Source organism: Festucalex cinctus, chromosome 1 (assembly GCF_051991245.1).
Source record: "Festucalex cinctus isolate MCC-2025b chromosome 1, RoL_Fcin_1.0, whole genome shotgun sequence".
Lineage (NCBI taxonomy): Eukaryota > Metazoa > Chordata > Actinopteri > Syngnathiformes > Syngnathidae > Festucalex > Festucalex cinctus.
The window spans coordinates 51,752,817-51,896,995 of NC_135411.1; the positions used below are offsets into that span (position 1 = coordinate 51,752,817).

Genomic DNA, 144,179 nt, shown 5'->3' on the forward strand with positions numbered 1-144,179 from the left:
GTTTCAGTACCGCATCAGTCTCTGGAGCAAATGGTCTTCCTGCCGAAGAGAAAAAAAGACAGATATGGAGCAAGGGCGAGTTAATGAGTTGTGCACACGTGCCTTTGCGTGTGCGCGCCTGCCGCTGTGAGCGAGAATGAGGAGTGTTAATTGAGTAGGATCACACCTTCCGTTTATTGGTTTCTTTCAGTATGGTTAAACAGGGAGATTGAGACATCCTTACTGTAGATAATTCAAAATTACATAATAAATATAATCTGTTAAAAAAAAAAATCTGTTTCTGACCCCGTCTTGTGCATCTAATTTGTTATCCCCCACAGCCTCATGCTGACCTGTTACCTTGTTTTCCCAGAAAACCCTATCATCATGGAGTGTTAGTTTAACACAAACTATTTTGAAGTTTGAGTGAAATGCAAGAGCATGACAAATTATTTCCATCTCATAATCTGTTTCCCCCTTTGTAGGCTATTTCAAATTGGTGTGCAGACTACGTTCGGGGGGCCAATTTCAGTCAAACGTATACTTTCTAGCGGCCCCCGGCATATTACAAAAAACAACTTTTGATACGACCTGGCTGTAGCCCTGATAAAATGTGGAGTTGGGGGCTTATGACACACACGTTCCCCATCTGATAACTACTACAACTTATACTACTAAAAAATTTGCTTTACAGTGTTTTTTTTCCCCCTAGAAATGCAAATAAAAAAATTACAGCTAGAAACAACATTTCTATAAAGCCTCGTTAATAAAGATAATTCATCCCTCGGAGGAAAAAGTTTGGACACCTCTGAAATAGATGCACAAGATGAGTTCTGGAACAGCTGACTTTTTTTTTTTAAATTGATGTTGTCACGCCGCCACCGGCGTGACGGCCCATGCTTTTGTTTTTGTTATCCATGTTTCCTGTTTTACTTTGAAAACCCTAACTCTCCTCTCACCCCAGGTCACTTACCCTTCCTGCAGCTCACTGATTACCGGTCCACGCCCATGATCACCACCACCTGTTCCCAATCAACCCGGACATAAAAGCCACCTGATTCCTCCCCTCTGGGCCGAAGTGTCACACACAGTTAGTGCATGGAAGCGTCCCACAGTCCTCGAGTCCTCGAGTCCTCGAGTCCTCGAGTCCTCGAGTCCTCGAGTCCTCGAGTCCTCGAGTCCTCGAGTCCTCGAGTCCTCGAGTCCTCGAGTCCTCGAGTCCTCGAGTCCTCGAGTCCTCGAGTCCTCGAGTCCTTGTTCCTGTTGCCTTGTTGTTTTGCCTTGCTTTTGTGCCTTGTCTTGTTTTTGTGCCTTTTCCTCCAGTGGAGCGCCTTTTGTTACCCCTTTTGCCTTGTGCCTGTTTTTTCCTCCCTAGTGGAGCGCTTTTTGTTCTCCACCTTTTTGATTCCCCCTTTCTCCTCTCAGTGTGAGAGGAGACTGCTGCTGCCCGGCAATAAAACCTGTTGCCTCTGTGGCCTACCTTATCCTGCATCTGGGTCCTACCTCCTCTCGTCGTGACAGATGTCAATTCATATTGACCGTTTTAACAGATGTAACGATGTAAGATGTAACACGATTTTGACTTAAAAAAAAAATCATTCTTTTAAAGGGGCTGTCTGCCGGTTTCACTCAGGAAAATGCACTTTTTAAATACAGGATTTAAATAAACTAACTACTTTTCAAGTTATAGATATGAGTTTTTCATAACGTGTGGGGGTGGTTTTGTCCTAAACCCCCACACCCCCAGCCTGTATTTTGCCATTTTGTGTTTGTTTTGTAAATAGCGGGACATTTCTGTGGAAAGACAGTGTTTACACCCCTCCAGCCAATCGCAGAGCGGGGGGTGGCGCAAACGGGCCGGGTGAACGTGTCGGCTACGTGACGTCACTCCCGCGGCAATTTGAAAGCACGCACAGATTTTATTTTTCTTTCACTCACTCATTCACACATGCAAGCTTCTGTGAGTGAGTGAGTGAGTGAGTGAGTGAGTGAAAAAAAAATAAAAAATCCGTGCGTGCTTTCAAATTGCCGCGGGAGTGACGTCACGCAGCTGACACGTTCGCCCGGCCCCGTTTGCGACACGCCACCCCCCGCTCTGCGATTGGCTGGAGGGGTGTAAACACTGTCTTTCCACAGAAACGTCCCGCTGTTTACAAAACAAACACAAAATGGCAAAATACAGGCTGGGGAGGTGGGGGTTGAGGATGAAATTACCACAAAAGATTAACAAAAACACAATTGTGTAGACTGAAAGAAAGTTAAAGTGTGTACATCCTGTATTTAAAAAGTGCATTTTCCTTTGTGAATCCGGCAGACAGCCCCTTTAAAATCCATACTAGTCGTCAGATGAACGGGCAATGCAATTTGCTTGTGAATTGAGTCAATATGTGGAGGAACTCAATGTGTGCGTACATTAGCAAGTAAGTGCCTCAACATTAAGTGTTATTAGAGATTGGATGTTGTTTATGTGCATTGCTGTTATGTACAAAGTACAATATTGTGCTTTTTGTTTTTTTTAGTAGGAGCATTTTTTTTTACAATATCATGACCTTTTTTTTAATATCGCCATCCTCCCCGCAATATCGTGATAATTATCGTATCGTGAGGTTCATATCGTGATATCGTATTGCGATGTTTGGATGTTGTTACATCCCTAATAAGCAATATAATAACATTTTCTTTGGCGAGATGGCAGAGGTTGCAATTAACTTTTGTAACCGCTTCTTGCCATTCACAAAAACTCACAGTCATTACAAGACCATTGTTCCAGAAGCATTCTCTCTTGTTAATATGCATTTCAGCAAATTCCAATCTCATCAGTTTTTAGTTATTTCAGTTTATTTTCAGTTTATTTGCCTGTGTCGTGTGTACAAAAAAAACAAACAAAAAAAGCAACACTGTACCTACTTGAAATAAACAGAAGGCTCAGAAATTCTCTGGGGATGCTTTGCTAAATCCGGCATGTGGTGAGTTGAATCTGTGTTGGGTGCAAACAAATCTTCAGGCATTCTGGAGCAAAGTGTGTCTGAAAACTTGGTCCGACAGGAGAAAGGCATACAGCTAACAAAAAAAGACAAACATGTCAAGTCATGTTTATTTGTATAGCCCTGAATAAAAAAATAAAAAAAAAAAAATAAAAAGTAATCTCCAAGTGCTCCACAGGACCTCAGTTCACAAAGATAAGAGACATTCTATTGCAGGATGACCAGGCTGCAATTGTCATATATCACATAGTATGATGCTGTACAAGCTTAGTTAAAACAGCATGAGAGTCCATTGAGGGGATATTCCTCAAATCGTGTCCTGGTTGGTCAATGCAAAAGCCTTACAGCAACAGCCTCAATTTAATCGTCACCACCTAACAGCAGAGGAGAGGGGACGAGAGAGGAGAAGTGGCAGTAAAACAGGCCAAAATGTAGATATCAAGGGTTTGGAAGGGCAAGAGTTAATTTGCAGACTAGTTGTGGTTTAACTAAATGTGAGAGGGGAAAATGAGTTTTAGGATTAGCTTTCAACATTTCTGCGGAGGTGGCTGCTCTAATTTCATCAGGTAGGGCAAATCGAGAATGGCTGAGGGAAAAAAAATCAGACTATTCTCAAGAGTCCTGATATAAATAGTATTGGACATATGTGAAAAATTGTGAAACATAGAGACTTTAATATTGATGACAAGGTGGCCTATAATTTCTCTGGTGACCCCACATTACGTTTACTGTAGTGGGCTTTCGTGTTGGTTGAACTGCATGCAGTAGCTGGCATACAGCTATTTGAATGCTAATACTCTTTAAACTTTTGTCTTCAGACACGGTGTGATAAAGTTGATCCGTCTAGTGTTTGGCTTGGCTATTTAGCTTTTAGATCTCTCTTGGCTGATTTAAACACACATTTATCACTCTCCATTTGTACTACGATTAAGACTACATGACACTTTACAACTGTGGGGGAGCTTTAGCACAAAAACAACCAAAGATATACTATATATTAGAGCTGTCAAATGATTAAATTTTTTAATCAGATTAATCGCATCTTAGAATTTTGATTAATCATGATTAATCACTGACTTAAAAAGGCTTTTTTTCCCCAACATATTTTGCCAGCTAAATTTGAAGCGCACCTTGTTATGTGTTAATTTTTTAGACATTTAATGTTATGAGGACGTCTTCAAAAATGTATATTCACTGCACACGCTCATCTTGCTTTTTCTAATCAATTAATTATTTGCATAATTTAAAATGGGAAAAAAATGACCTACGGCATATGTAAACATTTATTAAATACTTTACGTTAATGCATGTAGTTATGTTTATTGCTCAAACTCCAACAGCTACCTTTAATGTAACCATCTGCTGTCGGCTAAAAAGGATCATCTGCGGTCAAAATTCATAGTGTGATTAATCTGTGGTAACACAATGATTAATGCACTAATTTTTTGTGAGTAATTAATTAGTTAACGCTTTAACTTTGACAGCACTAATATATATTCATGTATGGAAGTTTTCTAAATTCTTCAAAAGCATGCAAGTTATGTTCATTGAATTCTCTAAACTGTCCTCAGGTGTGAATGTGAATGGTTGCGTGCCCTGTAATTGACGGAGGTAAGCTCCAACTCATGCCTGGCCCTGAACTCAAAAATCTTATCAATGTATCGTCAGCATAATTATATTGCTGTGGCTGTTATAGTTTACAGTAGAATAAGGCTCTCAAATGTTATCGTTGGCCACAGTGTAGTTATGATTTCTGTCAGAGGGCTGTTATGACGGAATACATAGAGATGTACAACTGATTCATCGTATTCCTACATAGACACAACAGATTGATGGGAAACTAGTTTTGAAATTCTAAATAATTGAAAATAGTCAACCATTGTTAAAGGTGTATTGTGCCGTTTCAAAAGGTTATATTAAAGCGTTTTCTACATCATGCATGCTCCACCAATGCCCAGATGAGTACGAAGAGCACTGTTTTACTCTGACTCAGCTTTTATCTTCCCTTTGTAGTAGAGTGTGCGGACCCCGCACACTCCACAGTTTCTTTGTGGAGGGGAGTGGTAGAGTGGTGGAGGGTGATGTCATGCACGTCCCAGTGGAGTAACGGACATTAAGCTCGTGCACGTACTCGCACGCGCACCATGAACACAGATGCTGCAGTCACAAGTAAAAAAGTGACAAACTTTTCATCATTTATTGTCTTTATCTTTGTCCATTTATTGTTTTTATCTTATTTCATAAGCATTTCATACAATTAAGTAGTTCACCATATCATTTCATGCAGGGAGATAGTGGCATAGTGTCATATACGTTGTGCTACGTGAAGTTATGTTGAATATTTATGAATGAAGAAAGCTATCTAGTTTTATACTCGAGTAAATTGTGTTTTACCATTCATGGTCTGTGTTTCCAATGGGGTCACCATTGTAGAGTGACCTCACATTGTAGACCATTGGTGAAGTTGGGGTACTTTTTTTTTTCCGAGTTCAAGTTCGAGTTCCCGTCCAAACTTCCTGGTTTGAAGTTGGAAAAGTTTGACTTCCGACTATCCTTGAATGTAACATACGTCCCATGTTTCCCCTCTGTCTGTGTCGATCCATTGTTGTTTCCTCCCGTCATGCTGCCGCTGTTTTGTTGTCGTTTCCCATTGAGCTGCAGTAACCTCGTCGCGTCTCTTGCTTCGTTTTTTGTTTGGATTATGGACTTTGTTGTCTTCATGTTTACCTACCAGTGTTTTTGTTCACCTCCCTGCTTTATTTAATTAAAACATTCCTGGACTTCATTCCTCTGCCTCCTCTCTCCGCTTCCCTGCACTTGGGTCCTAACCACACTGCAACCCGGACGCAACGCGTGGTGTGCCGGGGTCTGTAGTTTAATACCTGGAGTGTTGAACAGCTCTGCATCATCCTAATATATGTATTTTAATTAGTGTATTTAGTGACACAGCTCTCTGTAATGCATTAACCCACTGTAAACAACAGCCAAGATTATTTAATACCTTTTCAACTGTAACTAAGCATTATTATCTGCTTAAAGGAAGATTGGCACATGCGGTATCTTGTAATGGTGCTGATTAGATTAAGCAAAACTACTACTGGTAATAACTACATATGTTCTTCTTATCTACAGTATAGGGCATTTAGCTGTTGGTATGATATAAGGGAGACATACATCCAGTGACATTCAAATATTTTCTCTCTGTGTCTGTCTCTCTCTCTCTCTCTCTCCCTCTCTCTCTCCCTCTCAGTCATCCTCTATACCACCGCGCTGCTGCTAGTGCAGCTGAGCCTGCGACGTTACGGTGGTGGATGAGAAAAAGAGAATAATCTCCCCTCTTTTTTCAGCTGCAGCCAAATGGACGCACTGTTTGGAGAGGAAACAAGTCAAGGTACAGTACTCAAATCTATCCCATCTTTAACACCCCTTGCCTTTAGAAATGACATAAAGCCTTGCAATGATGAATATTGTGAGAGAGATCATGCACCTGCACTTGAGACTTCTCTCTCTGCTGGCTTGAGATGTCTTCCCGCAGTATTTGGTTGTTGTTTTTTTTTAACCCTGATTTACAGCAGCGTGGGTTCAGCGTTAAGCATGGGAACAGTTTTGGCGACTGACCCATGTGAGAATGTTCCTTCTTTGCTAGTTGTTTCTGTGCACCACAAGATGATTTTAGGATGGTTAAAACGGGCATTGATTTAAAGTAAGGAAAGGAATGAGTCTGGCAGGGGGTGTGGTGGGATGATGGGTTGGGGGGGTCTTATAAAGGGGGGTGGGAGGAGGTGCAGCAAAAGAAAGATTGGAAGGGCTGCGCCATGGACAGATGTGCGAGAGGGATTTAGAGTCGTGGGAGGAATCACGCAGGGGATAAAACTGGCAGTGAGTGAGTGCATGTGTGTGTGTGTGTGTGTGTGTGTGTGAGGGTGAATGGCCCTGCTCAACAGCGCTGTTGACTTGCACACACACGTACATGCAGACTTCACCTGCAATGAGGGCTTGGGTGTCAGCTGCTTTGAGCACTCCTGCGTCTGCTCGAGATCGTGTGTATGACAGCGAGTGAGTGAGAGTGAGAGTGAGAGAGAAGAACAGAAATTCCCGCCACTGGCAGCAACAGTGTCCGGAGCACACAATTACCGCCCACACCTTTTGGACGGGCAGGCTCGGAAGACGATCTCAGGTTCAACAATAACTTGATAAATCAGTCTCTCCGTTCATTGTTTTAATTGTAACATATATGTTGTTGGCGTGAAGCGCAGTGGGTAACTTCAGCACCATGGATAGCGCACAGTGCTGAGCCAGCACGTTGGCGGGCTGTGAATCCCCTCCCTTCATGTTGGGGAGATTGCACGCTTGATTATGCACATGCATGCTTGATCAGATTAGAGCAAGCACGTTCTGATCACATTAGTCATTTGGGTGTTGGGGAGGGACACAATCGCATGTTATTTATAGTTCAACATGCTGCTATATGGACCTTCCATTACTGGCACAGTCTGTTGAGATTCAATTCAAGCATTGTAGCAAAAATTTGGCCTTAATGCTTGTTTTGATGTTAATAGGCAATCACCTGTGGTACCCTTTATTTGGTGCAGCCAGTGTATTATGATAATAATAATAATAATAATAATAATAATAATAATAATAATAATAATAATAATAATAATAATAATAAATATTAGGGATAGACCAATAATCGGCCGGGGCCGATTATCGGCGCCGATATTTGGCATTTTGACAAATATCGGCATCGGCCATGTTTTGAATCTGAAGGCCGATAAAGCTCACTGAGCAGGGGATACTTGCGAACGTAGCGAATTTGGGGTTTTCATCAGGATTTGTAAGATGTTCGCAGTCAGTTTTTATTTGTCGTAAACACATTTGGAACATATTCACACAATTTTTCACCGCAAAAATCTTTTTGAAACGTTTTTACGAACCCTAACAAAAACCCCAAATGAGCTACATTCACATGAATTTGTTACTCAGTGAGAAATTATATATAGTTTGAAAGAATTCCCCCCCCTCCCCATTTTACTGCAAATGAATATCGGCTTGAAATATCGGTTATCGGCTAACTTGACTACAAATAATCTGTATCGGTATCGGCCTTGAAAAAACCATATCGGTCTATCACTATAAATATAAATAAATATAATGTAACCAATGAAATTCAGACATGGATTTTGGATTGTGATTCAACACAATTATAGTTTTAAAAAAAATCATGAAAGGACAAGATTGAAAATAATTTGACCATATTCACAACCAAAGACTGTGCTTTAATAACCATCACGTGCCTTCAAACTCGTAAGAAGTTATTTAAAGAATGACAAGTAGTAACTGGTGTTTGGGGACATGGTGTGTACTGCTCTGAGCATGGATCAGAGGATGTGAAGGAAAAATTAGGATAAATTAAGGTTAATGAGGACTATAGGAAATAGATGAATGCATATGGAACTGTCGCAACAGGTAGACCCAAATGCAGGGAAGCAGGGTGAAGTGTCAAAGAATGCAGTCAAACAATGTTTAATAAACAAAAAAGAGGAGGCAAAAATGATCTATAACCTAAGAAACCAAAACAACAAAGTCCAAAAAAGGGTAAAACGAGACAAGGAGTGGAACATAACCGGCAACATGATAGGAGGAAAATGACAATGAATCGACACAGCCAGAAGGGAGACAAGAGACTAAATATACACACACCAATTGACACAACGAGATACAGCTGGGCAAGACACAAGTGGCGTGTAAGTCAGGCAAACACAGGTGGACAGGACAATGCTTGACGAGACAATGTGAGACACACAAGCCGAACATAACAGATCACAACTGAAACTTAAAGGAACATGATGACAAACTCAAACAAAACCCACTCAAAACTAGAACCCTGACAAAAGCAAAAAATAAAAAATAAACCAAAACCCAACCCAAACCATGACAGGAACAACAGAAACTAAAACTAGAATACTGTGGTGATTCTAATGTTTTCCTCTAATATTCTCAAAAAATGGTTCAAACAGCTGAGTAGAAAACAATATAAACTTGAGCATTATCTTCGTAAAGGAGTTTTTCTTGATGCATGTAGCTCACAAATGTGATCTCAAAAAAGTGTGTGTCTGGTGAGTGTGTATTTTAACGTGTATATGCAGCGTTTCAGTCGAATAGAATGAAATGGAAACAATATAACAACAAAGCTGCAATGAATAGCTCTGGGGAGTTGTCAATTGCTCCTTGAGTAAACATAAAACCTTATTATTATTGATAGTTTGCAATGCAAATATGAATAATTAAAATGTTACCTCCTGGGTTTCAAAATTTACATAAAGGTAGGTGGTGATTTTTTTTTTAAAGCTATTAAAGGAAAGGAGGATTCAGTGCTGCGTCAAACAAAAGACACATTTGTCAATAGGACATTTGCCCTGACCAATAATCAATAATTTGTACATGCGCCTTAAAGTACAATATGACTCTCCCCTACCAGTAGTCTTATAGTGAGTTGTAAATTTGCTGTCACTGCAGTCAATAGTGAAATCCCCTCCTAAGACCTTTGCGATCAATCACTAGCCACGCCCACATGCGCTACGTCAGGAATATAAGTGAAGCTGCCCTGGCCCCACATCATTTTCTCCGAGTTACTTCATTCCTGCATTGCTCTGTTCTCCCTCCAAAACCCTGCATTTATTTGTCACATTGTTTTTATCTACGGCTACAATCTTCCTTCCCGATATCGATGCTTTCCGATGTTGCTCGTGGAGGAATGATGAGCAGTCTCCGATCAATTGCAATCACAGATCAGTGGTGGAGAAGATGGGGAGAGGAAATCAGTAAAAGAGGCAGGCCCGGGAGACCTGAATAATGACCACCTACCTTGCAAACCCACTGCCTTGTTTCTCTGTAATCTGGAGTTCATCAGAACCGTATTGAACTATGTTAGTCATAATTCAGGAAATCCATCGTGCTGTCTGTCGGGGGTGCTCCTGAGAGCTGATGGGTATTGTTAGCAAAAAGGAAAAAAAAAAAAAAGACAAGGTGAGGGCGGAATCAAAGACAAAGTGAGGCTGGTGTTTGCTGAGCCACATAAAAATAAGAAAAACAAGTATCTCTTTTTACGTAGGCTGAAATCAGATGGGTAGAAGGCTGAGCAGCAGTTATTACCACCATGCAAAGCACAAGGACATAATGGATCGTTTGGATCGTCATTTGCTTGTCTCGTTAGCAAAATTGTGCAAAAAACTACACTACTATGCTGATGACTGACACGAAGCGAGGAGGTAGGACTCAGACGCAGAGTGACAGTTGGCCAACAAGGCTGCAGCTTTAATCAATTCGAACCAAAAACACCTCTCAAGGAGGGAAAAAAGGCAGAACAAAAAGAGCTCCAAACTGGAGAATAAACAAGGGCACTCAAAAACAGGGACAACTAAAGGCGCTCCGCTAGGGAGGAAAACAAGGGGCAAACTAAGGGCGCAAGACAAGGCAAGGCAAGACATCGAACAAGGACTGTGAAACAAGGACTGTGAGGACGCTTCCATGCACTGAGATGTGACACTTCGGCAACGGAGGGGAGAATGCAGGTGGCTTTTATGTCCGGGTTGATTGGGAACAGGTGGTGGTGATCATGGGCGTGGACCGGTAATCAGTGAGCTGCAGGAAGGGTAAGTGACCTGGGATGAGATGAGAGTTAGTAATTTCAAAATAAAACAGGAACCTGACTGTGACAAATAAAAGCTTGACCCGCCACTCTGGTGGCGGCGTGACAGTACCCCCCCCTCAACGGCCGGCTCTCGACGGCCCAGGAATCTCGGGGTGTTCATCATAGAATTCATCGATGAGGGAGGGGTCCACGATGAACCGGGCGGGCACCCACTGCCTCTCTTCTGGCCCGTAACCCTCCCAATCCACCAGGTATTGGTGTCCCCGGCCCCGCTTTCTGACGTCCAACAACTTTCTCACTTTATACACCGGGCCCCCCTCCACCATCTCCGGAGGGGGCGGCGCAGGCTCGGGCGGGACCAGGGAACTGTCCTGGACTGGCTTGACCTGACTCACGTGGAAGGTGGGGTGGGCGCGGAGGGATCGAGGCAGGCGAAGGCGCACGGCGGCAGGACCTATGGTCTTGGCAATCGGGAAAGGCCCCACGAATCTAGGGGCCAACTTTGGACATGGTACCTTGAGGTGTAGGTTCTTTGTGGACAGCCAGACTCTTTGACCTGGCTGGTACTGTGGCGCGGGCCTCCTCTTCCGGTCAGCAGCTCTTTTCATTCTGTCCCCTTGACGCTGTAGTGCCAGTCGAGCTGCTGACCAGATTCGGCGACACCTGCGGACCATTGCGTGGACCGAGGGCACTGAAGCTTCCTCTTCCAGGTCCGCGAAGTAGGGAGGATCGTAGCCGTGAACACACTTGAAGGGCGTGATACCTGTAGCAGATGTGGGGAGAGAATTGTGCGCGAGTTCGACCCATACCAGATTTTCGCTCCATGATGATGGGTTTTGGGAAACCAGGCACCGGAGTCCTGTCTCTAGCTGCTGGTTGAGGCGTTCCGCTTGTCCGTTGGCCTCCGGGTGGTACCCGGAGGTCAGGTTTGCCTTGGCCCCTAGAGCTTTGCAAAACTCTCTCCAGAATCTTGACACGAATTGAGGTCCGCGGTCTGACACAATGTGTCGAGGGAATCCATGGACCCGGAACACCTGGTCAATCATGACTTCTGCAGTACGTTTGGCTGAGGGTAGTTTGGAGAGTGGGATGAAACGGACCATTTTTGAAAAGCGGTCGACAACAGTGAGAATGGTGGTTTTACCGTGTGAAACGGGAAGTCCAGTGACAAAGTCTAATGATATTTCGGCCCAGGGTCTTGAAGGTACAGGGAGCGGTTGAAGAAGGCCCATCCGTGGTTGTGTCGATGTTTTGTTTCTGGCACATACTGGGCAGGCTTTGACGTACTCCTGCACCGAGGCCTCCATGGAAGGCCACCAGAACCTCCGGGCGACGGCAAACAGAGTCCTGCGGGTTCCTGGGTGGCAAGACAAACGAGCGGTGTGTGCCCAATGGATCACCTGAGCTCGCAGGGTTTCTGGTACATAGAGCCGTCGTGGTGGACACTCCTTGGGAGGGCTCGTGTCTTTGAGGGCCTCCTTGACCTCCTCCTCGATTTGCCAGGACATCGTGCCTATTACGCAGTCTTTGGGAAGGATGGGTTCAGGTTCGGTCACAGTGGTATCAGGATCATGAATTCGTGATAGTGCGTCGGCTTTGATATTCTTGCTTCCGGGTCTGTAGGTCAGAGAAAAAGAAAATCTGTTAAAAAACAAGGACCACCTGGCCTGTCGGGGGTTTAGTCTTTTTGCTTGGCGCAGGTACTCCAGGTTGCGGTGATCTGTCCATATAATGAAAGGGTGTTCCGCGCCCTCCAGCCAGTGCCTCCACTCTTCTAGGGCGACCTTTACAGCCAGCAATTCTCGGTCTCCAACGCTGTAGTTGCGCTCGGCCTTTGAGAGTTTCCGAGACAAGAAGGCGCAGGGGTGCACTTTTCCATCCTCCTGGTTCCTTTGGGATAGGACGGCTCCGACGCCCAGATTTGAGGCATCTACCTCGACAATGAACTGGCGGGTAGGATCGGGCACTCTGAGTATTGGAGTCTCTGTGAAACGTTTCTTGAGTTGGTTGAATGCGGTATTGGCTTCCGGGGTCCAGGCAAAGCGTTGCTGTGGAGAGGTCAAGGCATGGAGTGGAGCTGCGATGGAGCTGAAGTTGCGGATAAAGCGTCTGTAAAAGTTGGCGAATCCCAGGAATTGTTGCACCTTCTTCCTGGATTCAGGTGTGGGCCAGTCCCTGACAGCGCTGACCTTCTCCGACTCCATCTCGACCTTGCCCGGGGATACCACGAATCCCAGAAATGAGATGGTGTCGGTGTGAAAAAGGCTCTTCTCAGCCTTTACATAGAGTTGATGGTCAAGCAGGCGTTTCAGGACTTGGGTAACGTGGTGCTGGTGGGTCTTCAAGTCCGGTGAGTAGATCAAAATGTCGTCCAAATAAACATATACGAACTGGTCGATGAAGTCCTTGAGCACGTCATTAATCATGGCCTGGAAAACTGCTGGCGCATTCGTGAGTCCAAAGGGCATGACTAAGTATTCATAGTGGCCTCTGGGAGTATTAAAGCCGGTCTTCCATTCATCCCCTGCACGAATACGGACGAGATGATAGGCGTTTCGAAGATCTAATTTGGTGAACACCTTGGCTTGCTGGAGCTGGTCAAATACTGAGGACATCAGAGGCAGAGGATAACGGTTCTTGACTGTGATTTCATTCAAAGGGCTGTAGTCAATACAAGGACGTAACGAACCATCCTTCTTGCCCACGAAGAAAAAACCAGCTCCAGCTGGCGATGACGATGGCCGTATAAGTCCTGCTTTCAAAGACGTGTCGATGTACTCATTCAAGGCTTTGCGTTCGGGGCCCGAAACCGAGTACAATCTCCCCTTCGGAATGGAAGACCCAGGAATCAGCTCAATTGCACAGTCATAGGATCGATGTGGGGGAAGTGACATGGCCTTGGTTTTGCTGAACACCTCCCTGAGAGGATGATAGCAGGTGGGAACGGTGTTCAGGTCCGGGTATTCCTGGTCATTCACCAGAGTCACCTGTCGGACGGCAGCGGGAGGTGCCTCTGCCGCTGGCCGCTCCAACCCATGGTGTTCACAGTCCTTTCCCCAGTCCAGGACTTGCCCCGATCGCCAGTCGATGCGGGGGTTGTGCAACTGCAACCAGGGGTGTCCCAGGACCAGTGTGTGTGATGGGGAGCGGAAGACATGAAAACGAAGGAGTTCTCTGTGCTGCCCAATGTGAATCTCGAGTGGCTCTGTGACATGCGTGATGAGAAATAAGTCTTTCCCATTGAGCGCCCTGGCCCTCATATGGGTGGAAAGTGGCTCCGTGCCTGCCTGCAATCTTTCCACCAGACCCCAATCCATGAGGCTCTCGTCCGCTCCAGAGTCGATGAGAGCTAGTAGGTCTGTGGAAATGGCATTGCCGGAAATCGTGACTTGCGTGAGTTTTCGGTTCTTGACCTGTTTGGGAGTCTCGGAAGTCACCGGAGGGCCTCGCTTGGTAGGACAAGCTACCACCAAATGTCCTCTTTCTCCACAATAGTAGCACCGCCCCTCTTGACGACGTCGCTGGCGTTCATGGTGAGTCAGTCGGGCGCGGTCCAGCTGCATCGGCTCCTCGCCAATCTCGCTGGACCTCCCCATGGTGGACGACTGGAGAGGCGCCCCTTGTGGTGACTCCATTGCTGCGGGGTGCCGAAAGAATTCGGAGCCGGTCCTTCGATGGTGACCGCTGGTGTGCATGAGATCTCGCCGTCGGTGATCGATGCGGATGGCCAGCGAGATCAACGAGTCCAAGTCGCTAGGTAAGTCCACGGGTAGTAGGAGTTCTTGCATAGCGGCGGAGAGCCCCTTCAAAAAATGATCAAAGAGGGCTGTCTCATTCCAGCCACTCTTGGCCGCTAGAGTTCGGAATCGGATCGCATAGTCATTAACCGATTCTCGGCCTTGTCTGAGATTACTTAGCTCTCGAGTCTTTTCCCGATCCATGTTGGTGGAATCGAAAACAAGACGAAGTGCCCTGCTAAACCCGGCTGCATTTGAGCAAGTCGGGGAGTGCCGTGCCCATTCCGTGGTGGCCCAGTCTCTGGCTCGTCCAGTCAGATGTGAAATCATGAAGGCCACACGGGAACGGTCGGTGGGGAAAGCCTGTGGCGAAAGTTCAAAATGTAAGTCGCATTCGGTCAGGAATGCCTGACATTGTCCTTGGTCTCCCGAGTATCGCTCCGGGGAAGCCAGTCTCAACCCCGCCCCGGTCAAGGCTGGAGTTGGGTTCGGTGGTTCTGCGGTCTCTGGTTTCGTGATGGCCGGCGTGGAGTGTCGCAGGTGGCTCATTAGCTCCTGCACCTGTCCAGCGAGCTCTCCCATCCGGGTGACCATCGCCTGCTGGAGCTCCTCTGTCTGCGACAGGCGGGCGGCCTGTCGTCGAAGTGCAGCCTCCAACTTCTCCGCTGGGTCCATGCTGGCCGAAGTGTACTGACACGAAGCGAGGAGGTAGGACTCAGACGCAGAGTGACAGTTGGCCAACAAGGCTGCAGCTTTAATCAATTCGAACCAAAAACACCTCTCAAGGAGGGAAAAAAGGCAGAACAAAAAGAGCTCCAAACTGGAGAATAAACAAGGGCACTCAAAAACAGGGACAACTAAAGGCGCTCCGCTAGGGAGGAAAACAAGGGGCAAACTAAGGGCGCAAGACAAGGCAAGGCAAGACATCGAACAAGGACTGTGAAACAAGGACTGTGAGGACGCTTCCATGCACTGAGATGTGACACTTCGGCAACGGAGGGGAGAATGCAGGTGGCTTTTATGTCCGGGTTGATTGGGAACAGGTGGTGGTGATCATGGGCGTGGACCGGTAATCAGTGAGCTGCAGGAAGGGTAAGTGACCTGGGATGAGATGAGAGTTAGTAATTTCAAAATAAAACAGGAACCTGACTGTGACAAATAAAAGCTTGACCCGCCACTCTGGTGGCGGCGTGACAATGACAGTGTAAACTAGATAATATGAATAGAGGACAACCAATTTGAGTCCAATCCAATCGGCCTATGCCATCCAATATTGTTTGTATGTGTGTAGAGTTTCCCGTTTATGTTGACTAGGTATGGGCAAATGGTTCACCTCAGAGTAGCCCTCAAGTAATATTTGGAGAAGCTTTAAGTTGTAATAAATGTGTCTGCCACTAGATGGCAGACATTGCTTAAGAGTGCTTCCAACCCCAAGACTCTATTTCACCAGAGAAGAAGAGAGCAAGTCTGGCAAAAATCCAGGACCAAATTAGGTCAAGAAAATGGTGGCTTTTAAGTATATTAGTGAGCTGATTATGTTCACTGGATATAAACACAAACCTATCGACCTAGTTTGTTCAGAGACGCTATCAGACAGATTTAAAACGAAGTCGCTGCTACAAAACCAATCCCAAAAGTACACAAACTGCCTCTTTTAATCACGAGAACCAAAGGCAGTTCATTTGAAGTGCATGAGGCGTTACTAAATATGTATGTGGCCTCCAAAAAACATGGATATATTCAACATTTAATACAAATAAGCAGAGTGGCTTAATTGGACAAGCAGCTGGAGCACCCACGAAGTAGAGGGTAAAAAACTTTACCACCCTATACTATACGTACTGAAGTCTTATACAGGTGAATGAGTCAGCCTATTATATTGGAGGATTTTGAATGACATGCAGGACAAACATATGGTACCGGTTTTATAATATTAATATCTTTACTGTCTTTTGAACTGCATCATTCTTGTCCTTAGCACATGCTGCTAATTTCAGAAACAGCTTGCAAAAATGTGCTTGGGCAAACAAACTAATACAACCCTCTACCATTTGGTAAACGGTGGAGGTGTTGGCTTGACTGAGTTCCTTTTCAGTTAAGAAGGGTTAACAGCCAAAGCCATTTGTGCTATTAAAGCATCCTGACCTCAACACTCAGAGAGGCCAACACACTTTGGGCTTTGGTGACTGAATTAATTCACGTGGATGCCTCAGGTCAATTGAATTATGGAGCAAATTTGGCGGGTCATTAGTTCTACTTCAGCATATGTGATTAGTCAGGTAAAGAAGCCACACACACAATAACCTGCTGGAACAGATTCATTCTTTTTTCCTACTTCTTACTGGATTTTTAACTTTTATTTATTATTATTATTATTATTATTATTATTATTTATGTTTTTTTTTTTTTTATTTTTTACAAAAAGTGTACAGAGGCTAAAAAAAAATCTAAATTTTTTTCGAGAGGGGATATAAAAATAGACAACTGAAATAAAGTGTTGCATAAGTATGCACCCCCTTTTACAATCAACCTTATTCAAACTCATTTTCAGTGGAAGTCAGCACACACTAGGGATGTACCGATACCGGCAATATCGTGATATTAAAACTGCCACAATATCGTCATCGTCATGTTCACGATATTTAAAAGCTACACATCTGTTCAAAAAGTCAAGTTGATTTCCATTTGTGCAGTTATAGCACCATCTGGTGGCTAGATTTTTAGTCCAGTTTAATTTTCATGAGGTATGTTTTGGCCCTTCTATGTTTAAAATACACTAATTGTCAGATGAAGAGGATTGTAATACATGGAGGAACTCAATGTTTGCTTGCGTTAGCGAGTAAGCGCCTCAATATTAGACTTAGACTTGACTTTATTGATCCCTTTGGGATGGCTCCCTCTGGGAAATTATTCTTATTAGAGAGTGGAGGTAGTTTATATGTATTGCTGTTATGTACAAAAGCACAAAATTGTGCTTTTTTAGTATGAGCTCTTTTTTTTTTTTTTTTTTACAATATTGTGACTTCTTTTAAATATCGCCAACCTCCCCACAATATCGTGATAATTATCGTATCGTGAGCTTCATATTGTGGTAATATCGTATTGTGATATTTGGATATCACTACATCCCTAGCAGACACCTTCCACCATTTAAAGTACCCCAAATCAATTTCAGATGTTAAAGTAGGCTTTTCCTGGCATTTTTTTAATGGAATCATGGCCAAAAAGTTCAGCATTAGTTTTATCAGTCCATATCATTTTTTGAGATTATGTTCTGGTCCAATGAAAGCATGATTTACCTTGTTAGCCATAATTCCAAAAGGTACGTTTGTGAAGTGATTATTGGACAAAGCTTTGAATTTATTTATCATGGTCTCATTTTTATTTTATATCACAAAAACCTTGCATTTGAAGATAGGTGTGTACACTTGTTTTCATCCACTCACACAATGGGTTGTGTTTAAATAAATAAAACCCCATCCGGGTCTTTAATGTAAAATAACCTCAAACGATTGGCGAGCAGCCAGACGAGGGTGTACCCCGCCTTTCTCCCAAAGTCAGCTGGAAATTGGCCCCAGCCTACTCACGTCCTAATGAGGACAAGCGGTACAGAACATGGACGGATGACATTCCTCGGTGCTGTTCTCGATGAGCATTATGTAATCATATGTTACACGGTGTTTTCAGTTCTTTCTGATTCCGTATTCAACAGAGTCGCTTGGCCCACCTCCGCTAACTCCACATTCCAAGGCACAACCTCCGTATTGATTTCTGTATCCAACAGGAGGGATTATGCAAAGATCCTAAGAGGGATAACCCTTGGGATGAATTCACACTAACTCACTCCTCCACATGTCATACTCAACCGTAGCACACGGTGTTCACTTTCAGCCTACCAGCTGTTGCAATGCAATCAATACCACGGTCATGTTTCACAAGTCGAGTCACTCCCTCGATGCCAGGAGCTTGTGGGAGATCCCTCTCAGGCCAGAGACGGAGAGTCGTGGCTGACAATGATTCGCTGATGAGGTTTTGGAAAAGAAGACAGCAACAACTTGTCATGGGGAGGATGGCGTGCCGCTTTATTTGCTTTGCTGCAGGCTTTAAACACAGGGACGAGAGAAAACCCATCATCAACCCTTGCAAACTCTCTTTATCAATGTGCCTATTTGCTGTGATCGCCGCAGTCTTTGTGTGAGAGCAGTGCAGGGATGCTGGCCAACAGCAGTAATGAAACAAAGATGTTGAGAAACACAAAAGGTTTGGCTCAGTTGAGCAGCTGTCTCAGATTTGAAAGATTGCAAGTTAAATTCTCGGTTCCCCTGTGGTTCTGTTGAAATATCATCGAGCAAGAGGTAAATGTCGTTAACATTTCTCCCATATGGCATCATTATGTGAATGGTTGAATTAAGCGGCACTGTAAAGGCTATTTGAGGTGCTATATAAATGCAACCCGTTTACCACGACCTTACTGGAGCCGCTTTGAATGCCAGCTGCTGGGATGCCTTGTTTCAGATTTACCTCCTTATCTATCATTGCAACTACCATAAAGGGCAATTATTTGTAATTTCTCAGGCATGTTTTCATGGAAAACATTAAATTGACCCCAAACGTTTGAAGGATAGTGTGCAGTACATACAGTATAGTGTAGAAATGTATGCCGAGTGTAGGCTAATTCAGTGCTGTGATTTGTATCTGTCCACATTGGGACACACGTACCCACCATTTTACCCTAGGTTTACTAGGATATTAGGCTCAAACTGTTTGGGAAAAGAGGCATGGGAAATGGATAAACAGACAAAACAAACAAACATGTACCGTGTATGTCGAAAACTGCTCTCGGGTGACAGTAATCTGTCCAAACCAGTATGCTTAGGTTGAGATCCTGAGGCTCAACAGATGCTTTGTAAATCCGGTCTGAGAGCTCTGACTTAATGAGTGGTCAATTTGCTTCATTTACACCAGCTGCTGGCATAGACATTCACTTATTAAAGAGCCTTATACTGTCACATGTGGTAAAACCCTCTCAGCAATATTTAACGGAATGACATTATTCATCATTTCAGTTCAAAATGAACACCTGATGATGCATGTTAATAGTAGCAGTGCAGCAGTGCTACATGCTAGCATAGTGTTAAAGTGCTGAGTCACGACCCGATGTTGAAGAAACGTGTTGGATGGCGACAAGCTGTTATCAGAGAATTGCTTATCTGTGTCTTCTTGATGGAAGGTGTTGGCTCTCCGTTGGCGACTCAAAGAAACAGTGTGGATGCAGGTGATATAGTGTGTGAAAAAGTGCGCGTTGGTGCATGGACACTCACACTATCTTTTGTGCTATTTCTTCTAACTTGACAGTCAGCGTGAACCGTATTTTGAGCTTGCATGGTCAGTTTAGAGCACCTCATTGTCATGGTGTGGAAAAGCTCCGCTGTGACTCATTGAAATATATATTTTCGCCATCATAAGGTTGAAGCAGGGTGGTTTTTTTTTGTGCCAGACATGTTTGTGTTGACACACATATGAAATTGATATGAGATGAATTAACAACCATTTTTCTAGACTGCAGTAGAGGAATTTAAATGACAGTTGAGCAGGGGGGGGCTTTAATGCATTCCTCTGACATGTCCACAACAGCTTCATCGGTCACAATTTTGAAGCCTCATTTTACATACTTGGCAATGTTTTTGATCATTAAAATTTGGCAGGACTGTTAACACTCTTTGCTGTGGTGTTAAATCTTTGCACTTAGTAATTCAGGCCTGTTCTTTGTTTTCATTATATATGTGTATATATATATATATATATATATATATTGTATGGAAATGAATAATGTTCAAATGTTACTTTAAATTTTCTTGTGTAATGCAAGTATTTATGGCTGTAACAGTTAAATCATGGCTAGAACTCATTACCTAGCCCCTCTGACGGTTTCGGGAACCTGCAACCTGCATGTTTTTTTTTTTTGTTTTTTTTTAAAAGATCAATACAAATTTCATTTCTTTTCCCAGTATAGTAATGACAGCCTTTAAAGACATACAGTATAATGAACATTTTGTACTGAAGTTTAACAAAAACACAACCCAAACATTAAGTTTCAATTTTAAAGAATGAATTCATATTCTTGTTTTCACGTCATAGTTTTGTTGTGTTATGGTAAAATTGTTCTGTTGTCCACTTAGGTGGACAATCATGCTGTAAATTATATTTTTTACATGAAATTCCAAATTGTGAGGCAGGAAATAATTGAAAGATACAGTTTGTCCTTTGTTTTCAGGAGTCTATCAAAACGTATTGGAGGTCCAGCAGCATTATGGAATTTAACTTTAGACATTTCACTCCATGTGCCCTTACCACTTTGAAATTATGGCACTTTCCAGCTATTTCATAGATATCTTTAACCCCCCTTTTTGCAAGTGCTTTTGTGAGATTCACTATAAATTTTTTGTGAAATTAATAAAACTTAATTTATGATAGCACCATTATACCTTCACTACCGCTCGTGTGTCAATTACATTATGGTCCTGAGCTACAATAAATATTTTTCTATATCAGTATTATTTCACAGTGTAATTGGTGCTTTCTGAGATGCTGCAGAGTACACTTTAAAAACTGATCTTTTTGCCCTTGTAGATATTACCTTGGTTTCATAAATTATATTAACTTTTTTTTTTTTCAAGTATTCACAGTTAAAACATTAGGTATACTTCAATGTGGTACTTGATTTCTTATGTGTAATGTGTTTACAGAAAATTTTGAAATACATTTTAAATTAAATTAATAATTAAGATTTACTCAGTTAATGTGTTTAATTTTAGAAGTGCTAAAAATGAGTAAATTGTACTCGACAGAGAGTGAGAGAGAAGTTTCTATAATTTGATGTTTAAATACTTAATACATTATAATGCACGTTGTATATAATGGCATTATTTATGTACACTAACCACTAATATATTAGTGTGCTTTTATTAATTTAATCATTATTGAATTATTTTTCCTGCTTATTGCTATCCAGGAAACATAGAACTTCGACTTGTGTATTATTCAGTTCCCAACTTATAGTGTCTTTGTCATTTCAATTTATTTTCAACAAAGACTGAAACTTCAAGGTTTCATTTTTTCCCCTGCAATTTGGGTAATTTATTATAAATGAATCCTAAATTTGGGGTAAGTTGTTTGTATTTTATGTTGTAATTTGAATCCCTATTGCAGTGACTGTTTTGGGCTTTTGGAAGAAAACTAAAAGGCTTTCTTTAACATTATCTCTGATTGGTTATGTGTGGCGTGGTGCTTGATTGGTTATCACGTCTGCTTCCCATTGCAGAGGATGCCGGTTCAAGACCAGGTTTCACCCTTCCCCAGTGGAATTTGCATGTTCTCCCCGTGCTTCGTCGGTTTCCTCCCACATTCCAAAAAACATGCATTGTAGGTTAATTGGAGTGACTAAATTGTCCCGAGGTGTGATTGTGACTGTCTAATTGTGTTTGTTTTTATTTCAAGAGATTTAGTACTAAAATGTATTGGGTTAAGAGTTCAGTATAATTAAGTGAAGACAAATACAATTACTTATTTATTTCATATTGGTAACCAATTCACGTTTTTAACATTTACTTAATAAGCAATGGCTATGACCTAATTTCAATAACTACACATTACTACATTACAGTAAGGAACTTTATAATTACGTTTAGTAAGAGTTACCTAATATTTCCCACATGTAATCATTCTTTAGTTGCATGTAAATGTTACTTAATCCTGTTGCGTGTGATATGATTGATATTGAGTAGTAGAATTGACGTAATTGGAGTGAGTGCAAATACTTGCGAGATTTTTTTTTAAGTAAATCTTGTGAGTTTGTTTTTTTTCAGTGTAGAAGCCATGCATTTAAATATTTTCACCTGCAAAGGCAAGCATTTGGAGACCCTTTTAGATTTGATGATTTCTTGAGGAAGAAGCACATGACTCATACAAGATGCAGCTTTTTTTCCCCCCAGCAAGGAACAACATTTTCAGCACGTGTGAATTAATGTAGTATTCTTTGTTTAAATTCCCTTTTTTTTTTTTTTTAGATTTAATTGAAAAAACAAAAACATATAGAGACTGTTAGTCTTAACATAATGACATCATGACTATATAATTACAAATCGGAAGGAATCACACGGTTGCTCTGATTCGTCACTGTTTACAGTAAATGCGTGCGAACTGTACACGTGTTCAGTCAGGACCATCTGCCACCATCTATCCTTCGTGCCAACAACCCCAAAAAGCTAACCCAACTACCCACCACCAACCCCAATTACACAATAAATGTTTCAACGTGTGGAAAAAACAAAAAACGTGAGTATGAATAAGTGAGAAGCAGTGAACATCCGAACATGCAGCAAGGCGAGTGGATGTTCATTCAGCACTATAATTGTAAAAGCTTGATGAGGATGATAGGGCAAAGACAAAATATATGGTGAGACTTCAACCTCTGCAGTGCTACACTGATGAAAACGTCTGTATCTCTGCACACACACGCACCCACACACGCTTGCGTACAAAGTGGATTTTGGAATAATGCCTTGTTTTTTGTCTACTGGCCTAGATTCATATGGCATCTGTGCTGCACAATCATTTCTCACTCTCGCCCGATCCGTTGTTATCACTCTCCTCTTTCACTCATTCGTGAATCCTCACTCACGCTCTCAAACACAGACACACACTTGTCATGTCCAGTCATTCTCCCTTTCCCCTTCGCTAGCCATCCTGCACTCTTCAGATCAGCGTGCTAAGATCAGATTATAAATATTTTAGCTACGCATCTGCACTTTCATAAACAGATAGTGTGTCGATTCTGTATGTGTGTGTGCGTCTTGGCACAGTTTAGTGAGGATGTGTCGGGGTGTCCTACTGAAGCATCTGTTTGCATTTTAATGTGTGACACAGCCTTCAGAAATGGAATGTCTGCCTTAAAAAAATGAGCAGAACCATCTAAATCTTATGGATATTGTTAATAACTAATCAAGGCCTTACATGTTAGCTTTTACATGGCATAAATAGTAACTTCAAATTGAAATAAATGTGTTTAGTATTGTTTATTATTAGTCTGAATTGATTTTTGTTCAGGCAGTACAATAAATTGGCCCCCGGTCTGTCAGGAGATCTGGGTGTGAATCTGGTGCTGTTTGCATCCTATACTGAAAAAGATGCGGTGTGAATGTGAATATGAAAAAGTATAGTAAGTAAATTCTAGAGCTGTCAAACGAGTACATTTTTTTATCAGGTTAATCACATCTTACTATTTTTGATTAATCACAATAAATCGCTTAATTAAAAAGGCTTTTTTATCAACATTTTTTGCTTGCCAAATTTAAAGGGCACCTGTTATATGTTAATGTTTGATATTTAATGTTATAAGGACATCTTCAAAAAATGTATCCACTTCACACGCCCATCCTCCTTTTTAATTCTCGCCTAATCAGTTAATTACTTGCATAATTTAAAATGGGGGTGGGGGGGTTGGAAATGACCCCAGTATTTGACATAAACAAATATTCTGAATGTCATACTTGTACACAAACATTTATTAAATTCTTTACTTAATGCATGTACTGTATATTCATTATCATGAACTTTCAACGCGTTAAGTCATCTTTATTTATATAGCGCTTTCAAACAGCCTTAGTGTTTTATTGTTTTTACGTGGGGTGTTAAAAAAAAATCGATTTGGCAATATATTGCGATATTACAGTGCCCAATTCTCATATCGATTCAATATACGGCTGATCGATATTTAAACATAAATTTTTAATGGAAATATCCAACACAACATCTTACTTAGGGCACTTTAAGCATGGAAGAATTTTAATCCTTAAGATTTTATTTCAATGCTGTTCAAATATGAAACAGATTGCAACCTTAAATACAGTGGCTCACAGTTATACTGTAAGCCTAAAGTGTCAGATTAATAAATACATTTTTGTACAAATCTTACAGTGTACATGTTTACTGATGAGATTTTCTAAATTTGCGTTAAAAAAATCGCAATAATCAACATTGTGGCACAGTATCGGGATTAATCGGTATTGAGTCGAATTGTGATCTATAAATCATGACAGAGATCAAATTGCCAGGTACTAGGCAATTCAAACCCCTAGTTTTTACCGTATACATGTTAATTTTAACCGATTTAACCAGGTGGGCATTGGTGGTAGTGCTCTTGAGTGGTTTCGATCCTATTTGTGTTCGCCTTGGGTGCTCCAAGTCCTGCACTGCCCCACTCTCATATGGTGTTCCACAAGGTTCTGTGTTGGGGCCAGTGTTGCCACAGTTACCTTGAAAAAGTAACTTAGTTACTTTACTGATTACTTGGTTTTAAAAGTAACTAAATTGCGTTACTGATTACTTGATTTTAAAAGTAACTAAGTTAGATTAAAAGTTACTTTTTTAGTTACTTTCAGCAGCTGCCGATAACACCATCTCAACATAAAAATAATGCAGTAGAAACGGAGTTCCAAATACTTTATTGAAAGTGCATTTTTAACATGAAAATAAAGTTTTTTTTTTAATGAAAAACAAAATAGGCAGTCTCTCTTGACTTCTTGTAACGTAAATACTTTTTATAAAATAAAAATCTATCCAGGTTGAAAATGAAAATCCCCTAAATTCCTCTATTGTTTGTTTGTTCCGCTATTCCAGTGTGTACACATGTATCAGTTTAAATATTTATTAGTAGTTATTGACAGTTATAATTGTTTTTTGGTTTGTTTGTTTTTTCTCTTCAAAATAAGGATCAGGAAAACAAAAGGTTGATAATTTAATGTTAAATATAAATATTTAACCTTTAGACAGACACCAACACAATTAAACAGAATATTTGCACATTGTGAAGTATTTCAGAAACATAAATTTAAGACATGAAATAAACCTACCGTCCAGCCAAAAGAAATATGAAGCCACCTTATGGAACAATAAATCTATCAAACACATTTTAACCACTTAATATATGCAAAAATACTTCCAAAAGTTCATTTCCCTTTTTAATCAACAATTTTTGTATTTAACAATTGTTTTTTCTTTTGTCATCACTTTCATTTTTGGTTAATGTATGACATCTTTTTTTGTTTTTTTAATCTGAGACACGATGATGACCACAGAATCACTACTGTTTATATTTTGGTTTTTGGGCTGTCGTAATCGCGGGCACGTCTCAGTTCTCCTATCTGCTGCTCATGCTAGTTGTAGACATTGACAGGGAGCCACAAACTGAGAAATGAGATACTTGCAGTGTGCTTTTAGCTTAGCTGGTGTGTTGGCTGTGGGACATACCTGTGTCGTTTGAATCCATGCATTGGATCGTCACGGGAGTTATTCTTTTTGGCTCGCGCGCAGTACCAACGCCGAGTGCACCGAGAGGACTCGATAGCCATGGGAAATACCGAGATGTACGGCACCGGCTTCTGCTAACTGTCTCCATTTGTATGTTGTCACTCGTTGCGCGCGCGCGCGCCGTGTCGCGAGCACGGAAACACGGAAGTAGCTTGAATGGTGATGCTACTGAAATGTAAACAAAACAAGTAGAGCACGGCGCAGAACTCTTGCTATTGTTATGAAAACCATAAAGCCTCACTCGCAACCGATACGGTCGTTTAGCTCCCCTTGACGAACGATGGTTCGGTCGAATCGTTTTTTTGTTCCACCCCTACTGAAAACGTAACTTGTCTGACGTCACTCCCCCTGGCGAGAGGGCGGAGACGACCTCATCCCATCATGCTTCACGGACCAGTTGAGATTGGAAATAAATTATTTTTTTTACCACTTTTATGGTCCATAATGCACACTTTTTTTGTTGTGTTGTGTGCCTGTTGGTTAATAAAACTAGTAGTAAAAGTATCATCACTTTTGTTTTGAATGTGCAAACCATTCATGACCAGACCATGGCTGAATTCAGTGTGGTGATCAATGACTTCTGCCTCATCTTCGTAGTTAGCAGTAGTTGTTTGTGACTGTTACAACAGTGAGATAGTTTGCATTCTTCATGAAAAATGTGGAGTAACGCATTGATTCTCTGGACAGTAACTTTAATCAGACTACTTTGTAGAATAAAGTAACGCGTTAGACTATTAGTTACTTTAGAAAGCAACTTTTTTGAGTAACGCGTTACCGGCAACACTGGTTGGGGCCCCCACTGTTTTCACTATATTTACTGCAGTTGGGCTCCATCCTAAGAAATCATGGGATCTCTTTTCACTGCTATGCGGATGACAGTCAGAGCTATGTCCCTCTTAGTAAAAAAGGACATTTTCTCATTGAGGGCTCTTTTGTCCTGTCTGGAAGAAATCAAAGCCTGGATGGCTTTAAATTTCTTGAACTTCAATGAGAAGAAAACAGAAGTGATGGTCTTTGGTCCCAGCGGCTCTTCTCATCCTGCCGACTTGGGTCCTCTGGCACAATATCTGAAGCCAACATCCTCAAACCTCGGTGTCAAGATGGAGAGTGACTTTAAACTGGACCGGCAAATTGCCGCTGTTGTCAAATCCAGCTTTTTTCTTCTTCGACAGCTGGCTAAGGTAAAAAATCTCCTATCTCAGCAACACTTAGAAATGGTAATCCATGGCTTTGTTACATCTCGGCTGAATAACTGTAATGCACTTTACTTTGGAATCAACCAGTCTCTCAAGCGTCTCCAGCTTGTCCAAAATTCTGCTGCTCGTCTCCTTACTGGTGCCCGGAAGAGGGAACACATAACCCCTATCCTGGCCTCTCTTCACTGGCTGCCCGTGAAATTTAGAGTCCACTTTAAGATTCTTTTATTTGTTTTCAAATCTCTAAATGGTCTTGCCGCACCTTATTTCGCTGAGCTCTTGCACCCCTACGAACGCATGCCTCAGGTCAGCAGACCAGACTCAATTGGAGGTACCGAGGGCAAAGCGGAGGCTTAAAGGAAATCGAGCCTTTGCTGTTGCCGGTCCCTCCCTTTGGAACGACTTTCCGCTAAATATTAGGCAATCCCCCTCTTTATCCTCTTTTAAAACACGTCTGCCAGTGTCGCGGAACCGATTGTGGTCATACTACAATGTATCACATTTGTACATATATGCAAGTGCATGCTGAAACCCTTTAGAGTTGCCCCCGCGAAAGCTTTTAGCAAGTGGCTAGAATTCTAAATTCTTGGAAACCCTTGTGAGTTCTGAGGAACGCTATCCTGGGCAGTCTGATATTTTCCACTCGCTCGGCCTCATTCAGTTGGCATTATCCTTTCTGTCTGTCTGTCTGTCTGTCTGTCTGTCCTTGTGAGTGCATATCTGCTTTTCTGTAGATCCAAGCCATCGTCTGTCACTTGAAACTAACCAACCAGAGGGGACAGTTTAGAGCATTATGGAAGGGTCGACTGTGATTGAAATGCATTGTGGGGCACATGCCTGAACACATCATATGATTGCAGAGTGAATTGCTACACTAGTGGACAGACGGACCCTTGGAGGGAATCATAGAGTGGATTACAGATTACAAAGATCCAGTGACATTTTATTTACTTACGTCACCTTTAATGTACTGCATATGTACCGCCGTGCATCTCAAAGATTATTAAATTGATCTTATTTAACATTTATCGCAGTTTAGATTGTTTTTTTCCCTCAATGTCATGAGTCAAGCCTGCAGGCAAAAAGTCACAATGACTTTTATGTAGAAAGCCCCAACAAATTGATAGAAAAAAAGGCCACAAACATCTACCGCTCGTCTAGATCGATAAACATTATTGATTGCCTTCTGTCCAAGGATGGTACTGAATTTTCTTCCATTTCTTTAAAAGAACATATTTATTTGTATTGCTAATTTTGTCTTGTTTTCATGAGTTCACAGATGATTCACTCAGTCCATCGTGGACAAACCAGCCAACACGTGCCAAACACACAGCGTGCCCACTCCTGGGGGTTTAAATTCCGCAAGAGCTCAAACACTTAATCCACAAGCCAAATGACAAAAGCTTACAGTTGGGTTGGGTGTTACTTTAAAGTGAATGTATCATTAAAATATCTTGTGAACATAAATAATGCAACCAACCAACCAACCAACTTAAAATTTAACATTATCACCCAAGCCCAAGAGCAATATTTTCGGTATTCACAAGTATTATACTTGAGTTATGTTAGAGTTGAAAACATTTTAATAACAACTTAATAATCAGTCGTTCCATTTAAGCCTATGGGAGCAGAAAGGAATTACACACCTTCATCATCTTTTCTCAGATAATAAGTTTATATCATATACAAACTTGGTCCAGAAATATGAAATAAAAAAGGGAAATTTCTTACATTATCTGCAAGTTAAAAATATGGTTAAGAAACAAATCCCAACACTTCAGGATACGCTCCAACTGCCTGTCTTAGCTAAAGATATTATAAAGCTTTCTCCAACAACAATAAAGAAAATATCAAAAATATATAAGTTATTTTTATACACAAATAAAACGTATTTACCGACTTTAAAATGGGAAAAAGACTTGTCTATAGTTCCGGAACCAGACTTTTGGACCCAAATCTGTGAAAATGTATTTAAAATGACCAAACAGACAAATTTGCAACTTATCCAATATAAGATACTTCATAGAACATATATTACACAATATATGATGAAAAAAATGGGACTCTCTGACTCCGACATTTGTCTCCAGTGCTCACAAAACACTGCCGATACTTATCTTCATGCTTTATGGTCATGTACTCCAGTGCTGCATTTCGGGTGGGGGTGGGGGTGCTGGGGGGCGGGCGTGCCACCTACACCCGCCGGGTTGGGTGAGGCCCCGCTGGTCGCTCCTCTTACTCACTTCACTAGCTTGCACTATACACTTTGTAAATATACACATAGGGCACACAACACATTTGGGGGGTTCTCGCGGGGGGCCGGGTTCGCGGGGGGGGGGCGGCCGTCGGGGGGGGGGCGGCTTGTTTGGGGGGGGGTGGAGGTATGGGTGGGTGGGGGGTTGGGTGCTGGGGGTCGGGGTGTGTTCGGGGGTTTGGGGGTCGGGGGTGGTGGGGCCTGGGTCGTGGTGGATGGCGGGTTTGGGTGGGGTGCGGGGGGGTCGTGGGGGGATGGGGGCTGGGGACCGGTGGGGCGCTGTGGGGGCCCGCTGGGCCTCGTTCTGCGGCCTTGGGCTCGGGGGTGTGGGCCGGGGCTGGGGCGGGGGTGTTCCGGGTGTCTGGGTCGGCTCGCCGACCGGTGTCCGCTCGGGTGGCTTGGGGGTGGCCTTGGTGCTGCCGCGGCCTGGGGATTCCGGGGGGGGGGGGGGTGCTCGCTTTGCTGGACCGCGGTTGACGGCTTCTTTCTTTGGTGGTGGTCCTTATGCATGCCAGATCCGTCGCACCAGCATCTACTGAAACTCAACAGAAGTACCCTCTCCCTCCCACAGCCCCTTGAATCAGTTGGTGCTGGTGTCTGTGGTTCTCACTTTGCTTTATCTATCCTTCCCTCCTTCCTCTCTTTAGTTTTTCCTCTGGTCACTTGAGATCTTAATTTATTAGAAGTATGAGGTTTCTGGGGTTGGCATAAGACTCTGGTTTTGTAACCACGCAGGAGGGGTCTTGTTGGTGCTGGACTTCACTTTGATGGATTGGATGTACTGGCTTCTATGGATCTCACTCTGCCTTATCGATCCTTCCCTCCTTCCTCTCTTTAGTTTTTCCTCTGGGCTCTTGAGATCTCGCTAAATTTGCTGGAATTTAGAGGCTTCCGGGGTTGGCGTAAGACTTTGATTTTGTAATCATGGGGAAGGCAGGAAGTGTTTGGTCGGTGCTGGATTTCACTTTGATTTACCTTTCTTTTCTCTTTATTTCTTTTTTTTTCTGACCTTTTCTCTGGTCTCCTGACCATTTAAATCTCACGACTCTGGCAAGATTCTGAAGTACCTGGTTAAGGCGAAGGGTAATGGGATATTTATAAGGTTTTAGGTGAATGAATGAGTATAAATGTAAACGTAAAAACGTATAAACGTATTTGCACGCACGCACACGCACTCACGCGCACGCACGCAAACGCACGCAAACGCACACACGCAAACGCACGCACGCACGCACGCAAACGCACGCACGCAAACGCACGCACACGTACACACACAAAAAAAAAAAAAAAAAAAAAAAAGAGCAATGATGACAAGACGTTGAATCGGTAAGACTACCGAATGAACAATTCTGAGCTCTTTAAAAAAAAAAAAAAAAAAAAAAAAAAAAAAAAAAAAAGAAAAAAAAAAAAAAGATTTGAAAACATTTATTAGCTTGCATGATGGAAGATAATTATAAAATTCACTGTATGTTATGTGTTCCTCCAATGGACTCCCATTAATGTAGATAAAACAGCAGTAGTACTATGACAAGATTCATTGTTTGCTGAAGTTTCATTTAGTGAGTTGGCATGTTAGCTAAAGTTCAAGTTTGAATGTATTTTGAGTTTCTAATTGGGGCATTCGATTTGCTATTAAGTACTGGTGTCACGATACCAAACTTAACTTCGATTCAATATGAATAATAAATAAATAAATAAATAAAAAATACTTGATGCCAATTTCGATACTACGGTGGAAAAAAAAAATCACCTTGTTTCATTAAAAATATTGCGTAAAAACTGTAACATTTATGTGGGAATGTACTGCTTTTCAGACCATATATGATCAACTTTAAACTTTTCTGAGCTGGCTTTTCGTCTCTTTCTGGTAATAACACTACAACAATTTCATATTATGTATAAAATGGAGCTTTGCGAAAAGTGCCTCGATGGACCTAAAAATAGACGGAGCTAACAGTTAATGTTAGTGTTGCAGATGTTTTCTGAAGTAGCATTTGCAGGGCAGAATTGAACAGAACTGACAAATGTTTTCTGATGAACTTGAATCCAGATTTCCCATTTGTTGACCCAGCTGAAATAAACTCTTGGACATAGATTACAGTGATAGTAACTACCTAAAATAACATATTTATTCATTTGTTTTACTCTGGAGAAACTTTATTTGACGTTTTGGTATCATTTTTATGACGTTTTCAAGACTTATGAACTGCAGCCACTGCAGTGAGCCACGAGGGCCAGCGTGTTTGTTAGTTTTGATTAGTTATTGTTACTAGTAGTAGTAGTGGTAGTGACTCACAACTATCATTTATGTTCAAGTGTTATTTTATCGGGTGCTTTTTTTTTTTTTTTTGTTCCATTATTTGACACGATAAATAGCCTACATGCATCCTCAAACCTTTATTCTGATAGAGTACTTCCAGTTACTCGCAGTTTAAATTTTAGTTTCACCCCAAACATTTGGATTCAACATTTAGCGCTAGATTTATAGTTAGCATTTAGGTATAGATTCATCATTTAGATTTGACATTTGTACTTATCATTAAAATTTGCATTTGTCATTTAGATTTAGCTTTAACATTTACATTTTAGACTTGGAACTATTATCGTATACTGTATCTGTAAATTGACAAACATGTGCAGAAGAGTGACTCAAAAATTTACACCAGCTTTCTAAAGATTGTTTGAAGCTAAATGTGACGAAATATTACATTGCACTAATCTATACAATTTGACATTTTTTAATGCTAGAAGGTTTTATTGATGTTAAGGTGAATGTTACACATTTGTTGCGGTCTGTTTTAGCATGGGATTTTTTATTTTATTTTTTTGCTTTTGTTTGTCAGTCGGCTGGGCCTCCTCTGTGGGACAGATGCAGGAGGCAACTTATGACTTATGAGAAGCAGGAAATGACGTCTGGAGCAGCAGGACGTGTTGTTTTCTTGTATGTCATTGATTGTAGCTCATGTTGGACAATAACAATAACCAATTTGGGTTGTTTTCCCTTGTAAACAAAAAAATGGACCACAACTGAAAAAAAAACACAAAGTCAAAGTAGTTCCAGTAGTGGACACTTGGCTCTTACAGCTAAATAATTGACTTTAACAATAATTGTTGTATCCCTGCACATATGTTGAACATGTTGTGGCCACATTTTCTCAACTGTTTTTGTGATGCAAGCCCAAAAAACCTGCATAAGTGATGATGAGAGGCAAGCTTACAATGACCTCTCTGGAGGTAAAATGGCTCATTCAGACCCGAAGGGATTATTGTGGCAATGGACTGGTTTATGACTGTGTGTTTGCAAATGTTGATGAGAAATCCTGCTGGCCACTGCTTGTGTCCTCATTATGTACCAGGTATTTCCCTGCATGCATTGCACTGCTGTGGCCCAAGCTACCAAACGCACACGGCTGTGCGTGTTTGCTGTTTATCTGATGCTCGCTGTGAGGTTCCCTTGTAGGTCAAACTCGTGATTCAGCAGACTAATTTGAGAAGAAACTCACACATGAATGCACAAAGCAACCACACGTTCAGGTGAATTTGCTTTCCGTAGCAGTTCCTGATGTCGGGGTCAGTCATCTTTTCACAACATTTTCTCTCCCTCGGCCTGATTCACCTGCCCGTAGGTGGCCGTTAAAGTGGATATAGTAAGTGAACCCGTTAAATTGCTCGGCTTTTGTGGTGTAAAAAGAAATAAAAGCTGATACACAAGACATTTAAAATAAATATACAACAAGCCGTGCAGACTAAATAAAAACTTTGGTGATGCACGTTTGACACGAATGACCACATTCAGTCTTTTTTGTCGGAGTCCATCAGTTTTGCACGTCTTGATTTCGCAATATGTGCCCACTCGTCATTGCAAGTGCGCTACAAATCCTTTGGGTTGTGAGGTCATCTCTTGTGCACAGCCCCCCTCAGGTCTCCCTATTATTTGGAAGTGTTCAGAAGTGCCTTCACTTTAACAAAAGCCGCAATTCAAGAAACAACCCCCAAAGCCTGGTAGAGGCCACAATCGTGCATCACTGTAGGTATGTTCTTCCCTTTGATGCAATGTGCTTTGGTGTCCGCTGTTCTTATATTCTCAAAATATCATTTATTGTAATTGAACTGAGGGAAACACCTAGTAAAACAACAACTTCATGTTACCTCTCTATTATGGTATCTGTCAAAAGGTAGTGATAGTTTGATTTCATTTCATTTTATTTCACTGTATGGCAGTTAAGAATTACAAAGTACTACTTAAAGGCAAGGTAAGTTTATTTGTATAGCACATTTCATACACAAGGCAACTCAATGTGCTTTACACAAGGAAAGCACATTGGAAAGCATGTAAAGCATTCCCCATATAGCTATGAAAGGTTTATGACCTAAATTAGAGCAGTTTGGAAGTCAACCAATGTCACACCAGACCAGTAATGTGTCGACTTTGGATGTTGTACTGTTCGTTTATCTACTCTTATGTGCCTTGCTAGCTGGCATGCTTTGCCCAGTGGTACTAAGCACACACGCGTCTGGTGCACGGAGCGAGAAAGACAGATGGGAAGGTGATTGAGATGGATGCCATTCATTAGAAGCTCATTTCAGTCTCCTGTGCTTCCCAATCCGTCCTCTCTGACAGCGCCCGAACAGGAAGTTGAACAATTCCGCCGCCTTTGAGGCCTAACTGGCAGTAAAATTCTCACTAGGCGCAATAATGAGTCAGTGTCTTATTCAGACTTGATTCAGCCTTAAGCACTGTTATCTAACCAACAGTTTGCCAGATGTGGGCTCCCTCTCAGCTCAGTGAGAACACCTGCCAAGATATCACCTGCTTTCTTCACACACTTTAAGTTGTGCCTTCTTTGTCACTCTATGTTTTACCCTACGGGGTATTTTTAAATTATTTAAGCATGTTTGGTGGTTTTGCTTCCCTGAGCTTTCCACAAGTGACTTGTTGAGCAGGTGAAATAGACTTTTGTGTAGGTATTGGGTACCAACACAGAAACATTTTCCATTCACTTGTAAGAACACCTGCAAGACGTTAAACTTGACTTTATACAAATCCCATTTTCATTCAACTTGGATGTTGTGTAAAATGTAAATAAAAACAGATACATACAATACAATCATTTACAAATTCTTTTCAACCTATATTCAATTGCTCACACCACAAAGACATGATATGTTACGTGATGTGATATGATGCAAAATGTGGCTTGGCATTGTCTTGTTGAAATAAGGTTACCACACAATGGTGCCGAGGGATACGTAATTTACGTTTTTTTCCAAGTTACAAGCCATCATTTGGATTATATATTGTTTTGTGGGGGGAGAAAAAACCAAAATGCGCATTCACAGTCAATATCATTCTGACATGTCAAGGAAGCTGAGACATACTCAACGTAACATGATAAGCCTAACTTCAGAATAAAGTTGACTAAATACAGTTATACATTGACGGCAATGCAAATAGCCTGAGTACCCTTTTACTTTGAAGTTGGCCCAAGTCGTGGTGTGATGGCTAGCTTGACTTTCCTTGTAGAGGTTTCTTTATCATAGTTGACTGACATTGTAGTTCCGAACAACATCAATACAATGCTATCATCCAAACTCATGTTCAATCACTAATTTAGGATGTTAAGAAACCGCTAATTAATTAGGTCGTCATTGTATGATTTGCAGAATTCTCCAACATAAGTAGCTGTTAGCATTACCGACGAGTGTCTGGCTGGCTGGTAGCTGTAAATGAGTTTAGCAGCTGGTACCTGGCTTACTTTAATTCTTTTTCAATATTCGGGACCTGTAATTGGCTGGCAACCAGTTCAGGGTGTACCCTGCCTCCTGCCTGAAGCCGGCTGGGATAGGCTCCAGCATCCCCACCACCTTTATTGTAAGCGGTTGAGAAAATGGATGGATATTCTTGACCAAGGCTACTTTCACTTTGTAATTCGCTCTCCATGTTTAAAGGAAGGGGATGTGCTTTAAATTGCACGTTGAGGTCGTTTTATGAAAGAAAAAGAAAAAAAGAAAGAAAGAAAAAAAAAGATAGATAGAACTTTATCTTCGTTTATTTTATAGAACACTTTTTCCCATTAAAAAAGAAAAACATTCAACTCAAAATGTCAAACACAACTTTAAGCCATTAATACCTTATTTTACACATGGACCATGTATAAAACTTGAAAGTTTTTGCCTCATATAACACTTAAAGTTGTGTTACGAAATCCTAAAAGGCTATATTAGAAATTTGTAATTTATTTTTTATTTAATTTAATGGGAAAAAGCATTTTACAAAATAAATGAAAACACCGAATCCTAAACAGCTGTTTAACATTTTGAATAGTTTTTTTTTTTTGTTTTTTTTTTATGGAAAAAGCGTTTTACAAAATAAATGAAGACAGATTACTATTATATATGCCGTAATTTCTGGACTATAAGCCTCGATTTTTTTCACACGCTTTCAACCCTGCGGCTTATACAATGATGCGGCTAATATATGTATTTTTTCTGACGGCCGCCAGGGGCGCTCGAGCAGAAAAGGTAAGAGTGAGACAGGTGGAATATATGTGTCGACGAAGACGCAAGTTTAATGTAACTTGGCGCTTTGTGCATGAATAGAATGAGCATGAACAGACCCTCATCATGGAAAATAAAACAAGTCTCAGTCTCAGCGACTTTTAGCGGTATGTTATTTTTAACTAGCCCTGTTAGTTACTACCAGACCTCTGCTGTGTTACTGCCGCGTCACAGGCACTGTTCGGAAAGAAAAGCTAAGTTATATTATTCAACCTTTGAAAACTATATATATATATATTTGCTATGACTTCCCAGCAAAAAATTGAGATATAAGCACTGTATAGTAGCAGTGAATTCAACTCAGATGACTTCACAACAAGCAGCAGTTTGGCATAGAAAACAAATCTTCTAATAGGAGGATTCAAGCTGTTTAATGTCGCTCCCAGTTAAAGTTTAGTGACAAACTAAACATTAAACTAAGAGAATTGCAAATTGTTTATTTAACACAACCACGTAACACTGCTTTAGAATCAGCTGACTTAATGATAACACATAATGGGAAGCAACATAGATACATTTATATATATATTACTGGGCTCTAAATTACCTTTTTTGATGACCAGCCAACATGGCTGGTGACTCCCTAAAGTTACTAGCCAAACACAATTTCCACCAGCTATTTCTTTTTTCACAGTGAAAATTTTCCCAGATCTTTTTTCTTTCTGAAAAAAATGCACAGACTGAGCACCGAGTGAAGCAGGAATACTTGTTCTCTCGATCGTGGTGAGTATACACGGTCCTTCCTGAGGACTCGGGTTCGAGTCCAGGCTTCGGCCTTCCTGGGTGGAGTTTGCATGTTCTCCCCGTACCCACGTGGGTCTTCCCCGGGTACTCCGGTCTCCTCCCACATTCCAAAGACATGCATGGCAGGTTAATTGGGCGCTCTGAATTGTCCCTAGGTGTGCTTGTGAGTGTGGATGGTTGTTCGTCTCCATGTTCCTTGCGATTGGCTGGCGACCAGTTCAGGCTGTACCCCGCCTATTGCCCGAAACAAGCTGGGATAGGCTCCAGCCACCACCGCAACCCTAGTGAGGTGTAAGAGGTCAAGAAAATGGATGTGTGTGTGTGTGTGGGGGGGGGGGTGTATATATGTATATATATATATATATATATTAGGGGTGTGAATTGCCTTGTACCTGACGATTCGATCCGTATCACGATTCATAGGTCACGATTCGATTCAATACCGATTAATCCCAATATCAATTTACAAGTCGATTGTTACGATTTTTTTTTACTCAATTTAGAAAATAGCATTCAGTAAACTTGTACATGTACACTGTAAGATTTGTATGAAAAATTATTATTTATTGATCTCAAACTTCAGTCATAACTGTGAGCCACTGTATTGAACAAACAGGTTGTAACCTTTTTCATGTTAGAACAGCATTGAAATAAAATATTAAGGCTTAATGTTCCATTAATATAACATTCTTCCATGCTTAAGGTGTGAAAGTTAGACGTTTTGTTGAATATTTTTTCATCAAAAATGGATGTTAAAAAATTGATTCAGCTGCCTATTGAATTGATTCAAGTAGTATTGCGATATATTGCCGAATCGATTTTTTAACACCCCTATTATATATATATATATATATATATATATATATATATATATATATATATATATATATATATATATATATATATACAAAACCTTCATTCATAAGCAATTGTATTTCAGATCATTCTTTCACCATATGATGCAATCACATTCGACTTCCATATCTCGAGCATGCTGCTATTGTGTTGGAGTAATTACAGACTAGAGACACTCTCATGCTAATATATAGCTGGAGGGGTCAAGACTTTCTCACGCTCAAGTTCTATTCATTTTTTTTCCTGTCTGAAATTAAAAACTTGGATACGGCAAATCATAATGGTGATGAAGTATACAACACTATACGCACACACAGTTGAAAGTCAACAGTCATCTTTGTGAAAGCAGAATGTCTTAGCAGTTATTTTTCTGAAATTGTAGTAAGTTGTGAACGTATACCTAAAATTGCAACTACACGGACTCTTGCGAGATCTTGATTTGCAACAAAAAAAAGGGGTGAGAAATTCTATGAATCTAAGTGTTAAACAAATCTCCGCAAATAGTGATGGGAAGAGCATACACAAGATAATGCGACTATCAGTTAAACATAAGTGCTTTCTTGTATTATTTTAAATGTGCAATGTGATATTGCTTTATTTTCTAATCAAGGAAGTTACCAATTGTTTATATTCAGAAGAACTATAACTGTCACTTATTGTGAAGTACGGTATTATTGTGATTTGATGATAAAAGCCCTGTCTCAGCACAGCTATTTAGTCGAGCTGAATGATCACAGACCATCAAAAAGCAGGGGGGCGGGGAGGGAAGCCAACCATTGCAATTTTATTGAAACATAAATGATACTTGTGCAGTAAGGACTGTCATCTATGAGTAAATTATGAAACCCTTGTTTAGCATATGAAGAAGCTTTTGCATATTTCCATTTGGTTGCCATTTTTGGACTGCATGTCATGCTTGTTTTAGCATGCTAAATATTTAATCAGTCACTCTCTGGCCTGTTTGAGAGTTATTTGTCTTTTTTTTTTCTTGACTGAGGGCCAATCGTAGAGTAGTTTAACTGCTACTTTTAAGGGTGGCAACTAAGCAGAATGCAAGGCAGGCACATCTACCTCACGGTCATCAGTGTTGCCACAGTTACCTTGAAAAAGTAACTTAGTTACTTTACTGATTACTTGGTTTTAAAAGTAACTAAATTGCGTTACTGATTACTTGATTTTAAAAGTAACTAAGTTAGATTAAAAGTTACTTTTTTAGTTACTTTCAGCAGCTGCCGATAACACCATCTCAACATAAAAATAATGCAGTAGAAACGGAGTTCCAAATACTTTATTGAAAGTGCATTTTTAACATGAAAATAAAGGGTTTTTTTTAATGAAAAACAAAATAGGCAGTCTCTCTTGACTTCTTGTAACGTAAATACTTTTTATAAAACAAAAAATAAAAATCTATCCAGGTTGAAAATGAAAATCCCCTAAATTCCTCTATTGTTTGTTTGTTCCGCTATTCCAGTGTGTACACATGTATCAGTTTAAATATTTATTAGTAGTTATTGACAGTTATAATTGTTTTTTGGTTTGTTTGTTTTTTCTCTTCAAAATAAGGATCAGGAAAACAAAGGGTTGGTAATTTAATGTTAAATATAAATATTTAACCTTTAGACAGACACCAACACAATTAAACAGAATATTTGCACATTGTGAAGTATTTCAGAAACATAAATTTAAGACATGAAATAAACCTACCGTCCAGCCAAAAGAAATATGAAGCCACCTTATGGAACAATAAATCTATCAAAAACATTTTAACCACTTAATATATGCAAAAATATTTCCAAAAGTTCATTTCCCTTTTTAATCAACAATTTTTGTATTTAACAATTGTTTTTTCTTTTGTCATCACTTTCATTTTTGGTTAATGTATGACATCTTTTTTTGTTTTTTTAATCTGAGACACGATGATGACCAAAGAATCACTACTGTTTATATTTAGTTTTTTGGGCTGTCGTAATTGCGGGCACGTCTCAGTTCTCCTATCTGCTGCTCATGCTAGTTGTAGACATTGACAGGGAGCCACAAACTGAGAAATGAGATACTTGCAGTGTGCTTTTAGCTTAGCTGGTGTGTTGGCTGTGGGACATACCTGTGTCGTTTGAATCCGTGCATTGGATCGTCACGGGAGTTCTTCTTTTTGGCTCGCGCGCAGTACCAACGCCGGCCCGGGACATACAAGTGCACCGAGAGGACTCGATAGCAATGGGGAAATACCGAGATGTACGGCACCGGCTTCTGCTAACTGTCTCCATTTGTATGTTGTCACTCGTTGCGCGTGCGCGCGCCGTGTCGCGAGCACGGAAACACGGAAGTAGCTTGAATGGTGATGCTACTGAAATGTAAACAAAACAAGTAGAGCACGGCGCAGAACTCTTGCTATTGTTATGAAAACCATAAAGCCTCACTCGCAACCGATACGGTCGTTTAGCTCCCCTTGACGAACGATGGTTCGGTCGAATCGTTTTTTTGTTCCACCCCTACTGAAAACGTAACTTGTCTGACGTCACTCCCCCTGGCGAGAGGGCGGAGACGACCTCATCCCATAATGCTTCACGGACCAATTGAGGATGGAAATAAATTATTTTTTTTACCACTTTTATGGTCCATAATGCACACTTTTTTTGTTGTGTTGTGTGCCTGTTGGTTAATAAAACTAGTAGTAAAAGTATCATCACTTTTGTTTTGAATGTGCAAACCATTCATGACCAGACCATGGCTGAATTCAGTGTGGTGATCAATGACTTCTGCCTCATCTTCGTAGTTAGCAGTAGTTGTTTGTGACTGTTACAACAGTGAGATAGTTTGCCTTCTTCATGAAAATGTGGAGTAACGCATTGATTCTCTGGACAGTAACTTTAATCAGACTACTTTGTAGAATAAAGTAACGCGTTAGACTATTAGTTACTTTAGAAAGCAACTTTCTTGGGTAACGCGTTACTAAGTAACGCGTTACCCAAGAAAGTTGCCGGTAACGCGTTACTAAGTAACGCGTTACCGGCAACACTGACGGTCATACTCTAGTCGGGTCTTAGTCCGAATCTCAATTCTATCAGTGTGGAATAATAACTAGTGTTCCGATACCGTTTTTTGGCTCCCGATACCGATACCCAGCTTTGCAGTATCGGCCGATACCGATACCATACCGATAGTTAATTTTTTTTTTTCCTCAACATGAAAAAGCTGTCCTGCCATTGATTCAGAGCATTCAAGGGCCAATAGGATATCTTAGATCAGGGGTGTCAAACTCATGCTAGCTCAGGGGCCGCATGGAGGAAAATATATTATCAAGTGGGCCGAATCGGGAAAATAACGGTATATAACTTAAAAACAATTGCCATAATTGATACGCATATTTTCGTGGACCAGCCCTAAATTACGGAGCTCATCTGTAATCATATTGTTCCGAAAAAAAATAAGACGGATGCAAATGGAATGCGGCAACACTTTGCCGGTATACATTCCGGACGTGTTAAATTGACCTGTTTTCAATATATATTGTTCCCAGAATGCATTGCATGGGTGTTAATAATGTTATAAGTACGTTAATCCTTGTCATATCTATTTGTGTTACCAGTAATTTAACACATTTATGTCTGTGAATGATTTAAAAAAAAAAAAAAAAAAAAAGTTTAAGTTGAGTGCAAAATAAAGACATCCAGGATGACGATTCCCCGTTCAAGTTGCATTACTCATCTGAGGACTGCTTGTGAAATTACAAATTTGTATGTTTTGATTGTGGCTGGCTGATTAATTAGACATTACATTCTTTTTATTTATTTTTTTTAACTTTACAAAATCAACTCGCGGGCCGGATTAAACCCACATGCGGGCCTGATCCGGCCCGCGGGCCGTAAGTTTGACACCCCTGTCTTAGATCGAATGCCCCACTCCGGTAGAACTCCTGGCGCCCCGGGCGGGCTCCGGTGGCCGGTGGGCTGTCCAGTAGCCCTGCTGCGCTGGCGGTCCGCCTATTGTGGTGCCAGATGGGTGGGGGTGGGGGGTGCTGGGGGACGGGCGTGCCACCTACACCCGCCGGGTTGGGTGACGCCCAGCTGGTCGCTCCTCTTACTCACTTCACTAGTTTTGCACTATACACTTTGTAAATATACACATAGGGCACACAACACATTTCTTGGTGGGGTGGGGAAGGGTGGAAACACCGTCTTCACCCTTCAACTCCCCTCCAATTTTAATGCACCTCACGTCCAAGGGGAGGGGTGAGTTGGGGCGGGGAGCCATCAGAGGGGATGGACTGCAGTGCCTGGCAGCGCTGTGGTCCCCCCCATTTGTGTCCCTGCCCCACCACTTTGTCCCTCCATTCCCTTTTTTAATGCACCACACATATACATATTCATTTTTTTGGGGGGGATGCGGGTGTGTCGGAGTAGGGGAAATTTTTTTCCCTCTGCTCCGACTCACCTGCTCCCAATTTTAATGCACCACACGCACACACTTGTATATACACTGGGTGGGGCCACATTCACGGTGTAAGGGTAGAGCTCGCCAGTCGGCGAGCTGGCGGATTCAGTAACAGGGTTAGGTGTCACTAGTACGCTGGCGTGACGACCGGGGCCTCTTCCCACCGGGCTCGGTGTTCTGGTGTTCCGCCTCTCCCCCGGTGCTTCCTCCTCTGCTTCCCCCCTCCCACCGCTGTGCTCCTTTCGCACGGCTGGAGGTGGGGTGGGCACGTCTTCCCTCTCTGCGCTGCTGCCCGGTGCCGGGTGGGGGGGGTTGGCGGTCGTTGGGGGGCCGGGGGGGGGGGGGGGGGGGCGGTGCTCGCTTTGCTGGACCGCGGTTGACGGCTTCTTTCTTTGGTGGTGGTCCTTATGCATGCCAGATCCGTCGCACCAGCATCTACTGAAACTCAACAGAAGTAGCCTCTCCCTCCCACAGCCCCTTGAATCAGTGGGTGCTGGTGTCTGTGGATCTCACTTTGCTTTATCTATCCTTCCCTCCTTCCTCTCTTTAGTTTTTCCTCTGGTCACTTGAGATCTCAATTTATTGGAAGTTTGAGGTTTCTGGGGTTGGCATAAGACTCTGGTTTTGTAACCACGCAGGAGGGGTTTTGTTGGTGCTGGATTTCACTTTGATGGATTGGATGTACTGGCTTCTATGGATCTCACTCTGCCTTATCGATCCTTCCCTCCTTCCTCTCTTTAGTTTTTCCTCTGGTCTCTTGAGATCTCGCTAAATTTGCTGGAATTTAGAGGCTTCCGGGGTTGGCGTAAGACTTTGATTTTGTAATCATGGGAAAGGCAGGAAGTGTTTGGTCGGTGCTGGATTTCACTTTGATTTATCTTTCTTTTCTCTTTATTTTTTTCTGACCTTTTCTCTGGTCTCCTGACCATTTAAACCTCACGACTCTGGCAAGATTCTGAAGTACCTGGTTAAGGCGAAGGGTAATGGGATATTTATAAGGTTTTAGGTGAATTAATGAGTATAAATTTATACGTATTTGCACGCACACGCACGCACGCGCACGCACGCACACAAACGCACGCACGCAAACGCACACACGCAAACGCACACACGCAAACGCACGCACACACACACACACACACAAAAAAAAAAAGAGTAATGATGATAAGACGTTGAATCGGTAAGACTACTGAATGAACAATTCTGAGCTCTTTTAGAAAAAAAAAAAAAATGGATATCTTAGATCGGCATGCAGTGAACATGTCACACACCAGTGAATGTCGTGCATGAGCAAGACACAAGATGCTGCATCCAAAATCCTATATTAGCGTTTGAATTAATGGTATCGGCATGTTACTTGTGAGTACTCACCGATACCGATACCACTGTTTTAATGCAGTATCGGCACCTCTGCCGATACCAGTATCGGTATCGGCACAACACTAATAATAACACATTCTTACATGGGGTATCTTTGTGTGAATGTGAATATGAATACCAGAGGTGGGAGCAAGTCACATGTGGAAGAACAAAACAAACTAAATATACATGATTTATTTATTTATTTATGTATTTTAAATTTACACTAATTGCATAAATCACAACAAAAAAAGGCTGTCCTTTTAAGTGTACTGCCTGCGCCAATGTGGAAATCATAATTTAACCATTTTTGTTTATTCATTTGCTGGTTTATAAAAAAAAAATACAAAAAGTGTAAAAGTGCAATTGTTTGCAAAACACAGTGAAACCATTACCTTGTAGATGAAATACTGCAGGACATCAGCAACCGATTGATGGATGAGCAAATGCATCCCAAGGGAGAAGTGTGAAATACGATGTGATGAAGTCATGCCGGCAGAGTATCGCAGTTTATTTAATATTTAATTTAGTGCGCAGTCTTGTAGTGTAGTGCTTGCTTTACATTCCAGTTAAGACTCCTAAATACACCTCGCTGACAAATACTTTGACTGATCTGCTTCCAATCCATCTCATTGTTTCGACAGCTGCTCATTTTAATGCAGCAATGGGTCGATGAGCAATGGGTCGATGAGAGAGAGAGAGAGAGAGAGAGAGAGAGAGAGAGAGAGAGAGAGAGAGAGAGAGAGAGAGAGAGAGAGAGAGAGAGAGAGAGAGAGAGAGAGAGAAACGTGCATGAGGCAGCGGGATATCGGAGCACTCGTGAATAGCAACACAGGTGTCACCTCGTAAAACCTGACAATAATAACAAACAGGCTCAGCCTCTTGGAATGTTCCTTGAAGCAGTGACAGTGACGAGTCAGAGAAGGTTTCAGATTTGATGTGCTCTGTAAAGAGAAGTCTAGCTTAGGCCCATCTTTTATGGTTACCATGACCAGTTAAAACACACATGGATACAGCATGAGATGCAAACATGCAATAACAAATTAACAAATATATATATATCATTCACATTAGCTTTGCTTCAATGAGCCGTGACATGTATTGCAACAGTAAAGATAAAGCTGTAAAGCGTCATGGCATTTCTATTTTTTTTTTTTTTTTTTTAAATGAAGTTGTTGTTAGTGTACTTCACTGCCCTTGTTCCTTGCTGCCATGATATGCTCCGATATGTACCTCTCCACAGTAATTTGGTCGGGAAAAGGCGGAACATTCTGTACAATAATTTGAGCTGATTGGACGATGCGTCATTCTACACATTTTTTTTTTAACCAACCACGGCCATAGGTGAAAATTTCGTCTTCATTCTTGCCAAAGGGGGGCACACGAACATCTTACCAGCTAGAAATGCACGAAGTGCCCCTCGCTGTTCAACATTCAACAAGGAAACGGTGAGTATTTCTATGAGAACAGAATTAACTGCAGCGTCGATTCGTCCATGTTAGGTTTGTTTGTTAGCTCCGGCGTTGGCGCTGGCTTCCTGGTTTCGTCACAGTTTCATATCCCGCCCCCAAACACAATGTCTGTGATTGGTCGAAGGACAGATATCAGCGGGAGCGGTACAAGATGTATTCTCTGGGGTTTGTAAACTCACAAATACCGCGAGAATTCATCTTGCCAGAGCAAGGTTACATGGCTTCACCTTTGCTAGCAACAATCAGGGTTAGCATCAAGTTGTTAGCTTTCTGCTAAGGTCCACAGTATGCTAGCTGCCACTGCACCACTGATCTGAATATATGACTGGATAGCCAATAACCCATACACAACCGGGGAAGCCATTGAAGTCACAGGGCGGCCATCTTGCTCCTCCCGTCTCACGAGCTATTTTTAACAGGTAAAAAAAAAAGAAGAAGAAGAAGAAGTGGACGGTATGTGTTGCTTTGAAGACCCCCTTTTTCTTTTATCGCTTTATTCTTTAATAAAAAAGTTTCCTCCTGTAAACATCATTAAGCATATAATTTATACATGTATAAATAGTAGTTGTAAAATGTCTTGACGTCTTCTTGTTTAACAAAATGAAAACATCAAAAATCATGCTGTTTCTATTAAGTACAGGTCTCAAATGTCCAATTTCTATACTGTAAATATACAGGTTCGTATGTCGAGAAACGTTTCTTGGGAGGAGTAATATGGCGGCCTCGCGATTTCAAAAGTCTTAGCCTATAAGCTATCCAGCCATACATTCAGATTAGTGCACTGTACATACATTACTCGAGCCTAACCAAAAAATGTGCATCTGGAATTGGCATGTTGGCAAAAATGCGTCGCAATTATTTACTAGGTATTTTTACTTGTTTTTAACCTCTATGAGTAATGTATGTAACCCATGATTGTATTTTTTAATCAGCTATCTGGTGTGATCAGTTAGCGCTCAGTGATTTATGTATTAAAATGGCGATGATCTGTGACAGTTGCCAGTTCTGGGAAATTCAGCTTGTCACGCCGCCACCGGTGTGATGGCCCATGCTTTTATTTTGGTATCCATGTTTCCTGTCTTATCCTGAAAATCTAACTCTCCTCTCACCCCAGGTCACTTGCCCTTCCTGCCGCTCCCTAATTACCGGTCCCCGCCCATGATTATCACCACCTGCCGCCAAACAATAAAAGCCACCTGCATTCTCCCCTCCGTTGCCGAAGTGTCACCGTCAGTGCATGGAAGCGTCCCACAGTCCTTATGTCCTCGTTCATGTTGCCTAGCGTTGTTGCCTTGTTTTTGTGCCTTTTCCTCCCTTTTGGAGCGCCTTTAGTTACCCCTTTTGCCTTGTGCCCTTTTTCCTCCCTAGCGGAGCGCTTTCTGTTGTCCCCAGTACCTTTTGCCTGTTTTTTCCTCCCTAGTGGAGCGCTTTTTGTTCTCCATTTTTTCCCCTCCCTGTTCTCCTCTCAGTTTGAGAGGAGAGCTCTGTTGGCCGGAAATAAACCTGCTGCCTTGGTGGCCTACCTTACGCCTGCGTCTGAGTCCTACTTGACCCCGCCTTGTCAGTACACTTCGGCCAGCATGGACCCAGCAGGCATGGTCGAGGCCGCACTGCAGAGCCAGGAGGCCCGGCTCAACAACCAGGACCGGATCCAACAGACCATGCTGTCCCGGATGGAGGAATTGACCAGCCAGGTCCACGAGCTGGTAGGCCTTTCACGGCGTCGAGCGCCAGCTCCCACTGGACAGATTCCTCACCCTGAGTTCTCTGTACCGACCACGCCATTCACCGGGGTAGGATTGAGACTGGCCTCCCCAGAACGATACTCCGGTGAACCCGGACGCTGTCAGACTTTCCTCACAGAATGTGACATTCATTTTGAACAGTTACCACAGGCATTTCCCACAGCCCGATCCCGAGTGGCCTTCATGTTGTCTCACCTGACGGGACGGGCCAAAACCTGGGCGACCGCGGAATGGGCCAGGGGTTCCTCGGTCTGCCAAAGCGTACAGGACTTTCGAATCGCTTTGCGCCAAGTCTTTGATCCAGAAAACAATGACCGAGAGAAGGCACGAGCACTGAGCCGACTTCAGCAAGGCAACGAATCTGTCAGCGACTATGCAGTTCGCTTTCGAACGTTGGCAACGAGCAGTGGCTGGAACGCCATCGCACTTCACGACCATTTTCTGAAAGGACTCTCACCCGCCATTCAAGAGCTTCTGGTTCCCGTAGATCTCCCCGCGGACTTGGACGCCTTGATTTCCCTCGCCATCCGCACCGATCATCGTCGCCGGGAACTGGCTAAGATCGGCGGACTCCGAAGGAGGGAGGAACCCACCCCCTGGTCACGACCACCGGGGCCCGGAAGGCCGCAACCCATCCTTCCTTCCCGATCTGAACCAGGAGAGGTGGACTTCGCCAGAGAGGAACCCATGCAACTGGGAAGGGCCCGGCTAACGCCCGAGGAGCGACAGCGCCGCCGCCGAGAGGGCCGATGCTTCTATTGTGGTGGTCTTGGCCACCTAGTGGGATCCTGCACCACGAAGAGCGGGTCACCGGTGAGTCCTCCGTCACCCCGACCCGCCAAGAACCACAGGCTCACGCAAATGCAGATAAACCACCACAATGTCACCACAAATCTGTCAGCCCTCATCGATTCCGGTTCCGACGAGAGCCTCATGGACTGGGAGCTCGTGAGGCAACTACGAGTCTCCACCGAGCCACTTCTGTCAACCATCCAGGCTCGAGCGCTGAACGGCAAGGAACTTTTCAGAATCACCCACATCACTGAACCTCTGGAAGTGCACATCGGACAGCACCTCGAGACCCTTCGCTTCCATGTGTTCCATTCTGCTTCCCCCACTTTGGTTCTGGGTCACCCTTGGCTGCGTCTACATAATCCCAGAATCGACTGGAACTCTGGAGTCATTCTGGAGTGGGGAAAGGACTGCATGACTCACAGATTGGAACAACCCGCACCCCGGAACACCACAGCCCAGGTTCACCAGGTGTCCCTCGCCTCGTCCGCTCAAGAGGAATACCCGAACCTGCACACCGTTCCCTCCTGCTACCACCACCTGCGGGAGGTTTTCAGCAAAACCAAGGCCATGACTCTTCCTCCCCATCGACCGTATGACTGCCCGATTGACCTGATCCCCGGATCAACCATCCCCAAGGGGAGACTGTACTCGGTCTCAGGACCCGAACGCCAAGCCATGAACAATTATATTGACGACTCCTTGAAGGCCGGCCTCATCCGACCGTCTTCCTCACCTGCAGGCGCAGGGTTTTTCTTCGTGAGTAAAAAGGATGGATCCCTACGCCCATGCATTGATTACAGTCCCCTGAATGACATCACTGTTAAGAACCGGTACCCCTTGCCATTGATGTCCTCTGTGTTTGACCAGCTGCAACAAGCTAGAATCTTCACGAAGCTCGATCTCCGCAACGCCTATCACCTCATCCGGATCCGCGAGGGAGATGAATGGAAGACTGGTTTTAACACTCCCCGGGGACATTACGAGTACCTGGTCATGCCTTTCGGCCTCACGAACGCTCCCGCAGTCTTCCAGGCCATGATTAACGAAGTACTCAAAGATTTCATCGACCACTTTGTGTATGTCTACCTGGATGATATCCTAATCTACTCTCCTGACCAAGCAAGCCATCGAAGCCACGTGGACCGAGTCTTGCAACGCCTGCTGGATCACCAGCTTTACGTGAAGGCAGAAAAGAGCCTGTTCCACGTCAACTCCATCTCCTTCTTGGGATTCGTCGTGTCACCCGGAAAAGTGGAGATGGAAGCGGACAAGGTCAGCGCCGTGCGGGATTGGCCCACGCCGGACTCACGAAAGAAGGTACAACAATTCCTCGGATTCGCCAACTTCTACCGGCGATTTATCAGAAACTTCAGCACCATTGCTGCCCCCCTGCACGCCTTGACCTCCCCGCAAGTTCGATTTAGGTGGAACACGGAAGCTGAAGGGGCATTCAAGGACTTGAAAGCTCGCTTCACTAATGCCCCTATCCTCAGAGTCCCTGACCCCAAGCGCCAGTTCGTGGTGGAGGTGGACGCCTCGAGTATTGGTATTGGGGCAGTCCTGTCCCAGCGTTGTCAAGAGGACGGCAAGACACATCCCTGCGCTTTCCTCTCACGAAAATTATCAAAAGCGGAACGCAACTACTCGGTCGGTGATCGGGAGCTCCTAGCTGTGAAGGTGGCTCTCGAAGAATGGAGACACTGGCTGGAAGGCGCCGAACTCCCCTTCGTGATTTGGACCGACCACCGAAATCTGGAATACTTACGCCAGGCCAAAAGACTCAACCCTCGACAGGCCAGATGGTCTTTGTTTTTTAACCGCTTCGTTTTCTCTCTGACCTACAGACCCGGAAGTAAGAACGTCAAGGCTGACGCTTTATCAAGAATTCACGAGTCCGAACCACTGGAAGCCGAGCCTGAGACCATTCTGCCCCGGGACTGCATAGTCGGGGCCATGAGGTGGCAAATTGAGGACGACGTCAAAGAGGCACTACGGAACGTCACTCCCCCCACGTCATGCCCACCACGCCGACTCTTTGTGCCTGAGCAACTGAGGGCTCAGGTAATACACTGGGCCCATACTTCACGATTATTTTGCCACCCTGGAGTTCGCAGGACCGTGTATGCTGTCGCCCGGAGATTCTGGTGGCCGGCAATGGAGACCACAATCAAGGACTACGTAGCTGCTTGTCCTACCTGTGCCCGCAACAAGACGTCAAACCAGTCCCGGATGGGTCTACTCCAGCCACTACCAATTCCATCCAGACCATGGGCGGAAATTTCAGTGGATTTTGTGACCGGACTACCACCATCCCATGGTAAAACCACAATCCTCACAGTCGTCGACAGATTCTCTAAGATGGTTCGTTTCATCCCATTAACCAAGCTCCCATCCGCCAAGACCACAGCCGACATCATGATCCACCACATATTCAGGTTTTATGGTTTCCCCTTACACATCGTTTCCGACCGTGGACCACAGTTCGTCTCCCGATTTTGGACTCAATTTTGCAAAGCCCTAGGTGCCAAAGCCAACCTGACTTCTGGGTACCATCCTGAGGCCAATGGGCAGGCAGAACGGCTGAACCAGCAGCTCGAAACCGGTCTCCGATGCCTCGTCTCCCAGAACCCGACAACCTGGAGCAAGTATCTAGTATGGGTCGAGCTCGCGCACAACTCTTTGCCCACATCTGCTACAGGTCTCACCCCGTTTAAATGCGTCCACGGCTACGATCCGCCTTTCTTCGCCGAACTGGAAGAGGAGGCAACGGTCCCCTCGGTCAAGGCCATGATCCGTCGGTGCCACAAGGTCTGGTCGGCGGCCCGGACGGCGCTTCAACGCCAGGGAGACCGGGTAAAGAGGGCCGCCGACCGGAAGAGGAGACCGGCTCCAGAATACCGTCCAGGCCAGCGAGTTTGGCTATCAGCCAAACACCTCAGGCTCAAGGTACCATGTCCAAAGTTGGCCCCGCGATTTGTGGGGCCTTTTCCCGTAACCAAGTCCATAGGACCTGCCGCCGTTCGACTCCGTCTGCCACGATCCCTCAGAGTTCATCCTACATTCCACGTCAGCCAAGTCAAGCCTGTTCATGAAAGCACACTGGTGCCCTCCGAACCCGACCCACCCCCCCCGGAGATGATTGAAGGCGGCCCCGTTTACAAGGTTAGAAAACTTTTGGAGGTTCGTAATCGGGGCCGCGGAAGACAATACCTGGTGGACTGGGAGGGATACGGCCCGGAGGAAAGGCAATGGGTCCCCTCCCGGTTCATCGTAGATCCCTCCCTCATTGACGACTTTTACGCAGAGCACCCTGACATTCCTGGGCCGTCGAGAGACGGCCGTTGAGGGGGGGGTACTGTCACGCCGCCACCGGTGTGATGGCCCATGCTTTTATTTTGGTATCCATGTTTCCTGTCTTATCCTGAAAATCTAACTCTCCTCTCACCCCAGGTCACTTGCCCTTCCTGCCGCTCCCTAATTACCGGTCCCCGCCCATGATTATCACCACCTGCCGCCAAACAATAAAAGCCACCTGCATTCTCCCCTCCGTTGCCGAAGTGTCACCGTCAGTGCATGGAAGCGTCCCACAGTCCTTATGTCCTCGTTCATGTTGCCTAGCGTTGTTGCCTTGTTTTTGTGCCTTTTCCTCCCTTTTGGAGCGCCTTTAGTTACCCCTTTTGCCTTGTGCCCTTTTTCCTCCCTAGCGGAGCGCTTTCTGTTGTCCCCAGTACCTTTTGCCTGTTTTTTCCTCCCTAGTGGAGCGCTTTTTGTTCTCCATTTTTTCCCCTCCCTGTTCTCCTCTCAGTTTGAGAGGAGAGCTCTGTTGGCCGGAAATAAACCTGCTGCCTTGGTGGCCTACCTTACGCCTGCGTCTGAGTCCTACTTGACCCCGCCTTGTCACAGCTTGAGCTAACTTCCTACTTTAACACCATAAACACCTTCTATGTGGAAAATAGAAGAAAAAATTACATTGTTTGTAGGACCGATGTAAATAAATAGTGTAATTTAAGAGGATAAAGAAATGCATTAAGCATGCAGATACACGTTACACGTTTGTGAAAGTCAACCCATCAATCAACCACTCTGCAATGACGATTAGCGCTTGAAGTCAATTAATAATCAATTACGTGTTTTGGCATTAATAACACAGACGCCTCACTGAAATCAAGTGGTCGGTCAGCACAGCAACTTGGCAGTGGTGCCTTGAGTGTTTGGAAATATTTTAAGAAAAAATTAGACTGATAACACGGTCGCTTGAAGAATATGCAAATGTATCCTCAAATATAATCAAACATACCCACGATCTCTGGCTGGCGAACACCCTTAATGAAATTCACCAAACCTCCTCCTGTAACAGAGAAGACGGATAATACGTATAATCTGTTTAGAAGCTGAAACGAGGACGAGCAGTAGTCAATTAACAACCTCTTTATTGTGAAACTGAACTGTTAATAGCTGTAATTATGCCCGCCACAAAAAACATCAAGCTAGTTTATCACTCAAGCCTTCATTTAGTAGACATTAGGCTCTTCCTCTTCTTCCAGTTGCCCTCAACTCACTCATCCAATCACAAATCATTCTTGGACATCTTCACTGCCTGACGGACAGTCGGAATTTGTAGAACTCTGGCAAGAATCCACACGACATGGTCGGTTCCTCACCACAATACATTATTGCAAACCATTGCCTCCTTGAAGTGCACCACGTTGCTTCTAATTTCATGGTTTGTCCAACACACGTGAAAGGCAGAAAATGAATAAATATGAATATATGCATGTGTACTTAAATAATTTGCTGAGAGTCCCTGCATTTTGTCCTGAAAGCAGCCATTTATGTCTTTTCAAAACACTCACGTCATTGTACCGCTTCATGCCAGCCAATGTGTGATGCATTATTTCGATTCATTCAATTGCGCAATTGTCATATTTACTGTGAAAACCTGACTTGAATGTGTCACTTTAAACAGCATATTACCTCAGAAGGAAAGCACAACAGTCGGTTTGTGTAAGCATCCGTGTCAACCATATTGCACTTAATCCTCCTTTCCGTTAAACAAAATGAGGTGATGTTGACGTCAGTCCCACCGGAGCCCATTACACTTTGCTAGTCAACTGATGCAAATCGCATGCTCAATTTAAGAGTAATTGTTAAGTCACAATTCACCAGGGGAAGCCCAAGTCGTATTATAAAGTGAATGCAATGAGCGAACCATCTTACTATCAAATTCCGAACATAAATTCTTCTGCATAGTTGAGCCCAAAAAGTGAATCGAGGAATGAAAAATAGAAGGGGGGGACCGTATTTTTGAACTCGACATCTCTCAGGCAGCGAGTGCACACTGGGGAGACACTTTTAGTGTGTCTCAATAGTCAGCTTTAAAGCTTGTGTGTTTTAGTGCTTGAGTGTGATGGCAGCTTACTGTACGTATGTATGAGAGGCCGTTAGAGACAATAAAGGATTACTCACATTCACTACTGAAATTCTCTCATACACACAACTGAAACACTTTCATACTTTCTCTTGAAATGCTCACATATACACTTCTTAAACACTCTCATTCAAAATACTGAATTGCTCTCATACACACAACTGAAACACTCATCCTCACTAGTGAAATGCTCTCATATACACCCCTGGCATTTTTTTTTGCTCATATATAGGCTACTCTTCACACTACTGAAACATATATTTCAGTAAATTACAAGAATGGATTTCAGTTTGATTGTTTTTTTAATGTATTTCTGTTGTGTGAGAGTTTTTCAGTTATGACCGTGAGGGTGTTTCAGTATTATGTGAGAAGTAATTCTGTAATATCTGTCATTAACAGTGCCTCACAGCAGCTTGTCTAATATCTACAGTACCTCATACTGTACTGTATATGCTTGCACATCCACACTTACTGTCATGCACAACGCAGCTCTCCACACATTCAACTTGCAAAAGGAGAAGAAGGATCAGTCCAGTATTATTGCTGGTAATAGGATGTCACAGTCTGCTCTCGTTGGGTTTCTCTAACTGATTTTTGTGTGTGTGCGAGTGAGTTTGTGTGCAAGCTGGGTGAGGGGGGTAAATATGCTGGAGGGTGGGAGAGGAAGGCGACATATGAGGAGAGGCAGAGGGGAATGCGGCTGTATGTCAGCTTTTCTGACAGCAATTTGCACAAATTATTCATAGATGGGCCGCATGCTTGAGGTATGTGGTGACAGGTGTCCTCTGGAATATCCGGTATGTAGTATCCCATCATACAGTGTATATAACACCACTTAAGTGAGGGCGTCACATACCTCTTAGCCTTATGATGTGCCCCTAGTCAGTAATTATTGCCCCCATGTTCTTTTTTTTTTCCCTCTGTGATTTAAGTGGAGCACAACAGCTAAATGCTAACAAATTGACAAATTCAGCTTTCGCTTCTGACTCTTAAAAAAATAATAATAATAATAATAGTGCTTTAAGTCATTTATTGGATGGGAATGCTATTTTGTGCTGTTCAAATATGGGGGGGAATTATAACAGGAAAAAAAATGTTTGCTTTGGCTCACAGCAGCATTTGCATTGCAGGATTATCACCCAGTCTTTTATCAATATCATGTGACCCTAAAAATGACAAAAGCATGGATTACTTATTTATTTATTTATTTATTTTACTTTTCATGTTCGCTAAAAACAAATATAACCATTACTGTTGATTTCTTTGGAAAAGTAGCCATTTTCCCTTCCAAAATACAGTAGATATTTTATTTGATTTTTTAACATGTAAACCCCTATTTTGTTTTTCTTTTTTAGTTCCAACATGTTGTAGAACCAGCATTCATCGGAAGTGAGTCTTTGACAAGGAAGCAAACTCTCTCGACTTCTGACCAACCTTTTGGAAAATCCCGTTCTTGCTCCTTCATGACGGATACGCAGAACTGCAGCTAAGTGAGAGGGCGGACCCCAATTGTGTCTTCACAACGGCCGCTGCAACAGTGGGGAAGCAGGTAGGAAATGTCCATATTGTTTTCTGATTGTGTAGTTTGTAATCAGTTTATATTCAACACATTCTAACAAGAAGTTATGCATTTAACATATGCCTTCTTTCCTCAACATAGAACATGCACATGACAAACACCACCACTACTACTACTTCTACTGGTATTATTATTATTATTATTATTATTAGTATTATTATTAGTATTAATAATAATAATAATTATAATAATACTAATAATAATAATAATAATAATAATAAAATTAGTCAGTTTTGAGTTAATTTAAAGTTCCTTTAATGCCAATATTTTTCTTAAAAGCCTGGGGGAATTCCAGTCACAACACAGATGACATGTCCACGTGAAAATTTAGCAGTAATAAATTTAATAATGCATATATTTGTGGAGACTGAGGTCAAGTTGTATTTTACAATTTTAAAAATGAGCAGAGTTTCATTATTTCATCTTAACGATTAGATTGCTCTTAATATGAAAAGAAAAATGCACTGATACACTGACGCACTGTCACCAACGTCTTACAAATGCAATTATGCCATCTAGTGGCAGAATTTTTTTTTACCTCAACACAAATCAATATCACTCGTTTTTACAATAAGTACATATTTTTAATTTTAACTCAATGTTATCAATCATTATGAAATGACTGTACCAACAATAACTAATATATTGTTTATATTAGTTTAACTTTTTTTCAATTTTACATTAACAAGAGTATGAAAGCTTGGAAAACATATTTTAGTGTATATTTTATTGTACATTTATAACAGATATAAAATTTGCGATTAATCGTGAGTTAAATATTATATAAATATAAGTTAAATATAAGTCATAATTACGATTAAACATTTTAATTGCCTAACACTCCTCAGTAATAACAATAATAATAATAATATTAATAATATTAATAATGATAATGATGATAATAATTTAAACTGAAGTCATGTTGATGTTAAGAGCTAATCTAATTTATGCAATCACTTTAATGGAAATATGTTCTTATGTACATCAAACTCAATAGTTTCCACATACTGTCCAATGTATAAATTACAGGGTCCGCATGTTTGAGCAGGTTTCTTAGCCAAGTGTTGATTTCATGTTAACCGACTGTAAACATTGTTTTAGGGCAGGGAGCTGATTTTTATAAAGCGGACATTGTCAGGTTCTTTCAGCAGACAGAGATTGGCACCGGCAGGGATGAAAACATGAGTTAGTGTCTTCGCTCACAGGCATACATTATAACTTCTTCACTGCTTCATTGCGCTTATTACACAAGCACAGCTATCATTTGTGCTGACAGCATCACACTTACCACTGCTATTAGATCTCGTCGTGATGCAGTGTGTGAGTGTGCTATATGTGTCAGGCCGTGATAAAGTAAAAGGAATAATTGTTGTAATTACTTTGTCTCTGTTTTTATTCCACCCACTTGTGTTGAGAAGAATGTAATGCAGAACCAACTCCCCCTCATTTGCCTTCTGTATTCCGGAGATAAAGTTTCTGAACATTGTTATGGCGATCATGGGGTGGTGGGTTTATTGCTACTGCTGGGAACAATATTTATCTCAGGGCTCCTATATTATTTGCTAGCTGACAATTTTGTCTAGTGGCACATTTTCAAGTTTCGTTCGGAGATATCTCTGTATGTGATTTGTTTGGTCTTATTTCCTGTCCTCTGCTTACTGTTGAGTGGAGAGGGACCAAAAAAGGTAACTCGACATGACATGTGGCTTGCAGCTCGGGGCTGGCTTGGCCGCTTCAGAGTGCCACATTGTCTGACGTGAGTGTGTGCCCACCACAGAGAGGAGAGAGACAAAGTCAGGCAGGAGGAGACAATGTGCTGTTTTAAATATTAGAGGTCATGTTTCTTTTCACTTTACAGAGAGTTTCAAGACCTCTTTGTTGACAATATAGAAAAGAGTGTGTTTCATATGAAGACAGTGGGTCATTCCACCTGTTTATTATTCTTTGTTGAGCATAGAACTGTTCCAAAGTGAAATCATGCACGCACATGATGATCCTCGTTCTCCAATGTCAGATATGGTTTCAAGCCAAAAGCCCGTGTGATGCGCATCCATCGCAGCATATTCTCACGGCCTTCGCTGGCATGCCTCGCGTGTCCTCGCATGCACCACCAGTCACTGTGAGATGCAGCCTCACAGGATCACAGAAACGTATTGAAGCTAGGCAAGAACCTTTTAAACATTTTTCAGCACTAAATGGAGGACTGGCTTAAGTGTGGACATCAGTCAAGCGAGAGGGAAAATGTCTCCTGCTGCATTTAAGGGTAGTCATCCTTCTGAATGCAGTTTATCAGCCTAGGTGCTAATTGCCTCTGCATAACAGCACAAAAAATGTTAAAACCACACCATTTTAGCACTGCTTTCCCTCCTGGAAGCTACCTCTAAATTTCAATTTTGGCCATGGGTTTTGCTTCTCCTTCGGACCTTTTTAACTCATTAGCTCCCAAAAACGTATAAATACGTCAGATTTTAAATGTTTCAAGTGTCCCAAAGATGTATTTATACGTTTTTTGTTTTTGTTGTTTTTTTTATGCCAGAGCATAGAGAAGGCTTTGATGCAGTCTCTCTACTGCAGAAAATGGTTGAGTGGCAGCAGAGTATAAGAGATCAACCAGGCAAAAACAAGCTGATTTCCCCACATTTCCTAGCAGATTTGTGAATAATGATGAAACTTAGCTATGTTCTATTGCTAATTGCTGCACAGCGGAAACAGATAGGAATATACTTTTTATTCCTGATAAAATAAGAGACTCTAATCTCTCTTTTGGTAGGTTCCATATTTTTATAGCAATAGAACATAATATTCTACAGGCCTTGCAAAATCAGTCAAAAACCAGGAAAATACGACAGTGAAAATGGCTGGGAGTGAATGAGTTAATGATGATTTTCTTTAGGTGATTTGCCACAATTGTCAGAAAAGAGGCGGCAACCTCCACTAGACAAGAAAAAATTTATAAGAGTAGCAACGTTAAGTACGCTGAGGTACATACAAAGGTGTAAGACTCCATCATCACCATTTACTCTATCTCATCACATGGTAACAAAGTTAGCATTGTTTCATTGTGTTTATTTATTTTTTTCATTTGCAGTGTTTAATTTTTACACTTACAGAAGCATATGTGTGACTTTTTATTTTGATGTCTTACTAACAGTAGTTATTTATTTATTTTTACCTGCATGATTGCGTTGACGATTGCGTTGAAGAGATTATTTCCATCATTTTCTATCGGAACAATTATTTGAATTTTCTTTTATTAAAATACGGTAGAACCTCATCCCTAAAGTGAATTGTTTTTACGGCAATCTCTTAACAATAAATAAATAAATAAATACATAAATAAATGAATAAATATAAGGCAAAGGTGTCGATCAAAATAACTGTGTCATGTGTTGCTAGGCAGAATTCATGTGCCCCTTAACCTCACACATCCCACTCATCATGCTCTCCACGAGGAAAACAGCTACTGGGATTTGATACTGGACATTTGAACGTTGCAAGTGCCAAAACTTTAAAGCCCTTTTTCCTCAAAACTAGGAATTTCAACCTTCCAACATTAAAACTGCTGTAACTTTGTCAAATTTTCAGCTACATCCATGTATTATATATCATTTTAAAAGGAATTAAGTGCAGAATTTGAATATATCAATATCACAATTTTAATTTTTTTTGGCACATGAGGACCCTTTTGCCAGATATTCATTCATTCATTCATTCATTCATTCATTCATTCATTCATTCATTCAGTTCATTTCATTTGTTCATATATTTCAGGCAATAATCAACATTAACAATATATACATTTTTCTAGACAAAGTTTTCTAAACCTAGCCTGAAAAGGAGTGGGAAGAAGAAAAACTTATTAAGTCCCACCCCCAATGTCTTTAAAGCAGCTATATGTAAGATTTAAAATTTCAAATCTCTACTGCCACCTGTGGCCGAAAACAAACTGCACGCTCGTACACGCTGCGCGCACTCATACGTGCACAACCTCAATACTGAATACTGGGCTCTTCATATCCAATTAAACTATGTTTTCAGAGGTAAGAAGTTTTATAATGTTATACAAAGCTGGCCACTTCACGGAATGAGACTCTCGATCCTCACTAAACAATTGATGTCCACGGGACGTGCAGATCATATTGCTTTAGTCGGTCGAAGTCCAGTCCTGTGCTGTGCTCCAAAACGATGTGCAAATTACGTCAATTAATTGGACCTCATTCCGATGTTAATATGCAGTTACATATTGTAGTCACCCCGCTCGACGGACGTCAACCTGATTCTAGTCATTATTAGTGTATGTCGCCCCCAGGCTAGCGTCATTGTGCATGAGCCGAAAGGTGGGCTGTCAGTTATGGAAATTGACGATTGTGAAAAACATATAGACCCATTCACTACTTAGTGTGATATGGCCGTGAATGTTATCGTCATTCAGTAGTAGCGTTCAGATTCCGTTAGCATAATGTAGCTACAATAGGCTGTTTTCACGGAGGAAAATAAGGCAACATTTAGCCTGATTGAAACGCCGCGGAATGGAACGTCTGTTCTTCATAAAGTCATTCTGTTCTATTACATTCAACTTTGCCGCCCCTTTCACGCTAAATGTTGCCCTCCACCTCACTTTCACCACAATAGTTACGACCGAGAAGTGATCGATCTTGAGGTTACTGCTATTTGAAAACAACACATTTTCTTCTAAATGTCAAGATACTCGCTTCTTACCTTTTCGAGTAGAAGGAAAGCCAGCTGTGAATCACTTTTCTAATCCAAGTCCGATCTCAACTCTCCACCGCTGAAATGTCAAACCAAATGTTCACTCTCGGTCTTGCCCGGATTCGGTCACTATCAAGTTTAGATTTTTTTTTTTTTTCGTGGCACTTGACATTGTTTTCTTTTTCTTTTCTTTTTTTGAGCAGCCTTCCGCGGAGTAACAGCGGGTGTCTGGGGCAGCGAAAATCTGTACTAGTTCCGTCTTCGTGCGACAGGAAACAACTGACGAGGACGCGTATATTGGTATGAGCTGTTTTTTGTTTTGTTTTTTATATAGTTGTGCTCAGTGAAAAATACAACATTTCAAAGATAAAACGATTGTAAAGAACGAGGTGACCCGCAAGGGAGAGACAGTCACCAGGGACCGGTACCTTTAAGGGAGGGGCGAGAGTTAGACATGTTTCTGTGTTCAAAGGGAGTGACTGGCTGCTGTTTTGTTGTGCAGCCTAAAGAGACACTTTCAGCTACTCGTCTTGTTATTCACTGCATCTCCACAACTAACTCCAAAATACTGTTAAATTCCGTCTACTGAGCAACCCCTCTGGTGTCACGCCGAAGCCTGAAAGTGGCAGCAGTATGACACAGGCAGAGTTAATACATAAAAGTAGAAGACAAAAGATTCGAGAGACTACAGAACTAAACTAAAGCTAAAGCGCAACTCCAGCAGTTCTAATCGTTTACACAGAACAGTCTGGAAGGGATTTGTAGTAGCGAATCCAATGTTTTTGTTGGGAACTTTCCCAAATCTAACTTGAATCCAACTACCCTATGACAACTCCAAGATCTGCATTTACAGTATCTGTTATCAAAGTACTAAAACAGCCAATCACTGCTTATGGACTTACAACTGTATGTTACTAAAAGATGTTCAAGTGAGGGGCTCGCTACACTGAGGTGCCTTGCTTAAAGCCATCTTGGCAGGGCACAGAAAAACAAATTAAGCTCTTAGTCAGCAAATGACAGACTTAGTCATTCCATAAAAAAGGGACAAATTGCTTCAAATCAGAGGCTCACACACGCGTGTACTTTTGATAATTAGGGAACGCTGAGTAGAACATCATGAAGCCCTGTTCTTTTAGTTGGTTCAAAGTAATGCCATTTTGTAATTCTTATTCTCACACAACCTTTAAGCCATCAATTTCTTGATGTGCAGTGTGCGCTCGACCTCTTCACATGCAAGAAGAGTAAGAGGGCTTTTTAATGCTAATGACAGATTGTAAATACCCACTTTCTGCAAGGGGCTGAGAAAGAGTGAAAAGGCAAAAAGCTTTGGATAGTGCAACTGCATGATCACTCCCATTAAGCCATCCATCTTTTAAATCCCCCTTTAATTATGAGCCACGCCTTTTAAACCTAATCACAACCAATACTGTACAAATGTTTCTTCACCTATTTTGGGATAATCTATTCATCTCTTTGGAAGATTATGGTTCTGTTGCTCTTTGCCAATAACTACTAAGTCACTTCATGTTCATATTTGTATTTATGGGCAATGATGGAAGAAATAATGACGTTGAATGTATTATGCGATCTGGAGACCTTTTAAATGACTGTGAATTGTAATTTTTTGCTCTCAAAGAAAGTGTTATACAAATGGACAAAAAAAAAATCATAAAGCCATGCTTTATTTTGGTGTTGCAGGCGCCTGAGCCAGACAAGGCTGTGAAGAACGAAAATTCTTGTAAACTGCTTTTCCCAAAAGAAAAAGAAAAAAACTCAAAAGCAAGGCTTACATGGTTGAAAAAGCAGGCCTGCAACAACAAAAGCATAACGAGTGACACTACAGTCAAAAAGACATGAAGGAAACAGACGAGGCAAGAATGAACAACTGGAAAGGGAAAAACACCAGCTGGGTAGATCCAAGGCAAAGACGCAATCGGATTGGATAAAAGAAATTGGCCCTGATGACAATTAAAGTTACAGGGCAGCTATATCTAATGGTGATACAAGAAGGGACCAGACACTAAAAGTAACATACATATATTTCAGAGACAATTATCCAAACAGGCTAGGTTTTGGTTGTCCCACTATTTTCATACTCAAATGGTAGACAGCTCTCCATCTGTTATTTTTGAGCCTCTGCACTAAGCAGAAAATTAACTATAAATCCACCAAAGGTTAATGTCATATTTGTAATTACAACTGAAAATGACATCTGATGCACAAATACAAAGTGATGAAAATCGTGAGACGGTCCAAGTAGTTATGTTGCTAACAGTGAGGGAATTAAAACTCCATTCGGTGACAGTTTTTTTTTTCCGCGTGACCTGCAAACCAAGAGAGAGAGAGTGAGAAAACGAGACAGACATGCCCCATAAGCAGCCAATCCTACATGTTACGTAAGCTGCCCCAGTGTTGTAATCAGATCAGTATGCTTCAAAAACCCAATCCACAAGCCAGTGCAACAGCAGCACTTCAGAAAGAATAAGAAACGACATTCAGACGTTCTTCCTGTGGGAATTTTGCAGATCCTCGGCAGTCTTTGGAGGCTTCTATGACTGGCTTCGTTTTGGCTTGAATATTGGATACTGAGAGTGTATGTTGGGTATCTGTGATGTATATTTCATGCACACTATGATCCTTCACTATTCAGTAAGAACGGAGGTGGGGGGGCGGTGCTTGGAAATCACAGTATCACAGACCTCCTGTGCATGCGCGTGTGTCTGTGTGTGTGACTGCTTGTGTGTGCATGTGCCCACTGCTTGTCACATCCCGTATATACCGTTCACAAGACTTTTCCGTTATTCATGATAACTAAAACTACCACTGGGATCTCCTGTATAAACAGACTGTACTTCCAGCTTCTGTTTGACGCAGAGCTTCTGTTGCTCAGCACATATTCTCACACAAGCACACAGCTACTTGCGCGCACCCGAAAGGGATTCGACTAGTCGACGGCCTGACTAATCGTTCGGTCGGCTGCTAAACACATTTTTGGCATCTCGCCTTACAATTGGCCAATTTACAGAAGACTTTCCACTCGCCTGTCTGCTGCCGACATAGGACTATAACCAGAGGCGTCACGACTGGCAGACTGTCCGTCAGTCCGTCACTGATGGGCAGTGGGTTTTTGACCAACTAACAGACAGCACTGATGGAATACCCATGCATGTCTATAATAAAGTGACAGACGGTTTGGCTTATAAAAAAGGACAGACCGACGATGATGGAAGGATGGCCATTTGTGAGTGCACGAATGACGAACCAGCAAAATTTTGTAAATTACACCTGTGAATATAACGACGAAGGGAGCAGCAAAATGTCTGGCCAACAAAAAGGCAAGTCTTCATACGTCCGCACCACTGGTTGTTGAATACAATTGCTAGCCTTGCTAGCTTCAGCTATTCCGATCACTACTAGTCTTAAAGTGTTCATGCCAGCAGGACCACAAGACTGTCGTGACTCGTGAAGAACAAGGTGAAGCTAAATCTTCTTCGCCAAAATGTTTTGTCTGTAAATGTGTGGGCAACAAGTGTGTGACTGATCATGACAAGTTTATTCATCTCACAAGTTAACACACATCAGCATAAACGACACTGTGGTTGTAACACATCACAGTGTCGTGTTTTGGTTCCGTGTAGTTGGGTTTTGTTTAGTTTTAGGTGTTATTGTAGTGTTTTGTCCTGAGTTCTGCCCTTGTCTTGTTATGGTTAACCTCATCCACCTGCGTGTCTTCCCTTCACAGTATGTGTAACCAATCAGTGCCCTCAGCCTATTGTGTTTCCCAGGTGTGTCTCGTTAGTGTTGGTGTATTTAGTCAGTGTTGTTCGTTCACTCCATGTTGGACCATTGTCGCTGTCATTGAAGTCAAGTCAAGTCAAGTCTAGTCTAGTCTAGTCTTGGAAGATCTGCGTTTTTGATCTTTGGTCAAGTCATCTGTGTCTCTCTCAGTCAAGTTCCCTCTTCGTCTTCGACACGTCTAGTTGTCCACGTCACCATCAAGTCTTCCTCGTCTTCGTCACGTTCGGTCACCCATCACCAAGGCTTCCTCATCTTAGTCCATTTCCCCCTTGTCACCGTCCAGTCACCCACGTCACCTTCAAGTCACTGTAAGTTGCCCACGTTCTGCCACATTACCCATGTTCGCCTAGTCGCCCTCCAGTCAAGGCGACCTACCCTCTCTCATTCCGTCCAGCCATGGCAACCAATCCTCTCTCGTTCAGTCAGTTCTTGGCAACCAGTCCGCTCCCGTCCCGTCCTTTACTTTTTTTATGTAAATAAAGTTCCCCACATTGCCCTTCCTGTCTGTCTCCCTGTAATGTGTCCCCACATTTGGGTCCATCCACCACATCCACACACCACCAACCGTGACAACCAGTATGGAATATGAAAGTATTATTCTAAAAGTGTGGAAATATTTTACCAAAAAATGAGACTGGTCCCACGGTCACGCGCAATATAGGCAAGTCCATCATATGAAATTAAAGTAAAATGGGAACAATTGAACTAATATATGCAATGCTAAAAGGAACACAAGATGATATCGGCCACCTGAGTCTGCAGGACTATTTGTAAAAGCTATATTTAGTGTAGGCTAATGGTGGTCTTTTAATTATTTTGTTTTCAGTCCATCAAAATCTAGGTGAATTTGTAAAACTGGTCTGCAACGCAAAAAGATTGAGGACTGCTGTAGTGTAGTGTACTTTGACTCAACTTACATCCATGATAGTCAACAACAAATCTCACACACACTCATAGTAACTATACAGTCAAGTAAACAATTCTACTGTATCCATAGAAATCTTTTATATTCTTCTTCATTGATTCCCCATTCTGTTATTTCAGATGCCTCGTCATTTGTTTTGTCTCAGGAAAAGGAAACCAAATATTTGCACGGAATCTTCACAGTGAGCTCCGAGTCTTAACTATATAAGCTGTGTGAACTGGAGCACGTCAGCCTTACAATGGCTACAGTTGTGTAATTCATGAGGTGTCTTTGTGTTCCAAAGACATCATCACTTTTTACCTGACTCACTCCTGGTGATTTACACAATCAGTTAGTCAATTTAGACTACTGGAGAGCAGATCTACTGTGTCGTTTATCATCACAGCACGTTTCTCTTGTGTGATTTCCATGAGCTCACATGCTGTGCAAAGTACAGTCTTTCACAAGCTGTGCTTTCATTTATTCAGTGATTATTTGGAATGCAAACTGGAAATGAAGTCTGTTTGAGCACGAATGCTTGCCCACAGGTTTGTTATAGTCAACGCTGGATGTGCGCCTTAGTAGCTCTGTTTATTTTTACACACACACTTCGTAAGTAACAAGATGGTTCACGACGTGAAAGCGGGACTTGTGAAATAGGATTCAAGAATTCAAATGTGAGTTTAAATAGAGTTCTCTTTTTTTTTTCTCGTCAGTGGACATCACATGTTTTTGTTTTTTCCAATCTCTCATTCTTTTCCAGTCATGTTATGTCATGTTTAGCACCTATTCTTTGGAGTGTTGTTCAATACAGCAAAATTTACTTCAGACTACTCTTGACTAATTGTGACAACAGGCCACTACTATTAGAGCAACGTTAGGTTAGGGTTTCAAAAGAATCTTTTTTTTTTTTTTTTAAATGGCTCGTTCCTTGCTTGATGCACTTTGTGTCTCAATTGTGAAATTAATGGGGCTATATAATAGAGCTGTCAAAGATTTTGTGTTTTTTAACTCTTTGACTGCCAGCCATTTTCGGAAAAGGTAACCCCATACTGCCAGCTGATTTACAGAATTTTACCGATCTTTCAAACTCCACAGAAAATGTTGTGTTAGGACTATGGAAACGCGGATACTACCAAATGAAAGATTGAAGTCTCATCTTTCATCTAAAAAAAGAAAAGTTTGTTTCTACCTTATTCGGATCTTCAGTAATCAACAATAGAAAACAGCTTCGTTTCACCCAAATCCTCTATTTTCTTCCAAAATACGGAGAAATCAAGGTTTTTGTGAAATGATGTTATTTCGTGCACTCTAGTGAATTTGGCACTTTTTTTTGCATGAGTGATTCTACAAACACCTAAACTTCTATAAAACACTACCCCAACAATAAAAAATGTTTTTTGATTGCAAAATAACAGTTTATTTACATGCAACAGTAGCAATCCGAACAAACAATTTGGAAAACTCTTTGCAAACTATTTACACGTGCGCAACAGTTTTTGTCAGTCTGCTTCTGCATGGACTGATTTGCGTAGAGGTTGGTATGATGAACGATGTGCTGGAGAAGTTCATCCGTGATGAAGAGCTCCAGGATGTCAGCTGGCAGGTGGGAATTCAGCTCTGCTGCAGCATCCCTTGGTCCTGGTTTTGCAGCAAAGGGGAAGATGGTTGGCTGCCAGCCGAATTCATCAACTTCAAGCCAGCCAGAATCTTTGGGATCTGAAAATATACATTTCAATATCATATATTATTTTAGAGCACTGTGATGCAATGTGTGTGTGCATGTTTACCCTTTTTTCTTGGATGTATTGGTTGATGCACATTCTGTAAATTATAGAAGACGTTTACCATCAAATATTTTATTAGTGCTGTGGAGAATCTTTTTTTTTTTTCTTTTTACCTTTGTTCTGCTCACTGTGAGAAGGGTCACTTTGGGCCCTATGAGGAGGAGCTGAAAGAAACATATACAATTACAATACTATCGAAAGACTTTCCTTTTATTGTTGCGGTGTATTGAAAACCTTTTTTTTTTTTTTACCTTTCTTTGTCGTAGAACAAGCGGTCGGACGTTGCTGTGAGCACGATCTATAAAATATACGTTCACGTTTGTATAGGTAATAGATGTTTTAGTGTATATCAGCACATTTACACACGCTGCTAGCAGATCGCCCGAGAAAGTTAGGAAAGTAATCTTACGAGCAATCTCTTAGCATGTTAGCGCTTACCTTCACGTTCTTTGGAAGACTGTCCAAGACTGTCTTGCATCGGACCCATAGTAGTCGTCATCGTCCGATGAAACGTCATCTGTGCAGACGTGCTCGGTTGTGCACCACTTTTCTCCGGTGTTAGCATCGCTAGCCGGTGGGGCCTTAGGACGTTATTAGCATCGCTAGCCGGTGGGGCCTTAGGACGTTATTAGCATCGCTAGCCGGTGGGGCCTTAGGACGTGGTCGAAACGGCCGCGTCACCGCTTCAACTATGACTTAACTCCGTCATCACTGTGCTCTTGAGCACTGGTCGATGCTTTTGAGCTTTGAAAATAAGGATCAAGCGTGAGCTGCTTGCCATCTGTAGCCTTTTTGACTCCCTTAGCCAAGTTAGCCATTCTCTCCCCCTCAACACTCTAGCTCCGCCTCTCTTCTTCTACTGTTGTCTCCTACCCGATCTTGTCCAAAAGACTCATCACAGCCATCTAGTGGCCAGGAATACTCATATAGTAACCCGATCGGCTTGATACTTGGAGCACAGCTGCCCAAGGCTTTCCTCCACCCGTTTCCATAAAAAAACATAGTAGACGTCAATTAACGTTTATGGCGGCCAATCCTAGGATTATACTGAACGTTTTTAAACGTTTATGGCGGTCAAAGAGTTAATTACATTAATCACATCTTGGAATTTTGATTAATCACGATTAATCGCTTAATTAGAAAGGCTTTTTTAGCAACATTTTTTGCATGTCAAATTTGAAGAGCACCTGTTGTGTTAATTCTTTCAAGATTTTATCTTATCAGGATATCTTCAACATTTTTTGATCCGCTGCACACTCTCATTCTTCTCTTTTTCTAATCAGAATTATTTGCATTATTTAAAATGGAAACAAAATGACTCCAATATTTTTGACATGAACAAATATTCTGAATGCCATACACAAACATTTATTAAATGTTTTATTTTAATGCCTGTAGTTATGTTTATTGCTCAAACACAACCTGTGCTTCCTTTAACGTAATCATTCGCTGTCAAGATAAAGGATAATCTGTGGTCAAAAGTAATAGTGTGATTAGTCTGCGTTAATACATGATTAATGTGATATTTTATTTTGTGATTAATTACTTAGTTAACATTTTAACTTTGACAGTACTAATATATAAACACCACACAATCAATGTAGTGCTGTTTTGGAGTCTGACTGACTTGGTTCCTGTCAATTCTCTGTTTGTTTTTCTCTGCTTTGTCGAGCATCTCTGAATTCCACTTCAAGTGGAAGAGGAAAGATATAAAGAATATTAAAGTATGCTTTGTTCCCCTAAATTTTGCTTTATAGCGTGACATGACCAAGAGAAATGCACTTTTGTTGTTACTCACTTAGTCTCTTGCATTCAAGGTTTACTATTTTTTTGAGTTGTAAAATTTTATAAATCATGTCTGTGTTTTTGTGCTTGGAGGGAAAAAATGAAAAAGTGTCAGAAAGTGAGACTGAGTTCAGTAGTACTTTCCATTTCTGCTTCATATGAAATGTCACTTTTGATTAATTATATTTCAAAACATAATAACACTTAATAGAATTGCTTTGAATAATGAGATGTGGATACAATTTTGTACTTTAATGAAATAGTCAATCAGACTTAACTTGCATTTTACATTCCCTTGTCAATGTAGGACTGTACAGATAAACAATTAATTGACAGACGCCAGGAACACATCCATAAGGTAAACTGTGGCTCGTTTAATCTTAAAATAACTTCCGAGGACTATTGAATATCTGCTCCAGATAAAGGATTACAGCTCTTCAGTAGACAAACAAGCGACTCGCTTTGCACATTTCACTGACAAGAACATGATGAGCTTTCATTGCGTTTCCTCTCACCTTTTTGCCTCTGTGAAATTCTTTGCCACCCTTCTAAGCGTCGGCGTTATTAAAAGTTGGGCTTTGCAGTATTTTTGTAGGTACAAGACACACACATATAGTAAGTGGAGCACTAAATGAGGACTTGTTCGTCGTCTGAGACCTAGCCCTGTGCTATTTTAAACCGAAAGAATCATGTCAGGGTTAAATTATCGAGGTAGCCTAGAATGTGAGCGCACACTTGGTCAGTGGTTAGATAGTAAATAGTAAATCGGTTGCGTCAAAGCTATCACAGTGGTGCCCTGAGATACGAGATTCATTCATGACACACCACCAACACATAACTCAAACCATCTTTCCCTATTGAAATGAATGGAAATGCAATTGATCCGTTCCAGCACACAGTACATTTTGCAGCACAAATCACTTTTCATTCTTCTGTGGGGGTCCAGTAGAGGCTGGAAAAACAGCCTAATGTTACATTCCCGCCAACAACTGATATTGTCCTTCCACTGCAAGTACACCAACGTGAATCAGCTGTACTTTCTAACGCTTTGTACTAAATCACTCCAGGTAGCTGCATCTCGTTGTGTACAACAGTGGAATGGCCCAATTTGTGCTAATGTATTGTTTTGTATTATGTTGTTGTTCAGTGTTAGTGGTGAGTGCACACCATTGACTGATGGCGGCATCGCTACTCTGCATGCTGCACAGGTCAGGAAGCAGAGTGGTCGTAATTGTTCCTGATGAGCTGCCTGCCACCTTGTTTGGAAGCTTCCATCATCGCTGTGTGACTAAATGTATGTGTGAATGGGTAAATGGTAGCGCTGGTTACAATACCTATAGGGGCTATACACTGTAAATGAAGGTTATTTGCAGACCTGAAAAATTCTCATTATTCACTAATGCTCAGGCACTAGTGTTTATTAGTGTTGCCCTAATTGTGATATTTAGAGAAAACATGAAAGACAAAGCAGGTGGGATTCTAGGATCTAAACTGTGGAATACTCAACCGCTAATCAAAATGTAGATGTCTTGCATTTTGTACATTATATTAACTCTTTTACTGCCACACGTTAAGAGAAAAAAACAAAAAACAAACAAAAAAAACACAGTGCCATTTCGCTGATTACGAGCATTCATCAGATTCCGTCACATTTCAGTGTAATTCCATACACCAACAGCCCATTGAAAAGAGACACAATGCTGCCATCTACTGGCCATAGTTAGGTGGTGTTTTTGATTCCACAACCCATTGACCATGCAGCGCTGCACTTCGACGTTGCGCCGTCCATTTAAGAAAAAAACAAAACGTAGATGACGTCATTTCACGTTTATGGCAGCATACATCGTGATTTTACTCATGGATAATAAGCGTTTTTGGCAGTCAAAGAGTTAAAGTAATTGTAATCAAACAAATTACTGTTGAAACATACTGTAGCCTATGTCATACCACAAAACAATATCGAAGAAAGTGAATATCAGAATATTCCACTTATTAGTCAACCTTTTTCGTATCTACAAACCTTCACTTCAACCAGCGACTGCATTCCAATGTCACTTTAAAAATCCCAGTAATTAGTCAGAGAGTCTATTAAAGCATCAAAAAATAATGCTAATAGATAGTTTATGAAAAGAAAAGAGTCATATGGTAGTCAACGAGTCATAATTAGCCATTACTAGAACTTCTTTGTTGACTATGTTATTGTTACACTTAAAATGCAAATTCTATTACACGTTCAAGGCAACCAAAGTACCCAGCTGCAGCACATAAAGAGGAATAATTGTCCATGCAACCAAATAACCGTTAACAGACTAGCCTGGCTTTTTCAACTTAAACCTAATTCTAACAAACTCCATCAGCGCTAACAGTGACAATGACAGCAAATCGGTGGACACAAAGCACCAGCTGTTGGATTGCATCCTTCCACTTAAAGTATTAGTGGTGTGTGCATTATAGGCTACAGTATATTGACTGGGCAGTATAATAATATAGCATAATTTAAATTAAAAAAAAACATGCTCCGAATAAAAGTAGATAACAATTGTAAGCTTCTTAGAGAAGACAATGTTAGAAAACAACAACATTATACTGCAATTACCACTATAATTTTTAGCAAGTCTGAAATAGAAGTTGGTGGTACTTGAAAACCCAGAAAAAGGGTCTAAATATGCCCATATTTTTAAGTTAAATGTACTTTGCATTGTTTATGATTGGTTGCTTGTGACTCTGCTGGACATAGCTTGTTGTTGCTCATGGCAGATGTTACCACAAGGTGGAAATTGTGCAGTCTGACGTGACGTGAAGAATTTATGAGTATGAATATGTAAATTGTATATGCTGCATACATGTCCCTCATGCATATTTTATGGTACAAGTTTGTATTCCAACTTGCGCTGTGGACCTGTGCACATTAGACGGACCACTGACAAGCATCTTCCATTATAATAACATGGTTTATGACTTCATCTACGTCTGTGGCTTGGTTTTCATCAGCTCTTTGCTTTCTACAACACTGCCGTGAAGGCCCACTATCGTGCATGTTCTTTCTCTTTAACTCTGAGTTTAGTTGTGGTCATAATATGACTGTGCCCTATTTTTTAAGATGTCCAAATGTGACTGCTTGTTTGTTACATTAGTGTCTTCTCAGTTAATTGAGCAGACCTCACTAACTTTGGGCTAATTTGGTTGAGGCTGGTCAAGTAGATACATGTTAATGATATTACACTTATCATGTTTGTGTTGTTAATGCTATGTTTCTATTGCAATAAAACACAAAAGCAAGAGGTACCTACACATTTGTAAAGAATGTTGACATCTAAAAGAGGTAATTAAGAAATGTTTGTCTGTTCTTTTCAACAGTTTCAATGCTTTACTAATTCTCCCACTGTTTTGTGTGCACTTAACACTTTTCAATGCCAGGTTATGTCATAGTGCATTCATTTAATATTGGTGTCTGACAAAATTTGATAAGTCAATGAACAGCTGCTCTTGCTCACATATACAAATACATTGTTTTTGGTTTTTTTTTGCCTTTTCACAATGCTGTGACGATCAAACCCTGCACAAGGTGTGTTGTTTATGTGCAACAGATTGCAACTCAATGCTTATTTTATTTATTTATTTATTTTACAAAAGGAACAAAGGCATATGCGCACATTATATATGAAATAATAAACACTTCTTATCAAACGTCTGCATAAGCCTTGGGTGATATCATATCTGTTTCCATGCAAGGTGCACTTGGCTTTTAAAAGCGACAAAACGGCAGCCAAGATTTGGCAATATGTTACTATTGTTATCCTTTAAGGCATTGTTTAACCAAGCATCCTTGCAATCACAGTCCATATGCTCATGAGCCTTCATGCATGTATTATGGACAAAATGAAGAAACTTCACCTGCCCACGCAAAAACATCAAGCTTTAAGATTGTTTCATGAGATTACAATGTTCTCTTTCTATTATTATTGTGGGGTTTTAGAGTTTAGTTTGAATTGGGTTAGTAAAGTAAGAAAATAATGCAGAAAATGATCTCTGATTTTTTATTTTTATTTTTTTAATCTGTCTTGCCAATTAGGAGCAAATATTTTCACTTGAGTTGTTGCCAAGTTGTTACATAATCAACCGAGCAATATGTGTATGCTTTTTGGTTTGTAACAAGACCTTTAATTCCCTAATGACATGTTGTTAGGCTTCTTACATCAGCCTGTGAGGGCTTGTGAGTGGGAGATAAATGGGTGCTGGATTAGAGGGGAGCACCCGCAATGAAGAGAAGGAGATAAAGTGGCTAAAAGACGGGTAGGTGAGCCCATCAATTAGGGGTGATTTAGGAATGGAAGTCGCAGAAGGGCATTGGCGAGACGGAGAGGGAAGCATGTGTGAGTAGAAAAAAAAAAAAGTGGAGAGAAATCTGGAGAGCAGCGAGTAAGATTGAGAGCTGTGTGTGCGTGCGTGTGATGCTGGAGGTTGTGAGTGATGGGGTTGTGGAGTGATGATAATTCTTGTGAAGAAGCTCAAGTGTTGGCAAGTCTCTCTCTTCTCAACACTGGTGCTGTAGGGCAGCTGGCACACACAACTACACATTACTCAACATTCCACTGGAGGAAATCTCATTGAAATCAAGCATCGTTGCATCTCTGGAATACAGTTACAATATGCATACAAAAAGTTTGACTGAGGCATATCAAGGTCAAGGTTAAACTTGTATCTGCATGTGTGATTTGCACTGCAAGTCTTAATGCTCAATTTCAATGTGGTGTTATAGGATTTTTTTCATTTCTCAATGTGATTGTAATGTACAGTGACAACTCCTTTACCACAGGGAATACATTATGAGAAAAGCATAAAATGTATCAAAAATACTGCTGTGGCTAACAATAGCTTCTGTGTTTATGTGCTTGTTGTGCCTACATAGTTTGCTGCCGTTTAATAAGCAGGTGATTAAGACATTGACAAATTACACATAAAAATGATTGATTACAAATCCGTGATCCGTGAACAGTGGACCTCGATATAGCAGAGTAAAACTTTATATACATTTACCTAATCAAGCAGAATCCAAATGAACGTCACAGTATCTTGTGTGTTTGTGTGCCTAAATTCTGTTTAAAACAAACTGTTAATGAAAAACGAACCAACTATTCTGTGAAATGGTTAATTTCAACTCTTCCCTGAAAAAAACTCGTCAATTTGTGTTGAGCGATTATGATATTATAGTACAATATTTTTGCATGAAGTATAGCAGCGGCCATTTTTGGACAGACACGTGATCATCGTGCCGTATTGTGCGTTAAACATGGAAGACCAAAAATGCCAAAATTCAAAATAAATAAATAACTAAATAAAATAAATAAATGACTAAAAGATATAAGAATATAATTTTTTATTTAAATGTAATAATTTTAATAATTAGGGCGGCACAGTGGTTGAATGGTTAGCACGTCCGCCTCCCAGTTCTGAGGACTCGGGTTTGAGTCCAGCCTCCGGCCTTCCTGGGTGGAGTTTGCATGTTCTCCCCGTGCCCGCGTGGGTCTTCTCCGGGTACTCCGGTCTCCTCCCACATTCCAAAGACATGCATGGCAGGTTAATTGGGCGCTCTGAATTGTCCCTAGGTGTGCTTGTGAGTGTGGATGGTTGTTCGTCTCTGTGTGCCCTGCGATTGGCTGGCACTGAGATAGGCTCCACCCTCGCGACCCTTGTGAGGAATAAGCGGTCAATCATTTATGTATTTTTTTAAATAATTTATTTATTTAATTTTATTTTTTATTTTGAATTTTGGCATGTTTGGTCCTCCATAAAGAATGACATAGCTGCCAATGACTACAAAGAGACTCACGATGAATTATTGCGTCCTGTGGCAGACATCAAAGGTGGAATTATACCCTATAGCAAAGAAGCAATTCTTCAAAAGCAGTACAGCCACGGGGGACACGCCAAATATTTGTGTCCAGCCAAAAACGAAGATGAAAGTGTAGCCGATAAAGAGGATGCATTAAGCCGGCCCAGAGCAAATAGAAGTTAGGGACCATCTGCAAGTAACGTATTACAGGGGCTCAAGTTACCAGTCAAGTCATCATTTACATTAGTCATCTTTGGAAATGTAATTTGTGGACGGTACCTAACCTGGACAGTAAACATCCGGCTGGCTTTTACTCGCTAGGCCAGCTTGCTCAGCCCACATGAGGAGGAGGCTAAGATAAATCTTCTGAAAGACTCATATTTGATTCTAGTCGCATATAGGATACTCAATTCATGCATTCTTTTGCCGCTTTCACTGCTTTCAAATTTGGTCACTTGAACGAATGGAGGCACATGTTGTCTTCTTCTGTCACATCAGCTCTGACCTGAAAAATAAATCATAAACTTCCCTAAACTACAAACAGAATGAAATATTATGCGGTTCAAACTGGGAGGAAGAAACAACTTTAATGAGCCACTTGGGGAAACGTTGGCTGTCAACAATACAATACGAGGAGAAAAGTAATTATACCTCCTGGACATTTTAAGTGAAGATAATCATCACAAGAGTATGAGACTTGAGTGTAAATGTGTTTCAGTAAGAGAATGGGTCAGATATTAGTAGTGTAGGTTCCTAATCTATAAATAGAGTGTGAATTGTCAGCAAGCTAGCAGGCTTACAAGCAACCCACATAAAACAAACAGTAATAATATATTCACAGACAATGATAGGAGGGAACAGTTTGGACTGGAGTAAAGAGAAGATGGATGGATGGATTTAGCCAGCGGAAACGGATAGATACTATAGATAGATATAATAGAACCCATATATAGATATTATACTGATAGATACTATAGTATATACTGTAGATACTATAGGTAGATACTGTAGGTAGTAGGGTTGTCGACTAGGACTCGAATTAAGTAGTGGATTGGCCGCTGAACAAATGCAGATTTATAATTTTTCCATTTGAGCCATAATGCGTCAATGCATATTGTAAAGTGTGGACCAAACCAACCCGTTCTGTAAGAGTATGGTATCCTACGTATATGACCAGTTTTATTATAGGCTTTGGCAACTCAATATGTGTGAATGAGATAAGTCAATATGGCTTAGTAAATGTATGAAAGTGCTATCAACGTGCACTCCATTTACCATCGATTATGACTTTTTAATTTATTATATAATTTATATAATAATAATTTAATGACTATAATTATAAGCGTTTTTCGGAAAAGTATGAGGATAAAGCGGTTCGGAAAATGGATGATGGATGGAGTTTATTCGGTACTTGGTCATAGATAGATAGATAGATAGATAGACCTCCATTTTCTCCTGTTTCATTTCATCACTTTTTCTCTTTAATGCTTTTTCCCTCTCCTCAACCGACAGCACTTTTCATCCTCCTCTCATCTTTTTCATCCTCCTTTAGCTCTTAACTTACTTTAACTCCTTTACCTTTTCAGAGTTATTTTTTTCCCACCTGCTTTGGTGTTGCAGCCTTTGAGCTGATGAGGGAGAACGTTCTTGACCTGTGACCAACATATTCTCTTCTCTTCTCATGGTCTGGCTCTTTAGCTAGTATTTTTTGTATTCTTGCAAGCACTCCTGTTGCTGAGATTTAATAAGCATTTGACAGTTTCATAACACAAACTACTACAGCTTGTTAAAACTGTTAGATTAGGACTCTTAATAATTAGATAGATGACTTGAGCTAGGTCATTATGTCCTTGCTTGGCGCCTTTCTATCAGTCTGCATTCTGACATACGTATCCATTACAAACCAGTTAAGGCCATCAGGCCACACATTCTCACATGGGGAGGCCGTTCGCCCATGTGGGCAGACGGCCTAGACAGTATAAGTGCAGGGACGATTTTGAATAGATCATTTTGTCTTCCGCATACTAATAGAAGAGGGCTCCGCAGCTGTGTACTCGATCTTTCTGGCATCCAGTAAATATTTCAACTGAGAACATGAGGTCTTCTGGTTAATACTTTTAGTATAACATCGTGAGCATTAAGATACAAGAACCAGTGGAAGTTCCCACCCAGAATTTTACAGCTCTTAAATTTGCTGCATGAATCAATATATATTTTGGTAAATACTCAGCAGCAGATGGGAATAGACATGTATTGGGGTAAACCTTTTATTCGTACAAACAAATTTTTGAAACACTATGGCAAAAATAGGTAGTTTAATAATTTTCTTTTAGATGCTTTCTCCATGTAACGTAAAATCATGTTGGACTCTTTTATAACATATGTCAAGACTGCACTGTAATTCATCTCAAATATTGTCATCTATCCATCTAAGCTGGGAAGCTAGCCAATTACCCAGTTATCTATCTATTGTATATTACATAATTTCTTCAATATCGCTTCCTCTTCTCCTGCAGCTCTCCTCATTTCTTTCAATCTATTTATGCCTTAAGCCAGGCGGTGACCTACTTCAACAGTGGAAAAGATTTTTTTGATAGCACCCTCCCATCCACCCCGACAAATGTCAAAAACCACAGATAAGGGATTCACATATTCAATTTCAAGTCCATATGTCACCACGCATGTGTATTTAAGCTCAAAATTTGCATGGCGCATGGAAGCTTTATTTCGTATTATGTCTGAAAGTTTTTAAGCAAAAACGAATGTGGCAAGAGTTTCAAAGCAGAAGGTTATTTCAAATGCAGGCCATCATCCGTAAATCTTCGTGTCGCAAGGAAAATAAGCCGGGATGGGTCTACAAGATGTCAGCAACTCACACACACGCACTCACGTTATGTGTCAGCATGTGTCACTGAGTTGTCTGAACCAGTGTCGAGCTTCACTTGACCAATGTTGTGATGTGCTGCTGTTTGGAGCCGCGGGCTACCCAGTGAGGAGCATCTGGGGCCCCACTTCATTATTATTATTATACATGATTTAGCGCCTGGATCCACTCTTGACCCATTTTTTTTTTAAATAAAGCCGATCAATATAAACTGGGTGTAATGATCTTGGGCGTGTTTCTTACCAAACATGTAGATTATTGATTGTGATGTCCAAACAGTATTATTAAGTGTAAATTCGTTTAGTTTTCTTTATACACTAAAATTGTGTCACTTTATTTAGGGGTCAGTTGTGGCACCCTCCCACATTCCTTAAAAACGAGAGGTTGACTGAAAACTGCATTTCTCATAGGTGTGTGAATAATTAAGAGTGTGTCATTGTCTTTCTTGAATATGATTTGAATGATTGAGCTTGTCAATCAGCAGTAGGCAAAATCACGTCAGCTGTCGGTGACAATTGATCACTGATTGGCTGTTAGTTTTCACTTAATCAGGGCCTCAAAAACCAGAACATGGTTGCATTTTTCACCAAAAATTTGACAACATGCAAGTAAAGTGCTCATCTGCTTGTGCATGTGTGGCCAGTAAATTTGGCAATTAATCATTTTTTGTTAATTAAAAAAAATAAATAAATAAAAAACTCTGTACTTGAGACCAGTTGTTGGCGATAATATGCAAGTAAGATGGTTTAACTCCAAAAGAAGAATAAGGGAAACAAACACCAAATAAGAAGACCACTGTGATTGGCTAATGTGTGAAGTCTTGGGGTTATCTGGCCAATCGACAGGTTACCTCTGTAAACAAACAATAGCCAACAGGAATATAAGTCGATTAATTTCTCCGCCCAAAAAAACGTTTGCCATAGAAAACAAATCCTGGTAATGAGGTAGTGTTGTGTCGGTCACGACCGATTCTTTTCAGGGAACGTGAGTGAACGGGTCACTTCTTGAAGTGATTCGTTCTCTTCTCATTTCATTTGAGGGGGGGTTGAACGATTCGGTGAACGAATCTTTTGAACGGTTCTTTTAATTGAACTAATTCTAGTGATTCAGTTCACCTAAAAGAACTGTAATGCCCATCACTATAATGAGGTAGCCTTGAAGCAAGAAAGTCCTCTGTCTTCCAACCCGGTTGTTTGTTAATAATCCAATCAGTTGGGGAGAAAAAATAAAAATCCAAAAGTGGCTATATTTCACCTTTCTTACCATTCTGTTCTATTTCAAACTATCCAGAATGTGTTCAGAATGTGTTTTACCTTAAAAAAAAAAAAAAAAAAAAAAAAAAAAAAAAAAAAAAAAAAAAAATGCTGTTTCTCTTTGACTTGCAAAAAGATAATTGAGTCTTGACCAGAAGCAAGAATATGCGGCCCGTCTGTTGTGACATGCTCAGTGGTTGTTTGATTTCCCTAATATACATACACATCGGCAAACAGCATACACCAGGTTGTTTTGCCTCAGGATGTTACCAGGTTTGAAATGTACCAGAATGTTGTGTTGGTAGACGTCGCGTGATACATGTCCAGGGTTGTAACCATGTTTTCAATGACTTACTTCGATCAAACTCTCAATTGTGCAACCTTGAAGGCATGCAATTCGACGTTCCACTGTGTGCATTTGAGGTAATACTGCAGCACTATCCTATCCACTCTATGAACAAGATATTAAAAGAATACATCAGCTTTTTTTGACTAACGTATTGGCAATTCAATACCCTTGTCAGTCGTAATCTTTTGATTTCAAACCATTGCTGACCATCTCCTACTCTCTGTTAGAGAGCGAGAAAAAAAAAAAAACGTGCAGTGGTGTAAAGGAAATGAGAAGACTAAACGTGAAGCCTAAACATTTTTCTTCTTTACATTCCAATAGCACTTTTCTAATGGTCATATGATGATTCTGCTGAGCAGACAGGAGTTTTCTCTTAGCAAATCTTGGTAATGTTTAAAAAGACGTTGAATTATATGCAAGGACGACATTATACATTCAGTATAATGAGGTGAAGTTTCTATTAACTAGCTAAGCCTTTAAGGCTGGATTTAAATAAGCCATCAGAACAAACTGATTTCATTATTTTGAATCAAAGTCTTCCTCGTTCTAATCCCATAAATCCCACATGGGACGCGTACCTTAACCTGACTGTAAACCTTGTTATGATTGAACACCTTCACACTCAATCTGCACACATTGCCTTTAACATGCATGAGCTGTCATACAAACTGCACTTATATCTATATGTGGCTTGGATGCTTCAATTTAAACCGTATAGTGCATAGCTGGAGAGGCTCTTCTGCAAGGAAAAAGGTGATTTTTGTTCTTCATCAAGAGTCCATCCGCCATGTCATTATGTGTCTCATCTGCATGTCTTCTGGTCTTGCATCACATCAAGCTCCACCCCCTTTGGAGTTTTTTGACATTTAGGGGTGCACGCTTTGATTGTTTGTTCCTCTTGATTTAATTATGTTACATCAACCGATGACACTGTCCTAATGGCAGTCGCAATCAGTTAAGTGTTGTTTTGTGTAATTCTGTAAAGTTTAGTAACAAAACAATCAAGCAAACAAACAAAACATTCTTGGCAGAAATAATTATCTGCTTTTGATCAGTCAGTGAATACATTATTGATTTTAAAGGCAGCTAGGAAAAAACATAGCTTCAACGCTAGATGCCACAACACAATGAACCACAAACAATGCTTGTTCGTTCATTTTCTCAATAGTGTTTCTCTCAAAGAATTCCTCTCTTTGATTGGTAGAGGCGGAAGAGATCGTGGCCCAGCTCCTCTTCTTTGCTGCCAGGAGCTTGATTCGGTTCACTGGTCTGTAACAAAAAGGGCAAAAATAAAAATCAATGTGTAATTGATGAACTCATTTTGGCAACACTGTTTGGCAGTAGCCACATTGTTTCATTGCACTGGGTGCTGCACCATTTCACCTAAATTGACCTTTCCCATGAGTCGTTCCTCTAGGGTTATAATAGTTTTGGATATTTGGATATTTCATTAGTTTTTTTTTTCTTTTCTTTTCTTTTCGGTTTGACTTTTGTTCTATTTTGTCATTCATTCAGTTTGCAGTACCTTTTAGTTCAACTTTTGATTAAATTGAAAATTCTTCATTTTTAGTTTTCATTAGTTTTAGTGCCTGCGATTGGCTGGCAAAACAGTTCAGGGTGTCCCCCGCCTACTGCCCATAGCCAGCTGAGATAGGCTCCAGCACCCCCCGCGACCCTTGTGAGGAGCAAGCAGTTCAGAGAATGGATGGATGGATAGTTTTAGTGTTTTTTTTCTTCTAAGAGAGATCTCAGAATTGTTCATTCAGCAGTCTTACCGATTCAACATCTTATCATCATTGCTCTCTCTTTTTTTTCGTTTGTGCGTATGTGTGCATTTGTGTGTGTGCATGTGCATGTGTGTGCGCATACGTGTGTGAATTTGTCTAAATTTGCATTCATTAGTTCACCTAAAACCTAATAAAAATCCCAATACCCTTCAGCTTACCCGGATACTTCAGTCTCGCCAGAGTCGTGAAGTTCAGAAGGTCAGGAGACCAGAGGAAAGGTTAAAGAAACGAAAGATAAATCAAAGTGAAATCCAGCACCAACTAATCACCACCTGCCACCCCAGTCTTACGCCAACCCCAGAAACCTCTAAATTCCAACAAATTAAGGAGATCTCAAGAGACCAGAGGAAAAACTAAAGAGAGGAAGGGGGGAAGGATAGATGAATACATACATATACATAATAAAGTAAACTACAATTCTCAAATAACTGACCGTTCTTCTGCAGCAATATCAAAATAAATACATTTAGATCTAACCTACAAAGCTCACGATAATGATGTCGTTTCAGTTGGTTTTCATTTTGGTAATGAAACTGTGTTTTCAATTTTAATGTTATTTGTTAGTTACCTTAACTATAATAAACTTGCTTCCCACACACCGCGCTTTCTATTAAGATAGCATGTTGTATACCTTTAAATAACTTTCAGGATAAAAAACATACTTCTGATAACTCTGTTCATTATGTGCCCCATACACATTTGTCACCCTATGCCACAATCATGTTTTATGCTTTGTTGGAGTTCCATGCGTCTGTGATCAAGAAAAAAAAAAGTGCTTTCAGGGCCTTCAGCCTTGTTGCTTTGGCAGAACTGGTGAAAACGGGTAGGCCGCATATACAGTAATGATGGAGACAAATGTATAGTGCTTTGATGCAGAGCACAGCTTCACCCACGGGATCATTTGGGCAGGACTTTTAAATGTCAAACAATGTGTGTGCGCACAATATGCATCAGGCATGTGTGCATGTGTCCATCACATAACAGCACAAAAGTCTATGCGGAATAGGCATAAAAAAAAAAAAATCACATACTTCTTAGGGAACTGCATAATACATACAAGGTTATGTTATATGGACCATTTTCTATCAGTGGGTGAGTGTGTGTCAACCTTTTAAAACAAAAATTGAAAACCTAATCAATAAAAGTTCTATCCAATATAGGCCAAGGAACATTGCAAGAAACTAATATTCAAACTCAAATGCACATTTCCGATTAGCTTATTAGCTTCATGGATGTGAAGACTGTAAATTAATTGTATTTAATTAGTACCACAATAAACAGACCTCATAGTTTTACAGATTATGTCATTTTAGTTTAACCATCTCCAATCAACTACAATTAAAAAAAATGACAAAAAGGTGCTATAAGGAGTTCGTGCATATATTTATAATGTATTCTGATTTAAACATAAACTTGCATGTTTATTAATATTTTATTACTGGTATTCTTTTAAATTGCTCGGCTAATGTGGCTGCTCTTAACATCTGACTTCGATAATGTCAATTAAATGAAAACAAACTACGAAGCCTAGTAGCAATTTCACACCATCAGAAAGCTTTGATTTACAATTATATACATCCAAAAAAACAGGGGACCTTACAAAGAAAAAGCATTGTAATCATACTTTTATATACTATAATTTAAGAGAAAGCTGATAAATCCCTTTGTCAGCATTGTCCAACAACAAACACTAATTGTTTGTTAGCTCTTGTAAGTCTTTCTGTATTTGATGTTTGATTTGTAATGCATGTAAACATAAAATTAAAACTACAGTAGGCCTATAACACACAGTGGTTTCCTTATACTTTTGACAGGATAATTGATAGTGCATTACAGAAGGAGAAAATGATGCACAATATTCACTTCTATTGGATTAAAACCAGATCAGCGAACGCAATTTTCAAAGCATCCCCTTGGAGAAGTAAATCCCGTCTGATTGGAGCTTTGCTTTATCCAACGCAAAATCACTGCAAAAGAAATTCCATTAGCTGCAACCAGGTCTGTGATGTAAGCGCAACCCCCAAGCCACTTGGCTGCTTTTGAATTGACTGATCTGGGAATTGTATCTTTTCCTTTTGAGCAATTCATCCTAAAATCCTAAAAATACAAGAAACCTGAACAAAAGTTGAGGTTTGAATATGCATTGACTTGTCATGTTGAAGCACCTTGAATTGAATACACAATGAGCTACCCTAGTATCCTGAACCCCCAGTTGATCCTGATGCCGCGCCATCAGTAGGTGAAGGAGTAGCCATAATGTGAAGCGCTTTGAGGGCCTTGTAAGTTGGACAAGCGCTATATCAATGAGGTACCATTTACTAGTGTAACACCCGTCTCATGTATCTATGGAATTAACACTGGTTAATGGGGTTGTAGTACTATGAGCGGGGTCCTGGGTACTTTAACAACTAATTCAATTTACTTAGTAAACAGGAGATGCAAGAATAGAAATATCTTAAGTTTAGCGTAAATTAGAATTTGGCGGTGCCTCCACTTAGCAGGAAAAATATTATTAATTTACCTCTTTTACCCACTAAGAATAATAATTAAAGTACTGGGGAATATTGTGTAGATCAATATACCATTTAAAAGAAATACACAAACACAGTAAATTCAATTACAAACAGTATGAACCATTTTAGTAAACACAAATAATAAAAAGACAATTAAATGGGGGGAAAGAAAAAAAAGGGTTGTGTGTGTCAAATGTTAAATGCGAATGTGTCCCAGCAAAAAATATATAGTCCAGTTATAGTTGCAGGCCTGATGTTGCTCGGGTGCGGTGTGACCTTACAAACATAAAAACTGGTCCCTTCACTTGCAAAGCAAGCAAAAACAAATTGGCACGTGCACGGTTTTGATAGTACTCACGAATCCACAGGTTTAGGGTAGCGAATGACACGTGATGGGTGATGAGCGATGGAAACCCGTCACTCGGTAACGACCGACATCCGACTCCAGCTTAAGCACAATCCACAAGGCACGAGACGACTTCCAATCCACAGCAGAAGGGTCCAAAAAGAGTTTCCTTGGTCCACTGTGCATCAAAAAGTGTCTCTTTAATTTTAAATATAGTTCAAACCTTCATACTCGATATAAAAAGGCACAGAACTCCGCTAGCCTTAGCGTTAGCATGCTACGTCGCTAGCCGCGATTAGCATTTAAATCGTCTGCACAAACATTTCGTCTGAGCACAATAGAAACATAACATGAGGTACTCACATTACATCGGGTTAAAAACAGTCCAAAACGTGACAGCAGACTCTGCATCCACTGGTTTAAAAGACTATTTTCACCAGATGGCTCCTCGAGTGTCTGCTCACTTGACAGCTTAGCTTACACTAGTGAAAGGCTTACAGACTCTCGAACATTCCACGTATGACTACACCCATCGCTTCTGGATTGGACATGGCCAGTACATCAACCAAGGACAGTACAGAAATGTAAGATTGACAGGTACAAGTTAGGTTGTAGAAAGAAAAGAAAAAGAAACTACGCAATTTCGTATGCAATTAAAACAAACTTGAACTTGCACAAAATAACTTTTTATAATGTAAATGACAAAAAAAGTATTTATAGTTTAACACTAGAAAACAACTTCTATTTCAATTACTATATATTGGTTTAATCAGTATAGACTATATTTATTTTAGTCTGGGTTACACTAGTGTGCTCCAAATGAAGTATCCAAAAGAGATAAAGCAAGGCATTCTGGGAAAGGAAGTGCTTGGTTGATGTTTGCTTGGATGCATTGCATGTGGAAGAATTTGAGCATTCTTACCTCAGCCGCTTCAACAGCTCAATTTAGGAATTTGAATGACATTTGGGCTTTTTTTTTTTTTCTAAAACCCTTGGTCCACCTCACACCGCTTTGCCCAACGTCCGTTCTCATTCCTGTACGGTCATGGAGGTGTACTGTAGGTGATAGCTTGTTTGAGAGGGGAGGTTAAGGCCTCTGGGCCATTTAGTCGTAGACATCCAGGCCATTTTTCTTTCAGACTTCAATGCATTCTTTTGTCTTCATGATGCATCCAGGAATTGGATGTGATGCCATGCCTGAGCGGCTACAGACATTGGTATTGAACAAAAAAAAAACAAAAAAACAAAAACAGATGCAGATCCAAGTAGACAGTGGGTGAAAAAGGGCCATACGTGTGTGTGTGGAGTGGGGGAATCACATCATGGGGACCATTTTCCGGGTTTTTACTAGTGTTCTTCCGATACCGATACTGGTATCGGCAGAGGTGCCGATACTGCATTAAAACAGTGGTATCGGTATCGGTGACTACTCACAAGTAACATGCCGATACCATTAATTCCAACTCTAATATGGGATTTTGGATGCAGCATCTTGTGTCTTGCTTGTGCACGACATTCACTGGTATGTGACATGTTCACTGCATGCCGATATAAGATATCCTATTGGCCTTTGAATGCTCTGAACTAATGGCAGGACAGCTTTTTCATGTTGAGGAAAAAAAAACCTCAAGTATCGGTATGGTATCGGTATCGGCCGATACTGCAAAGCTGAGTATCGGTATCGGGAGCCAAAAAACGGTATTGGAACAACACTAGTTTTTACTATTATTGTGGGGAGACCACGTGTCCACAATGTGTCCTTGCAAGGACATTTTGGTGTTTCCTCATCACTCCAGACCTCTTTTTGAGGGTCAAGACTTGGTTTTAGAATTTAGGTTTGAATTGGGTTTTGGTTGGGTTTAGTAACATTTTTATGAAGGTTACGTTTGTCTGCGATTTGGGTGCTCCATGGCTGCAATAGAAATACAACTGGACGTTATGTGTTGGTTACATATTGGTTTACACTAACATTCATTTTAACCGTTCTCCATATGTCTTTTTATTTACTCCACAAACTTTGAAACACCTCTTAGTTTTACAAATTAAGCCTACTTATTGTACAAAAAAATTACATTTTTTTTTTTTTTTAATAAATCACCTTAAAGTGATAAAAATAATTTCGTCAAAAGTAAGAGTTGAACCCACTCATGAACTGCACACCAGTATTAAAGCTGTGTGCTTTACCATTACACTGAACATCAGCTGTCAGTGACTATTTTGAAGAAATTAGAATGTTTTTTTTTTGTTTGTTTTTTTTAAATGAGTTCATATGTCCACGTGTTCATTCATAATTTTGATGCCTTCAGTGAGAATCTAAAATGTAAATAGTCATGAAAATAAAGAAAAATACATTGCATGAGATGTGTGTATAGTGTAAGAAAATTAACTGTGCTGAAAATGACAACATGATGAAAGTTCAAAAGACCTTCAAGGTTTATATGACAACGAAATATGAATTATAGATCAAACTGGTGAGAGTTAGCTGTGACACTCTTTACACCTCATCTTATTCCTTAATTTAACATCCCTCATGTATCACCTCAATCACACATTTCTTCACATTTTGCAACTGTAGCAGTCAGTATGGCAGACTGAACTGTTAACAAAAGTAGGGAAAAAACAGAAGCAAAAATTAGTGTTTGTAAGACCGCGTTTTGGCGAGCAGCAGCTCTAACAAGAACAATGCAGGAGATGACAAAATAATGAATACAATTCAATGGGTTATTTTCTGGTTTGTGGAGTAATGCTACTAATTAACAGCGTTGAAAACAAAACCTCCCGCCCACTTGCTTTCCATCCTCTTCATGAGAATGTGATGCTTTCAAGCTGATTTGTCATGCAGCGACTGGACGTGTCCTGCGAAAAGGGGAAGACAAACCAACACCTCGCCAGCTCTACCACTTTTACTGCCCTGTCATTTACTTTTGCTTTTCTGTTCTCATCTTCCTCATTTATTCATGTATACGTCTTATTTATTTATATCTTTCTGCCTGCTTGAGAGATGTGAATCAAGGTGGGCCTGTCAAAATGCTAATTTACGGACACGCTGATGTTTTGAAAGCATCCAGTGGTACATAGGTCAACTGCAAGAGTGAGATTTAAGAGCATCGGATAGGTATATTTAAGCTTGGCCGAGCTGAAAGAAGGCAACGATTTGTCCAGCAGTGCCTACTTACTGATGTGTAGTGCAGCTGCTTTTAGCACACTTCTTCCTGTGGTGAGACTCTCAGAGGAGCCTCATCTGTCTGCAGCCGTGTTGGTTTCATCTGGAAGCGCCGGGTGAAGTGAAGAGGAAAGAGGGCTTTGCTCACAACCTCAACCTGTCTACACGACACTCCATGCTCTCAGGGGAGCTGGCACGGACCACAGCAGAGAAGAGGGGAACAATAATACAGCGGACAGATGGACGCAGGGAAGCTCAGGGAGGGAGAGGAGGGCTGCAGACAAACTGGAGGAAATTGAGGGGCAGGAAGATCAAGACTTGCCGGGAGGGGCAAGAGGAAAAGTGTAGAAGGGAGCATCAAGTTGGCTCGAGGAGAAGATTTTGAACACATTTAGTGGGATTTTTAACTACAGAATGACATTAACGTGATGATGTACAGTAAACTAAGTCCAGATGTGATTAGCGAAAATCTGCAAGTCATTGACCCCACCCTAAAAATAGTTTGTCTATTAGTACGGATATTTGAAGACAAACTGTGGAGCAAAAAATATAAGCAGACAATATTGCCATACGCACAAGCACAGTGTTTATCCTCTGCCAAATAAAGACTAATATCATTGCAGCTTATTGTGTCACTGATAATTGTGACAATGTGAATACAGACAAATGAAGAAGCGCCACTCTATTCTAATTTGGACATTTCAATACGTCAAAGAATGGGAGTCTTGGAAATTCTGTTTTTACTTTCAATAACAGGGATCTAAAAAGCCATATGAAACCACCAGGATTGTACCTTTTGGTGTGAATACAACACGGAATTGTTGTTCAGGTAAACCGTTTTAAGATACAACTGTAAAAAAATAAAAAAATAAAAAAATACCGTAGTTAATAGCCACCAGATTGTCGTCCACGTCCACTGCCGTGGTGAAGAGCAAACATGGTCCTGAACTCAGCTGTTTAATTTTCTTTAACTGCACAAATTGAATCCCGATTTTGTGGCACTGTGAATAACCAAACGGCACATTTGAAAAACGTTCTCAAATTCCAAAAGGTCTGAGTGAACACACCCATGCTGAGGCTGAGGGAATGGGGGATTTTGGGAGCAACGAGCTCACATGTCCATGGTCTCTGTTTTTGATTTATCTGATTTTAATGTATGATGGTCTAGCAATTATTTTCACAGAGGCATACTGCACTGATAAAAGTTGTATTTTCGTCTCAACACAAGGTCTTTCGAAGTCCGTTACAATTATATGAAAGGTTAACTGACAAGTTGCATAAGGGTTATATATTGTTACAGTGTGGATTGTTGAGGACCCAGGTGCAGAAAAGTAGGGTGTGGAGGCAGAGGTGTAGTTAATAAAGGGATTTAATTAAAAACTAAAATAAGGAGGTAAACAATGATCGGGCTAACAAACAAAACATCCAAAATCAGGCAGCATGACAGGAATCAACATAGACACAGTTCGCTCTGTCTGTGTTGACGAGAGACTATATACACACACACACACACACACACACACACACACACCCACACACACACACACACACACACACACACACACACTATAGTGACATAACGAGACACACCTGGGCAAGACACAAGTGGCTGAAGGCACTGATTGGTCGACACATGAGGAAGGGCAGACAAACACAGGTGGACATAATCAGGCTTGATGAGACTGGGGAAGCCCACAAGGACAATGACAAATCAGATCATGACAAGAACTTAAAGAAACATGAGGACAAAATCAAACTAAACCAAAATTAAACGCGAGTCATGACAAAAGTAACAAAATCAACCCCAACCATGACATATATGTTGTCCTTGACCCCGTCCAAGTGAATATTTCTTGTCAAAGATGTTGAATATGAATATCATCAAATAAAAAAAGACCTTCAACCCCTTCTTGAGAAAAACGATATACAAGTGAATCATCTGACTTGTGTCACTTTCTTCTTCTCCACTGATTCTCCTCAACTGACACTGACAAGACAGCAGTGCTATATATAATCGCACTTACCGTTGCTGTGGATTTTCATTGTGAAAAAGATTGAAACCTTTTGTAGGCTTGATAAAAAACTGTTTGCTTTCCTGTGTTCCCCTCTATTGTAGCTCGGCATCATACTCATCACTGCACAAACAGGTTTATTTTGCTGCCATATTCGTGAAGCAAGTCTGCACATGCGTAGTAAGATGGAGTGGTAAATTGCAAAAACTACATGGAAATATGGTAGCTAAAACACATCATATGGCTAATGTATTAAGGGATGATCAATCAGTGTCTCAGTACATTTGACAAAAAACGTGTAAATTACATTTTGGAGCTGTAATCATAATAGAAGATTAGATTAAGACCCTTCAATCACTGCCTCAACATTCTGACATCCAAGTGCTCGGGTAACGGAACATAATTATTCGAGATATCATAAATATTAAAGTTGAGTATTACCAATCAGTGGACATTACTAAACTGGTGGAACTCTAAATGGCACTTACTGAAGAGCGATTTGAGAGGTAAAAAGAAGCGACGCTTTCTGATGAGCTGAGCCAAATGAGCTGGCTCACTACAATAAGAGCTGGAATCCTCTTCACAAAGCCCATTTTTCTGTAATAGCAGTGGGATTATTCGATCCTATTTTATCACTATCCAAATTACAATGCCACTTTGGTCAAAACATGATGCTGCTTCGGGGTGTGAATTGCCTAGTACCTGACAATTCGATCCGTATCACGATTCATAGGTCACGATTCGATTCGATACCGATTAATCCCGATGTGAATTTACAAGTCGATTGTTGTGATTTTTTTTTTTACTCAAATTTAGAAAATACCATTCAGTAAACTTGTACATGTACACTGTAAGATTTGTATGAAAATGTATTATTTATTGATCTGAAACTTCAGTCTTATAACTGTGAGCCACTGTATTGAACAAACAGGTTGTAACCTTTTTCATGTTTGAACAGCATTGAAATAAAATATAAAGGCTTAATGTTCTATTTATATAATATTCTTCCATGCTTAAGGTGTGAAAGTTAGATGTTTTGTTGAATATTTTTCCATCAAAAATGGATGTTAAAAAATCGATTCGGCTGCCTATTGAATCGATTCGAGAATTGCGTGCTGTAGTATCCCGATATATTGCCGAATCGATTTTTTTTAACACCCCTAATGCTGCTTATCATAAAAGCTTTTTGCGACTGCTGCTGCTGATTTTGTTGTTCGCAAAGCCCTCCGTCAGGCAGTTTTTGTAGATGAAGGAAATGAAAGTCAATTGCTGCGGTGTGAAACCAGATGGATGAGGGTAAAATTAATAGCTGACGCCCAGAGCTGTCCTGCCCAAACAAAGCATCACTGAGCGCTGACACCAATCGTAAATACCATATCAAGTTTAGTCCATCAAGCTCGATTTGTTAGTCTTTAAAGGAGCCATCAGGAAATACCTGTGGTAGATGCTAAGAGGCTATTATTAAATGTCTTTACTTTGCCAGGTATTTGGCTTTGGTTTTCTTTTATTCCCTCAACATCATGAATCCTGTTTTTAAATTTGTGTTTTGTTCCTTTTCAAATGAATGCACCGGGATGCTGGCACTGTTGACGCCTGAGGGAACGTTACTGTGCCGTAAGCCGTATTTAAACACCCACAAAGATAATCTGAATCAACTCTAAAGAACCTATAGGAATCATCCATCCATCCATCCATCCATTTTCTTGACCGCTTATTCCTCACAAGGGTCGCGGGGGCTGCTGGCGCCTATCTCAGCTGGCTCTGGGCAGTAGGCGGGGGACACCCTGGACTGGTTGCCAACCAATCGCAGGGCACACAGAGACGAACAACCATCCACACTCACACGCACACCTAGGGACAATTCGGAGCGCCCAATTAACCTGCCATGCATGTCTTTGGAATGTGGGAGGAGACCGGAGTACCCGGAGAAGACCCACGCGGGCACGGGGAGAACATGCAAACTCCACCCAGGAAGGTCCGAGCCTGGACTCGAACCGGAGACCTCAGAACTGGGAAGCGGACGTGCTAACCACTCGACTACCGTGCCGCCCCTATAGGAATCAATTTAATCTAAAAAAAAAAAAAGAAAAAAAAAAGGCATTTATTAAATAAAGTGTTACGCAAAACAAGCATAAAGAATTCAATTACATTTTGAATTGTTTTTTCTTAACTACAGTACACAAACCTGCCATGTTCAACCTAATTTACATTTCTTGTGAATATATTACACAATTTATGTAGTAATACATGCCAGAATAACATATTCAGTTTGTTTACAGTGACGTTGGTTCTTAATGAGTATTAATGTTCCTCTTTCCTGAGTTTCTTATAACGTGAAACACTCCTGCTCTTGGGGGACAATATTGTGACTGTGATTTAAATGGAAATATGCAAATCTGCTGTTTAAGCCACACAAATCTCCCTTTGTTTTGATGTGGCATTTTGACAAGCACATCCAATTTGATTCTCACTTGACACGACTCAAGGCGACGGCATCATATATGCAGCGAACGACAAGATGCTTGCTATAAATACATTTTACATTTGGGCTGATGGCGGCCCTGCTCTAGCAGTCATGGTGATAGAAATTACAGTATATGGACACATTCCAATTTCAACACCTGTCACAGTCAATTTCCAAGGGACCTTATTATTATGCAGGAAGGAGAATGTCATCATTGAGGCTAATGAAGCGGAAGGCAAGCGCTGATTTGAAGTGAATGCCAGCAACATTCGATACCAATGGAAGTACTCTTAATTGGCAATGCTAATTATACAGTATGCGTGACGATCAATAAAAGGGACGACTGAGGTGTGAGGGGATTTGACAATGAAATGGCCAAACTACTAAATACACGTGCACAATCCAATGAGATTCAGTAAGTAGGAACACTTGAAAAAAAAAAAAAAAAAAAAAAAACTAATTATTGTTGTATCAAAATATTTGTCCACACTAGATTGAAAATATTGCAGTGTTATTTTGTTTTTCTGGACTACTTTATGTTCTTCTGTAACCTTTAAATAATTAACCTCAAATGACACTTTGTTTAAATAACAAGCGAATGGCATTTGTTTAACAAGAATTAATTAAGAGCACCACTTTAATGACTACATAACACTTTTATTTTCTTCTTTGGGCAACCTTCGTCGCCCTAATGTTTACACTTAAGTGCATTACATCACCCGAATGCTCTCTATTGCAAGAGAATGCTTAAATATCCACTAAATAAATAACCTACAAAATACTTTCCCTCCTTGCTATGTATTGTGCAAATAGCTTTATTACTTGAAGCTCACAAATTTGGAAAACCAGTGAGTATGCTGTTAAGTGGAATATGTGAGAAGAAAGTTTTTGACCACAGCTAATTATGACGGCAAATGACATTGCTGTTCAATTGTTTGTGTGATAGAAGAATTATGCAACAACTATTGAACTGATTTGTGCCAAGAATGAACGCATTTCATTTTAGTGTAAATCTGTTGTTGTATGTTGTTTGTGTGTACAGTCAAAGATGTAATGGATATCACAAAATGGCAAAAAAATAAATAAATAAAAAATCTTAGTATCTTGTGGTACAAGGAACATGAGATTAGAGGTGACTGTGACTGAAGAGTGATGGACGATTTGGGCTGATGACCAATTATGTTGCCAAGTGCAACAGTGTGACAGCTACAAGTGCAAGTCGTCGTTAGCACTAAGCACTGACTGTTGTCACTGGGCCTGTAAAGGCTTTTACAAAAAAAAAAAAAAGGTTGTTGAAAAGAGGATGGAATTGTGCCAGTGAGCTACCCTTCTGTACCATCTGTTCATCCCATCCAAGATTTTAACCACTTTGGCTGCAGTGACCTGCTTAGATTAGACTGCAGCTCGCTAAGTAAGTAAAGAAACAAAATCCACTTGTGCACGATGTCTATATCTAAAAAAAATATTAAAAAAAAGACCACTTTTACAGCTTCTACAGCTGTGAACGAAAACATGAATTTGTGTCCCACATTTTGATACTTGTTAGAAATGGATCAATGATGTGAGTGTTATTTCCCAGGTGTCGCCAATGCCCCATATTCCTAATTATGCAATCATGTCCCCAAAGCATGCTCGCATGTGGTATTTCCTGCCTCCCCAATGTGAACCTTCTGACTTTATGTGGGGCAGCAAATTAGATCATGCCTCATGTTAACCTCATACAATTAAATTGGTGTGCTGTGTCCAAATATACACGTGCACGTCATGGAGAATGGTGCTGAAGCAAGGAATAGCAATTTAACAGAATTTGCCGAAAGGGGAAATCAGCCCAAAATGTTCTTTGCAATATGCTGTGAACGCTCCCAGTAGTCTTATTTTGCGTTTGGAATCTGACTAGCAGCAAAATCCATCCATTTTTATTAATCTCAGGGGGCGGCCATTTTGCAACTTGCAGTCAACTGAACTTGACATCATCGTTACTTAGGGCTCAGGTAACGACCAATCAGGACTCAGTTTGTGAACATCACATGACCAAATTCAGAAAACAGCCATGGTTAGTTGAGCCCTGGGGTCCATTTCACAAAGTAGGTTCAACAAACTATGAGACTAACCCTGAACAATAAGTAAACAGTAACTCTGCGTTTTCAATTCCAGGACAGCTGATTTGAGTTAATTTGATTACCGCAGAGAAGTTTCACCTGGAGTTACCACCAAAAAAGACCCTATCAATGGAGCCCCGATTCAACAAGTCACCATGGCAACGGGGAAGCGGATGGTGGCGCTGCCCTCTGCTTCAGCATTTTTTTTTATGCATTTATTTTTTTTTTTTATCTCTCTGGAACTGGAGATCTTAATGCCATTACATGGCGAATTTGAACATGTCTTTAGAAAAAAGTGCATTCATTTTTGATTACCGTATTTTCCGCACTATAAGGCGCACCTAAAAGCCTTCAATTTTTTCAAAAGCTGACCATGCGCCTTATAATCCAGTGCGCCTTATATATGGATCAGTATTGAGCCGCAACAGGTCTCGCTGTCAAGACGCTATTGGTGACCCTGCACGATTGGCAGAAGATCCCGCCATCTTGGATCGCTAGCTAATACGAATACTTTACCTCAGAGAAAATAAAAAAACAGCTGTTTATTCATTTTGGGAGTGAATGGAGTTGTCAGAAAGCTGGTTTGTAATCTATTAATAAAGTTTGACTAACCTATCTGACTGTTTTGTTGACATCCCCTTTAGCGCAGCACCATCTAATGGATGCATAACGTAACCCCAGCCTCTACTGTAGCGCCTTATATATGGAAAAAGTTTGAAAATATGTTATACATTGAAGTTGCGCCTTATAATGAGGTGCGCCTTATAGAGTGGAAAATACGGTAACTTAATTCAAGTTAATCTATTAAGTTTAATGAATTAATCCATCCATCCATCACTTTTTTTTTTTACCACTTTTTCCTCACAACGGTTGCGGGGGCGCTGGTGCCTATCCCAGCCAGCTTCAGGCAGTAGGCAGGGGACACCCTGGACTGGTTGCCAGCCAATCGCAGTTAATGAATTCAAAATTAATTCAACTTATTAGTATATTCACTTTGGATTAATTTAATTCAGTCGTGTTTTGCCAATTGAAGCAATTTTATTAAGTTGGTCGACAATTCAATTTGTCATCTTAATTTGGTACAATTCTCTCTGAGAGTGCACCTTCATCAACGGGATCACTGTCGAAAGGACATACCATGTTCGTTAAAAAAAAAAAAGAAAAAAAAGTGGACTTTTAATATAGGTCTATTGACTGTTTTTGTTTTGTTTTGTTTTAATTAGCAGAAGGCAGAACTATGTGCCTCCAAAACTTGCCATCTGACTTAAAGAATGAGGAAATCAAATGTCAGAGAAAACCTCAAGATTTATTGTGAAAAACCTGCTACCGACCTGGTTAGGCTCATAGACTCTGTTACTACGGTAACGGACCGAGAGCTTAAGTTGCCTCTTTTTATGAAACAGGCTAGATTTACCTCTTTTTTTTTTCGATTACCTCCCTTTCTTAAACAGAAAACGCAGAGTTTCCCACGTTTCAGGGATAACAGACTCAGGGTTCTCACTAAAACCGCTTTGTAAAATGGACCCCTGAGCAACTCTGATGTCATTTACAGTCAACAGTAAGTGGAAAAATGGCTGCCCTTGCGTTGGATAAAAACAGGTGTCTCTTGCTGCTTAATTCATATTTCACAAATAATCAGAATGCCATGTTTAGACTAGTGGGGCTCATGTATACATATTGTATTAAAAAAATAAAAGGAAAAAAAGTGTGTGTGTGGGGGGGGGGGGGTGATGTTTTGAATTTCTGTCTCTAATAGAGCTGTAGCTATTGAGCAGAGTAATGCTACACAGGGACATTTTGCCATAGAGCCTGTAAATTACTTTTCCAGTGCCTCTGCTAGTTTCAGCCAAACATTAATACACAAGAAATTCCACACAATATGCAGAATTGTCAACAATCAAACAACATATTGTAGACTAATACTCATACTCTAGATTGAACAAAAAGGGAATCGGGAAATTTAAATAGACGGTCATATTTTTTTGTCATCACTACAATGCATCAAGTGGATTAACATTTTAACGGAATAATGGACCGTCTCACATTATTTGTTACTACAATTTCCTGCAGCAGCTAGTGATTACAAAGGAAGAAGGCCACCTCAAGGGAGTGTGGACTGGAATAGACATGAAGGAGTTCAAATCTCTGTTGCATCAGAATTTGGAGCAGAAAAGAAAAAAAAAAAAAAGTGGCCTGTTCTACAGATTGAAAGACAGACGGGTATTTGATGTGATGATAAAGGAAATTAACAGGCCACTAAAAGAAGAATGTGAGATGAAAGTGATGGAACATGAAAGTATGTTTGATGAAACATTCTACATATAGTAGCTTTATTTGAGGCAATATATGAGAGGGAGTTATATGTCATATCATGGTATGCTTCTGCAGCCATTCAACCAGCAAGTGGGCAATTTATATCATGATGCAACAGGCTGCTAATCCTCTACTTATGTAAACACTTGACTGCTATTCAAATGAAATGCAGATGGGATAGAGCTCGCCTTTAGCCAGGAAAAAAAGAATGTCTGAGGGGAGACGATGCGCTCTCATTTTTGGAATGATTATTGCCACCGAGTCCTTTGCTCTGTGGCCCGAGGTGCAATTGGCAGGAGAACACGGAGATGCCAAACAAAGCTGAAATGACCTCATTCCATTAGATGTAAGCAGGGAGGGGAGGGGGTGAGTGAATATGGATGCAGTAAAAGGTTGTCATAAACAACCATAGTGCTCAAAACACCCTGTACCAATTGATAACAGACAGATCTATACATTCTGTATTTGCCGTAATTAGATGATAGCAGGATTAATGCATTCTTCTGTATAAATGTGTTTACTCCAATACACAGTGCAGGAAATCCTGAAAAACAACTTCACAGATTAAGCATTTGTCGCCTTCAAAATCAATGATTGAATTTCTACTGTCTTGGATCTTATTAATAACTAAAAGGGTGTGTCAAATCAGTTAGAATCCCATTTGTCTTCTCCATCAAAGACAAATATTTAAGAAGGCTGTAATGAGAAATGGCAAGTCTTCCTCACAGCCAAAATAAAATGGTTTAAATCCTATCTGGGGCTGTTTTGTGAGTTTTCTCTAAGTACTCAGGCTATATCCAAAAACATGCAAGTTAGGTTAATTGAAGAAATGACCGAATAGGTATATTTATTTGTCTCCATGCGCCCTGCAATTCGCTGGCAAACAGTGCAGGTGTGCCCCACGTCTCTAAAATTATCTGTGATGCACTCCAGATCACTTGTGACCTTGAGCAGGAGAAGCAGTAGAATATGGATGCATGGAAGACTGTGATAGAGCCTTCGTAAAAACAACAAATTACAACCTGATTTGATGTCATTTCAAATTGGTATAAGCATTTCAACATGTTAAGCAGGTTGCCAAATCTGCATTACATCCAGATCAAATGTGGCTTGAGATAGTTCCTCCTTGTATACTTACATCCATTTATCCATTCTTTTTATTTCAATACCAGAATAAAAGAGTGATAGTTTGTGCAAATTTGAATCAAAATGTTAGTTGCTCTCAAATGTACGATCTAGATCATATTCAAAACTGGACAGCGTATATAGCATACTTTGACTGTAACAGACGATATCAATAATAGTTTGTCTGTTTTTTAAACACCCATTATCCAAAATCCAAATATTTGATATTTAGTGGCTAATAACAAGGAGTCAGCGGCACAAGCAGAAACATATCAATGTGCTGAATGAAATTTGTCATCTTAATTGATTTAAATTGTCTTCCATGTCTGAGTGTAGATCTTAGGTAACCCCGGGTTTTCACCGGATGCGGTTGCGGTGCGGTTGCGGTGCGGTGCGTCTTGACTGCGTGCTCCGGACGGGTCATTTTTTTTGTCAATCCACACCGGCTCCGCACAGCTGCGGTCCGGCAGCTCCGTCGCCGCCCACTTCCCAACGTGTCTCGCGGGACCGCGCGCGCGCGATCATGTGGCATTTCACAACGAGAGGTGGACTTCTTTTGATTTAACCTTTTCTTCTTCTTCTGCTATGAGATTCCATGCTGCATCCTTTTTTTGGTTGTCCTTGTAAAGTATATTAATAACGAGAGTCGGGTCAGTGCGGGTCCACTCTTTATTTCTGTCTTCCGCGTCCGGCTGCCGCTCAGTACGGCAAGCGAGACGGGCACAACAAGCAATCGCGAACATCAAACTCACAATACATTACAGTCCTTATAAAAAGGATGTGCCGTGTCATATATTATTTTGTGGTTTTCCACCTCCAATATTAAACCTCTCCTCGTCCATGTTCGCTGGTGTCTAAACCGTGAATGAGCACATGGCCCGGCGACGCCCACGTCACGTTTTGCTGAAAAACTTGCGAAATAGGAGCTGGCGAGTGTTTTATTCTGAAAGGTAACCGGAAATTTATTTTGAAACTGCCTCGGTCTTCCTGTCCCGCTCGATGTGTTTTGTGCTAGCTTGCCATTTGCCGGAGGCCTACCGCTGCGGCGTCCGGCAAAAATAGAAAATAGTTCTATCCTTGCGGAAGGCCTGCGGCGTGCCGCAGTCGACACGCAACGCACCCGCAAGCGGTGTAAACTGCACCATTCGAATGAATGGAATCTAATTGCTTGCGTCGCCGGACCGCACCGCAACCGCACCGCAACCGCATCCGGTGAAAACCCGGAGTAAGAGAGTGAGAAAAGGCTAAAGTGGAGCAGGATTTGAAACAATTATTTGACTGGCACGATCCAAGTGTAAGCAAGCGAGGAATAATTCCACCGCTCACGAAGAAGTCTGTGATCCCAAATTGTGTAAATAAATTATAGCACTGTAGTGGAAAAAATATCAATGATGTGATGAGACTACTCTACATCAACCCGACTTTTGTCCCACTCTAAGCTTTATCATTTGCTTAAGGTAATTATTAGGATTTGACTAGCTGTGAGGAATCACATACTATAGTTCATTCAGTTATTTTTTTTTATTTTTTTCATTTTTGAATCGGTAAGACTTCCGAATGAACAATTCTGAGCTCTTAAAAAAAAAGAAAAAAAAATCATGCACAGAAATAAGCTGATACAGGCAAAGCCTCCTACACATGGGCAATTTTTATGAAAATCCTTTTAAAATGAAACCATCAAATATATACATCCTCTATATAATGTATGTTCTTTTTGTCATATTGTCCCCACAGAGCTGAGGTCGTGAGAGAGCATGAAGACAAGCTGTGACTCCCCTCCATGCAGCCCAACAAGATATGACATAACCCGGGTGACCTGTTAATCAACCATGATAGCCTTAAAGCTGTGACTGACATTAGAAACCCCTTCTTCTGTACCCTACACAGACCCTCCTCCTCTGCCACAGTCCTTCCCAGACACCTTTGCTACTTTCTTTTCTCCAACAAACACGCCCCTCTTTGTGCCTGCCCCTGCATTTCTCCTGTTGATTAGAATAACATCACCTCTTTCATCTCCATCATGCAGAGTCTTTCCACCACCTCGAGTTTTATTGTTATTCTCTCCTCCCTCCTAATTGCCACCCGCTTTCCCAGCGGTGTCAATGGGGACTGCTGGCTCATTGAAGGGGACAAAGGTTATGTGTGGCTGGCTATCTGTAGTCAGAACCAGCCGCCGTACGAGACTATTCCACAGCACATCAACAACACTGTTCACGACTTGAGACTCAATGAGAACAAGCTGAAAGCGGTGCACTTAAACTCCATGTACCGCTTTACCAACCTCACAGACCTCAACCTAACTAAGAATGAAATCAGCTACATCGAAGACGGAGCCTTTTCTGGACAAGCTAACCTACAGGTGATCAGACACGATGAACAACAACATATTCTATATGGCAGTGGTTCTTAACCTGGGTTTGATCGAACCCTAGGGGTTCAGTGAATCATATCAGGGGTTCGGGGGCGGTCAAGACAAACATATATGAGTCGTGTGTGTGTGATGATTTTTGTGATGATGCACCCCGCTTGGCCATCGCCTGCAGGTGATCACGCTACATTGCTTGGCTGACCTGTGCTGCCGGGATTTGGTGCGCTCAAGACAACAGTTTCTGAATTCAAGGTGAAAAGAGGCAGATTCTATGAAAAGGCTACTTTCCCTGTTCATTTTGTCTTAAATTAAAAAAAATAAATTAAAAAAATCACATATTTTTCAATAAAGAAGGCTTCGGTGAATGCGCCTAGCAAACTGGGTTCAGTACCCCCAACAAGGTTAAGAACCACTGCTATGTGGTCATGTATTAGGCCATTTATTGGTATTTATACATGATTTGGTCTTTCTTAGGTTCTTCAACTGGGCTACAACAAACTGAGCAACCTAACAGAGGGTATGATGAGAGGGCTTGGCCGCATGCAATGTCTATTCCTCCAACACAACCTCATTGAAGTTATCGCCAGCAATGCATTCTGGGAGTGCCCCAGTCTTAGCAGCATTGATCTGTCATCCAACAAACTTGCCCGTATTGATCCCTCGACGTTCACTGTTCTCAATCGCCTAATGGTTTGTGAACTGGCCGCAAATCCGTTCCATTGTGGCTGCGATCTTTACAGCTTCCTTACCTGGCTGGAATCCTTCAACAACGTCACGCACACCTATGATCGTCTCCAGTGTGAGACGCCACGGGAGATGTTTGGTTTTCCCCTACTAAGCCCCACTGCTGCCGGTCATCCTGGTCGAAATGCCAAAAACATCTTGCACTCTCACTGCAGAGATGGGGTGATGATTCCTGGAATGACGTCCCTCCCACCAGACCTGGATGGTCCATCTGGAATCGGTCCGGAGATGTTTGGCGGTGTGGGACCTTACCACCAGCCCAATGCTTCTACGTCCACAGAAAACAATTTCATTCCCAGCATCAAACTCCATCAGGTATCCTTGTCCTCAGCCTCGCTCATTGTGCAGATTCCCAGGCCCTTCAGCAAAATGTATATACTAACACAATACAACCACACTTACGTGTCTGATGTGATGAATCTAAAGAACAGGAAGGAGAAGATCACCCTCAACCAGCTCAAACCACACACCAATTACACCTTCTGTGTGGCATCCATCCGTAACTCCCAACGATATAATCACACATGCCTCCAATTTTCCACACGTTCTCAAAATCCAAACAACATCCTCCCCACCCCATCAACCACAACACACTACATAATGACAATTGTGGGTTGTCTTTTTGGCATGCTCATCGTTTTGGGCTTTGTCTATTACTGTTTACGTAAGAAACGCAAGCATGATGAGAAAAAGAAGTCCATCTGTGTCAAGAAAACCATACTGGAAATGCGTTACGGACCCGAGGTGGCAGCAGCAGTTGCAAATGATCCAGCGGCAGTCCACAAGCTTCAGGAACACTCCAGAGAACACCACCAATATCACCACCACCATGGGGGCAAGCTTCCCATGTCTACATCTTCTAGCTCTGGAATGCTTCACTCAGCTAATACTAGCTCCTCAAGACTCTCCTCTATTCCCCAAGTAGAGAAAATGGCCACTGCCTTCTCAGAGGCCATGACTGGTAAAGGAAACTACATGGATATCAGAAGTGGAGGGGCAGGGATGGAGAGGCATGGAGGAGATAGTGGGCACGGAGGTATGAGGGGGGAAGATTTAAGGGACGATGATTGCACCGATGTTGGGGATGATTCAGATGATGATGGACATGGCTCTGCGTCAGAGATCTCCACAATCGCCATGGAGGTAGACAAAGTCAACCAGATTATAAACAATTGTATTGATGCGCTAAAGCTGGATGCAGCAGCTGTTGCAGCTTCGGGCTCCTCTCCAAATATTACACCATCCTCCAAGCCTACTTCCCCTCCCCCAAACAGCACCTCCGCTCTTACTCGTGGCTTAATAACCCTTTCTCAAGGAATGAGTGAATCATGCCAAGTTAACAAAATTCCACCTCCGCCCCCGCTCCCTGCTTTGAATACCCCACTTTCTGAGCGCCCTGGAATCAGCGGTGGTGGATTCGTCGTTACTCCTCCCTACAGGCCACCTCCACCAGCCAATGCCGTGCGCCCCATTCAGCGGCAAATGAGTGCAGATGCAGCTGTGGTGATTGTAAATGCTGTCAAGAAACAGAGCAGCACGGCCTCTTGTGGATCTGTAGGACGGGATAGGGAACGTGCAGGGGCTCGTGTCTATAGCCTGGATGTTCCAGAGCCGAGGAGTCCGGATGCCTGCAGTCAACAACAACAGTACCAAGACCGTGCCAGTCCTGTGGGCTGTGGGGAACCCCTGGAAAGACTGCCGTTAGTGGGGAGTATGAGCTGCACTGGAGGGGGTGGCGGTGGTTGCGACAGTGGTGGTGTTGGTGCCCAACATCAAGAAAACCAAAACCCACATCATTACCATCAACAACAACAACAGCAGCAGCAGCAGGATGTGCAACAGGACTACCACTGCTCAGAGCACCGCCACTCTGTCCCAGCTCTTTACTACGATGGCTCCCATCAGGGTTCCCCAGCCCAGAGGGTTTCCTTTCTCAAGCCACTGTCTCGCTCCCGCAAGGATGCAGCATCCTACTCCCAGCTTTCGCCCGCTCGCCACCATTCCAGTTACTCTGGCTACTCCTCCAGCCCAGAGTACTCCTCAGAGAGCACACTGAGGATCTGGGAGCGCTTTCGTCCCTATCGTAAAGGCCAGCGTGATGAGGCCTGTTATGTAACGGCTGGTAATGCCCTTCGAAAAAAGGTGCAATTCGCTAAAGGCGAGGACCTCCACGACATCCTGGATTACTGGAAGGGTGTGTCAGCACAGCAGAAGCTTTGACTGGGGGACCAGTATTAAGCATTGTGAGGAAAGCGGTTTGTTTACGTTTGATTCTATGGTGCCCTTTCTGGGCTGGAGAAACTTCTTAAAGGGAGGAAACATGTTGGACACAGTTTTGCCTTTTTTTTTTTGGCATGCTCGAGTGTATAGAGTATTGTGCGTCAAGCACGGACTGTGTAACTGTGCCTGGGATACCTGGGATAAAAATACACTACGGTCTTTTATTTTACACTTCATTGTAGCACTATTTCTGGATTATTCTTACAACTGCAGGTTTTGTTTATCTGCACGGGGAACAAAAGCTAACTGTGCAATCTAGTAATATCTGTGCGGTCACATTTTGTGATCTTTTAGACAGTACTTACTCAGTGCCATGTTTATAGTTTTTGGGAACCCACCAGAGGTAAATATGATATGATTTTGATCTGAGGGAAAGTGTCTCTGTTGGAGCTGATCACATGTGAATTGCTGAGTCAAATGACGGCGTGCCTTAAAGGGGCACGATGCAAGATTCAGAGTTTTTGCACATTTGCGACCGCTCTGGCGAAACGTGGAATGGACCCCAGCGACGTGCACACGGCCAGGAGCGTGCGCGACTTTTCGGGCACGAGCAAACCTCCAAGTTAATCGAACAAACGTAAACACGGACCACAACGCCTTTTTCATAGGCTTAATAATGTCTACAGAGGTAAGAAACGTATTAATCTTCAAGTTACTTTGTATGTGAAAGTCATTTTGTGTGACAAAAGCTAACGTAATTACAACCTTCCAAATGTAAATAATGCATCCCGTGAATCCGATGACATTGAGGATAGCAGAGCGTTGCTAAAATGCCCAATTGCGGGGACATAAGTTAGCTACCGTGTGGTAGTTTTATTCTGCACTGCTAATCATAAATAGACCCAATCGTATTTCCGTTATGAAGTCTTACCTTTTTAGCAAAGAGTAAGCAAGCTGTGGGTCCTGTTTCATCCCCAGGATAGCTCTTAGCTCTCTCCACCTGACGAACGCTGCTCCCTTATTTATCCGCGTCCTCCCGTGACGCTGGTCTGAAAGTTTTTTTACTTCTCTTTGTCTTCCGTGGAGTCTCCATAAGGGATTGAGACGTATCGGGTACAGTTCTCTTTAAATCCAGTTTGAATTACCGTATTTTTCGGATTATACATCGCACCAGCCAAAAAATGCATAATTAAGAAGGAAAAAACATATACAGTATAAGTCACACTGGAGTATAAGTCGCATTTTAGGGGGAAATATATTTGATAAAATCCAACACCAAAAACATACATGTCATCTTGAAAGGCAATTTAAAATAAAACTAAAAGAGAGAACAACAGGCTGAATAAGTGTACGGTATACTAACGTTACATGACTGACATGCCTGGTAATGTCAGTAACGACGTAACATATTAAGAGTGAGTCGGTGATGGGAGTCAGAGGCGGAGTGTTGAAGCACGGAGCCAAAGGCTGGCGTTTTATTTCCCTTCGTCCCAACGTTCCGTGGGTGAATTATGTTCCCATCACTACAAGTTATTCATATAACTCTATCATAAAGAACATGCTAACAAGTTTACCAAACTATCAGTTTCACTCCAAATCACTTAATCCAATGAAATCTTCATCCTTGGTGTCACTTTTAAACAACTCCCCCAACTCGGGAGGGAGACGATGCGCCGCTTCCTTTTCTACTGGCAATGTTGAACTTATCAACACAGGCCTAGAGCGCCCTCTTGCGGTTTAGTGTGAAAATAACATGTGAAATGATACAATAATGTGTTAATAATTTAACACATAAGTCGCACCAGCGTATAAGATGCACCCAAGGCCAAACTATGAAAAAAACTGCGACTTCCGAAAAATACGGTAGCTGTCCTGTCCGTGAAGTTGGCTGAACAATTGCGAGAGTTAACAGCGACAATAGCGTGCACGCGCATGACGTCATGCTCAGAGCCACAGTTAAAGATTCCGGCCCGACGCTCCAACATTTTTTCCTTTTACAGAAAAATAGGGGCAACAGTCATTGTGCCACAGTAATGCCTCCTGTCCATTATACAATTCTTAAAACATATGCGGGTGAAAATTATGGTTATTTTAACACTCAAATTTGAGTCTAAGCTTGCATCGTGCACCTTTAACCACCACGGATACTAGATGGGGCGGATAAATTTATATTATAACGGCAGCACCCACATAGGAAAAAGTAAAATAAATGCCAATATAAAGTGGAACCTGCATCAAAACATCACAACAGATTAAATAATTGACAGAAATATGGTGGTTCACCACATTTGTTCTGATGAATGAAATTGTATGCTCCAATAAATGGCGCAAGAGGAGCCCATATTAGGTTTTAATGAGAATGAATGTGAAGGAAGACCGGATGATATCATGAAGAAAATCCAATTGAAACAAATTTCATGTAAGAGGAAAAACATTTCACAAAGTTCAAAACACATTCCAAATCTTGTGATATTTAAATTAAATGAATAACAAAAGTGATAGGACTTCATTTCAAATTGCTGCCAACATTTATTTTCTGTTGTGGTTGTTCATTGCAAATGTTTTTTTTAATTTATTTATTTAATTTTAATCCATCTCATGACAGGCATGTTCGCTTGCACCTTATGGCTTAAGTGCGTGCGCGTGCACGCATGTGTGTGCGCGCGTCTGTGTGTGTCGTGCACAGTGTTTGGTGTAAGTGGGTGTCGGCATGCCTTGTCGGATTTTATCGTCTACGCCCAAATTGATTTTTATGAATACTTGTGAATATCTTATTAAATAAATGTCTGGCTGTGTATAATTCCTGCCAGATGATGAAAGACATGGGTGAATGCACAACAACAGCAGTATTACTATGCGTTATTTTGCAGACATACAGTATATCATGACTCGAATTATTCTAAAGTAGCCCAGTGCCTCTTGCTACTACAGCCATGATCTTGTTTATATACTTAATAGTATTTTCCTTCACTTGGCCTTTTCCATTTCAAGGTTCAGATTGGGATTTCCCATCTGCCTACTTAAACTGCTGTGAAACATTGACATTTTTTGGCTTTTTTCTTTTTTTTTTTTCCTACCCTCAAATGTGAATACTCAAGTGATCCTTTCCTCACATTTGTATTTAGGGCTATACCGAAAACAAATCTGTTACAGAGGTATTTCTAAATTCAGGTCTTTCTAGACAAATAATCAATGCGTGACATGCACGGCACACCATTCATCACGTTCCTAACACATGTTGATTGTACGTAGGAGTTGTACGGGAGTACGCTTGGGACAGCTTTAACTATGAGCATATTTTAGTGTAAAGCAAAAATTGAGTTATTTTTGCTTTCCTGTGTACAGTACATGCATTTGGTTCTTTGATATTTGCTTTTCTCATTTTCTAGGATCTTTCTTTACTCTGAATCTCAAGAGAATAGTAGGACTTTGTTCAAAACATGATGCACTATAATTAATAGGGTGTTAGCTGGAAGAAAGATTGGACATTTGACAAAATTTTTGGCCTAATGTGTTTGGTAAAAAATAAATCAAATAAAACTGACGATCAATTGTTCATTTCAAAAGACTAGAATCTCTCTTTGAATGTTTTTACTCCAATCTCAATGTTGTTCTGAGCAGAATTTCTGTTGTTGGGTGAAACTTGTGTATGATTTTCTACAAAATGCTGCTGCTATGTTGCTTTTTTTTTTTTTTTTTGGCACATCACTGAATTAAGTGTAGCAGTAAAAGATATGGGGCCCTTATTTGTGCCCAGTGCAAGTTAAAGGCAAAGTGGAGTTTTCCTTCTCAGGGCGGTGGAAGCGCACACAGTGCTTGAGCTTGTGAAAGCTGAAATTGACTCGCCGGGGGTCTGAGAGATGAGTTTGGCGTGCGCAAAGTGTGTTTATACAGGTAAACAGCAAGGGAATGATATTGTCCTATACCGTTGTCATATTTATGAATGAAATATGACATACACAAGACACCAAATCTGTCTGCCTGCGCCTCGATCAAATTCACCAAAATCACGATACACCCCCTGCGCCACCACTTAGACAGGCTTTTTGTCAGTCTAAAATGTAGTCTACTTTTTGTCTCCAAATAGCAAGATGCGCCAGGGGTGCAGCAGCTGCATCCGCCAGTTTGTCCAGAGAGACATAGCGCGTCTACCATATTCACAAACACACTAAACTAGGCTTGCCCCGACACAAACATGAAAATGAGCCTGTTTATATGCCAAGCACACGGGCACCTGTCTACGAAAATAGGGCCCCTGGAGTCGGTTCTATCTGCACACCTTCTTAAGCACATCACGGCAAATGTTCACTTTCTGCTATTCTAAAATGTGAAAAAGTTCCCCAGTTACTGTGATTCAAAGTGAAAGTTTTGTCATTTGAGAGGAGAGAATTTCCTTATTTAATGTGTCAGACTACCATAACAACTTTAAAGGAGTGGACTTAGAGTGGAGTACAGTATAGATATCAGTATTCGGACTCAATTTGTTAAAATTGGTCTTTATTTAAACTGCCATCAAGCATGTTAAATCTCGCTGATGTTCCATTCATGACTTCTGTTTTAATCAAAATGTGAAATTCTTATATTGATTGGATGGATATGAGAAAAGATGTGTTAAAGTGTCCTTCTCCTCAATGATTTCCACATTCAACAATTTGACTGAATGTCACAGCTTTTCATTTTTAATGATGCTGAAAGCCTGCGATTCTGATGTGTCAAAACCAGTGCTTTTGCTCAAATGAGGCTTCTGACACTGTCAGCGATATTGTGTTTTTCATCACTGAAATCCTGGCATAAATCATGGAAATGAATGGCAAAGTACAGTACGCAAAATGCTAGCACGGGGAATATACACACACAATTCATACTACTTAATATCGATTGACTGAAGAACGTCAAAACCTTGATAATTTGCAAAATACATTACCTGTTCGTTAGCACCCAGTAAAGCTCAAATGAATAATTTTGAATGACAAATTAGTTTGTCTTGTTTTTAAAGACAATGAATTCAATGAATATGAGCCATTCATGCAAAATTTGTTTTTAAATTGCAGTACTAAAAAGCTGATCAATTCAGACAAGATTAAAATGCGTATGATATTTTTTTGTGAACTGGGGTTGATTGTTATTTATTTATTTATTATTTTATTCATTGCCTTCCTATGCCATTCCCGCTCCTCAACAGTGGCAAGTGAGTCAGAATGAGTCACAGCAGTATGTTATTGAAATGTGAAAGAGGAGAGCCATGAGCGGAGGTCTTTGGCACAATGCAGGCACACAAATGGATATTATCAAGTGGAATTTAGACATGGCCTCTCACTGACCCCGTTAGATTTTGAGAAGCAACTACGTGTTGAAGTTGGAGTGCACATATAAGCTAAGTCTGGGTGGATAATGCTGCATTAAATGAATAAAAAGCAGCCCAGCTTTAAAGCCTGAAAGAAGGCTTTAATGTGCTTTTATTTGGAGGCAGATATTAATTGGGCCTGGCAAGAAATGATTTCATCTTCCATCCCTTTGTTGACTTTTTACTGAACTATCTGTTAAGACTTAGTTTAATGTATTTCATTCAAATGCATGGCATTTTTTATACATTTCTCTGAAGTTGTACTTCTAAGCCCAGACAAATGGCTTTACTGATTTCTTGGTAACTCTTCACACTTGACAGTGAAAACACTTCCCACGCATCCTCCCAATTTGCCAAGCACTTCATGTTGGATGAGAAAACAAATGGTAGAATTGAACAGGCTTCATTTGTGCTCGATGTGCCGCACGGACAGTACGTGAATGTCAGACGTTATCAACGCCTCAAATGTGTTCCTACTGTTCAACTTACAATGATAGTTTTCAAAGCAAATGAGCATTTCAATTCATGCAAGGTCAATTTAACGTTTAAATGTTTTCCGCTATTCACAAATAGATTGGTTTACTCTTTCGTGATTACATCCATGTATTTAGGGTTTGGTTTCCAAAGAAGGACACGAGGACTTAAGGAATCTGTGAAATATGTTCATTTTGTACACACGCACACATGCGCACACACACACAAATGTAAAATTGCTATTATGGATGTTTTATACTTAGCCTGAGCTCTTGATATGTCTGTGTTTATTTTTTATTTATTTTATTTTTTTTATGTAATTCTGATCTGCAACGATTTCTTTTTATTTTTTTGTGGGGTTACTGGGACTTTGTTACAAGCAGTGATGTGTTATAACAGATGAAGAGCAGAGAAAGCTTATAATAGTATGCTACATAAAAGAAAGTTGTATATTTGCATGATTCTCTGTAATTTTGGGAGACAAAAAATATATATTGTTGTGTACAATGAGTGGACATAAAATTAAACAAAAACAATAGGGGCTGTATGTATAAGCTTTTTTAAGCTTTTTTTTTTTTTATTCTCTAACTGTTGATATTTGCATTGCAACTTTGTTTGTTTGTTTTTTTATTGTGCAAAAATATCTGAACCTGGTGGCTGTACAAGGAACTATCCCTTCACATTGCAAAGTCAAATTTGCAAAAAGTGTTGTACCCAGTTTATTTAACATGGATGGCATCCAAAATCATGTTCTTCAAGAAAAAAAAAAATGTTATCTGGTTCAAATTTGCTGTATCAAACGTGGAATGTTCTGATGGTCATAATTTAATCCTGAATCATTAGCAGCGCATCAGCGGCTTCTGTGTGCGCCCACTTTCTATTGGCTACACCAGTAACCTTTCCTTATCAACTACTCTTTTGTTGAAAGGCCACTTGATGGAAATCACCCATGATACTGGATATGCTTATATATTATTTGTATTATTATTTCACCCAGTCGAAACAAACTCACAGGCTAACAAAGCAACTTGTCAAACATTTTGTGGCGGGGTGGGGGATGCGGGGGTTGCATCACGACAACAAGGAGTTCATTTAAAGGAGTGTGAATCCCGATTGTCAAACTTGAACAAATCTGATCAAAAAACGAAAGATTAGCCCTTTCTATGACAGGGTCACCGACCTTTTTGTACCTTAGAGCTACTTCTTGCATACTAATTAATGCGAAAGGCTACTAGTTGGATACACACTTCTGAAATGATAACAAATTGCTCAAATTATTTTGTAGTAAAGCACCTCATTGTCGTGGTTGCACGTTGCATTTGTTTTCTTTCTTTTTATAGAATAGCAGCATGCACAAAAATAGACACATCTCATTGGTGCTATTTTTAGATAATTGGGCTACCTTATGCCTGCAGGCCCCATGTTGGTGACCCCTGCTGATCCAAGACATTGGAGACAGGAAAGAGGAAAAAAAATATGTTAGCCTTTTCTAAAATCGGTATAGATGGTGCTATAATCCATAATACGGGCTAGTGAAGCCATTTGAAAACAGAAAACCCTCCAACATAAGACAAAGTCGCAGTAAAACATAGCAAACACAGGAAATGAAGGCTTAATTTGAAGTGGCATTTCATTTTTTTTTTATATATCAAACATGAATAACAGAATCTACATTTTAAAAATAATAATAATAAAAAACAAAAACACATGCCCCACCCCGAGTCTGTGGGAAATACACAGTAGGAATGACATCAAACAAATCGGATTGGATGCTGAGTAAGTGCTTTGCTCTTCCAGTAATGTCGCCACATTAGCAAAGCATTGCTTTTCTGTCCACAATCTCGCCTTTGAGACTCTTGCAGAATATAGCAATCAATTTTGTTGTGAACTATAAAGTGAATATTTATTTACACACAATATATCAACTAAACAACAGCAACAGTCTGCCTTTTTTGGAATTAATCACGTTGCATTTTATGACAAATTCCTCAGCCTTGATGTATTCATTTATTGAATTGGTGGCTCACTGAAAATGCCGCCGCCAGCCTGATCCAATACAATTGGCCTTTACGCCCTCCCCTTGTTTGAGATAGGGATCTGCCACGCACGGCTACTCAATTTGTCAGTGTGGCCATTTGGCATCTGGCATCCAATTTGTGGAACTATGTTTTAATTGGATAAGACTGCACCATAATCACATGGGCCAGACATTTATTAGTGCTGCGGGCCCATTTTGTAAGTCAGAAATGACATTTCTTTAACCTCCAGAGCAGTGCAACTTATTAAAAGGTCCCACTGGACTGAGAGCAGTCGTCGGTATCCAACTATGTTTGATTCATTCTGTTTGTTATGCACCCAGATTGTAAGGGGGTGGACTTTTTATCCGAAACTCCCAATCCAATTGTTTTCTCCCGTGGCGAAAATGAATATGAAAATTGTTTGATTGCAAAGACCATCCTCAAGTCATGAAATCAAATTATGGCTTGTGTTGAAAAGAGGCCTGTTCAGTGAACCAACAAAAACCTTCAATTGTCTGCGACAGTTTTGCACCATACAGCTATAAGAGGTTTTGCATATACTTGCATCTAAACTGGATAGTTTAGACTTTGTTTCTTCTCCTGTGACATCACAGATGCAACACATTCAAGTAGCAGTAAGTGAATAGTGGGTGAAGTATCAGCATCCATGTGATCCATCAAGTGGCCCAACTCATTTTGTAGAGATTTCACTAATCTTTTATTATTTGCCGTCAAGGGCTGTCACACAATCAGTTTAAAAAAAAAAAATTACTTTAATGTACCATTTATGAGGCTGACATATAAAGAGACAAAAATGCTTAGATTGTGGAACATGTGTGGGGGGGGGATTGTGCTTTTTGCTTTGACGTAATATTTGTTGCTGGTATTGACATGTTCCCTTTGCAATTTCTGTACAAAAGATCTATTTCTATATTTGCAATAAATTTGTAATTAAAATCAATCTGTGGAGTTTTTGCCTATGATTAATTATGTTTTGCTCATAGCAAGATTGCACTGTAACAAATTTCTGTCAAATCTGCAGTAAAAAAAATTACAGCTTTATCTTGTTTTTTAATTTAACAGTATTTAACTGTATACTGCAATGAATTGGGTAAAAACAAAGTACATAATTTACTGTACAATTAGCGGTCAAATACTGTAAATTTTACAGCAACTATGCATTTGCATGTATATATGTGGATTACATGTAAATTCTGTAAAGAATGTCGGATTTTGGCGAGTATAAAATTCTCGAGAGGAGAAGAAGAAAATAGCGGACCCTGTATTGACAAAAATTCAGCGAATTGGTGAGCAATGTTTTAACGCAAGGTCTGTCTGCGTCGTCTTCACATCTCATTTTTCCAATAAACAGGCGCAACATTACAGCAAACATTCATTTATGCTCTCGGCTTTTTCGGTTTGCATGTTCTCCCCGTACCTTCGTGGGTTTCCTCCGGTCGCTCTGGTCTCCTCCCACATTCCAAAGACATGCATGGCAGGTTAATTGGGTGCTCCGAATTGTCCCTCAGTGTGCTTGTGAGTGTGGATGGTTGTTCGTCTCTGTGTGCCCTGCGATTGGCCGGCAACCAGTCCAGGGTGTACTACTACCCAAAGCCAGCTGGGATAGGCTCCTGCAACCCTTGGATGTTAAGCATGTTAAGAAAAAGGATGGATGGATGGATGGATGGATTTTACAGTGACATACTGTATTATTTAGTTACAGAAATTTAAATTCCTTTAAATTAGAATACAAGAACAGGTATAAACTAGATTACAGATTAGATTTCTTTAAAACAAAAAAAAAAACAAAAAAAAAAGTTGCATTTTATCTATATTCTGCTTAACTATTTTTAACTTATGTGACAGTTATGATGCATGGTGACTTGCTTTGAGCAATTCTATCCTATACTTCCCTATTCCACACACCGTCGAAGGGTAAGTACACTATTTACTGTTTGGATGTTAACTTCCTGTTAGACTTTTATGACAATGTCAAAATGTTACATCGCCTGAGTTATTCATATGCTTAAAGGTTTGATTTTTTTTTTTTTTCATTATGGAACTGATTCAAACAGTTTTCAATGTGTTCCTCTATCTGACCAAATCAGTTACTAAACCAATTTTCGAGTACTTGATTCTGCACAGTATTTTTTTTTCATTGATTGAAAAAGTGTCGAGTTCTGGCATACTAAGAGATTCATGGAAAAATGTCCTTCTCAAACAAAATCCTACTAAATTCTTGTGAGAGCAGGCTTCCTGATGCTACGCAATTCAATTATTCATGCACCAAGGGCTTCAACTACTCGTAAAGTGACAGATTGGTGGATTTGCATCACTAACGCACACTTGCGCGTACGCACACAGCTGGCTATTTTGGCTCCTGGTAAAAACCTTTCCATGTTCCTGACACCATTTCTCCAGCACATTGGAGTATTCAAGGACTAAAAATAATGAGTCATCAAAGCGACAGGTCCACCTCATTCACTCAGTCGGATGTTGAAATTGAATGTAAGAAAACACTTTTCTCAGTGTACAATTTTTATGAATAGGTTGACAGAACAAGAGGATGTACAGTATGAGGCAGTGACAGGGTTCTCGCTTTGTGACCTTTTATGTGCTGCTAGGACAAATAGTCTCACAAATGATGAAATAAAGGGTGGGCATTTGGTCTGTTGGTGCATGTCAAATAATTCGCTTGAAGGGATCTGTTGCGTGTTCATGGGCCACAAAAAGTCAAGCTGCACTGGTGAGTCACTGCATTAAAATGATTCATTACACTGGTTAACACATTTTGGTGCCAAGAAAGTTTCAATAGCATTAAGGTATTTTGCTAAAATATAATAATAATAATAATAATAATAATAATAATAATAATAATAATAATAATAATAATAATAATATAATAATCCATCCATTTCCTTGACAGCTTATTCCTCACAAGGGTCACAGGGGCTGCTGGCGCCTATCTCAGCTGGCTCCGGGCAGTAGGCGGGGGACACCCTGGACTGGTTGCCAGCCAATCACAGTAATAATAATAATAATAATAATAATAATAATAATAATAATAAGATGTTTTGTCTGTAGTTTTGGATATATTCCATATTTTTGTTTTTAAAAGTCCTAATACGAAACGAAACGACATTCTCTTTATGCTACAACTTTGATGAGGCTGCATCTGTCTTGTCAAGCATGCCCATAGAGCATTTTTTTTTTCCATTTTTGAGGTTAATTGCGGAAGACGACAATTGTTATTGCAGACAGCAAATCTTGTTTCATGTTATAATAGCAGTAAATGCAGAAAAAGTTGACATCAAAGCACAAATACTGCATTTAGTAATGATCAAAGTGCTTTTCATAAACTGTCAAAGCAGATTAATTATCAATTAATGCTGCCAAGGTTAAAACTTTTACTCCTGACTTTTACTTTTACTTAAAGCTTTAAACTCCAGGGTTGACTCTGGAGTAATAACGTCAGAAAAAAATGAAAAGAAAAAAAAAATGGTGAGTGGTATTGGTGAGATGTGCCAGGAGGCTGGTGCACACTCACACTGGATATGTTTTGTTTAAAACTTTCTAGCCGAAACCTCATCAGTCACAATTTGTTAAATGTAATGTTTTTTTCAAAACTTGATACTAATGGCCAGTCCATATGTGTGGGTGTTGTTTTTACGAATGATTGACCAATCTAACTGCGATTGGCTGGCAACCAGTTCAGGGGGTACCCCACCTACTGCACAAAGCTAGCTAGGATAGGCTACAGCAACCCCGCAACCTTTAAATATATGTATGTGTATATATCCAATTCAAAAGCCTCAACATTATTGAGTTTTTTGTTTTTTTGTTTTTGTTTTTTTTTACAATAAACTAAAGGTGTAAAGGCAAACAATGGACAGGATCTCCTCCTCTTCCAAAAATACAGTTCCTGTTCAAATGAAAGTACTGTTTCTTTAAGGCCCGCCAGGGCTGGAAGGATGATGCTGTCTGCATGCCCCACTTTCGCAACCTGACAGAGTAGGAGTGATTAAAGATGAATGTATCATCATGACAGCAGGTTTCCAACATTACCATCCAATTACAGTGAGCTGTACATGTGAGTGATCAAAATGTTATTCCATCAGTTTGTACGCATCCCCCCAAAAATAAAACTTTGACCTGTACTCAGATTTCGCCCTCCTTCATTTTCCCTCAGTTTCTCCATTTTTCTGACCCTACTGCCCCCCCGTCCCACCTTTTCATTGTCTCAAACTCCCTTTTGAGTGTTATATAAGCCAAAGCACTGCAGAAATAACCCATACTTGTAAATATCCATAACAGTGCAGAATCCACGTTAAGATCTTTATCGCTTGAGGATTAGTGGGCTGGATTAACCATTTACTGTCCCTCCTTCATTTAAACTAACAGTTCATCCGGACTGTTACCTCTTTAAGCCTTTCAATGCCAGCCAGTTACTTTTTGCATCATTCACATTCAAATTGTAGACACTACACTTTTTTGGTTTTTATACTTTTGAAGTAGGTGACTATATTATATATCAAGTTATATATGACTGGTGTCCCAAAAGATATACAGTATTTCAAACTCAAACTACTATCTATGAGTTTGCCCTTCAATGTGGGCGAGTCGAACAAGCAGAAAGTCTACAAGGAGATCCTGCAGCATTCCGGGTGGAGGCGAGAGTTGATTCCCTGAGCATCCTACCTGACTCCATGCAACTTATTTATTCCTTTTCCCCCACTCTCTACCAAGCTCAAAGGGGGCCCGTTTTGAAGATGCAGACGTGAGGGATGAGGGAGCCTCGTGGATGAGAGAAGGATCCGACCAGGAGTGCATAAAGGTGTGGCAGAAAAGTGGGAAAGTGCTTTAGACTCGAGGGGGAATACTTTAAAAGGAAGCTTGTATCTTTTTCTATTGATTTAAAATCTTCTGCGACACCCGACCGGGATCTTTTCTTAAACACCTCACACCAAGCAAAGAAAAATGTTTGTTTTTCAGACGAGATGAAAAAATAACACGCAATTTGGAGATGCATTTTGAACATTTGCTATTCAATGGACAAAAATAGTACTGAAATATAATCCAAACTGCTCACATTGTATGTCTGTATGCAAAATAGAAGTACATTAACATTTTGAGCTTCTTACAATATAATTAATTGACCTGTTTGTTTGAAATATAAATAAACTTGAGTTGAGTTAAGTTGAGTCCTTGAAAATAATGTTTAATACTCAAAATGACATAACTTCACTTGCTTTGCTGTGGTAGCTGTATATAAAACCTTATCTTGCAGTAATGTTTTCCTCCCGCGAACAAAAATCAACAATGGACTGAAAAGGCAGCCACACTGGAATGAGGATTTAAAAGCTTTCCACGGCACGTGCAATTACTCTGAATATTATGTGTCAGCCTTGCTCCGGCATTAAAAGCATGTCACCCGGTGCGGCTTTAAAACGATTAACACTCATTTGAATGTCCTTTCATGCTGCCACCCCACCTTCCTTCACCGTTTCAGCGTCCCTTACGACATAATCCTCATGTTAGTTCATCACACCTTGCATGAGCCCATCGCGCTGCTCACTTAAGGAGATTTTCAGATTGCTGATGTTCTTAAGCGCTGTAAAATGTTCCCAGCAAGCCTATGTTTATTTAATTTTGGTTTTCTGCTGACACTGATTAAGTGGAAAGAAAAAAGTAACACTTTGAAATGTGTCAGATTTATACTCATTGGTGTGCACACATAAAAATACCTTTCTAGTGTTAGATTTAACACTATTCAGTGTTAATCCGTTCTTATCCAGCTCAGGTGGCGGCCATTGTGCCACTTGCTGTCGACTGAAGATGACATCACAGTTGCTCAGGGTCAGGTAACGACCAATCACAGGTCACCAGTTTTCTGAATCTGAGGTGTGATTGGTTGTTACATTAGACCTGAGCAACTGTGATGTAATTTTCACTCGACAGCAAGTGCGCAAAATGGCTGCCTTCTGATATTGATAAAAACTGCTGGATTTTGCTGCTTACCTCATATTCCACTAATGCAATATTAACCAGAATACCGTATTTAGACTAGTGGAGCAGCATAAAATATATTATTGTCAAGAATATCTTGGGGAGGTTGCCTTCCGCTTTCAAAAGGCTTCAATGGCTCATTAATGAGCTTCTTAATTGCCACACAAGCAGCAAAACCTGTACTTTAAGTAGAGCATTGACTAAGGCAGCTTTCTTTTTTTCTTTTTCTTTTTTTTGGAAGTTGTAGACTCTACTTTATCTGACATTGTTTGTCTTTTTCCCCTTAAAGAATAAGCTATTCAAATATGATTATGTTAACTAATTTTTGCTAGCTTATGGGCTTACTTTTTTATGACCATATGTGATGGTTAAACCTGATTTTTAACATTTATATTTGTTTGTTTGTTTCTTTGACTTTTCACAGTTTCAACAATATAAAAGTTCATTCCAGAATTGATTTTTGATTGTATTTATTTTTTTTAACAACTTAGTCCTGAAGAAATCCCATCTCAGCTTCTATTATTTGTTCCCTGACAAAAACCACATGAATTTTCTAAAATAATATTTGAAATACAATTCCACTGTAATGACTCAACTGCAGCGTTGAGCTTCTATGCAACACATAGTCCAATTCCTTACGTGAAGTTGACAGTGTGACACATGACACAAATCACATTTTTCCTGCAACATTTCAGGCTCATTAAAACCTGTTGGAAGCATGCTCTTCATTTTTTAGCATTCAGGATTCTGTCAGATGTTTTATTCATTGTACTTAAATATGAATGGTAGATGATGAATTTTGAATGTGTTTTTTTAGACACATTTGTTCCAAAGACTCGCTGACTGCAGTCATAATGTGTCTCTTGCTTACTGCTACTTGTGTGTGTGTTTCATTGCGTCATCTTTCCAGCAAAATTGGCTTCATCTAATTTGTGACCTTACTGGCAAATGCTACATCCCCAGCCTCACACTGCCGCTGGTAATAATCACAGTGATCTTGTGACACCTCCAGTGCAGTCAGTGCATTTTAGAAACATGCGGCACAAATCAAACATTTCAAAACATGTATCTGGGATGCAGGGCGGTTAGCTCGAGCGTAGTGATGTCAAGCCCTCCAAACAAGCCCGATGCCTGTGAGCATTACCATGCCCAGGAGCTTTACTCAAAGCCCTCTGCATGTTTAGCCAGTAGCAGCTGTTCTTGTCACAATTCCGCACACAATGGCCATTAGCGTGGACATAATTACCAGTAATACCTTTCAAGCGCAGCGGAATCTTAACATTGATCCCTGAGACAAATAAAGCTGCCGATCGATACATAACACATACATCAACAGTGAAATAACAACCACGCTCAAGCACAATTCTCATTACATAAATCACATCATGCGCAATTTGTGCAAATATTCACCGGAGTGCTTTTCATATCAGCCCCCTCGAAGCCTGTCTGTCATAATAACACACATCACAACTAATTTCATCCGTGAGACTGAACTAATCATCTAATCATTAGTCACTTTGCCACCAGTGGATCAGCGAGTGATTTAAATAGTAAACAGCAAACCCTGAAATTGCCAAAACCGCAGAGTCAGGTTGCTTCAACTGCCTCACAATTATTTTTGATAGTTTCAAAACGTGTGCTCTTTTTTTAAATAGAACAATTGCTCAAAGCTAACTTGAATAAGAAGTGTATCCACTCACATTTAATTGGAGTCACACACCTATTCACGCAAAGGTATACTATACGTATTATAGAACCTCTTACAGTGAATTAAACCACAAATAACATCAAGGAAAAACCAGAATGCACTGACAGCTGTCTCCATCAGTAGAGAGTTCAAAGAGAGGAATGGGTGAGAGAAAAAAAAAAGTGACAGTTGATAAAGCCCCACATGCGTATTCATGTTGCTAAAGGGGCATTTTTCAACGTTGTCACCAGGTTTGAAGACAATAATCACACATCCTTGGCAATTTTCTACAAGATGACAGCACCATTCACTAACTACATGAACATAAACGTCCATGCATTCATTTCAATGGCAGAAATACTTTACACAACACGTCACTTGTTTACCTTTGACAAATTGACATTACCGTGAAGTATTTACATAATACATATACTTTGTACTGCAGCGAGCAAACAGTTCAAGGTGGACCCCGCCTACTTCCCGTAGACAGCTGGCATAGGCTTCAGTATGCCTGTATTCAGGTCCTAGGTGATTTGGTGCCCAAGGCTAAAGTGTAGATTGTAGCCCCCATGTGTGCGTATCAGCCTGCGTCAGTCCTGAATATTTCCACTTTAATTTTATACCTACACAGCGGTATAAAATTATATTTAATATTGACATTAATAATAAAAATACCCCAACCCCCCCAAAATTTATATATATATATATATACATATATATATATATATATATATATATATATATATATATATATATATATATATATATATATATATATATACATACATACATACATACATACATACATACATACATACATACATACATACATATATATATATATATATATATATATATATATATATATATACACACATAAGGCTTTTATCATCTCTTTTGTCAAAATCCAGTTGTGCTTACAAGTTTACATACCTGTGGGGTATGTAAGCACAACTGTGCATTTGAGTCATTTGGCAACGGTAAGCCCATTTTAACTGCACGTCTGCTTTTGGGCGACAGACACTCGACACACAGGTCTGTATGTAATCATATATCACAAATTATATGATGCATTTACTGTTTTGATCTGGATTTGTCCCCAGTAATGTCGTTTTTATGTTGTGAGAGATCAAATGAGACAACTCAGCCTTCTTGATCGGTCTGTTCAAATTTGGAATTGCAGCCAAACTAGCTGCTGATGCTCAACCACTAATGAAAGCTGGTTACAGAACCCCGCATACTGCGCCACAGTTCATTCCATTGTGGGAATGTCTATTATCTCTGCCTAACCATGTCCAAGCTTTGTAATACCGAATGCAGTTGTGTGCTGTGGACACAGTTTATTGTATATGACGCAATCTGGAACCCAATTCCCTCCAGAGCGCACTCTGATAATTCAAGTGTGACAAGCATTGAGAATGGGGCTGCGGGTTGTTGATTTCACTTCTCTGAGCTTTGGAGATGCGTCCGGAGAATATGAATGTACAACACAAAGCATTGTGATGTTGTCGCGCACTGCAGGACTTGCACTGAATGTTTCATTTTATTTTATATGATATTTGTTTTGTGTGCGGATGAATAATTTTATTTTGCACCATCCAATTTATTACATTCCTTCCCTGCAGTGTGCTCGCTCGCCATCCCAATCACCTCTTGTGCTCGTGTGGCTGAGTCATGCTGCCCAAGCGGGCATTGTCGACAATAACAAATTATTTTGGAAATCAGTCCCCCCCCCCCCCCCCCCCCCCCACTCCCCCGCCTCCCCCCCCCCGATGCCTCTCTCGGCTACATTTTTACACAAGATTTGGAGAAAAGATGAAATAAGAAATGAATTTTGTTGTGCATTTGCGTGTGTGTGTGCGCAAAATAGAATATGATATTTTCTCATTATGCGATTCTCACCCTTACTTTCAACGTATCCTTCAGCAAGGTACTGAATCCCCAGTTGTCTTCTGGTGCTGAGTCAGCAATGTGCAAATGAGTCCTTAACTTTGCCCGGCAACATTTTTAAGGCCTAAAAAAGAAAAGAGAATTTTTTTTTATTTTTTATTTTTTATTTTTTTTTTTATCAATCTGTATAGTTTAATTAATGAACTAATGAGCTCTTTGCACAACTCGACTACTTCCTGAACTGAATACCATGTTTTTGTTTCCCGTCTTTCATGAGTGGACAAACTGATTAATCCAGGTGTGTCTGGCCAATGTTGTTGTACTTACTGAGATCAGGCACACCTGGATTAATCAGCTTGTCCACTCATGAAAGACAAGAAATGAAGGACTGGTGTTGAGTTCAGGAAGTAGTGAATTTGTGCAAAGAGCCCATTAATACGTTCAGGTTCCCCCATCCTGTTGAAGTCCAATATTTGTCCTGCCTGGTGTGAGACAGTGTCATTGGCACTGCTGGTCTAGCACCACTGATTGGTTGCAATGTCACAAGTGTGAATCACTAGTAATGTACCTTATCTGGAGGGTTACTCGATCACAAATACTAAAGACACACATCGACATAGAATATTAATTTAATGTCCGTCCAATTTTGTTGATTAAGCGATGCACTGTCTGTGCAATTTTATTCCAACCAAATTAGATGGATAGCGATTTTGAAAATGCAGTGATAGATGGTCTTGTTAAGTGTTCGATCACTATTCTCAAACAAGTCAAGATAATGGAAGGAATATTTATGAATTGTATGCATTTGTACAGATAACAGCACTGTCGTGTAGCCTTTCACTGAGATGCTGTTTGTCATTCTGCTGCTGTGATACTCTGCTTCATTTAATCAACTTTGTGGAGAGGGAAATAAATGTATCAGTTAGTCACTTTTTTGTTTCCAATCTGAATGCACCGTCATACTCTGAACAATCATTTTACGCTTGATATTTCTTGTAATTGAGTTCTCATGTGATAGCTCAAATAATGACTCACTCAATTATGTTGTGATGTGGGAGCTGGATATTTCCCTGGGGAAATGACTGTAACCTTTTCTCTTACTATTTTAACCAGGAAAGATCTGATTTCATATTAATTTGCTTTCACACTGTATCCTCATTTACTGGAAAAGCAGCGTTATTTGGAGCACAGCAAGAGGGACTAATGGCTTCAAAGCAAGTCAAGTCAGCGGCAGGATTTTGGGAGCATGGAGAGAAAGTATGCTGTTCCTCAAAAGTATTGGAATTTTTGGAAGACAAAATCAGTTCAGCTTTTATTTCCAGTCATTAATATCTGCACCTTGTGCCAGCATGTAAATCAGGACACGCTAGCATTCTGACTTTTGATGTCCAAACCATAAGATGGCCAAATTGGGGTAAAAGTTTTCTGCTGCACTTTCCAGCAATGAGTCCAATAGTCGTTAGTGGAAAAATTCCACATGCTGTTTATTGTGACCCAAAAAGATTCCAAAAAGGATTCGCAGTTCCAAATGACACATCAAATGAATGGGGTATATACCACAGAGGAGGCGGGACTTCTTAATTTTTTTATGTCTAAATATTTGCACTCTACACCAAAAACAACGCAATTGATCTCCCTGTTGCAAGAGGGGAGCAACTGTTAAGATGTGTAACAATTTTCTCATGTCTCAAAAAACAAAGCAAAATTCCAAATATCCCTTACTGAACTTTAAATCCCAACTTTATTTCACACTCTGCATTTGAACCATATAACCTAGAATCGTTTCGCCCAAATCGTTTGCTGCCTGTTCCAACGTGACTAACCTTTACCTCTCTCCCCCGAGCCCACAGATATGACCTCCCCAGGAGGTCTGTCCACCGCCAGGCCTGTCATGCTCCACTTGGAGCTCATCACGCTATGAACCCGCAGCTGACAGCTCGCCACAGCCGATGACCTTGTTGACTACTTAGTGCAGCATGAAGGTATTTGGACAAACTACCGCTAAAATGTCCCCTTGACTTCTATTGTTCGAAAACGGCAAAAAAATATTAATGAATTATGTGTGTATATATATATATATATATATATATATATATATATATATATATATATATTGTAGTGATTAGAACATAATTCACCCACGGAACGTTGGGACGAAGGGGGAGTTTGTTGGGATGAAAGGATGAAAGGATGAAAGGATGAAAGGATAAAAGAACAAAATGTTGGTAGGTCTGTGAGCCTTGCGCAGAGTGAGTTGTTGTTGCTGTTAAACGATGAGAAGCTGATATCAATAAACCGCCGGTCTTTGGCTCCGGACTTCAACACTCTGCCTCCGACTCCCGTCACTGCTCGCTACAATATATATATATATATATATATATATATATATATATATATATATATATATATATATACATATATATATATATATATACGGTCCCGTCGCCATGGGCGGGCCTTGGGGGTCCGTGCCCGCCCTGTCAGTCAGCCGTGCCCGCCCTAGCAAGATGACTCACCAACTATTCGTCCTATATCAGTCACGGAAACTTGCGCCTTCTGTTTTAAGTAAAGCATGACGTGCCAGCCAACCACATACCTCCTTTCAAGTTTGGCTGTGATTGACAATTAAGCGATCCAATGACAATCAGGGTGAGGTGATGGGGTGAGGTGGGGGGAGACGTGCGCTCTGCAGACGTGCCTTAGCCAAATCTACTTCCGGGTAGATAGTGCGCATTTGCCGGCTGGCGCTGGCATAAAGACTGAGCAGTGAGCACGTCGTGCGGCTTTAATGGGAGCCACCAAACGCCAAACCTCGATCCAGGATGACACAGTTGACATCAATGGGAATCCTGAGTCCACTGGTTACGTTTATAAGTGAGTGTCAAACTTTTATTTTAATTAGTCAAGCCACACAGCACGGATGAATTGTAGCAATACACAGTATGCGGTTAACAGACCCAAGCAGTCACACATACACAACAACAACGAAGGAGCATAAAATTATTTATCACTAAAGCAGTTGCAGTACAATGTGAGTTGAATTTTCTTTTTTTATTGCCAAGTTTGTTCATGTTGATGACTGTCACTAAGTTCTAATTTAAAAAAAAAACAGCACTTTACACATCCTTTTGGATTGATATTCTGCTTAGTTTTTCACTGAACCCATATGTTGTTTCTGTATATCATCGACATAACTCAACCTTATTTCTAAATCACTTTAAAACAGCCATTGCTGCATACAAAGTGCTGTGCATGGAATAGAAATTAGTCTTTTAGTAGACACAAGTGAAATAAAATAACACAAAATAAAATTAATTAGAGTAAATATAAGTAGATAAGTATACACGCAAATAAAATACTAAAAAACAACAACATCTGTATAAGTATAGAAATAAAATAACACAAAATACAGAAGCCAACATAAAAAAAGTCAAATGATGTGAAGTCTCATGCTGAGTCAAAGATCAAAGAATAGAGATGTCTGGCAAAAATGAAAGGAAATTTTGTCCATATCGTACAGCCCTAATCCAACACGCAAATGAAGGCAACTGCTAGCCAATTCCAGATAGAAGGGGCTGGGTCACAGAGTCATTCATTCGGACATAGTTGTTTACAGAAGTGAAGAGTGGATTTGTTTCAAATGAACTTTTGAGTTGAATAAATGCAAAATGAACTACACATTTTTTTCAGTTTGTCTTTTAGATTTCAGATTTCCGCTTTTAAGTGACAGAAAATATTTCTGAGCACTTTTGCAGTTGTCACAATGCCGCTGTTCAACCTGATGAACATTAGATTTAGGTTGATGAAGTGTGCCCCCCCAAAAAAAGGTAATGCCCCCCCACAATTTCTTTCTGGTGACGGGTCTGTATATATATATATATATATATATATATATATATATATATATACGCTTCAAAATAAAATCATTGAAGATATTTCTGTCAGTGTCCTCTAAAATACAATACCGTGGTTCTACTGTTTTGGTCTTAAATTCCTGTATATTTTGTCCTGTTTTCCTCGCGGGGAGCAGAGAAGACGACAGTTTGTTTCGCGCATACACAATGAGAAATCAATTGTGTCAGTTCCGTGAACGTTGTTTCGGTACATGCGGCATTTGAATGGCAAAAAAGCTGTCGGTCGACAATGCGCATGCACAAATTTGGCTTACTTGGCTTGTTCTGTCGTCAACAGTCATTGTTCAGTTCAAGTTCATCACCGAATCCCAATGAGTGGCCTTTTCCCGGAGAACTTTTGAGGAAAGGAAGTGTAACAAACTAAGTGGGGTTGCCATTTATGTTGAGTACTATTATGTCTGACTGTTAGTGAACGCAACACGGGTCTCGCGGGAGGGAGGGAGGGAGGAAGGGGAGGAGGCGTGCAGTTCAGTTAACGTTGTTGTACTTTTCTCCTGCTAGCATAGAGAGCTGTTGTACTGTGCTGGTTATATTGTAACTAGCACTTGCTAGCAGTCAGTGGTTTTGCGTCCCGGAGATAGAGGACCGGCAAATGCCAGATATCATGCCCGAGGAGGCTCCAGCGTTCTCGGCCATGCTCCGCAGTCCTCCGACCCGCTCCAGGAATGCTCCAGCGAAAATATCATTTCAAATGGTCGACCTACTGGAGTAATCATCACGAAAACTGGGAAGAATTTCGTTCCTCACTTTCAAGAAAGGACGTACGAGAAACATCAGTGGCTAGCTGGCTGATAAAAATAGGTAACTTTATTGTTGGTTGAAACCTCTTGCGGGTTTTCTGTGATGTCATTTTTTGCCTTTTCCCGGGTTGAGTTTACATCATGGGCACGAGCCAGTTCCGAATACTGTAATTTCCAACGAATTGACAAATTATGATTTTGTCATTTCATGGACCACGGAACTGGTTACATTACAGTGTGTGCGTACCAACTTGCGTCAGTCCCGAATATTTCCGCTTTAATTTTATACCTACACAGCGTTATAACATTTAATATTGACATATATATATATATATATATATATATATATATATATATATATATATATATATATATATATATATATATATATATATACAGTGATACCTCGGCTGACGAACGCTTTAGCTCACGAACTTTTCGCCTCACGAACATTAAATTCGCGAGAATTTAGTCTCTGCTGACGAACTACTTTTCGGCGGACGAACCAAACCACGCGGTCGAACAGCACCACGGTGGCGGCCACGAGAAGCTGCCGCACGCTCACGGCGTCCCAGTTCGTCACCCCCTTTCTTTTAGTGCGGACGCGGTTTGTGTTTGATAGACATTTTGAGTGTACTTTTGCTATTATGGGACCGAAAAAGACCCCACCACAGGCTAGTGTTAAGCCTAATGCTGTGTTCTCACCAAAAGCGAGGGACGGCGATTCGGTGGCGCGTTTGCATTGTAGTCAATGGAGTTCGCGCCACTAAAAAAAAGCGAAAGTCCCATCACGTACCTCAAAAAAGGAGAAAATCGTGCCACGGCTGTTTAGTCCCAGGAAAGAGGTGAAAGTAGTTGGCGGTGCTCACTTTTTGTTGACTCGCTAAAGTGCTTCACTTCCTTGTTCACCAAGGGACACGCCTCCTCCGCTCCGGTGAGCACGAAAGTGCGAATGAGCGGCAACCGTTCCATAAACACTCTACGCGGTGAAACGCTCGCGAATGAAGTAAGTCTACCATTGCTACTATCCTTAAGAACTACCATCACAAAGTAAAATAAAATGACTTTATTATACAGTACAATTCATTTCTTTAATAACAATACAATAGCACATTTATTATACATAAAATAAGGTATATTTTTGTGTAGTTTTAAGGCTTATTTAGTAGAAAATTATGTTTTATAGGGACCTGGGAACGGATTATTCTCATTTTAATGGTTTCTTATGGGAAATAAATGTTCGGAAGAAGAACTTTTCGGCTTACACACACTCTCTGGGAACCAATTAAGTTCGTGAGCCGAGGTATCACTGTATATATATATATATATATATATATATATATATGTATATATGTGTGTGTGGGGGGGGGGGGGGGGGGGGTGGCCCATAATCGCAAGGCACCTTTCATCCACCTCTGTTACTAGACCGTATATGATGTATGTCCATAGGTTGTAGCAGCAAAGATACAGAACATTAAAGGAAGGCTCCTTTAATTTTACATGTATGGCTTGATCGGCAGTAAATAGTTAGTTTAGCTACGAAAAATGCATAAGAGCTGAAGAATACACCCTTATATTGATTTATTTAACTTTTCTTCAACATAGAAGTACTTCCGTGTTGGAACGCCCCCGAGTGGTGACGTCACTAGTGTGTATACTCTCTTGGCGAACAGTAGTTCACGCAGACATAACAACGAGGAGGACACAAACTGTCACTTATGCCTTTGTGTATTGCAAAATTTTGCAAGGCGTCGGCAAGGAAAAACCCGCGAGACCCCCCTTAAAAAAAAAAAAAAAAAAAAAAAAAAAAAAAAAAAAACCACTTGAGTAGACAATGGTTTGTTTGCTAAGTGCTGTCAACCTCCCGGCAAGGACAAGCAGGCGCGTGTGTGCAGCGAACATTTCAGGCATGAGGACTTCGAAAATATGTTACAATTTGAGATGGGGTACGCCACACGCCTAATACTAAAGCCCAACGCAGTACCGAGTATCTTTAAAGAACCAGACGTGGGAAATAATCCAGCCGATGGAGGATCTCTGGCGGCTATTTCCGCAACTGCTAGCAACACGGAGCCTTCACTGTCACCAACAGAACCAACACAAATCGAGTCCCTACCTACGGCCACTGAAAGATCTCGGAGAAGCGAAGCAAATTTAAAGCGAAAGGTAGGCATGTTTCGTTATTATACTGCACGGACTGTTTTATTTCATAATTCATTTGAGTGTGAACATCGTCAAGTACGGGGACGAGGACGTTATGTTTTATTAGCTCGTAAGTTGTTTATACTTCACAAATTGACCATGTTCATAATCTTATTTTACCAAAAAATTTATAGAATGTGGATTAGTGTCATTATCATGTGTCGTGTGCGACGTACTACATTTGTGTTCTGTCCCGCTGTTCTTCCTGTGGTAACCAGCCTAGGTAACGGCGTCTCGCATTTCCTTACTTCATTCTGTCTATAAATAAACACGGTTAATACACAACCTTCTTGCAACCTTTCGTTTACATCATCGGGACGCTACGCAAAAAAAGAAAAGAAAAAAAACAGCTAGGGGAGGTTGGGCGCTGTAACGATGATACATTTAATTTTACTATTTTTTCTTTTTCCTGAAATAGTTCGTCAGTTCCACACGTTTTGCATTGCTCGTGCTGTGTGTCACGTTACCTGTTGGATATTGGCAGTTGAGATTGTCCGCAAGGAACCGATCCTCGAGTTCTTTCATTTCCAGCCAGCACACATTCATTAGCGGATTGTCCATTCCTGTGCAGCTCCCGCACCACCCCCCCGCCTGATTCACTCGTTCGTTAAAGTTTATTTTGTGCCCGAAAAGACCATCTGGCGCCACAACTTTCACATCCAAGGCAGACTTTCCTTCGGTAGGGTTATTTTGTCGTGTTGGATCGAAGCGATAAGGTTTAATCCTTCCGGGTTTGACGCTAGATGCACGGCTGCGTTGCATAGTGCTTCCATAGTGTAGCGTTTACACACTAGTGACGTAAACATCCGGGTTATTTAGTCACGTGTAACAAACATGCCGGCGTTCGATTCATTTTAACATCGGTTTAAAAGTTATTAAATGTACATAAAAAAATAATCACGTCACCAAATTAATTATTGAAAAAGTAGCAACTTTTTGCTGCTAAAAATGGATCAATAAGTAAAGTGTTCCTTTAAAATTTCAGGGAGGCATAACCTTTCCGAGTACCCCTATAAATTTATAATGCTCCAGTCCTCCATGAGGACCGTCAGTGTGTGTGTGTGTTGTGTGCATGTTTGTTTATATGCAATCTGCAATTAACCCACTTCTGCAAAAACACCAACTGGGAAGAAATGAGCAGAACAGGAAGGGAAAAAAAAGTTAGTTGACTCTGAAAAACATGATTATAATTCATACTGTTGAAGGGGTGTTGTTAAGGTCCCTGTTCCTTTACATGTGGATTAAAAGGAAGTGTGCATTATTTGCAAAGTGAGAGAACATGTGCATTCACTCGCAGTATCAAGTGGATGCGATGTCATCTTTCTATCACAGAGACTGACATACAAATGTTTTATTTTGCTACACAAACATTCACACTGAGTAAACAAATTTATTTTTCCTCACCCAGTGCCAACTGAAATTGGTACCACCAAAATAGATGTTGTGAAGAAAGTATGTGAAGGAATGAGTGGCTGATGGAATTGAAGGATGGGAGCAGAAATGATGGCACTGGACACAATGATGGAAAGAATGGATTGATGATGAGGGAAAAAATGGCTGATGAAGGAATGAAGGGATAGATTGGAGATGGATGTTTTATGGAGGAATGGCAGATGAAATAATGGTAGATTGAGGGAAGCGTTTAAGAATATGTGGATTGTGTACTGAGGGCTAGATGCAGGGATGGATGGCAAATTGAGGAATGCATGATTTGACATTAGAAGAGACAGGTGATGATGGTTGATAGATGGATGTATGGATTAATGAAGGGATGAGTGGATGACCGAAGGTTTGATGAGGGAGGGAACATATGACTTGACATATGACCACTTTTTCATTGGTGTTCCCTTCTAAATCTGGCCACTTGGATCTATAATATGCCTTCAAGAGGTGTGCAATGGAAGGAAGAAAACATGAATGCTGGTTCTAGTTCAAGGGTCTGCAACCATTACTGTCAAAAGAGCCATTTTAGGCCAAATAAATAGCAAAAAAATCTGTCCAGTGTCATGTTTCGGTTTTGGGGGGTTGGGTTTTGGTTTAGTTTTGGGTGTTTATTAGGGGTGTTAAAAAAAAATCGATTCGGCGATATATCGCGATACTACATCGCGCGATTCTCGAATCGATTCAATAATCGGCAGAATCGATTTTTTTTTTTTTTTTTTTTTTTTTTAGGATTCACACCTTGAGCATGGAAGAATGTTATATGAACGGAACATTAAGCCTTAATATTTTTATTTTAATGCTGTTCAAACATGAAACAGATTACAACCTCTATAAGACTGAAATTTCAGATAAATAAATAATACATTTTCATATAAATCTTACACTCTACAAGCTTACTGATTAGTATTTTCTAAATATGAATGAAAAAAAATCGCAACAATCGACTTATAAATTCGTATCGGGATTAATCGGTATTGAATCGTGACCATTCGTATCGGGATTAATCGGTATCGAATCGAATCGTGACCTGTGAATCGTGATACGAATCGAATTGTCAGGTACTAGGCAATTCACACCCCTAGTGTTTATGTTGTCTTTTTGTCCTGTTTGTCTCCCCTATTCTCATCATAGTTAACCTCGTCCACCTGTGTGTGTCTCCCCACCCCATATGTGTTGCTAATTAGTGCCCTCTGCCTGCTGTTTTTTCCAGGTGTGTCTTGTTAGTGTCTCGTTAGTGTTGTATTTAGTGGGTGGTGTTTGTTCATGCATTGTGGGAGCATTGTCTTTTCTTGTCTTGTCTTGTCTCGTCTCATCTCATCTCGTCTCGTCTCGTCTCGTCTCGTATCGTCTCGTCTCGTCTCGTCTCGTCCCATCCCGTCCCGTCCCGTCCCGTCTCGTCTCGTCTCGTCTCGTCCAGTCCAGTCCAGACCAGTCCAGTCCAGTTAAGGGTGCTAAACTGTGTTAGTAGTTTCTCAACGTCTGGTCAAGTTTCTCAAAGTCTGGTCAAGTTTCTCAAAGCCTGGTCAAGTTTCTCAACGTCTGGTCAAGTTTCTCTACATCTGGTCAGGTTTCTCTACGTCTGGTCAAGTTTCTCACCTCCTATCCAAGTGTCTCCACGTCAACTCAAGTGTCTCCACGCTAACTCAAGTGCCTCCACGTCAACTCAAGTTCTCCACGTCTGGTCAAGTGTCTCCCCTACGTCCAGGCTAAGTGTCTTCCTCACGTCCACGCCAAGTGTCTCCCTCACGTCCACGTTCATCATGCCAAGTCTGACCACGTTCGTCATGCCAAGTTTGTCCAAGTCTGTCCACATTCTGCAAAGTCTGTCCATGTCATGCCCAATCGGTCCACATAATGCCCAGCCTGTCCACGTCATGCCCAGAATGCTCACATTCTGTCGAGTCATGTCCATCGCCATCTTTGTTGTAAATAAAGTTCCTCATGTTTCCCTTACTATCTGTCTCCCTGCCTTGTTCCTCCGACATTGGGTCCATCCACCACATCCTCGCTCTACATATTATGACATCCAGAGCCACAAAACATTTGAACATTATGATGAAGGAAAGGATGAAGTTAGTGATAGTCTAATGTTAATAATAATTAGAGCTGCACCATAATAGAAAAATATGCAGTATCCTATAATTTGTGATTCATTTTCTTCTACCTTTCGTCTTCCGCTTTTGGATTTTTTATTATTATTTTTTGGCCTATTTTGCTCTTTTGGGGGGTGCGAGAGGGGTGCATTATTGTGAACATTTTATGATACTTTTCGGGATTTTGTCTTCTTTTATTTTTTTGGACATTTTATAGTTACAGTTTAAGCGTATAATTTTCTGAATTTTCTTTTAAAGGTGCACGATGACAAGATTAGACTCAAATTTGAGTGTTAAAATAACCATATTTTTTGCCTGCATATGTTTTAAGAATTGTATAATGGACGGGAGGCAGGACTGTGCCACAATGACTGTTGCCCCTATTTTTCTGTAAAAGGAAAAATGTTGGAGCGTTCGGGCCGGAAACTTTAGCTTTTGCTCTGAGCATGACGTCATGCGCGTACACGCTATTGTCCCTGTTAGCTCTCGCAATTGTTCACGCAACTTCACGGACAGGACAGCTAATTCAAACTGGATTTAAAGAGACCTGCACCCAATACGTCTCAATCCCTTATGGAGACTCCACGGAAGACAAAGAGAAGTAAAAAACTTTCAGACCAGCGTCACGGGAGGATGCGGATAAATATAGGAGCAGCGTTCGTCAGGTGGAGAGAGCTAAGAGCTATCCTGGGGTTGAAACGGGACCCACAGCTTGCTGACTTTTTGCTAAAAAGGTAAGACTTCGTAACGAAAATACGATAGGGTCTATTTATGATTAGCAGTGCAGAATAAAACTACCACACGGTCGCTAACTAATGTCTCCGCACTTGGGCATATTAGCAACGCACTGCTATCCTCAAAAGAGCCACATGTGGCTCCAGAGCCGCATATTGCAGACCCCTTTTATAGTGGAATAATAACTCATTTTGTGAAACCTCTTTCCGCATCTTTCTCTGCAGCTTTAACATTTTTGAGAGGCAATTTAGCGCACGAGTAGTTCACAATAAGAGACGGTCAGAGAGTGGCAAGCAAGGAGGCAGAATTTGATAGCTTTACAGCCATATTCCCACATTTACTTGGGTAAAATATTACAAGGCAGAAACCATAACTATCCATAGTTCTTGATTCATTAAGACCCAATGACATGCAACTGTAATGATGGACAATTTACATAGGAAAATATGTGATGTCATCCACAAGAAGTAAGAAAAGACGAGGTTATGACATTATTAAAAAGCATTTTTTCCCCCGTATAGTCTCTATTTTTATGGCATTTACACACTCGGCCAAGCAAACATATACAGAAATACACACATACATGCACACCGGGCTCAGAGGTTCAGCTATAGACTCCCTCGAGCATGTCTGTGTTGCAATGAATGCGTTGCGACAGAAAACCTGATTCACAACAGCACCCGAGGGTGCTTTGCATCTGCATTGAGCACATTGGGCCGACTTTTCCGAATGAGAAGCAGCACCCAAGCACAGTCATCCTGCCATTGTCAGCGTTTGACTTCTTCAAATCGTCTTTACGCTTCGATTCATCGTCTGAAACGAGGCCGAATTGTCACCGTGGGTTACGCTGTCAGAGGTCTGAGTGTAAGCGCTCTGCAATCAGATATAATATCAGGCCAGTGGTTCTTGGATTACAGTGAACAGTCCAAGTATTGAAGTAACACGAGTTCCATGTTATGTCTGTGTTGAAGTGTCCCCTGGCAGTGTCTGCTTACACTATTAGTTCTAGTAGTAGTTGTTGGGCCAATCCTATTAGTGATGTGTGTCACTCATGTCAAATGTAATAGGATAAACTCCACAGATGCTCTCCTCGTCCCACTTCTGACCCATGGCAGTGATATAATTTTATATATATATATATATATATATATATATATATATATATATATATATATATATATATATACACACACACACACACAAAACAGAGATGCCGTATTTCAAATCTCGGTTATGTGGCGTGACAAGGACTCACACCTTGTCCACCTGCGACAAATATTGTATTGCAAAAGCATCCCAGAGGCGCTTCTCCGTTATGCTCTACTTCAAAAGGGTGCCGAGTCCATTTGTGGTGGAAGCCGCATCAATCTGCGCAAGCACAATCAGGCGGGCGACTGACATAAAATCGAGGTCTTCAAAATAAAACACCCTGCAGACTCCTGATCGTATAACGCATTGCTACATTATGGCGACAACCGCAGACACCAGGCCAGAAATCAATGGATGCGAGGATTTTCATTGGACTGCAGCAGGCCATGGTTATTGACTACACTTACCACAACAATCAAGCAAAAAAAAAGTGAACTCAAATCTTCACCTCAAAAATGCCCCCATATTACAGCGGTTCAAATAATGATGTGAACAGACGTGAATTTGCTGTGAGCGATGCAAAGCACTTGAATTTGCATCCTAGTGCAAATATTATTTGGATTATTTGGAGACATGTGCACCCCTGGGTGATGTTTGCCGGTGTGCTTGACTGCTGCTTCTAGTTCAAGTCCCGGCTGTGATTTCCCCACAGTAAACAGATCTGTATAATGCGGAAATGCGCATTCGTTTAGCACCACAAGAACTGAACCATTTTTTTATTTTTATTTATTTTTTTAAGTTTGAGGCCTGCTGCTTGTGAGTGAACCGAACAATCGCAAATCAATTATGGTCTGCTACTCCTGCCATTGATGCACTGCAACAGAAAACTGTGACCCCTGTTGTTCTCATTGTGAAGCAATGTTTTTGAAGCACATTAACAATGCTGGATTATTTATTTCTTCTTTGTTTTTTTGTGAAAAAAGAAGTGGGTTGTGCTGGCCATTATAGCTATGATGAAACAGATGGAAAGAGTAGATATTTTAGAGGTTGTTGGCAGTGAACACCTCATTCGCTGACTATAACACAATAACAGAGACTCTCCACGCTTGGCTTTTTTTACACTTTATTTGTAATGTCCATTATGATCTGAAACAATCTTATCCAACAAATAACAGGTATGAACAACCCCAACAAAGACAAATCAGATTTAATATTAAATTGGATTTAAATAATAGAAAAGTAGAAACCTCTATCCATCCATTTTCTTAACCGCTTGCTCCTCACAAGGGTCGCGTGGGTGCTGGAGCCTATTCAAGCTGGCTTCGGGCAGTAGGCGGGGCACACCCTTAACTGGTTGCCAGCCAATCACAGAGAAGTAGAAACAGAAAAGTTAAAAAAAAAAAAAAACATTAAAAAAAACAAGTGCACCAGTACCTATTATAAACACATGTCCAAGACAGATGATGCCATTCAAATGTACAGTTCCAGACCAGGTAAAAAAAAAATAAAAATAAAAAATCCTAAATGTCCCAGGTTTTGTGGAACTTGTTCTACATCTACTCGTTTCCAATTTAAGATTCTACATCCCTAATCCGGTGGTGATTCGAAGGAGAATCGGCAGCCTTCCATTTGAATAAACACGCTTGGCTTTAAAGCCACATGTACATGCAAAATAACAACTACACTTAAGTAAAATACAGTATATAGTATTGACTACATATTGTATTGGTATGTCTTGGCAGCAGCTGACTGGCCCTCGCATGGCATAAGCATCACTTTGTTAAATATTATATGAAACGATATTGCTTCATCACCTGCAATTTCAAGTTTTAATTACAGTAAAGCTATTTGCCAACTATGCCACTCATGGAAATAAGTTGCAAAACCCCGGACACTGTGTAACCATTTAGTTGTGTTTGGCAGTACGCTTGTTGTGCGGCAGCCTTCCAACTATTAGTACATTATATAGATGGTGGAAGTGCAGGCTTATACAAGTATATACAGGAGAGATATGTTAGCAGTTGATGAATCTCCCATCCATCCATCCATCCATCCATCCATCCATCCATCCATCCATCTTCTTAACCGCTTACTCCTCACAAGGGTCTTTTTTTTTTTTTTTTTCATTGAGGTATGTACAGTAGAACTAAATGTAAAATTCACCATGAAGGTGGTTTTAGTTGACTTATACTGCATGATCTTCCCTAAATACTGTATGTTTGTTTTAACTGTGCTAGTACGACTTGAGAAATTCCACTGAACGTTGAGAAAACCATCGTTACAAAGGACAACAGGAGCACAATAAATGCTTTACCTATTTAAAACAAATCCTGACAAAGAAATGTATACAGCTTCACTGAATTATTCTTCCGATGTACTTGTATTGTTACATTCAGGTATAGTTTACTTTCCCAACAGTGTTACTTTTTCACCTTCAGTAATTATTATATTTTCACTGTCTTCATTAGCATATCCCAATTTTTTAGCGGGGGATTTTACTATCTACACATTGAGACAATTTCACAAAGGTGAAACTGGCAGCAGCATTACATTATTGTACATTTATCTCCACCGTACACGCTGTTTGAGCTGAGGAAAATGCATTTCACCTCAAGCTATTTTCCCCTGCATACAGTATTATGTCATTTGGAAAATAAGTACTGTGGGGTGGAATAAAATTAATGTGCATGCTGGTTTTTAAATGTGATTTTAATGCTATCCTTGTGTCTTATTCTATTTCTAGCTGGTAGTGGAGTAGGAAATTAATGTTGCCAAAAGTCATTAGGCAAAAAAAAAAAAAAAAGCTAGATATGACAATTTAAAAATGAAGTATAATACACGTTTTTTTTAATTTTTTTTATCCAGCAATCAAATAAAGTGCCCACACACACCTTTATTTGAAAAGTGAAATCAAGCACACTTGATCTACGTTTACCATTTCACAGGAACCAGATTAAAATAATGCTCTGAGCATGAATTGTGGCATATTCCATATCATTATCTTGCTGCCTCAGCACTTCGAATAAAAGTAAAGCTAGCTGGTAAAAGTCAGCTTTAAATTTTATTACTCGGTGCTGGGCGCTCACCTCTCCTTGGTCTCGCAGTGAAAATGGATAAATCACAAACTCTGTGTGCAAGTGTGTGTGTGTGTATTTGTGTGGGTGTTTTGAAGGTCATCAATCTAGTATGAAGTAACTGTGGAGATTTACCTCCTTGCAAATGTTGATTATTAATCTACCTGCATATGCTGAAGAAGGTTTACATATTTTTCAAGCATTTCTTCAACAAATCTGAATCTTTGGATTGCCTGTTTTGCTTCATTTGCTAAGGTAGCAGTCTGCCGCAAGCACAATTAAACATTAATGTTATGATTTTTTTTTTTTTTTTTGACAGACATGCAGAAAAACTTTCTTCTACTTGCTGATTCCGCTTTTAAATAGTAATGATCAAAGGTGAGCACGTCCGGGCTTTTAAGGGGAATGGGAGATGATGACAGATAGCCTACAATCTAAAACACACTTATGATCATTCCCAGGCAAATATGAATTGAATTTGCTTTTAATTGTTGTACTACTTAAAGCTGCTTTTTGTAACAATTTGGCCAAAATATATTTCCGTTAGCCTCTTTATGGTGAACACCTTAGCTGTTCACAATGGGTTCTGGGCAAACCTCTGGCCAATAGTTTTCAGACTGGATTTGGTTATAATCACATATTTGTCAGTGACTCTATACAACATACCTATTAAAAGGGAATTTAGCTGTTAAATTCCTTCCTATTTACTTATAAGCCAATAAGCCTATAAGCCAAACTTATCATATTAAATACAAGACATGTTGAGCCCTCTATTTCATGAGTATAATATTTTTTCCCCATTAAAACCCTGACGTATATGATCTAATATGCATTGCACGGATAACCCATTAGAGGGCAGTATCACCCAGCTGATGACTTTCCCAGCGACCTTGCAAGATCGCCCCAAATGTGAAAGGAGAGACAACTATACTTGTTAATAGTGGGAACTGTTTTTTTCTGTTTTTTGGAGATACTATGTTTTATATGTCTGTGTATTATTATATTTTTGACAGTTATAAATATATGAATTTAAAGCACTATGACTGGATGTCTCAAATATGACACAAATCCAAAGTCATCTGTATTTTGGCAAACCTACATTTTTCTTTTGTCAATTATAAAAGAACAGGACGAGGCAAAAAGAAGGGAGTCAATTTTGTCATTTGGTAGATTCGGTTTATATATAAATATTGAACTTAATATTATGTGGGTATTGAAAATTTCGAAATTTTCTAAAATGGCTGGCAGTGAATGAGTTAATTAAAAGCTACATTGCACATTTGCAACGTTGCAGCTGTATAGATACGTCCCCTTGCTTGCACCAGCAATGAAACTGTGCTCCCCTTGCAGAATTGTATTTGTGTTGCCCGTCTTTGCATAGCATTCACATTCAAGGTGAGTAGCAGGTAGGTGAGCCACTGGAGCATAGCATTGCCCAGCTCCTTATCAGAAGACGTGAAAGGAAGTGTGCAGGAGGTGAGCAGATAGAACTGAAAAATATGAATGGAACAGCAAAAAAATCGATAAAGCAAGAGCGCTCAGACAGTGAAGACCTCCGCTGAGGCTTTAAATATGTCCCTGGTAAAGTTAATGGCTACCATTTAGGGTCATACAAACTCAAATGAGGTTTAGTTGCCAGATTCTAAAGTCACAAATATGCCTGTTTTTTGTTTTTTTTAATACTCCTCTTATGCCATTGAATTGCCCCTCGGAGACAAATAAAGTGTTTTGAAATTTGAATAAATGTCTCTTTCAAAGTAAAAGCAAATGTATAACATGTAATGTAAAACATCTAAGGATACACTGCTAGAAATGGTCAAATGAAGAACACATTCTCACGTTAGCTACCCTGTCGCAGTGCCTTAGTGCTTGATGCTACAGAATTCTACTCCACAGTCCACAGTCTCAGTACTTTGATGCAGAGGTCTGGTTTGCTTCATACAATCTAAAATGTTTTTCGGTGCTAATAGAAATCTTAATCTTGCAGAGTTTCAAGACAAGTTTGGAGTAATTATAATATGCAATTATTATAAATGTTCACAACTGTAAGGTGCACCTAAAAGTCTTACATTTTGTCAAAAATCGATGCTGCACCTAATGAGGTGTGCCTTTTGTGTGCACCGAGTTCCAAAATTTGTAAATATTGTGTGAGACTTCAGTAAACACTCCGCTTGACTGATTGTGTGTGGGAGCATTTCTGCCGACACATTGCTTATACAGGAAATGCAGTCCTGGTTGAGGACTGGCAGGCATGATGAGAACCCAAGAGACTCAACTGAAAGATGCCATCATGATGAGAACCGGAAAGACTCAACTGAAAGATGCACCCGGAACTGAGACTGTGCCTTTTAATACGACTTCATGGTCGTGAAAAAAAAAAAAAGATGTTATTTTCATTGTATTTCTCTATTATGGTTTATGTTACCGTAGGTTAGCATATAGTATTTTATTTTATTTTTCTTCCTTTGCTTTTGCTGATTTTTAAAAAAAATTATTATTATCCCCCATCCCAATAAAGTTTGTAAATGATTTCTTGCCCAATAAAGGTGTTTATAGGAACACTCTAGAGAAAATCTACCCATTATAAAAACATCTAGGGGGTTTTATAACCTAATATTATGTAATACCAACGTTTTCAGGAAGAGTATTGAATAAATTACTGGGTGGGCATATTCAGTCTTCAGATAATATTACTCATGATGCCCAGTGACTGCAGCAGTCTTCGCACATCAAAATACAAATTCTGACTATGTCACAGTCTAACAAGAAATATGTTGTATACAGCATAACAGTAAATGAATTACAGAACACACCAGAAATCAGTGGATTATATTTGTACTGTATATGAAATCCTGTATCCCCATTGACTAATGTATTGTTTTATGTTTTTGTTTTTAATGAATCACCGAGCTTGTATGTAAAGTCACAAATTAGGACTAAAAAAATGTTCTATGCTGTTTTGTTGTTGGAGAAAATTGTATTTTTGTGTCAGATATTACTATGTAAATCTGCGGTTGTACATGCATGACTGCATGTGCGTGCGGATGTGCCTCTTATCTTGATTGCAGGGATGTGCTGCATGCCAAAGTTATTTATTAAAATATATACTTTCAATATTTGATTTCCAGTGCTAAGGCTTCATGGAAAAGTGGGGTGAAGGGAAGTGCCTTAAATATTTGATCAAATGCAGGTAACTCATACTAGCTTGAAGATCACATTGTGTGACGGATCGCTGCCCAAATAACTCATTGGAAGCCAAACTTCAAACCTTATTTTCAGTAGATGCTGTGTTGAAGGCTTAAAAGTTAAAATAAAAAAGGACATCAGCTTAACAAATATTGTTCAGGAATTCTTCTCAGGCAAAACAATGTGACAAATACTGTACATAACAACAAAAGTAAAATAGGACTCGACTATGCTAAACAATAGAAAGTAGTCAAAAACTAAAAAGTTGTCCCAAATGGAGCTTATGCATTCAAGTCATATCATTTAGAATTCAACTTTAAGTATCAGGTGAACGTATCCTTAAAAGGTGAGAATAGAGTGTCAAAACAACGCAACTTGAAAGTAGCTTCACTTCATTATCAAATGTGTCGTACCCTGTCCTCTGCTCGAGTCTCTGACCAAGGCTGTTCCGCTCACTTATATGTACTGCACAATTCTCAGACATGACCATTTACAATGGCCTGCGATTATGACAGTATGTACAGTTGTCGTAATAGTGACAATTAAGCTTCTCCAAATAGCAAGCTAGCATTAGCACTGTAAATGTTGATAACGTTGACTTATCCATAATGAAGTGTATCTATAACACTTAATTTAATCAGTTTGAAGTTTGATTTTTTTTTTTTTTTTTTTTTGGGGGGGGGGGGAATGTGCAATCAATTTAAAATCAGTAAGAAGTGATACATGTACCGGGTGAGCAGAATGGGGGCTATGCTTCCGCATTCGGGGAAACAGAATGGATCACTTCCGGCCCTTCACTCAGCCTTGGCAGTAAACATCAGAGACCTGGAAAATGAAGAGACCTGCGTTGGCTCTCTGGACGTTGGCCCCTGCGGTCCCGGGGGGTTGTGCCCTGGTGCTGCCGTGGTCTGGGGCGAGAGGTGCTTGCCTCGTCGGGCCGAGGTGGATGGCTTCCCTCTTTGGTGGAGGTTCTCATGCATGCCAAATCCACCACACCAGCATCTACTGGAACTCAAAAAGAATTTGCTTCTCCCACTGGTCACTGAATCAGTGGAGGTTGTTGATCTCACTCTGCTTCATCGATCTTTCCTTTAGTCTTTCCTCTGGTCTCTTGAGGTCTCCTTAATCTTGTTGGAATTTCGATGTATCTGGTCTGGGGTTGGTGAAACATTCTGGATTTGTAACTGTGAGTGGAGGTTGTTGTTGGGTTTCACTTTGCTTCATCTTTCCTTCCTTTGATACTACCTCTGGTTTCCTGACAACTTCACGCCTCTGGCAGGACTCTGAAGTATCTGGTTAAGGTGAAGGGTCTTGGATTTATAAGGTTTCAGGTGAAGTAAAGAGCATAAATTCGCATGCATGCCCCCCCCCCCCCCCCCACACACACACACACATGCACACACATCCTTGTACAAACCTAACCCTTACCCTAACCCCAACCATAACCCAATTCAAACCTAAACTCTTGACCTTCAAAAAGAGGTCTTGCAAAGTGAGGACCGGCCAAAATGTCCTCACTTCACAAAAATGTCCTCATTCTGTTGGATAAAGACGTATTTTGGTCCTCACTATGTATATGTACAAGAACACCCCCACCCACCCAAACACACACACACACACACACGTACACGCACACATGATGATGATGATGATGATGATGATGATGATGATGATGATGATGGTGACTCGGGAAGGCTGCCGAAATAAATAATACTGAGCTCTCAGAAGAAAAAAAAAAAAAAAAGACTGAGCAGCACTGGAAAAGCGAACACGAAGGTGTTAGCGCATAACCCCCATTGTTGCTAATTATGTGTTGCTTTTGAATCCTCTGAAATACATGAGATCGATTCCTTCACTTCTGTTTATGTCTAGTTGTTGGCAAACAAAAGAAGCTTTTTCCCCTCAGGATATTCAGCCAGTTTTAGCAAAGCTCCTGAAGGTAGTATGTCAGCATGAGGTTTATTAGTGGCACAAGATTATTTTTTATGTTTTTTTTTCAGAGATCATATGATTCGTGTACTACTCTGACATCATACTGACAATTTTTATATGAGAGGTTTTTTTTTCTGAAAACTGTGAACCCCCATTTGAGTGGCACAAAACAAAACCACTGCCAAATGAGAAATTCGCCATGCCAGGCAAAACCTTAGTTCCATGCATATTTCTGTGTTTTGCTTCTTGGGTTTTGTTTCTCACAAAAGCAATTTCAACAAAGGATGTAGAAATAAATACGTATGTGACAACAAGAATCAGACTTCATCACCCATGTTATTTAAAAACTAAAATAAAATGTTAACACACTGAGAAATTAATTGTGCTTCCGTTATTGCTTATGGTGGAAAAATATCCAATATTCTAAAGGGAGGAACACCAACGGTCCTAAAATTTACTGTATTCAACATTTCACCTTTATAGATTTGAGTTTTTTCAGAATGGTTAATTATTATTTAATTATTGAAGACACTGCTGCTTTTTATTTCAGATAAATATGGGATGTGTTTATTCAGAGCAGATTTTAATGAAGTCTTCGAGGTAACATTCCGGGCAGTTTTTGCATTCAAATTGCACCCCAAATACTTCACTGAACGTGGTGTTAGACTTTATTTCCTGATAATGTTTCATTTCTATAGCTAGCTGCTACTTTACGGTTTATGGAAAATGTCTGTAATTCCTTTTTGATCGTTAGACCGGAGGAGAATTCATCAAGGGTTGATGTGGAAGGCTTTCTAAAGGATATGAACCTTGCTCATTTCTATATAATCATACCCACTCAACCATATCAGAGCTCACTCTGAAGTCTTTTCTCCCAACAACACACGAACCCGGCTGCATTTATCAGCTGAGCGAGTGTTGACAGAAGGTGCACTGCAGTGTCTCTATCGGTGCCACACCACTGATTAACACTTCTTCCTCCTGATTCTTATCTGTGGAGCAGACACAAGATCTCCATCTGGCTCCCTAGTAGTTTTTGACTGAAAGTGGGCGCATGCTAATACAGTAACTTATAATTCATTCATATGGTTGGAGTGAGTTTCAGCTAAGTGGATGGTGCTTTGAGGTCCCCGATATGAGGCTGTTTGTTCTTTCAAATGACAATTCATGCTTCATTCTGACTATCACTGTGAATCTTAGTCTAAGTAAGGGAACTGTAAGACTGCATTATGTAAGCTTTATTACATCCTTTGCACAAACATGCATTTAGTAATCTAACCTGAATTGAATTTCATTTCCTAGGTCTTATTTTCAAAATCGCCATGCTTTTTATCCATTATATCCTCATTGCAACCTCGCTTTGCAAACGGGTACAAATGGTGTTGTCAACACAGAACGTACTTACCACGAGTAAATATATGAAGCAAGGACATGTTACCCTTTTATCCTTTTAGCTTGCAATCAGGGCAGATATGAACACCACAAAGACACATACATCATGATCCCAGTTCCACTCAGTTTTTTTTTTTTTTACTTCCTCAGGGGGCTTTATTGTCCTCTCAGCCCTTTGCCTCTTGACTTTTATGCTGTATATAAAGACTAATGAGTTGGAAGAGGACAGAATCTACAATGGCAACCGACTCAATCCATCTCAGTGGATGAAAGCATATCGCGCAACCACCTTTGCTAAACAACTTCCTGTTGTTTCAGTTAAAGTTCAAAATATCTTCATTAAGTATATGACTAAGCAATGTGTGTTTGTCAGTTGTGTCTACTCTAAATAATGCAAAACAACATAATTAGGCTAAACATACTTAGCCAGTGCGCTGCAAAAATTAGGCGAGGCTATGAGTGATTATAGAAAAAGCCTTCTTCTAGTTAGCACAGACCTGAAGGCAAATTTACATTCCAGTAAGCTAACATCCACCTCATATAAAGCACAAGGCCATAAAAGTGCAGCTATGCAGCAGGTAATTATGAAGTTATGCAGAACTAACTAGACTGTAATTGGAGCAGACAAACTGCTCGTACGCAATGCTGGATGCCGTCAGTGCCTAGATACGGAATGAAAGGTGATGAATGTGGCTGACGGAGACAGTAGTGCTCAATAACTCCTGAAGAGGGGACTTTCGAAGGAAGAAAGCAAAGAAGACCATCAAGTTAATTGCCATAGTTTCAAGTAAACTGATTTACAGTGTATACACAGTGAGATGGATTAGAATTAAGGATGTCCCGAGCCGATCACGTGATCGGAAATCGGGCCCGATCACGTGCTTGCTGACGCGATCGGAATGATGTTGACTCCCGATCAGGACTCGGATAAATATATGAGTTTTTTTATTTTTTATTTTTATTTTTTTATTAAATCTGGAGTTGGGCGGTGCCACAGAGTGACACTTCATTATTCCACACAGTGCTAGCGGCATGGTGTCACTTTACTACAGCGACACTATTAATGCTATCGAGTAGCTAAACAAGGAAATGGCGCCAAGGTATTTGGAAGTAGCTGATAAGTTATTATAATATTTAATGTGGAAAGGGGAGACGGTGCAACTTGCACTGTGTGCAATGTGAGTATTTCGTGTGGCGGAAAGCATATACAGTAGACGCGTTGCTTCCCCGCTGCACTTCATTGACGGGCAGCCAAGCTGCCCCGCCTCCATTAGGCATTGGCGACTTGGGACGTTGTCAGGTTTAAACACCATCTTTTACATTTTTAAACTGCACAAATGAGGAGACAGACATTAAAATGAGAAAAACAAGGCCTTTACTTGTACAAGGAGAGATGAGCGAGAGATGTGTGCTGGTCACAATCCTCTGGCCCACTCTGACACACATTCACATTTCTTGTCTTTTCATGGAGTTCGCTAACAAATGGTCACAAAAGGAGGCGGAGAAATAGCAGCGTTGTGGCATCACAAATACAACAGTCATTAACACAGGAGACATCCTTTGATCACTAATCCTTGAATGCTGTCTCCTGTCCTGGTGTGAAGTTCTTCATTCCCGCATTCCAGACGTCCTTAGGTTGAATACACATACAGCAACCCAAACTGATAGTGAAATACTGAGTACATGCTTTAAAATTAACTCTATGCAATAAAAGAGAAAATATGGAATAATATATACATAATAATCCTAACAGACGTGCTTCGGATCCAGCTGCGGGCACGCTTCGTTTCCTCCCCGCAAATCCAGCTGCGGTGCCTGCACAGGCCACTCTCGAGCCTGAACGCCCTTCAAAGGGAGCCCGGCACTTAGCCTAGAATAGCCTAGCGCGAATTTGGAGGGTCGGACGTCCTAGAGGGGTCGCCATATTCCCCTTGAGCCAGTACAAGCAGGCATCAAGGCAAATCTTCAAGAACTTACAAGGAACAAGCCGGGAAGGCAAGATCAAAGCCAAGGCCGCAAACGAGTTCTAGGAGTCAAGGCTATCTTGGACTGAGCCATGAGCAAGCAAATAGTCTGACAAAAGACAGGAGCAGAAGCTGCCTCTTAAATACACAAGACATAATTGCTGATGAGCAGCAGCTGTGCAGTCTCATGGGTCCCACCGCATGTCAGGCTCAAACTGGAATTATAACAACAACACAACTGTGAGCACTGCCTGCAGGCATGGAACATGACATATATACCGTATTTTTTCTTCCTAAAATAAATCAATAGGTTAACCCATTAATTTGTGTTAAGTAGCATGCTTTATAAAGGATACAGTATCCATACATCCATTTTCTTGACCGCTTATTCCTCACAAGGGTCGCGGGGGTTGCTGGCGCCTATCTCAGCTGGCTCTGGGCAGTAGGTGGGGGACACCCTGGACTGGTTGCCAGCCAATCGCAGGGCACACAGAGACAAACAACCATCCATACACACAAGCACACCTAGGAACAATTCGGAGCGCCCAATTAACCTGCCATGCATGTCTTTGGAATGTGGGAGGAGACCGGAGTACCCGGAGAAGACCCACGCGGGCACGGGGAGAACATGCAAACTCCACCCAGGAAGGCCGGAGCCTGGACTCGAACCGGAGTCCTCAGAACTGGGAGGCGGACGTGCTAACCACTCGATCACCGTGCCGCCAGGATACAGTATGTTCTCAAAAATAAAATACTTGTGAAAAAATTAATGCTTAATAATTAGGGGTGTGCCAAAAAATCGATTCATAAAAGAATCAAGATTCTCATTTATTAATCGAATTGAATCGATATTAATATCTAAAAATCGATTTTATTTAAATTAGAAATGATGAAGAAGGGGACAAGGCAGTTGTAGCCCACATGCTGTTTTTGTGGAAAAAGGCACTTTCAATACAAAATTAATAAATGTTTAAACAAAAAAAAACAAAAAATAAAGATTTTAATGTCTCTATTTGTCATTTTTTCTTGCAAAGCAGATTGGAGTAGATCATGACAATGTTGTGCATGTCTGTAAATTGAAGCAGAAATCATTTGTCAATTAAATAATTTTGAATCGAAAATCATTTGAATCAAGAATCGATTCTGAATCGAATCGTAGACCCAAAAATCGTAATCGAACCGAATCGTGAGACACTCAAAGATTCCCAGCCCTATTAATAATAGCCCTTTGAGTAACAACGCACAGATTTGCTAAAAAAAAAAAAAAAAAAAAACATAAAAAAAATAAATAAAAAAATAACCGAGGGTGTTTAAATGGTTTACTTAATTTAATCACTGTCCTCTCACCATATAAAAGAATGACCTATGTCATGGAACAAAGATAAGTACCTCATGGGGTTAATATAAAGGACATAATGGATTTAAATGATGTGCAAGTTAGAAAAAGTCAGCTTTGATTGCACCAGCATAAAAGGTACCTACACCAATAATACCAAGTAGTATAAAAATGATACTGATATGGAGGACCACAAATGCCAAAATAAAAATCAAAACGAAAATAAAACGGATATAAAAGTATAATTTAAAAAAAAATACAAAAATAAATATACATTGTAATATATATTTATATATAAAATTAATTTTGCAATAAATACAAAAATAAATATATAGATTTAAATATCAATAAATAAAAATGCTCTGCTCTCATATTTATATCATGCTGCAGACGCTGTCAGCTTGAAATGCGCCATGAAATGTACCATAAAATGTTAATCAAACGAGGGGGCGGCCCTAAGCGTGTGTTGGGTTGGATTCCACCATTGCAAACAGCCTCAGGTCGGCGAACAAGGAAGTCTCGCTGGCTTGCATGGAGAGCGCTAGCAATGGACGACAATCTTGTCCACCGTCACCGCAACTTGTAACTTGAGTTGCTAGACAACTTCACACGTGCCTGTAAACAACAAGTTAATTGTTTCTTTTGTATGTGTGAATTCTCAGTTACTGTGGAACGAGCAGAGTCCAAAGTGATCGGACAAATAAGTGCAATATAAATTCACTTGTATAATGGCACGTATGGTGTTACACAGGGTTCAATTCTGGGGGCTCTGCTAATTTCATGGTGTCTGCTGCCCCTGGGTTCCATCTTTAGAATACAGAAGAGGCTGTTTTAAAGTGCTCTATAAATATACAGTTGAGGTTAGTGATGGGAGTCAGCGTCCTAACTGCTTGATCTAGCAAAACTAAAGTGACACTTCCTTAAGCTGCATGGAGATGAGGAATACAAGAACACAACACTTCACTTCACAAATGAAGACAAAGAGAGCCAGAGTGGATGAAAAGGCTACTCTCTCTGTTCGTTTTCTTCACCAGTAAACTGTATACCTACAGTATGTCTTGAATTG

General features: G+C 40.6%; 2 protein-coding genes across 2 annotated transcripts; one reads left to right on the forward strand and one right to left on the reverse strand.

Annotated features, from left to right (window-relative positions):
- The first annotated feature begins 6,212 nt into the window (after positions 1 to 6,212).
- On the forward strand, positions 6,213 to 108,061 carry elfn2b (extracellular leucine-rich repeat and fibronectin type III domain containing 2b). The gene is made up of 4 exons (XM_077541056.1): positions 6,213 to 6,354; positions 53,914 to 54,107; positions 96,997 to 97,621; positions 98,105 to 108,061. The coding sequence occupies exons 3-4, from the start codon at positions 97,283 to 97,285 to the stop codon at positions 100,592 to 100,594; spliced, it is 2,829 nt and encodes a 942-aa protein (XP_077397182.1). The 5' UTR covers positions 6,213 to 6,354; positions 53,914 to 54,107; positions 96,997 to 97,282; the 3' UTR covers positions 100,595 to 108,061.
- On the reverse strand, positions 64,888 to 66,350 carry LOC144001007 (uncharacterized). Its single transcript, XM_077494942.1, has 5 exons — positions 65,775 to 66,350; positions 65,588 to 65,634; positions 65,450 to 65,500; positions 65,340 to 65,373; positions 64,888 to 65,268 (listed from the first exon to the last, which is right to left on the reverse strand). The coding sequence occupies exons 1-5, from the start codon at positions 65,899 to 65,901 to the stop codon at positions 64,973 to 64,975; spliced, it is 555 nt and encodes a 184-aa protein (XP_077351068.1). The 5' UTR covers positions 65,902 to 66,350; the 3' UTR covers positions 64,888 to 64,972.
- Positions 108,062 to 144,179: the final 36,118 nt, after the last annotated feature.

Bases quoted from the DNA above. Each gene is read 5' to 3' on its own strand.
- LOC144001007 (XM_077494942.1), bottom strand. From the start codon at position 65,901: ATGCTAACACCGGAGAAAAGTGGTGCACAACCGAGCACGTCTGCACAG. The intron at 65,501-65,587 runs GTAAAAAAAAAA...TGTTTCTTTCAG, and splicing joins TTGTTCTACGACAAAGAAAG to CTCCTCCTCATAGGGCCCAA. The intron at 65,269-65,339 runs GTAAACATGCAC...GTATATTTTCAG, and splicing joins AATACATCCAAGAAAAAAGG to ATCCCAAAGATTCTGGCTGG.
- elfn2b (XM_077541056.1), top strand. From the start codon at position 97,283: ATGCAGAGTCTTTCCACCACCTCGAGTTTTATTGTTATTCTCTCCTCC. The intron at 97,622-98,104 runs GTGATCAGACAC...GGTCTTTCTTAG, and splicing joins CTGGACAAGCTAACCTACAG to GTTCTTCAACTGGGCTACAA.